Source organism: Eumetopias jubatus, unplaced genomic scaffold, assembly GCF_037043125.1.
Source record: "Eumetopias jubatus isolate StellerSeaLion01/CBP00866 unplaced genomic scaffold, mEumJub1_p1.0 scaffold_2, whole genome shotgun sequence".
Classification (NCBI taxonomy): domain Eukaryota; kingdom Metazoa; phylum Chordata; class Mammalia; order Carnivora; family Otariidae; genus Eumetopias; species Eumetopias jubatus.
The window spans coordinates 27,376,913-27,521,091 of record NW_028274808.1 but is presented as its reverse complement, the minus strand read 5'-3'; the positions used below and the strand labels follow the sequence as shown (position 1 = coordinate 27,521,091).

The 144,179-nt window shown below is 44.7% G+C and overlaps 4 long non-coding RNA genes across 9 annotated transcripts; 1 reads left to right on the top strand and 3 right to left on the bottom strand.

Annotated features, from left to right (window-relative positions):
• Window positions 1-24,242: 24,242 nt before the first annotated feature.
• On the bottom strand, window positions 24,243-40,635 carry LOC148164810 (uncharacterized). Its single transcript, XR_015767755.1, has 3 exons — window positions 40,568-40,635; window positions 32,746-33,284; window positions 24,243-25,061 (listed from the first exon to the last, which is right to left on the bottom strand). It is a non-coding gene; the product is annotated as an uncharacterized LOC148164810 (long non-coding RNA).
• A 3,181-nt stretch (window positions 40,636-43,816) lies between these two features.
• Window positions 43,817-69,201, bottom strand: LOC114196775 (uncharacterized). Its single transcript, XR_003606790.2, has 4 exons — window positions 69,006-69,201; window positions 59,784-59,933; window positions 58,699-58,951; window positions 43,817-47,184 (listed from the first exon to the last, which is right to left on the bottom strand). It is a non-coding gene; the product is annotated as an uncharacterized LOC114196775 (long non-coding RNA).
• LOC114196774 (uncharacterized) lies at window positions 67,349-85,697 on the top strand. Its single transcript, XR_003606789.2, has 4 exons — window positions 67,349-67,419; window positions 67,509-67,689; window positions 84,047-84,223; window positions 85,254-85,697. It is a non-coding gene; the product is annotated as an uncharacterized LOC114196774 (long non-coding RNA).
• LOC114196773 (uncharacterized) lies at window positions 77,944-120,049 on the bottom strand. Of its 6 annotated transcripts, none has more exons than XR_003606783.2 (6): window positions 119,880-120,031; window positions 98,412-98,517; window positions 90,111-90,160; window positions 89,903-89,981; window positions 84,706-85,276; window positions 77,944-83,364 (listed from the first exon to the last, which is right to left on the bottom strand). It is a non-coding gene; the product is annotated as an uncharacterized LOC114196773 (long non-coding RNA). The 6 variants fall into 6 exon arrangements; XR_003606782.1 differs by lacking the exon at window positions 77,944-83,364 and adding an exon at window positions 102,516-102,697 and having other exon boundaries at window positions 83,790-85,276; window positions 119,986-120,045; XR_003606784.2 differs by lacking the exon at window positions 77,944-83,364 and having other exon boundaries at window positions 83,790-85,276; window positions 119,986-120,038.
• Window positions 120,050-144,179: the final 24,130 nt, after the last annotated feature.

Below are 144,179 nucleotides of genomic sequence, written 5' to 3'. Positions count from 1 at the left end.
CAGATTCTTAACTGCTGCAGAGAATAAACAAATGGTTACCATAGAGGAGGTGGGTGAAGGGGATGGGTGAACTAGGGGAAGGAGTTTAAAAGTACACTTATCTTGATGAGCACTGAGTAATACATGGAAGTGTTGAATCACTATATTGTACACCTGAAACTAATATAACAGTGTGTGTGAACTACACTGGAATTAAAAAAAAAAAAAACATTAACATAAAAAACATATTGCAGGATTCTCAGAGGATCTCAGCCCCATCCCTCTTCCCCCCAGAAATTTCAAGAAAAAGGGACTTTTATTAGTGATAGAAGAAGAAGATGCATACTTCTAATAACCTTTTACAAAATCCTGGATGGTCTGGTATATTTAAGAAGAAGTAAGAGTTAATGATAAAAGAGATCCCAGGAAAAGCCTGTTCTTTCATTAACTAGCTATGGGACTAGAGGCAATTTACTTCTCATACCTCAGTTTAGCCATCTGTATAAGATTTGGGCTGGATAATTTTTTTTTAAGATTTATTTATTTATTTGAGCGAGTTAGAGAGAATCTTGAGCAGGCTCTGCACTGAGCGTGGAGTCTGATGCAGGCCTCGATCTCATGACCCTGAGATCATGACCTGAGCCAAAATCAAGAATCAAACGCTTAACCCACTGAGCCACCCAGGTGCCCCAGGGCTGGATAATTTTTGATAAATACTCAAACTTTAAAACGTTGTGAGTCAATAATGGAATAAAAATCAGTTTCTTCTAATAAGTATATTTCCTTCTTCTGGGCTCCTCTCTCCTGTGAAGACTGCCCAATTACCCACCCCTCAAGAGCACAGTAGTTCTGATGTTGTGAACCCCCTTCCTTCTCTTGCATGTCCACCTGGCTCTACCCACATCATCTTCCCAAGCTTTTTAAGGCACCAGTTCATTTCCTTCATAACACCTACCACAACATGTCATTGTATATCTATAGGTGTGTTTACTTTATACAGACTGTAGCTCCCACCAGACTTCAAATCCCACGAGAACAGCCACTCTACCTGCTTTGTTTACCAACATATATCCAGAGTCGTAGCACAGTGCCTGGAACATAAAAGACACATGGTTAATGCCTGTTGAATGGATGAATCTGACATTTTCCTTTTTTGAATGTTATCATAGATATCATTGATTAAAGACTTCTTAGGGGCTAGATTTTGTGCCTGGTGCTTTGCATGCATTACCCCCCCGGACTCCCATTAAAACCCCATGCAGTAGGTGCCATCTATTTTACTGATGAGGATACTGAAACTCAAAGAGGTCATGGAGTTAGTACACTCTAGGACCTGTACCTAAACCACATCTGGCTCACCCAGAGCCTGAGCCCTGAGCCTCTGCACTATACTGCCTTTGGCTCCCCAGTGACTTGGGTTGGACACAAAGTAGGTCTTCAGGAGGTGTTTACAGATTTGAGTCCCTTCATGAAGGACCCAACAGATGATAGATGGAGGTCAGTACTTAGAACCCCTGGGGCTAATATTCCAAAACCCCAGTGTGTGGGGTGGATTCTGACATGGTAGATAGAAAATCTCCTTCTAACAGTGAAATGCATTCTCATGTGTAAGGAGAGCTTAACAGAGGTCCTTTCTTCCACTGTATGAGGGTGTGACTTCAACTTTTTCTCAAAATGCACATTTTTAATTAGAGTTCCTTACGTGGGTTGCCAAGCTCCTGAGAATTAAAAGGACACTTGTGCCTGGGGGACAGCTACAGAAACTGATCCCTGGGTAAGTGCATAATAAAAATTACACAGAGAGCAACTGAAATTAAGCCCACAGGGAAACCTTTTCACTCAGTTTCAAATACCTAGAAAATGACTTGGCAGCTACAGAATAAAGAGAAAGAACAGAAACAGAAGCCAATGCCAATTTACCTAATTTTAGATTCTTTTTTTCCAGAGGGAATCCTTCTGAAAATCTAGACTTTGCAAGGATTTTTGAGATTCTCATGTCTAAGACCCCCTCTGCAGATGGGATAATGAGGGCCAAAGTAGTCATGTCAAGGTCAAAGCAAGGACAAACCAAGTGAGCCATGAGTGGGAATGGAGAGAAGAGAAGATGTAAGTGTGTCTTATAGCAGCCGCCCTCGTGGGCCCTTAAGCCACTGGGAGAAATGTGCTGCTGGTGATGAAGATGGAGGGATAGCTCTCTGGCAATGTGGCTCTTGCTTTGTTTGAAGGAAAATTAACATACCAAGAAGAAGATCAGATGTTGAGGAACACAGAGTCATTTCTTATTGTTGTTTGTCTCCAATACTCCATCTGGACTATTGGGACCCCTTCCACCATACTTGGGACCCCCAGCCCTCGGACACAGTGATGTGACTTAAGACTGAGAGTGGCACCAATAAGAACACCAAACATCCGGGACACGAATCAGAATAATGCTCATGTGCTTAAAGAAAGAATGGGCGATGGGATGCAGGAAGGTAGTAGGGTCTGCGTTAAAATATGTCATTCGGGGGCACCTGGGTGGCTCAGTTGGTGAAGCGGCTGCCTTCCTCTCTAGTCATGATCCCAGGGTCCTGGGATCGAGTCCTGCATCGGGCTCCCTGCTCAGCGGGGAGCTTGCTTCTCCCTCTGCCCCTCCCCCCGCTTGTGCTCTTTCTCTCTCTCTCTCAAATAAATAAAATCTTTAAAAAAAATAAAATATGTAGTTCAAAGGGCAGAATTGTCTGGTACATTCAACACTATGGGGGGAGGGGTACGGCATCTGAGGGATCACCAGAGATATAGGGCTGGGATGTAGGTACATTTCATAGGGTTTTCTGTGAAATATTTCCCCAAGCTTGGTCCCATTCTGGGGTCACCAAACACCCTTGTTATAAATACTTCAGTGACCAGACACCTTGATTCTAGGAATGGAATATGGGCACGAACACAGGAGTGCTGAGAACTGGTTTGAGCCTCAGGGAAAAAAACAGTTTTGAGGGCCTCAGCTAGGGCAGACAGCTGACAACCTTCCTAGGAGTTTTATACTGACTTGCAACATGGTCAGGCCCAGGTCCCCTTCCCAGCCTGATGGCCCCAGTAATGTGTCCCCAGCGTCTACCTGGGGGATCGTTTCACGCACGATCATCTGCCCTGTGTGGACAGGAGCATTCTAGTCACTGGGGTGAGGGATCACTCTTATTATAAGTAAGTGAACTGCTGGAGTGACCTTTTGTCCCCCTAAGCCTTCCGGGGTCTGTGGGCCTGCTGTCAGGTGAGGACCAGTCCCAAAGACTGTTGATTCTCTGAGGTAACAATGGATCTCCATTCTTCACCAGACGATGCCCCTCCTCCACCTCTCCTGGTGCCTCCCTGAAGTTCCACATTCTTCCCAGAGCTCCCTGCCCTTCTAGACTCCCTCAACCCCCTGCTGGCTGCTCTCTCACAATCTACAATCTTGGGCTACAAGGATATCCCTGAACAGGGAACGGGGCTGGTCCTGACTTGTCACTCCCTTCTGTGAGGCTCTGGTTAGGGCTCTTCACCTCTCTCTTGCAGGTACTTCTGAAAGCCCCATATTTCAGTTTATCTCCCTGTACAGTGGAGACACTGCCTCTGAACCTGTCCCACAGCCCAGATGAAATCATGTAGAGGAACAGGATTTTTAAAAGCCTCAAACCTTTTATAGATGTGATATCCTAATAATAGTTTCTCCAGCTCACATTTCTGTACATGCTCCATATACAGATATAAAGATCATAAAGATCCCCTTTTTTTTTCAACCATTTGCCTTTCAATAGGCAAATGTCCAAAACAGATGGACAGATGGCAAGAGATCTGAGGGTGACATTATTTTGGCCACCTTAGTGTTTTATTCCCCCAAAAATCTCAGTTCACTTCTGTTAACAAATCAGGATCTTTTCTCTTACATCTAAGTCCCTTTCTTCCTCATTCTTTTAGTAATATAGGAAGTGATCAGGAAGGATTTAATTCACAAAACATCTCCATTCACTTGAAGACAGTTCTAATGGTACCTGCCAATTTGCTTATCTGTAAACAAGCAAAATTCCAATTACCTTGGTTCCCATATATCATTCTTTAAATTTTACTTTGTGTCCCGCGTATCACTGTTTTTACTTCGTTAGCTAAAAGTCTGAGCACCTGCAACAATTTTTCTTTAGTATCAAGCAACACAATTTGAGAGTCTCTGTTTTCTTATGGTTCTTCTATTAACAGACCATTTAACAGATGTTCTGGACTGAAGGTGGGTATACTCACTTGCCTGGAAGTTCTCTTTAAATGTTAATTTGTAGTGTAACTGTTTTTGTAATCATAGTGATAGGGTATTTATAACATGGCTAAATAAATTCCTCATATAGCTGAGATTCTAGAGGAGGAAACAAAGAACATGGGACTCTCTCATCTTTCCCACCAACCCTTTTTGAGAAGGTTCCAGGCTGGACACGGTGTGGCCCCCGCCTATATGGATCTTCCAGTTTATGTCCTCAGGGCAGATGTACATACAGTGAGATAGTGTTCACGCTGGGGTTGGTGCTGCTAAGGATGAAATGTGCTTATGTAATAAATTTTGGCAGAAAAGCAAAATAATTCCCTACTCATAAAGCATTTTTCTCAGTCTACTCTCTTCTGTGCCATTCTGAAAAAAATCTGGAAATCCAACCAGCATTCTTTATTTTTAGTCCAACCAAAATTTTACTCACTTGAGGCAAGTGGGCACAGAGCTATCTTTAGAACCATCAACCAAATGCCTTGCAAAGACAAATTATTGGTGCCTGGGCAATTCTCTAGATGATTTTTTTTTAGCTTAGGAACCCCAATATATAAAACTGAGGTGGAATGGGGGAACTGAAGTCTTGCTCATTGGGTCTCCCCCCTTATCTGCTCCTCGGGTACTACCATGCACTCTCAGGGTTCCAAGAAGCAACTGGTAAACCACTGATGTAGGCCAAGCCTTGCATTTTGCAGCTGAGACAACAGAGGTCCACAGGGATGAAGTGACTTGCTCAAAATGCCCCCATATTTGCTGATGGAGCCAAGAGAAAGACTTGGGTCTCCTGACTTGCACTTCTGTATCCTTTCCATCACACAGCACATAAGATACCATTGTGACAGAAACGACTTCTTTCCTTACTATTAGGCAGAAAAGCTCAGCTAAGAAACAGATGACTAGTTGGGGAAGTTTGCCTATTGAAGGCACAAGGAAATCAAATGACTTAATAAAAAACAAACAGCAGCTCTTTTGACTGCAAGGAGAATGAAAAGTGCAAGGGGAAAATCAGTGTAAGAATTGTTTCCTACAAGTGACTCCATTATAGTTTGCCGTGGTGGTGTGTTATCCTGAAGGATGCCCTGCTCCTCACTGCCTACGGACTTAGAGCAAGGCACTTAACTTCTCTGGGCCCTGGTAGCTCTTGTCCCCTCTGAGAACTCAGCAGGGGCACTGTGTAGGCCATTGGACACCATGATGAGCTGTTGCCTTTTCCAGATAGATGCACCCAAGGTCAGTCCCTCCCTCCTTTCCCTCCTCCCTATCTTCCTCCCTCCTTTCTTCCCTTGTCTCAGTACTTCTTACAGAGCCAGAACATCCTAATCCTGTATTATGTGGGGGTTTGGGTAGGTATTTTGTGCATTGAGTAATTGTCTTCCCAACTGGACATTAATGGGTTGGGGGGGGGATGACTGTGTCTTTTTATATCTTTAGCATGTTTTCCTTTTCCTCATCTTGTAAGTGTCGTCTTCCATAAAATGCAAGATGCAGGAACCCAGACCCCTACAAAGACTCTCCCTCTGGTATTTCCAGAAGCCTTGGGTGGTCTCATATGTGCTTCTGTATAATCTGTTCAGTCCTCCTTCCCTCCTGTCTTTGCCCCAGGCCTCCCTAGGTGGTACCATGTCCATTCGGCACCATCCTACCTGCCCAGCATCACTGGTGCTTCTACTGGGCACTGCCACGCCCTCTGTCACTGCTCCTTACTAGCTGCAGATATTGACTAGAGTAGCTGCCTATATGTTCTTCCTTTCTTGGTTGTGTGTGTGTGTGTGTGTGTGTGTGTGCATGACTGTGTATGAGTGTGCATTTACAATCCCCCCCAACTACTTATTTAGTCCCCAGGCTACTGGATATCTAGATGGGATTGTGCCTGCACTAGACAAGAAATAAACAACATGCAGAGGTGGAGGCACTAACCAGTGATACTTCAAATCTTCCTTTTTGGGGAGAGAGCAAGTGCATTTTCATGGGTATGAGAATGTTAGGTAGGCACATGCTGTGGTTGCTCCTGTTATCTAAATGTTCAATTATTGCAAAGAAGAGTGGCTTCTCGTGGCAGTCTCAGCTTTCCAGAAACAAGAGAGGGCAAGTTACGTTGTGCAATCCCATGTCTGTTTTGGTTTGCATCTTGTTGCCTATTGTACACTCACCAAAGCATGTCACGGACCAAACTCAGAGTCAAGAGGTGGAGAAATAGTCTCTGCCTCTTGAGAAAGAGTTGCAAAGTCAATTCCAAGGCGCAGCAATGGAAAGAATTGTGAATGTTCTTGCAAACAACCATGGAGAGGTATGAAATCAGGAGACTCGACCTTTCCCCAAATCCCTAGCTGACTTCTATCGACTTCTTATTGGTCAGAATTTTGATTTGTCATATGGTCATATGGTCATCCCTAACAACAAGGGAAGCTGTGAATGTAGTTTATCTGGGCTGTCCTTTCCCCTGGAACAAAACCGTAGTTCTCTGAACAGCAAAGGGTAAGAGAATGGGAATTGGGTTTGTGTGAAATAATATGCCTCTAGCTCCTGCTAATAGTTGGTCTTTGACCCTGATTCCTGACACAAAGTTCCTAAAACCATGTAATTTCCCAAGTGATGGGAGTGTCTGACACAGAGCTCTTAAATCCCTTGAAAATCGACAGAGAGGAATGTCTTTTGTTCAAATGAGGCAACTCTGGGTGAACTCCTACATGGGATCTGGTCCCTAGAAAGACCAAAGCATGATTAGAAGGTTGGCACTTTCAGCCCTGTCTCCCATCTTCCAGAGAGGGGAGAGGGGTTGGAAAATGAATTTATAATCAATCATGCCTACATGATGGAGCCCCCATAAAAATTCATGAGTACGGAGTTTGGAGAGCTTCCAAGATGTGTTTGATGTGGAGATGGGTTTGATGAACGCATCTGGGTGTTGGGAGGGTGCTGCACCCAACTCCACGAGGACAGAAGCTCCTACGCTCGGGACCCTTCCAGGCGCCACCTTATATACCACCTCACCTGGCTGTTCATTTGTATCCTTTATCATATTCTTTATTATATAACAAAGCAGTAAACATTCAGGGTTTCCTTGAGTACTGTGACCCATTCTAGCAAGTGATCAAACCCAGGAGGGGGTCATGGGAACCTTCCATTTGTGGAAGTCAGGCAGAAGTTGTAGGTACCCTGGGGACATACTATGCAATGGGTGTCTGAGGTTGAGGACAGTCTTAACCTGTGGGGTCTGCGCTAACGCCAGGCAGTTGCAGAATTGCTTGGCGTGGAAAACCCATATATCTGGTCGCAGAAGAGTTCTGTGTGAGTGAGGAAAGGAGCACAGTGTGTTTTTTTCTAGACAGTTGGATATTGGCAGTGCCTGACACACACCACACGAGGAGCTGTAATGGTGACACTCCATTCTCTTTTCCATGGAAGACCGGGTGGTAGACAGACCCCATCGTTTCTCCCACCACTCAGTGGCAGAGCCTTTGTAACTGGGCCACTCTCCCTGGGTCCTCTAAGATTTGGTTCAGCAGACAGGCTCAGGTATTGCAGTTGATTGAGTTTGGTCCCTCTGTCCCCCAGTGCTAGCAACACACATCCCAGGTCTACCTCCTCCCTCCCCAGCTAGTCCCCGCCACAGACAAGTGCAGGGCATGTCCTTGGCCAAAGACTACAGCTGCACTGCACTGCTGTCCCATTCATGGCCCAGGCCCTGAGGCTGAGCATGGTGAGGCCAGCGTGTTATTGTTCATCCCGCTGTGTCATAGTCATGAGATACAAAGCCCAGACAACTAGCAACATACTGTCTCACACGGTCCTTATGATCTAGAGAATCTGTGTTCTTTTGTACCAGCCTTCGGCCTCTTTATTGGTGTGCCCTTTTGAAAAATTGAAATGTTCTCAAAGTCTGGAGACAAGCTTCCGAGTGAACTGCATCTGAACTTTTTAAATTCTTTTTTTTTTTTTTCCCCTCTTGGTGAAATCTCAGTGGAGCCGGAGATGATCATAATTTTCATGAACACAAACTAAAGGTTTTGTTGCCTGTTGAGCAAAGTAGCTGCTTCCTATTGCAAAAGGACTGATTCCTATTCTCATTGCATCGGCGTCTTCATTAAAATTTCCATTATCGTCTTCCTTCCAGTGCAGTTATAGACGAAATTGTCCTGACCATGTTTCTCAAGCAAAATTGCTCCTGACTCAAAATATATGAAATGGATATAGGAAGAGAAGAGCCACACTTCCCTAAATATAGATCATCTTGGGTAGGAAAAAAAAATTTTTTTGCCAGGCTTTTATAGTTATTTTAGGTCAGTATTATTAGCTTCATCAGCTGTACCAGGCCCAGAAAAACAAAGCTAGACTGAGTCATGGGGGCAGGGGTGGGAGACAGGTAGATGTTACATAAAGATGCTTTGATAATAATGGTGACCTGTTTGCTGGGGGCCTACTCTGAGCCAGCCCATGACCCCAGAACCCTTATCTTACCTGTGCAGCCCACGGCACCCCACACACTACAAGCTGGCCTCCAGCTGGCCTTCTTGGGGAACTGGATGGGTAGGCCTGTCTCAGCACAAAGTGCCCGTTCTGGCTCTGCGTTGTGCTAGCTGACCTTGGCCAAGTACTTTGTGCTCTCTGGGTCTCAGTTTTGTTATGTGGAAACCAATGCTCGTCTAAGGCTGTGATAACTTCCCTTTCCTCCTGCTTCATAGGGTAGTGAATGCAATTGAAAATGCTCTGTCGGAGCGCCTGGGTGACTCAGTTGGTTAAGCATCTGCCTTCAGTTCAGGTCATGATCTCAGGGTCCTGGGATCGAGCGCAGGTCAGGCTCCCTGCTCAGTGGGGAGTCTGCTTCTCTCTCTCCCTCTGCCCTACCCCCTCTCCCTGCTCATGTGCTCTCTCTCTCTCTCTCTCTCTCTCACAGAAATTAAAATAAAAAAATCTTTTTTTTAAGTGCTTTGTCACCTGGAAAACTCTATCCCAATATAAGAAAGGTAGCTTGCCAAAGATCATAGACGAAATTGGGGTATGAACCAGCCATCGCCAGCAAGGCCAAAGTCAAGTCTCTGTCCCTCTCCTCTCCTCGGAATGGTGTCAGTCCAGGACTCCACACCTCTGCTGGAGACATAAGAAAAAGAAGCATCAAGCCCTATGCTTCATGCTACCATAGCTCACTTCTGAGTGCTGACTCTGAGCCAGGGAAAATCATTCACATGTATTACTCACATAATCCCTGAAACAAAACTATTGTTCCTCTTCTGTAGGCAAGGACACTGAGGCTCAGAGAAGTTAGCGAATGTGCCATTATCCTAACACTAGTAAGTAGAGAATGTGCTATTATCCTAACACCAGTCAGGCCTGGTTTCCAATCCTTGCTTGCCTCACCTCATGGCCTGTGTTCTTATGGTAGTTATATTTACTGGGGAAGTGGAAGAAACTATTGCTTTTGGAGAAAGAAACTCGGGAGCTGAGTCCAACTCATGCCGGCCCAACAAGCTAACTTACTCCTCTACTCTATGACCCTCTGGAAACAAAGCCCCTAAGGAATTTTTTCTCTCAGTCACATCCCCATTTTTGCAAACACTCACTGCTTCTTAAGTGTCAGGCATACATTTTGTGTATGTATAAATCTACTTAATCCTCATGCCAGTCTATGGGGTAGATACCATTATTATCCCTACTTTAAGGATGACAAAACTGAGGTGCAGAAAGGTTGTGGAATTTGTCTAAGACAACGTGGCTACAGGGTGACAGAGACAGATCTGAATCCACACAGTCTGATTTCAGAGCCTTTGCCACTACGTGTTGTGCAGAGTGAAAGGTTCGAAAGGATATACAACGAATGATTTGTGGCTATCTCTTGGGAATTGGATTTAGGTGGGAAATAGGGAGAGAACGACTTTGACTTTATTTTGTCTACACTTGAATCCTTTTGAAGATGTTGCAGTGCACACGCATATGGATAGTTTTTATAATTAAAACTATATCTTCAGAGATTTAAATATTTTTGCTCTCCATAGAGTTGGGAGGCATTAAGTATACATTAATTATTTGTCATGAGGGGACAGACATTTTCTGGGAGATTCCAGAAATCTAGAAAAGATGCCAAGAGTGGCGGGGTCATTATGAAGCTGGAGCCTGCATCTGTGGGGGTCATACATTCTCCTCCGCCACCCTTTGTCCCAGCGCGAGGCCAGCAGACAGGGGGCTCCGCGGTTGTAACATGTAGATTTATATCCACCCTGAATCAGAGGGCAAACAGAAAAATGTAAATTTTGGCAGCTGCCTTTGTGGGCACTGATCTCACAGGACTCATTCAGTCCCAGACCTCACTCTGGGAATGATTTCCCCACATCCGCTATAATTTATTGACAAGGCTTGTTTCTCTTCCTGACGCTGAAGGAATTGCCCAGCACAATTTTAAACAAAGCAAGCACCACGCGGGTCAACGCAATGAACTGAATCACCATTTCCTAATGGTACCAGCTCTGCCCCGGGTAATATTTTTCCCCCATCGTCTCTTATTTTTGAAGATGCTGGCAGCACAAATCATCTCCAGACATTTCCCATTGTCTCTCTGTCAGCCCCAAACAAAGGCAAGCCCCCCCCCCCGGTCTCCCCAGCCTGACCCAGGCGGCTGGTTGAGACCTCACAGCATTTTGCTGCGACACCTTGTTGCAAGCGATCTTTTCGAGATATTCATTTCCAGTGTGACATGATGTTAATTCAGAAATATGTGGGTTTCAAATTTCTCTGCTGTCCCAAATGTCATAAAATTACACATATTGTATCTTTCTATGTTTTGAACAGAGTAATGATATCATCACAGGGCATTACCATCATTATTATTCCCAAGGAACTTCGAGGTATGGCTGAGGAGTGGCTACTGTCCAGGTTACAATTCTAAGTTCATTTTGTTCTAATGGGGACAAATGCTACTATTTGAATGTTTCTCTGAAAGTCACTAGGCGTTCTGTAAATCATGGTGTCTGGTAAATTGAAACCCCATTATATCTCACTCAACCCTTTGGGAAGTCGGGATCATTGCCATGATGATTATGTTAATGATCAATACCATTCACTGGAGGCTTTCTAGGTGCCAGACAGTGGACCAAGCCCTTCTGCCAGTAATCTCCCAATCCCCACATCAAACTTTCCAGCATGGAGTTATTCTTTCCATGTCACAGATAAAGAAGAAGTTCTGAGAGCTTAAGACCTCCCAAAAAATAAATCGTAGCACTTATAGACCAAATGGGAGTTACCCTCACACTGCGAAGAGTTTGGGATCAAGCAGTTAAAGGAAGAGACTATTCTCCATGTTCTGTTAGAATTCAAGATATCCCACCATCTGGCCCCCTCTGTCTGCCACTGTGCCTGGCCTGGGACACTTCAGCATGTCCTGCAGAGGCTCCACAGCTGTACTCACCCTGATCCATCTGTTTGCAAGGCTCTTCTCTCCCCTTCTGCCCAGACAGAGTATTTGTCTCAAGACTTAGCTCCAGCGCCACACCTGCTAGGAAGCCGTGTCACTGTCGCCCACCCACACACGCTGTCAACTTGACCATGGGGTGCTTTTGTTCCACTATGCTCTGCACAAAGGTTTCTTACAAAACCCATGACACTTCATGTCAGTATTTGTTTTTATGTGTCTTTTTAGTACTAAACGGTCATCACTTTCAGGCCAGACCATGTCATCTTCGTCTTCATCTTCCCACCTCCTAGACCTGTGCCTGGCAATTACTAGGTGCTCAACAAGTATCTGTTGTATCATTGCGTGGATGGAAGAAAGGATGAATGAATAAATACTTCTAAAACTTAAAGAAATAAACATATCAGCACTGTAATGTGTATTTGCTCTGTTATTTGAGAATATTCACTTCTATTATAAAAGACAAGAAAATTGTAAGATGAATGAAACTCCTAAGATGCACGAGATATGGATTATAAATAGCAGGTAGCTCATGAGATATAGAGAGAATTCATGAAATGTGTTAGATACAGATAAGTTAGTAACCCATGAGACAGGTGAGACACAGGTCGAGGTAGTAAAGCATGTATTGCTGAACATAGACAGAAAAGGCCAGAAGGACCAAGAGACAACGGATATCCATGAACCTCTAAGTATACATGAGAAATATGAGACACCCAATATTTATGTGGTCTTAACCTGTCCACCCAGTCGTGAAACCCCTCCTGGCATCATGTACCCTTTGCTTAAGAAATATAGATAAAATCTATTGCTCCTCATCAAGCTTATTGGCCAACTACAGCTCTTGGTCAGGGGACTTGCCCCTGTGTCTCCCTGAGAGAGCAAACTTGTGTTGGCTTTAGGCACCTTCGGGCTGAGCCCTGCTGCTTCAACCTCATCTCTGTCTGCATAACTCATTCTCAGTGTGGCAGGCTGATGAGGCAGAGGGAGAGAGAGAGAGGGTGTATGAATATGGTGTAACTGAGGATCAGGTAGTGTGTTTCCTCCACCCCCCATGCACCCTCTCTCAGTTGTGTTTCCCCGCCTCATCTGCCCTCTCTTGCTTCCAGCTGTGCATTTAAAAGAATTCAAAAACCGTTTTGAGAATATTAGTTTGGTGGGAGCCCTTCTGCTCTGTGGCCTCTGGGATGGCTTGTGCGGTAGTACACTTGTAGGCTACCATCACCTCAAGGAAATTTTCCAGTGAGAATGTACCATTCCTATAAACACCACTAGGGTGTCCCTCCTTTGGAAACCAAACATGGTTACTCCCTGTCAGACTGACCAGTCTTTTCTCCAGTTGCTACAAGGAAAGAGAAAGTTTAAGGTACTAGAGTTCTCTACATCCAGGGTGCACAGGAGAAATACTGAGATTATAGAAACACCGAACATCCTTCTGAACTCAGGCTGGAGTTGTGGTCCTCTTTTTTGTGCAAAATATTTATGACAAGTCTTTAGGGAACATTGGCTAAGACACTTTATGATTAACTGATGTAAATTTGAGTATCTGGGTCTTTTCTCCAAGAATGAGTAAGTAATTTTATTTTTATTTTTTTCCCAATGTCAGGATAGTACAAGCTCACACAAACATGCACTTGAAGAATTTCTCAATTGCACCCTGTATAACCAGTTTGAATTCCTATGCGTGTGGACCAATAAAGAATTATTATCTGACTGAATGGGATATTGGTTGTCTGAGTTGGTCCCTGGCATGTACATATTTCAGACTTTCATTCTTGTTTATTGGCCATCGGTAGTATTACAAGTCCTGTTTATTGCTGCTGGTTTCACACAGCTCAAATTCATGTATTAAAAAAAAAATGCCTTCTCTCCTGAGTCATATTTAAATATATTCATATTGAGTTCCAAGACTTTTCCTTTCCCTGGACAAGATCTATGCTAAATGAATCTTTAGAACCACTGATCCTCTCCTCCTAATTCTATCAAATGGTCCTTTTAAAAAGGATTTGTTGAGCATCACATTGTAACTATGCTTGTGAACATTTAGAATCTCCTCACAATCAAGATCTGGTTCAGTTACTGCAAAGAAGAAAGGGAAGGGAAGGGAAGGGAAGGGAAGGGAAGGGAAGGGCAGGGCAGGGCAGGGCAGGGAAAGGAAAGGAAGGGAAGGGAAGGGAAGGGAAGGCAAGGGAAGGAAGGGGAAGGGAAGGCAAGGGAAGGAAGGGGAAGGGAAGGGGAGAGAAGGGAATGGTAAGAGAAAAAGAAACGCCTACATCTGATATTGTGTATTGAATTTACTTTCTGTCTTCTTATAATGGGATGATATTCCATCATTCAGTCTCCACCAGAGCAGCACTGTGACATCTGTGACTTGGAGAATGTGTAATGCTAGGAAAATAGCCTTCTGGGGCCTGAGGGGCCGCTGATGTGTCTGTGATCCCGTAGAGCTGCTTATTGGCAGTGCATAACAGAATTGGAGCCCAGTTTTTTATATATTGGTGAAAATAAATAGCACTTGGTGTTCCTTGGGACTTTTCATCCCGAGATCTCCATGGATCTGTAATGCTATGAGCATGCAGAATTTCCAATGGGAAGATTTCTCCTTCGGTCTTGTGGTGGTGGTCTATTTACAACCCTATTAAAATTCCTGCAGCTGAGATGGAGTCCGGTATGCTTGCTTCCCTGAGGCTGGCTGCTGATGTAAGCTGTCTCCTCTATAGGCCCCAGAACGGAAGACTGAGATAGAGGGACATTCGGCCTCAGCCTGGACAAGGGTCTGGGCTCCCACTCTTCAGGTGCTCCCAGGAGGGCAACGTCCAGACCAAAACCTGAACTTTCTGGGATCCCACGAAAGAACCAATGGCGGACCCCGAGGGTCTCCCTGGTACCCGGAAGCGGAAGTGGTGGCTCCCTGCTCAGCTTCCTGTGGCCACAGCCCCTTCTCCAGCATCTGCCCCATCTCTCTTCCGCAGCTTGAATTCCCTTGGAAGACAGGCTTTCACTAGCCCCTTGGAAATTAGCCTTAAAATTGAAATATGCTGAGGGAGGCAACCCATTGTCTTTGCATCACATTAAGATGCAAATGGCTGGCGTCAAATGCTTTCCTGACAGCTGGTTCTGCCGGGCGCACTCTGGGCTGTGCTGTGGGAGGGAAGGAAAATGCAGAAGTGCAAGTCAGAGTCCTCAACAGAGGTAGAAACATGAAATGCCCTCTTGGTTCAGAAATCCTTTGAAGTGCATGGGCAGTGCCGGGTGAGGGAAGGTGTAGGAGTCCATTGGTACTTATTCTTCCCTGTATCAAATGCTCTGTTTCTGCCATAAATTTTATAGCCTCCCTGTGAATGTCTGCTATCCCTTGCCATCGGAAAGAGGTCAGTTTTAAATGATCACATCGAATATGCCCAACCTGAGGCGCTTCCCCCTTGGATTCTGTGTGCCTCTGATGCCGTTTCTGTCTGCCTCTGGGGATTCTCTTGCTCTGGAGATTCAGGGTTGGGATTTTTACTTTGTTTATAGAGGCTGACATGAGTTCTCAGGACGTGGGCTAGGCCTCAGATCGTGCCTGTTTTAGCAGAGTGTGGGGACAGGAATAAAGGAGGAGGGGTGAGCGACCTCCACTGCTCCAAGTAGTTAAGAGGGGTCTGTGGTAAACTCATTTTTGCATTTCTCCAGTGCAGGAAACACAGTGACTAGGGCACCTACTGTTTATCAGTTTCTCATCCATTTAAATGAAGCTAAAGACATCAGCCTCCAGCAGGGCTGCCCCCAAAGCTTTCAGCTCACCCAGATCTTTATGCATCTCCCTGCTCCACCCCCCAACCTTTCTCTCCTTTTGGTGCATTTCCCCTCCATCCTTCTCAGATACTCATTGCCCTGTCTTTTCTTGTCACACTATGCCCAGAGAATAGGACTTGAAACACGTTCCTGTTGAATTAAAAATTACCCAAAAGAGCTTTGGCTCTCACCTCTCCTGTGGTATTGCATTTTAATAAGGAACAAAGTCTTACATTTAAAAAATTAATTTCTCATTGGGAGATTTCAGCTGTGATATAGGAGAGGACCACAGGAGAGGAGGTACCATCAGGCCTTCCCAATATCCCCAAAGTCCTGGACTCATGAGGGGACTTGGAGAAAAAGAAAGTCTTGCACTATTATTCATCACTCCCCATATCTGTTGCGATGTGCCTGACCCTCAGTCACTTATAACCCTTACTTTCCTAAAGAAATAATCTAATCCACCTTCTCAGACAATGCCTGGAGTTCTTCTATAACATTCCAGAATTATGCTGAATCAATAGTGCAAAAATCAGAGAATTCACTGTCTTACTAGCCAGGCCAGCCATTGACAGTCATCCATAAATATGGATAAGCTCGGCACCTGGGTGGCTCAGTTGGTTAAGCGACTGCCTTCAGTTCAGGCCATGATCCTGGAGTCCCAGGATCGAGTCCCACATCCGGCTCCCTGCTCAGCAGGGAGTCTGCTTCTCCCTCTGAGCTTCCCCCCTCTCGTGCTCTCTATCTCATTCTCTCTCTCAAATAAATAAATAAAATGTTAAAAAAATATGGATAAGCTCTCCTCTGACATTTACTCACTGGTTCTTAGTTCTGTGCTTGAAGTCTGGTGGATTAAATCTGTTCTATCTTGCATGTGACAGTCTTTCAAAAGCTGAATTCAACCTTTACATGCTTGTTCCCCAGTTGCTTCTTCTACAAATTGGAAGTTATTGTGGAAGAGTGAATTGATCTAAAAACCCACAGGGAGGATATGCTTTGGTGGGGATGTGATGGTTTTCAAATAGGATCACAAATTCATTGACCTATCTCTTATCATAAGATAGGGCCTATGTTTCCTCCTCTTGAATCCAGGCAGGATTGTGGCTGCTTTGACCAATAAAATATGGTGAAGTGATACCATGTACCTTTCCCCTTGATTGCTAGAACTTGATCTTGGAGCTTCAAGCTGCCATATAAGAAACCCAGCTATCCTCAGCTGCCATTCTGTGAGGAAGCCCAAACCCCTCAGAAAAGCTCCAAGAGACAGCTCCAGCCTTCAAGTCATCCCAGTCTGGACACTAGACATGTGAGTGAAGAAGGCTCCGGGTTCTTCTGGCCCCCAGAAATCTGAGTCATCCCCAGCCATTCCTGTCCTACCAAATGAGGCCCCACACATTATGGAGTAGAGATAAATTGTCCCTGACAGGCCTTCCTCAAATTTCTGACTCTCAGAATCTGTAAGTATAATAAAACTATTGTTTTTTCACATTATTAGGTTTGGGGTTGGTTTACTACATAGCAAGAGATAGCTCAAACAGATTTCAACCCCTAAATCACTTCGGCCATGGCAGCTTCTGCCCAAGAGGAACATATCACTAAATTCCCTTATTCCTTAAACTTGGCTATTAAATTATTAATCTTGTCTTTAAATGACAACTTCCTCCAGAGTACCAGGGAAAAGAAGAAATCTCATAAACTGCAGGAAGTAATCACAGAAATAGATAATGCATCAAAAATAGTGCCGAGAGAATTCAAATCTCTAAATGTTGTGTCTTACTGCTTTATAGTACATCCCCAATGCAAACTGTTAGTTTTAAGCTCATTTATTCAGATAATAAAGACTTCTGGAATCCTTATTCTATCCTCCAGTATTAATTATGCCATCCTCAGCCTGGCGTCTTCAGAGGGAGAGAAGCCAATTTGGATGGGCCATCTGAGTGAGTCCTGCAGGCTTCTGTGCTCTAAGGTGAAGGTGATGGTCATACCTGCCTCGGAAGTTTGTCGTGAGGATGAGAAATCAGGTCAGAAAACTGGTTGGCACCGAGTACATGCTTGCTATTGATCTCTGAAGAATTGATCACATGCCTTTTATGTCTTCAACAACTTGAAAGAAACATTGAACAGGACAGGGCTGATGGCAGGCCCACTACTGGTGGCCATCTCTGAGCCAGGGATCAACTCTTTGGATTCTATAACTGAACCAGCTTCAAATAGAAGCTCCACAGAAGCAGGGATCTGCCTCTCTTTTGCTTGCTGACATCCCATGTGATTAGAACAGTGCCCAGCAGGTAGGAGGGACTCAGGAAAGATGTGTTCAATAAATGGATGTCACTCTGTGAGTAGCTCTGTCCTTAGCCTCCCTCCTATGCCCAGGAAGTCTGAGCTATGCAGTCCTCTGGCCCAAGGCTGGTCCTGCCTCCTTCAGAAGAGAGTTTCAGAGATACAGAGCGCAAAATGTCCCGTATAGAGCTCAGGAAAGTGACAGCTCCCTCTGCGACACCTATTTTCCACTTCCTAATTACCACGACACAAATAGCCGCATTAAAGTCATTTGTTATATGTAAAGCAGGGGCATAACACATTGGTAATTAAGGTCTCCCTCTGTGCCAACCTACATGCTGGAGGTATAATTAAGTGTAAGAAGCTCTTAGTTTGCTAGCCATTATTACTGGGCTTAAACATATATTCAGCCGGTTATTAGGGAAATTCTATAGTGTCCTGAGGAACTATTGTTTTAATAAATGGAGTAAGAGTTTTCCAGCCAGTTCTAGGCTTGCTCCGGTGATCTTTGGCAGAGAACTGGCGGTATAATTTTCTGATGTCTGCCTGCTCCCCGCTTTCAATATGGAAAACTCAGATCTTGGGCACTATAAGGACTGTGAGAACAATCTCCCGACACTCTTTGGGTTCACAATGGCCACAGAAGAGAATGTTCCTTCTTCTGAGATTTGCTGCTCAGAGCCTCTCTGTTTCACATAAAACAAGAAACACATGAGGATGATCCTCACATTTGCTCCAGGGATCAAGGGCTTACAACCAAGCAAACAACATGTATTTATTTATTAAGGCCTTGCTTTGTCCATATCCCTAAGCTAGGGCTCTATTAAAATAGTATGTTTTTGACTTGAGCTAGCATTATTAATTGCCATATTGAAATATTTACATCTCCATTGTATTAAAAGGAGGCAGGAAAGCAAAGATGATGAAGGAGGTGGGGTGGCTAATCCCTCATACTGGCTTCTTTTTTTAAAGATTTTATTTATCTTATTTGAGAGAGAGAGAGAGAGAGCGGGAGCAGGGGGGAGCGGGAGAAGCAGGCTCCCCCCTGAACCGGGAACCTGATGTAGGGCTCGATCCCAAGACCCTGAGATCATGACCTGAGCCGAAGGCAGACGCCTAACTGACAGAGCCATCCAGGTGCCCCTCTCGTACTGGCTTCTATTGGCCCACGGGGAGAGTGAGACTTTGACATAGAGGAAGATCCCAGAAAGGAATGGAGACCTCTCCCATCCTCTCCTGAGACTGGCATTGTATGCTTTCTTTTCCCAGGTCCTCAAACTGCAGCTCCGAAAGTTTCCTGTAGGAGGGGCTCTACAGCGGTTATCAATAGAAAGATGCATTTTGAAGCTTCAGTGGTATAGTGAGCCACTGAATCATTTGTTCCAGGTGACCTGATGGGGCTGAGGAGAAGTAACAGAATATGAAGGCATTATAGGGGCTGAGGCCACCTCTTAGAACAGCATCTACAAGGGTGCCTGGGTGGCTCAGTCGGTTAAGGGTCCGACTCTTGATTTCTGCTCCGGTCATGATCTCAGGGTCTTGAGATCAAGCCCTGGCGCTGGCCATGCACTGAGCATGGAGCCTGATTGGGATTCTCTCTCTCCTCCCTCTGCCCCTCCCCACTCTCTCTTTCTCTCAAAAAAAAAAAAAAGTTCCTATAGATCCCCTGCTGGGTAGGAGCTAACGGACCACACTACCCATCCTTGGATACCTCTATCTTCAGGCGGTACTCCGTAAGGGCTCAATGCACATTTGTGGAGGGAACCATGCCTCCCATGAGTAAAGAAGTAGCATTTCTCCCATCCACCGTGCAGTGTTTTCAGAGATGTGTGTGCAGATGGTCTCTGGGCTCCCTGGATGCTCTGTTGCTTTGATAGCCATAGGGAGGGGAAAGGTGTTTGGGGACAAAATAGATACTATATATGGTGTTACTGGCTGACAGAAAGGCCAAGGGAGAAGTGGTTTAGTGTTCAATAGGCATTGGAGCAGGGGAATATGTTAGATTCTGGAACCACAATGATGAAAAATATGCACAGAAGCGTTGACACCTCCCAGGAAATGCTCACCAGAGGTCCCTTCATGCAGAGCCCCAAGCCTGCTGCATTTGTCAAGGCTGCATCTTGAAAATTGGAGTAGTGACTGGAAAGATGGAGCTGGGCCTGCCTGCTTGCCGTTGGCTCCTACCACCAGCAAACCGTCTCCCACCCCTCTCTGAGACAGGCTATTGTCTGAAGTCTTAACTCCTTCAAATGCTTCCACAATGCTCTACCTCGACAGGAAACCCTCCCTAGTCATTTTCTCTGTATCTGTATCTTTTCTTCCCAGAGCAAACTTCACTGCTGCCAGGAAGGACATGGTTCATCATGAATTCTGCGCTAAGAAATTAATCACTTACAGAGTATGGGATTGCAGGTGAGAGGAGACCTCCATATTGGTAGGTTCTGTACTGAGAATATTACCTAAATCATTCTCTGTAATGCTCACAACAATCCTGTGGGACAACTAGTGTCTTCCTGACACATGAGAAAACTGAGAGTCCTAAAAGTAACTACTCCCATCCACACAATGAACGTTTGCTGTATGTCTAACATGTACCAGACAAAATACCAGGTCTGGGGGAGACAACTTTGAAGAAGACAGATACACTCTCGACCCCCACAAAGTGTGCGGTCTTGCTGGGGACACAGACAAAGAGTGGCCATTCCACAGAGAGTAAGAGTGCAGCACCAGGTGGAAACATGCGAGAAGGGTCCTCTCACCCACAGAAGAAGTGGTATGAAAACAGACATAAATGAGAGCAGAGTTTCAGGGGTGTCAAGGGGAAAGCATGGAAAAGTGAAAAGAGAAAAGGGGAAAGGAAAGAAAGAGCTTTCTAGGCAAAGGAAACCTTATGTGTGGAAGATCTTAGGCTTGAAGGAAGGCAGGGACAGTGTGGCTCAACCACACCTCCTTCCAGAAAAGATTGATCGTACTCACAGGATATAAAAGCTGGAACGAGAAGGCATAAATCAAAAAGAGGAACTAAGAAGGAATCAAAACAAGGGTGGGGATTTTGAAGGGAGCCAAGAATAAGACTTTAAAGACTGCATTCCTTAATAATACGTGTTCTTGCCACAAGGGAGCCGCTAATTTGACTCTAAGCTATCTAGGAATCAACCCTGAAAGGAAAAGCTGGTGGCCTTTCCAGATGAGACTTCCTCAGGGGAAGGGCAACTCTGGACCACAGAGGCCCCCAGGCCCTAACTAAGCAGATCACAATACTCCACTGATGGGCAGCCTGGAGACATCCCCTGACGATGTCTGCCCATCGCCCCCAATGTACCCCTCAGGAAAACAATTCAGCCAATGGCCATGCCAACATCATCCAGGAGGCCCACTCTATTCATGTGACTTAATCCCAAGAAAAATCTTAAAAGAGTCAAGAGAACTGAAGAACTGTTTGTCCTTCAAACAATTGTCCCTAGACTCATCCTGCCAAGTTTTTGGAGTGTATTAGTGATTAGCTGCAAACTGTACTTCCTTATAGATAGTTGCAGTTCAGCTTATCTATACCGTCAATTAAATATAGACCATGTGCTTTAACAAACAACCAAGCTGAGGGGGGATGTACTTAGATAAAAAGCTATCTCCCTCCTCTCTCCCTTCAAGTCCTACCTGAATGTCATCTTCTCTCCAGGAGCTTTGTGTGTTTCCAAACCAAAGCTTTCTTCTCCCTCCCCTAAATTCTCTGTGTGTTTTACCTGTTTAAAGGCACTTATCACATTGGGTCTGGTGCTGTGCGTCTTCAGAGTTTACCTCCCGTGATGTGCTCAGCATGATGCCGCCCTCACACTCATGATCAAGAAAAAGTCACTGAATGAAAGCAATACCTTCCAAATCACAACTTCAAAAATAACCTGTTTTTCACATGACAACCTTTCTATTGTGCATGTGGGTTCGGCCATTTGTTCAGAATGGTGGCCTTTAATTTCTTTGTGCAATGGTTTGTGCTGAATGTTGAGCCTCCTCAGTTTGCGTGAGACCTTTTGTGACCTCCCCGTCTACAATGTGAGGTCATGGGTAAAGGTCATATCCTTTGAGGGAACGTAAGAGCAGATGGGACAAGGAACTGGAAAAAAATGTAATGCAGGAAACAGCCCTGACCTCTGGCCCTGACACACAGACTGGCTGGATTAGAGATGCTTACAGGGCAACGAGGCCTAATGTGGTCTTAAAATACAAATGCCAACATTCACTGAGCCCTTGATATGTAAGAGGGACTGTGCTAGGCTTCTTAAAATATTTTGGTAGGTGTGAGTTGTATCTTTTCACCATCACAATGACCTGTGCATTATTATGACCATTTTTTTTAGCTGTGGACACTAAAACTCAGAGTAGTTAAGTCAACCACTCAAGACAGCATCGTTAGTAATTTGCAGAACAAGAATTTGACCTCAGATCCACCTGACTTCAAAGCCTAGGCCTTTCCCAGCTGAGAGGGGTGACATCCAGTCCTGCCAGTTGGGAGACTCAGGGCATGTCACTTAACCCCCTAGTCACATAAGGATCTGTTTCCTCATTTAAAACCGCAGGCATCATTGGGGTAAATACCTAGTAGTACAATTGCTGGGTTGTAGGAGAGCTCTATTTTAACTTTCCATACTGTTTTTCTGGAGTGTCTGCACCAGCTTGCATTCCCACAAACAGTGTAAGAGGGTTCCCCTTTTGCCACATCCTTGCCAACATTTGTCTTTCCCTCACTTATTAATTTTAGCCATTCTGACTGGTGTGCGGTGGTATCTCATTGTGGTTTTGATTTGTATTTCCCTGACGCCAAGTGATGTTGATTTTTTATGTGTCTGTTGGCTATTTGTATGTCTTCTTTGGAGAAATGTCTGTTCATGTCTTCTGCCCATTTCTTGGATTATTTGTTTTTTGGGTGATGAGTTTGATAAGTCCTTTATAGATTTTAGATACGAGCCCTTTATCTGATATGTCATTTGCAAATATCTTCTCCTATTCTGTCAGTTGTCTTTTGGTTTTGTCGACCGTTTCCTTCACCGTACAAAAACTTTTTATCTTGATGAAGTCCCCAGAATTCATTTTTGCTTTTATTTCCCTTGCCTTTGGAGATGTGTCTAGCAAAAAGTTGCTGCGGCCAAGGTCACAGAGGTTGCTGCCTGTGTTCTCTAGGATTTTGATGGACTCCTGTCTCACATTTAGGTCTTTCATCCATTTTGAGTCTATTTTTGTGTACGGTGTAAGAAAATGGTCCAGTTTCATTCTTCTATGTGTGGCTGCCCAATTTTCCCAACACCATTTGTTGAATTCCTTAATTTCTCTTTCTTCTGTTTCATTGTTAGTGTATAGAAATGCAAATGGTTTCTGTGCATTGATTTTATAACCTGCCACATTGCTGAATTGCTGTATGAGTTCTAGCAATTTTGGAATTTGAGTCTTTTGGTTTTTCGTCATCTGTGAAGAGTGAGAGTTTGACTTCTTTGCCAGTTTGAATGCCTTTTATTTCTTTTTGTTGTCTGACTACTGAGGCTAGGACTCCTAGTACTATGTTGAACAATAGTGGTGAGAGTGGTCATCCCTGTCATGTTCCTCACCCTAGGAAAAAGCTCTCAGTTTTCCCCATTGAGAATTATATTCCCTCTGGGCTTTTCATATATGGCCTTTATGATATTGAGGTTTGTTCCCTCTATCCCTACACTGTGGAGAGTTTTAATCAAGAAAGGATGCTGTAATGATCCAAAGGGGCACATGCACCCCAATATTTATAGCAACAATGTCCATAATAGCCAAACTGTGGAAAGTGCCGAGATGTCCATCGACAGATGAATGGATAAAGAAGATGTGGTTCATATATACAATGGAATATTGCTCAGCCGTCAGAAAAGATGAATACTTACCATTTACATCAATGTGGATGGAACTGGAGGGTATTATGCTGAGGGAAATAAGTCAATCAGAGAAAGACAATTAGTATATGTATTTACTCATATGTGGAATAAAGGAAACAGTACAGAGGATCATAGGGGAAGGATGGAAAACTGAATGGGATGTTATCAAAATGGGAGGCAAACCATGAGAGACTCTTAACTATAGGAAACAAACTGAGGGTTGCTGGAGGGGAGGTGGGTGGGTGGATGGGGTAATTGGGTTATGGGCATTTAAGGAGGGCACATGGTGTGATGAGCACTAGGAGTTATATGCAACTGATGAATTATTGAACTCTACTCTGAAACTAATGATGTATTATATGTTGGCTACTTGAATTTAAATAAAAATAAATAAAATAAAACCATGGGCATAGTATAGTACTTATAGCTTTGCCTTGAGGACAAAAGGAGAAAATACACATAAACACAGTACTTGGCAAATAGTAAGTACTCAACAAAATTTTATTATTAATATTAGCAAGCTCTGCTGTCTACTTGGACGAGAAAACTTGTGTATACTCAAAGTGAGCTAATGTAGCCAAAAAAGAACCCAAATTCATCAACATCTTAGAGATTCTAGTAGTTTACCGGGGCTGCCATAACAAAGTGACACAGACTGGGGGGCTTAAACAAAAGAAATTTATTTCCTCACAATTGGGGAGGCTGGAAGTCTGAGACCAAGGTGTTGACAAAATCGGTTTCTTCTGTCTTCTCTCTCCTGGGCTTGTAGAGGCCATTTTCTCTCTATATCTTCAAATGGTCTTCCCTCTGTGTGTGTGTGGGTCCTAATCTTCTCTACTTATAAAGACACCAGTCATATTAGATTAAAGATGACTGTAATGTCCTCATCTTAACTTAATTACCTCCTTAAAGACCCTTTCTCCAAGGAAAGTCGCATCCTCAGCTACTGGGGGTTAAGATTTCAGTGCATGAATCTGGGGACTGTGGGGGGTGGGGTGGGGAGGACACAATTCTGCCCAGAGCAGAGGGCATCAGTAACAGTTTTCTAAAAATATTTAGTGTTTTAAATTTTCTCCATTGATGGCATATTAGAGCACCCTCACTTGGCTTTGAGTGGAAAGCCCATTTGAGAGTCTTTTTAAAGACTCTCAAATTATTGCTTTTTAAAGATGGTATCATCAACAGGGACCAGAATGGTTTTGTTTTGTTTTGTTTTGTTTTTGTATTTTTATTTTGGAATCTCTGACATGCTATACTTCCCTAGGGCTGCAGGCTAATCACTTTATGTACATCATAATGAAAATCATGTTTGGGGGCACCTGGGTGGCTCAGTTGTTCAGTGTCTGCCTTCGGCTCCGGTCATGATCCCAGAGTCCTGGGATTGAGCCCCGCATCCAGCTCCCTGCTCTGCCGAAGTCTTCTTCTCCCTCTTCCACTCCCCCTGCTTGTGTTCCCTCTCTTCCTGTGTCTCTCCCTGTCAAACAAATACATAAAATCTTTAAAAAAAAATCATGTTTGCCAGGATCCTTTTCTGCACCAAAAGCCAGGACCAGATTGGAGAAAAGCACAAGCTTGACAGAGGTGGGTATATATTTGCCAGTGGGCAATGCTTCTTCCTGTTAGGTTTGGAAATAGGAGCAAGGTCACAAGCATGCTGCTGGGCATATAGTACGTTTATGAGATACAAACTATGTTGTTGTAATGAAACACAGAGATTTAAATATAATAGATTCTCTTCCTGGAGTTGACTATGTTAGTGGCCCCAATTAGTGGTCCCCTGTATCTGTGCCCTTTGCTTTATAACTTCATAGTTTCACTCTGAACAGTTCAGACTTGTGACTTATTCTGTCCAGTAGAATGCAGCAGAAGTGACAGAATGCATTTCAAGCCTACACCTTGAGAGGCCTTGAATATTGGGCTGATTGCCCTTGAACTTTGGCATTACCATAAAAATAATCCCAGTAAGCATGCTGGAGGGATGTGGGAAAAAACCTAGAGAATGAGACATGTGAGGAAGGGTCACAGTACCCAGCCAACAGTCAGATTAATCTCTAGGAGCAGAGCCACCTAGGTAAATCCACAACTGACCACAGACAAATGATAGAGATCAGCCAAGTAGAGAAGAACCACTTAGCTGAGCCCAGTTCAAACTGCTGATCTGCAGAATCATGAGCTTCAGAAATGGTTGCTGTTTTAAGCAAGTAAGTTTGGGGGTGATTTGTTACACAGCAATAGCTAAATGAAATTACAATTGCTATGTATAACTGAGGAGCTGCGGCAACAAAATCCTAAAACATGTGGCATTGGCTTAGGGGCCAGACAATAAGCAGAAAACTGTAGGAATCTGGAAAAATGGTAGCCCATGTTCAATAGTGTAAAACAGTTGGTGAAACCATTGCCTATGGTAGGTTGAAAGAAATAAATGTATCCTGTGAATTTTCGATTCAAGCAATGAGAATGCCAGACAGAACTTGAAATTGTCTACTGCTAAAGAAAGAACTGGCCAGCTTTCAAGCTGAATTTAGAGGGAATACAGAGGGTACAGAACAAGCTAGGATGGAAAATAGACCTTGCTCATCTTTAGTGACTCAAACCAGTAAAGAAACCAAACCCAAGGCAATGCCAGAAAGATGGAAGCTTAGAGTAAACCACAAATCAAGACCATAGTTGTAAGACCCTTTGTTAAGACCTTGGAAAGAATGAAGGCAGTGCCTAGTATATTCTCTCAGTTGGACAGTAGGGCTCTTGGAGTCTTAAAGATGCCACCCTATTGCAGTCTGAATGCCAGAAGTAGCTGAGAATAAGTCTAGAGAGCCAGGCATGTCTCAGAAAGAATTTGTCAACTAGAGGGGATTCAAATCAGATCCAATGTAATGCCATGAAATTTCCAAAGGAATTTTAAAGGCAAAAGTGCCACCTGTTTGGACTAAAAGGTTCTGAATTAAAATTGTTCAAAAATTTCAAAGGCTTCTGGGTCCCCAGTGCTTTACAGGCCGGTCCCCAATGTTTCACGTGGCACATTTTCCTATGTCCTCTTCAGAGGTGGCTAAGGAGGGTGGTGGGAAAGGAAGGGTGTCCCAGAGGACAGAGCCATGGAGAACAATGGAGTGACGAGCTACCGCCATGACCATTGCCCAGCTCCATAGTGGGGGAAATGGGAATATGTGCACCAGGGGATTTCAGAAGCGTCAAAGCCTGGTGCCTTCCAATCTTCCTATCTTTAAAGGGCAGTGTTTATCTTTTGCCTGTTTCATCATTGCATGTTGGGTGTGTGGGAGGCAGATAAGTTGTGTTTTTAGTTCATAGGTCTTTGGATCAAGAGGAACCACATTTGGACCCGATGTTAGTCACAAGATCCTGGACTTAGAACAATATCCAATGCCATAATGAGATGTAGATTTTGGAGATCTTTGGCGGGGTATGAGTATATCTTGCATGTGAACACTTATAGCCAGATGCTGGCCTGGGGTATACTGATTGCAAAACTGGCCCCAATTCTCCTCCCATCCTTGTACCCAATGTAGATTTTACAGCTCCATCCATTGACAGGTGGAGTTTATTTCTCTGACCTCTGAGCCCAGGTTGGCCTTACGATTTGTTTTACCCAGTGTACCATGGTGGAAGCAGTGGTTTATCGGGTCCAAATATAGGCCTCAAGAGACCTTTCAGGCTTCCAGCCTCTCTCTCTTGATTTGCTGCCTTAGCTATGAGAACAAGCCTGAACTAGCCTGTTGGAGGATAAGAGACTCTTTTGAGTAGAGCCATGTCATCCCTACTCCCAGCTGATTTTCTAGCTGGTCAGAGATGTGTCAACATGCTCAGCCAAGATCATATTAACCCACTTCAGATGAGCAGACCTCCCCATGAGAAATAGAAGATGGTTGTTATTTTACACCACTAAGTTTTGCAATGGTCTGTTATGTAGCAATAACCAACTGATATGCTCTCACATAGTAGTCCAGAGGTTGGTGGTCCATGGGCGGCAATATGGCTACGCTGTCATCAACACATGGTTTCCATCACAAAGTTCAAGGAAGTTCCTCCATTTGCCCATATTTTCCGTCCAGAGGGAAGGAAGAAGCCCTGAGGGAGGGGCATGTGTGTGTGCATGCCTAATAAGTTTTTTAAAAGGGCAAGATCCAAAAATTACACAAATCACTTTCACTCACAATTCACTGCAAGGCGGGTTAGGAAATATAACCGTTAGCCAGGCAGCCATGTGTCCTGACATAACTGATGGTCGTAGGTAGGAACGGTATTCTATTACCCAAAAGAGAAAAAAAAAAGAATGAGATCTTATGTAAGGAATCAAATACCCATCAAGAGCTTGTGGCATTTCATGAATAAGACTACTTTATTGAAGGCCATGAATGACATGATCAGTTGAGTGACTCAATTTCTATGAGAACCCATGAAAGAAATACCTATTAGACTTAAAATCTAGAAACGTGAGTTCAAGTCCTGCCTCTGCTATCTGTGTAAACTTGAGTGAATTATTTAACCTTTCTAAGTCTTTTTTCCCTGACTTATTGGAAGGAAAAGCTTTTCCCCAGGCCCCGGATATAGTAACTGGAACAGAGTGGGAGCTTGATAAGTTAGTTGAAAGTGAACAGCAATGAGGAATCTGTACTTTACAGACAGAGTAAGATCTATCCCCCCTGAAAGATGATTTGTAAGATCTACAGACCTTGACTGGAATGATCATTATACATACTTACGCACAGTCTTTATATTTCACTTGGTAAGGAACCAAGTGTGGTTTTGGTGTTGGTATATCCATCCTAAAGCCTTCTTCTCAAAAAGCTAAGAAATATTCAGAGTTCCCTTACACATAAAGTCAGACTACCTGGGGGAGTAGTGATGCCACCCACCACAGCTGTGAGCCAAAACAAGTCTTCACAATTTGTGGCCCCACTCTCTGACCTCTTTGTAGGAAATCTGAGGCTGAGCTTCTAAAAAAGTGTTCCCACTGGAGCCAACTGATTAATTCCCACCAGAGGGCTGTCACAACACCTAAGACTTCTAGGTCTCTCTCCTCTGGGTCTCTCTCGTCCCTCCTCCTGGGGTGAACTAGTTTGACAGACATTTTCTAAGCACTCCAAGTCACCCTCAAAAGTCCTTAATGTTCCTGTGACAACCTTGTTGACTCTACCTAGCCAAGGTGGAGGTGTGGTGCCCCAACAAGGAAAGAATGTGCTGAGGAAGTGGAGACTGTGGGGATATGTGCGGGACATTTGAATAACCCCACGCTGTTACCACAGCTACTCCCATTGTGCTCCTGGACCAGTTGTTTCTCTTCCCCACCTGTGTTTGGCTGAGAGGGTAGAGCTCTTCCTTCCACAGCTCCATTACCCTCCTGTGTTCCCATTCTCAGGACTCTGCCCTGGCTCCCCGAGGGCACCCACATCCGTGCAAAGCCTCAACCAGTGCCACTCTCTTCCCACTTCCCTTTCCTCTTGGTGCCTCTGTACCTGTTTCCAAAGCTGCTCTCACTGCCTGAACTCCTTCTTCTCCTACACCTGCTGGCAAACTCCCACTCGGACTCAAGGTCAAAGTCAACTGTCATTACTGGTTCCTTCCTCTATACCACATCACCTCTGTTCTAATATATACCAGAAGATAAGTCATTTTTTCTGCTTCCATTTTGATCTCTATCCTGAGACTGGCAGCTCCACAAAGGCAGAAACTATTTCTTCATTTTTTTTTTTAACCTCCAGAGCTTAGCAGCATGTCTGAGATTGAGGAGGAGCTTGTCCAAGTTCATAAAACAACTGAAACAGAGTCCAGTTCAGGATTTCCTGCTAAATTGTAGCCATGCTAATCTCATCCTACCACCCGGCTCTCAGCACCGATAGTGTATTGCCTCCCAAAAATATATGAAATGGAAGTAGACTTTTAAACAGGAAGAGAATTTTGTAAGATGCCCCATTTTCTTCCTTGCCACCCCTCCAGCGAGCTACCTGTGTCGCAGGGAAATCTGCAGGTGGTATAGTAAAGGGGAAGGAGAATACTCATTTAGTCCACTGAAAACCTGGCTGAAACATGAGAAGCACTTGCCCATGCCACGGCTTCATATCCAACCCTACTATGGCATCCTGCTTCTACCAGCCAGATGGCATTTTGCAGCTTACTATGTGCTTTAACCCCAGCTTTTTTCAGTTGACAAGAAGGCAGATGAGAGCAGAATTCTGAAGCCAAACAGGGTCTAAAGTCAAGTGACTGGCAGAGTGTTAAGGGGACACTAGACTGAAGGGTGCAGTTGGTGTTAAAAAATCTGAGTCTTTGGAAAAATATGTGTCAAAACTCATGGCCAGTCACATTCCAAACCAGCCTGCATAGATGAGTTCCTGCTTTCCTTGCAATCAGCATCTTGAGTGGGAGCTAACTTGCCACCCTCTACTAAATGATGTAATAAGGGTGCTTATGGGAGCTTGGAGACTCCTGACCCAGGCTTCAAGGATCAAAGAGGCCAGAGGCAGCTGAGTCTGAAGGCCTAGCAGGATTGGCCTAGCAGTGTAGAAAGATGCGTGTGTGTGTGTGTGTGTGTGTGTGTGTGTGTGTGTGTGTGTGTGTTTGGGCTCAATCTGCTGGAGACAAGAATGGGCCAATCCTGAAGGGCCTTGGGAACCATGTTCATTCATTCATTCACTCAATCAATATTTATTGTTCTCCTATAATGCCAAGCACTGTGACCAATACATGTTATGATAACTGGGTCTTTATTCTGTGGTAGGCAGAATCTAAGACAGCCCCCAAGACTTTCAGCCCCTGGTCCCTTCAGTGGGGGCAGAGCCTGGGAATATGAGGGGGTAGCACCCTTGTGTGATTGATTATATTATGTTACATGGCAAAAGAGACTCTACAGATGTAATTAAGGCTATTAATCAGTTGGCTTTGAGTTTATCCAAAGGGAAATTATATGAGAGGGCCTGCATAATCACAGAAGCCCATGAAATCTGAGTCTAGAGACCCAGAGATTTGGTACATGAAAAGTGTTCAGTGCAACCTTTTCCATTTGAAGATGGCGGGGAACCAAAAAGGAGTCTGTAGTTGCTGAGAGTGGCTATCTGCTGACAGCCAACGAGGAAACAGGGACCTCAGACCTGTCATCCCAAGGAAATAAATCTGTCAACAACTTGTATGATCTTGGAATAGGACCCCAAGCTTCAGATGAGAATGCCCTTGGTCTTGATTTTTGTCTTGTGATACTCTGACCAGAGAAACCGAGCATAGCAGGCCCAGACTCCTGACCTGTAGAACTGTGAGCTAATACATGGGTATTGTTTCAAGCTCCTGAGTTTGTGATAAATTGTTATATAGTGACAGAAAACTAATATAGGATATTTCACCACAAATTCAGATTTGATTAATGTGATAGCATCTCCTATGTGCTGGGCTGCTGTTGGGAATGTTCATATATGCTAAATTATTTAATTCTCCCTTTAATCCTTCATGGAGGAATGCCTGGGTGGCTCAGTTGGTTAAGCGTCTGACTCTTAATTTTGGCTCAGGTCATGATCTCAGGGTCGTGAGATGGAGCCCCACATTGGGCTTTGCACTCAGCATGGAGTCTGCTTGAGATTCTCCCTCTCCCTCTGCCTCCCCTCAACCCCCAGGCTGCCTGCTCACATGTGCTCTCTCTCTAATAAATAAATAAATAAATACATACATACATACATAAAATCTTTTTAAAAAAAAGTCCTTTGGGAATGATGCCACTTTTAGTTGACATCAGCTGCCTACGCCTTCTCTACCATGAAGCAGTTGTGCTCTTTGGATGGTATCTTTAGAACAACCAGTCTAAATCAAACAGCAATTCCAATCCTCTTGCTGTAGTGGTTGGTGTAGAGAAGGATGTATGGCCTAAGCCTAGGACAATTAGTGCATGGCATTCACAAGGCCAAATGATTGGTTCAGGGGTGAGCATGTGATGTAAGTCAGTCCAGTCGAAGTGAGGCCCAATAATTTTGCACAGTGATTGGAGAAGAGAAATTTTCTACCTTAATCTTGGCATGGGGATGTGCACACTGGAAGACTTAGAACTATTGCTGCTATTTTTCTCTCAAGAGGAAAGCAAGCAAAGAAGGGCAGAAACAAGAGACTCAGAGAGAAACGCATCTGGAACCCTGATCAAACCATGCCTGAAGGTTCTGCCATTCGTGGACATTTTAGTAGCTATGAGCTAACTCATTTCTTCTAGTATTTAACTCGTTTTGAGTTGGGTTGTCTGTTATTTGCAAGTACAACCATCCTGATACATTACTATTCCTACCAGATGGATGCCAAACAGACTCAAGGAAGTTATTCCCAGAGGTCACAAAGCTAGTTCGTAGCAGATTTGGGATTTAAAATCCAATCATTTTGCCCCAAATTCAGCACTCATTCCATTATACAAACTGTCTCACCCAAATTATCTTTGTCCCATCCTAACTGGCGAATAGCTTTACTTTCCTAGGAAAAGAATCACTCTCATTCCCCCTTCTCCTCATTGCTAGAAAGGACCCCCCAGCTTCACACTCTGTTTCCACTTCTCAATTTCCAGTACCAAGCTAAGTCTCAGTTTTTCCAACCACAATTTAAATCCAATAAGGCCAGAATAGATCCAAAGAGAACTCCCCTTTTTTTTTTTTTTACCCACTGTTTTTTCCTTCAACTGTTCACATCACAACACTGAGGCATTTGGAAACAACAGAGACCCTTCTGGTTCAGTGGAGAATGGGGGCTGAGACCAGCACAGCCAACGAAGAAAAGCACCTTGCTCAGTTGTCTTAAAACACCGAGGTAGCCCTCCTCTGTCTCTGAGGAAAGTCTCAGGAGGTGAGCAGTGAGTAAACAAAAGAGAAAGCCCAGAGAGAAATGAGCAAACGTTACATTAATCACTGTCCAGACACCCCCACCTCCTCCCATGGGCCCTCCATCTGAAACAAAATCAAGTCACCAAATACCAGTTCCTTCCTGTCCGTTGAAGGCAATATTCTTAGCTAATTAGCAAATATATCCATAAGTGGTAAACAAACAAACAAACCTGAAGGGTTTAGATTTTGCAAAAACAGGAAAAAGAATAGAACTAGCAGCAGAAAGGTGAGCTTGAGATTTCTCCCATAGAGGTTATAGAACCCCAGCTTCACAACCCCCAACCCCCACCGCTACTTCCTCACCTTAGGGAGGGGGCTTTGCCCCATTTCCAGACCCCACAATGGCTTCTCCCTATTCTCTGCTCCCAGAAGTGAGCTGAGAGTTCTGTCTTGGCCTGAATAATGGCAGGCCAAAGCGCATAAGCCCGCTTGTAGGGCTGGGGAAAAGGAGGAGGGGGTTGTGCGCATCTGTTGGGACAGCCCTTTGCGATTGTTCTGGGATGTGCTTGGTGAAGACGGGCATGTTTTTCTCTGAAGGCCCCTGCTGCTTTATTCTTCCAGAATTCTCCAGCCTGGCAATGGATGGCTGCGCACTCCAAGAGAGAGCCTTCAAATGACTTGGTGAGGGGGCAGGAGTGGTGGTCCAGTTTCCCGCTTGGGGAGAAGTAGGTGGAACATTTGGGCTGTAGGGAGAACGGTGACAGAGCAGAGACAGGACAGGAACGGTGCCACCTGGATCCTGTGCTGTGAGTCACTTGTGGACCTGGGGGGAGCAGGTTTGGCATTGTGCTTCTCTTCTCCTTCTTTCTTTCTTTTTAAGAATATGATAAAAGTTACAGGCCCTGTAGGAAAAAAAAAAAAAAAAAACAGCACATTTTCCAGGGATTCACACATACTTTGGGGGTCCAATTACTCCAGAAAATGCTTTGTCTTAAGAAAAATCACAATGCTCTGGAGACAGGCCCACCTGGCATCCTTCTGAATGGAGTGCAGCTAAGGGCATGAACCTGGCACTTCACATTAGGGCAGCGGAAGTCGCTTTGAACTAACAAAGGGGGCCTTAAATCATGGAATGGAGCGTAGCCTCCTTCCGACATCTGGAATTTTAATGAGGTAGGGTCAGGCAGGCAGAGTCAGAAAGAATGCTTTAGCACTCATAGTAAAGCTTTTTTTAAGAAGCATCTCAGTTGATTTACCAAGTAGGCACTCAATAAGGATTTTTTTAAATTTTTTATTGTTATGTTAATCACCATATATTACGTCATTAGTTTTTGATGTAGTGTTCCATGACTCATTGTTTGTGCATAACACCCAGTGCTCCATGCAGAATGTGCCCTCTTTAATACCCATCACCAGGCTAACCCTCCCCTCCCCTCCTCCCCTCCAGAACCCTCAGTTTGTTCCTCAGAGTCCATCGTCTCTCATGGTTCGTCTCCCCCTCTGACTTACTCCCCTTCATTCTTCCCCTCCTGCTAGCTTCTTCTTTTTCTTTTTTCTTAACATATGTTGCATTATTTGTTTCAGAGGTACAGATCTGTGATTCAACAGTCTTGCACAATTCACAGCACTCACCATAGCACATACCCTCCCCAGTGTCTATCACCCAGCCACCCCATCCCTCCCACCCCCCACCACTCCAGCAACCCTCAGTTTGTTTCCTGAGATTAAGAATTCCTCATATCAGTGAGGTCATATGATACATGTCCTTCTCTGATTGACTTATTTCACTCAGCATAACACCCTCCAGTTCCATCCACGTCATTGCAAATGGCAATATCTCATTCCTTTTGATGGCTACATAATATTCCATTGTGTATATATACCACTTCTTCTTTATCCATTCATCTGTCGATGGACATCTTGGCTCTTTCCACAGTTTGGCTATTGTGGACATTGCTGCTATAAACATCGGGGTGCACGTACCCCTTCGGATCCCTACATTTGTATCTTTGGGGTAAATACCCAGTAGTGCAATTGCTGGATCGTATGGTAGCTCTATTTTCAACTGTTTGAGGAACCTCCATACTGTTTTCCAGAGGGGCTGCACCAGCTTGCATTCCCACCAACAGTGTAGGAGGGTTCCCCTTTCTCCACATCCCCGCCAACATCTGTCGTTTCCCGACTTGTTCATTTTAGCCATTCTGACGGGTGTGAGGTGGTATCTCATTGAGGTTTTGATTTGGATTTCCCTGATGCCGAGCGATGTGGAGCACTTTTTCATGTGCCTGTTGGCCATTTGGATGTCTTCTTTGGAAGAATGTCTGTTCATGTCTACTGCCCATTTCTTGATTGGATTATTTGTTCTTTGGGTGTTGAGTTTGATAAGTTCTTTATAGATTTTGGATACTAGCCCTTTATCTGATATGTCATTTGCAACTATTTTCTCCCATTCTGTCGGTTGTCTTTTGGTTTTGAGGACTGTTTCTTTTGCTGTGCAAAAGCTTTTTATCTTGATGAAATCCCAATAGTTCATTTTTGCCCTTGCTTCCCTTGCCTTTGGCGATGTTTCTAGGAAGAAGTTGCTACGGCTGAGGTCGAAGAGGTTGCTACCTGTGTTCTCCTTTAGGATTTTGATGGACTCCTGTCTCACGTTTAGGTCTTTCAACCATTTGGAGTCTATTTTTGTGTGTGGTGTAAGGAAATGGTCCAGTTTCATTCTTCTGCATGTGGCTGTCCAATTTTCCCAACACCATTTGTTGAAGAGACTGTCTTTTTGCCATTGGACATTCTTTCCTGCTTTGTCAAAGATAAGTTGACCATAGAGTTGAGGGTCCATTTCTGGGCTCTCAATTCTGTTCCATTGATCTATGTGTCTGTTTTTGTGCCAGTACCATACTGTCTTGATGATGACAGCTTTGTAATAGAGCTGGAAGTCCAGAATTGTGATACCGCCAGCTTTGCTTTTCTTTTTCAACATTCCGCTGGCTATTCGGGGTCTCTTCTGGTTCCATACAAGTTTTAGGATTATTTGTTCCATTTCTTTGAAAAAAGTGGATGGTATTTTGATGGGGATTGCATTGAATGTGTAGATTGCTCTAGGTAGCATTGACATCTTCACAATGTTGGTTCTCCCAATCCATGAGCATGGAATGTATTTCCATTTCTTTGTGTCTTCTTCAATTTCTTTCATGAGTATTTTATAGTTTTCTGAGTACAGATCCTTTGCCTCTTTGGTTAAATTTATTCCTAGGTATGTTATGGTTTTGGGTGCAATTGTAAATGGGATCGACTCCTTGATTTGTCTCTCTTCTGTCTTGTTGTTGGTGTATAGGAACGCCACTGATTTCTGTGCATTGATTTTATATCCTGCCACTTTACTGAATTCCTGTATGAGTTCTAGCAGTTTTGGGGTGGAGTCTTCTGGGTTTTCCACATACAGTATCATATCATCTGCAAAGAGTGAGAGTTTGACTTCCTCCTTGCCGATTTGGATGCCTTTGATTTCTTTTTGTTGTCTGATTGCTGTGGCTAGGACTTCTAATACTATGTTGAATAGCAGTGGTGATAGTCGACATCCCTGCCGCATTCCTGACCTTAGCGGAAAAGCTCTCAGCTTTTCCCCATTGAGAATGATATTCGCTGTAGGTTTTTCATACATGGCTTTTATGATATTGAGGTTTGTACCCTCTATCCCTATACTCTGAAGAGTTTTGATCAAGAAAGGATGCTGTACTTTGTCAAATGCTTTTTCTGCATCTATTGAGAGGATCATATGATTCTTGTTCTTTCTTTTGTTAATGTATTGTATCATGTTGATTGATTTGCGGATGTTAAACCATCCTTGCAGCCCAGGGATAAATCCCACTTGGTCGTGGTGAATAATCCTTTTAATGTACTGTTGGATCCTATTGGCTAGCATTTTGGTGAGAATTTTTGCATCCATGTTCATCAAGGATATTGGTCTGTAATTCTCCTTTTTGATGGGGTCTTTGTCTGGTTTGGGGATCAAGGTAATGCTGGCCTCATAAATGAGTTTGGAAGTTTTCCTTCCATTTCTATTTTTTGGAACAGTTTCAGGAGAATAGGTAGTAATTCTTCTTTAAATGTCTGATAGGATTCCCCTGGGAAGCCATCTGGCCCTGGGCTTTGGTTTGTTGGGAGATTTTTGATGACTGCTTCAATTTCCTTAGTGGTTCTAGGTCTGTTCAGGTTTTCTATTTCTTCCTGGTTCGATTTTGGTAGTTGATACATCTCTAGGAATGCACCCATTTCTTCCAGGTTATCTAATTTGCTGGCATAGAGTTGCTCATAATATGTTCTTATAATTGTTTGTATTTCTTTGGTGTTGGTTGTGATCTCTCCTCTTTCATTCATGATTTTGTTGATTTGGGTCATTTCTCTTTTCTTTTTGATCAGTCTGGCCAGGGGTTTATCAATCTTGTTAATTCTTTCAAAGAACCAGCTCCTAGTTTCGTTGATCTGTTCTACTGTTCTTTTGGTTTCTAGTTCATTGATTTCTGCTCTGATCTTTATTATTTCTCTTCTCCTGCTGGGTTTAGGCTTTATTTGCTGTTCTTTCTCCAGCTCCTTTAGGTGTAAGGTTAGTTTGTGTATTTGAGACCTTTCTTGTTTCTTGAGAAAGGCTTGTATTGCTATGTACTTTCCTCTCAGGACTGCCTTTGCTGTACCCCAAAGATTTTGAACAGTTGTGTTTTCATTTTCATTGGTTTCCATGAATCTTTTTAATTCTTCTTTAATTTCCTGGTTGACCCATTTCTTCTTTAGTAGAATGCTCTTTAGCCTCCATGTATTTGAGTTCTTTCCGACTTTCCTCTTGTGATCGAGTTCTAGTTTCAAAGCACTGTGGTCTGGAAATATGCAGGGAATAATCCCAATCTTTTGGTACCGGTTGAGACCTGATTTGTGACCTAGGATGTGATCAATTCTGGAGAATGTTCCATGGGCACTAGAGAAGAATGTGTATTCCGTTGCTTTGGGATGGAATGTTCTGAATATGTCTGTGAAGTCTATTTGGTCCAGTGTGTCATTTAAAGTCTTTATTTCCTTGTTGATCTTTTGCTTAGATGATCTGTCCATTTCAGTCAGGGGGGTGTTAAAGTCCCCCACTATTATTGTATTGTTGTCAACGTGTTTCTTCGCTTTTGTTATGAATTGCCTTATATAATTGGCTGCTCCCATGTTAGGGGCATAGATATTTACAATTCTTAGATCTTCTTGTTGGATAGACCCTTTAAGTAGGATATATTGTCCTTCCTCACCTCTTATTACAGTGTTTGTTTTAAAATCTAATTTGTCTGATAGAATGATTGCTACCCCAGCTTTCCTTTGGTGTCCATTAGCATGGTAAGTGGTTTTCCACCCCCTCACTTTCAATCTGGGGGTGTCTTTGGGTCTAAAATGAGTCTCTTGCAGACAGCATATTGATTTGATTGATTGTTTTTTAATCCAATCTGATAGCCTGTGTCTTTTGATTTGGGGCATTTAGCCCATTTACATTCAGGGTAACTATTGAAAGATATGAATTTAGTGCCATTGTATTGCCTGTAAGGTGACTCTTACTGTATATTGTCTCTGTTCCTTTCTGATCTATGCTGCTTTTAGGCTCTCTCTTTGCTTAGAGGACCCCTTTCAAGATTTCTTGGAGGGCTGGTTTCGTGTTTGCAAATTCCTTTAGTTTTTGTTTGTTCTGGAACCTTTTTATCTCTCCTTCTATTTTCAATGACAGCCTAGCTGGATATAGTATTCTTGGCTGCATATTTTTCTTGTTTAGTGCTCTGAAGATATCTTGCCAGTCCTTTCTGGCCTGCCAGGTCTCTATGGATAGGTCTGTTGCCAATCTAATGTTTCTACCATTGTAGGTTACATATCTCTTCTCCTGAGCTGCTTTCAGGATTTTCTCTTTGTCTCTGAGACTCATAAGTTTTACTATTAGATGTCGGGGTGTTGACCTATTTTTATTGATTTTGAGAGGGGTTCTCTGTGCCTCCTGGATTTTGATGCCTGTTTCCTTCCCCACATTAGGGAAGTTCTCTGCTATAATTTGCTCCAATATACCTTTTGCCCCCCTCTCTCTTTCTTCTTCTTCTGGGATCCCAATTATTCTAATGTTGTTTCATCTTATGGTATCGCTTATCTCTCGAATTCTGCCCTCGTGATCCTGTAGTTGTTTCTCTCTCTTTTTCTCAGCCTCTTTATTTTCCATCATTTGGTCTTCTATATCGCTGATTCTCTCTTCTGCCTCATTTATCCTAGCAGTTAGTGCCCCCATTTTTGATTGCACCTCATTAACAGCCTTTTTGTTTTCGACTTGGTTAGATTTTAGTTCTTTTATTTCTCCAGAAAGGGTTTCTCTAATAACTTCCACGCTTTTTTCAAGCCCAGCTAGTATCTTTAAAGTCATGATTCTGAACTCTAGGTCCGACATCGTACTAATGTCCTTATTGAGTAGGTCCCTGGCTGACGGTACTACCTCTTGTTCTTTGTGCTGAGGTGATTTTTTTCATCTTGTCATTTTGTCCAGAGGAGAATAGATGAAAGAGAGAACAAAATGCTACCAGGTTAACAACGTCCCCAGCAAATATACTGTATACAAATCAGAAAAGGCCTGAGACCAGGGGAAAAGAAAGGGAAAGAAAGAAAAAAGAGAGAGGGAAAAAAAAAGATAAAAAAAGATAAAAACAAAAACAGAACAATACAAAAAAAGCAGAATATGATCAAATATGATCAGGCTCGTGCATAGATCAGTGCCACACACTAGGTTTTGGGCGTATTTTGGTCTGTTAGAAAAAAGTGCCTCCTAAAATTTTAAAGGAAGAAAGACTTATATATGTTCAAAATTCGGGTTGATACAATGAAGGGATGGAAGTTGACTGTAAAGATGAAAATTATAAAAGATTTTATAAAAGGAATTGATAAGATAAGTTTTTTGAAAAAAGAAAGAAGAAGATTTAAAAAAAAAAGAAAAAAGGGAGAGAACGTGATCAGGCAGGAGACTAGAACAAAGCCATACACTAGTGATTTAGGGTATATTTTGATCTGTTAGAAGAAACTGTATGTCAAAATTTTAAAGAAAGAACAACTTATATATATATGCCAAAAATAAGGGTAACTACTATGAAGGGATAAAATATGACTCTAAAAATGAAAAATAAAAAAAAATTTTTTTAAAAAAGGGATTGATAAGATGTTGGTTGAAATAGGGAAAAAGAAAAATTAAAAAAAAAACAGTTAAAAAAATTAACTTTGATGAACTAATGAATCATGGTAAAAAAAAAAAGCCATGAATTCTATGTGCCATATTCCCCTAGCGCTGGAGTTCTTCCGTTCTCCTTGATCGGTAAACTTGGCCTTGGCTTGCTGGCTGTTCTTGCTGATCTTCTGGGGGAGGGGCCTGTTGCCGTGGTTTCCAAATGTCTTTGCCGGAGGCTGAATTGCCCCGCCCTTGTCCTTCCGGGCAAAGCAAGCTGCTCGGGTTTGCTCTCAGGAGCTTTTGTTCCCTGCAAGCTCTCGGTACAGCTTTGGAGGACCAGGGTGAAAATGGTGGCCTCCCACTCTCTGCCCCGAGGAGCTGAGAACTCGGGGCCCCGCTCCTCAGTGCGCCCCCAGAGAAAAGCAGTCACTCCCGTCTCCCTGGTCTCCGGCCGCACTCCATGCTCACCCGGCCTGTGACCGAGCGTTTCTATCTCTGGCTCCCGACCCCGTGTGGAGTCTCCAAACCCAGCAGATCCCTGCGGTGCGTTCCTGCGCCGCTCCTCCCGGGGGAGGAAGGGGAGTCTCCCTGGACCTGCCGCTTGTTGGGTCCCTGCTGGAGGAGCAGTGGCCCTACTGTCACCAATCACAGTTTATGGCAACCCCAAGCTGAGAGCTCGCGCCTCGGCTCCGTCTCTGCAGCCGGCTTCCCCACTCCGATACCTGGGAGCTCTGCCGCACTCAGGCAGCCCCGGTCTTTCTGTGACCCCCAAGGGTCCTGAGACCACACTGTCCCAGGAGGATTCCACCCCCCGCTTAGCCACTGGAGTGACGTCCCTCCGCGGAGCCGACTTCTAAAAGTTCCGATTTTGTGCTCCGCGGCTCTAGCACTTGCCAGAAGCGGCCGGCGGAGGCCCCTCCCCCGCCGTCTATCCTCCCGAATATCGCCTCGGATTCACTTCTCCGCACGTCCTACCTTCCAGTAAGGGGTCGCTTCTCTGTTCAGAGAGTTGTTGCTACTCTCCTCTTTGATCTCCTGTTGAGTTCGTAGGTGTTCAGAATGGTTTGATCCCTATTCAGCTGAATTCCTGAGACCAGACGAAATCCAGGTCCCCTACTCCTCTGCCATCTTGCTCTGCCCCGAGTTCTCTATAAGGATTTTTGAGAATTAATTTTTTGGTTGAGTAACAGAGACCTTTAGCGATAGCCATTGATAAAATGCCTCCTTCTTGGTGGATTTGGGGAATACACTAAAAATGCCCCCCTTTTTCTGCTTCATCATCTCATTTTTGCCTCTTTTAAAGCCCCGTGTAAGCTTCAGGGAAGCACATGACTCTCAGAGGCTGACTGGTCCCCTTAGCTTCCTGGGGTGCCGACACAGGGAGAGGAGTGGGCACAGCCCAGAACTGTTAGCCACTCACACCCCCCTCCTCTGAGCCCACTTGCTCTTCTTGAGTCTCATTCTGTCACGGGAGACAAACTGGGAGCCAGCCACTTGCCCTGACCCAGCCTCGAGGTACCGTAAAGGAAGGGAAGAAGGAAAGACTCAGAAGAACCAATATTTTCCCCCTTTTGAGTTCAAGCTCTCACTGAGAGATGCACACCCCCAAAGTCAGCCCTCTCTTCCACGTCTCATCTGCATCCCAGACACCAAATGCGGTAAACGGCTTCCACAACAGGGGGTACCCAGAAGGGGGTTGTGCTTGGTGTCCCCTTATTGAACCTCCTCTCTGCTCAGAGCACACTCTTCTCTGCCCTGCAGCCCAACTGGCCCACTCCCCCAGTCGATTGCTCAGCCTTAAAGAGATCCAGGGAGAGAGAAGGGGGCCGGAGGGGTAGGGGGCAGCCCACCCCCTAGTGATGGTCCCTCGGGCCTCCAGGAGTGGGGAGGGTCTCGGAGGGGCAGGTGCAGGAAGAGCTGGAACATCTTTCCGGCTTCCTTCTGCTCGGCCCCATCCCTGGTTTGACAGGGCGAGTCATGTAAGCGGCAGTGTACACAGCCCTGTTCCCTAGGTCTGAGTCAGGACGTGCCTGGTCCTGGATGGGTTTTGGGCTCTGGGGACCTTTCAGTCGCTTCCCTGGTATGGGGTTCCCCACAGCAAGAACCTCATCCATTCCAACAGTGTTGATACAAAGCTTAGGTAGATTCAAAACCATAAAAGCCTGGAGATAACTCTGGAAATTGCCTCCTTCGAGACTTTCATTTGCTACATGAGGACTCTGAGGCCCAGAGTGGTTAGGAAAGAAAATGCACTTGCAACATTTCATGCAACCATTCACCTGACATTCACATGCTTTCCAGCCCTGGGCTCAGGTGCCACATCTAGGTCTTTCCATTAAAAAAAAAAAAAAATTCATAATGAACAGATTTGTTGAGACGACTGGGGGTCTAGGTGGAGCAGTATAAAAAATTCTCTAGCACAGAGGGGAGCCTGGCGAGAAGGAGGGGAGACGTCTGTCTCTCTCCCACAGATAAAATGTGGTGGACAAAAGCAGTTTATAATTGAGAGCATGTTAACAAGGGCAGCTAATTAAGCTAATTCTTGCTTTAGACACTCTCCGTCTGCCAGTGAAGTTTATCATATCATTTGTATGATTAAACGAAATCGATGTCCTGGGCAGTTGCTGTGAATGTAGATATTTTTCAAATGGAAATGATAACTCTTTAGACGTGAGTAGGAAATGAATGAGCAGGGAAAAGGGTCCCTTCCAACAAGGACAATGCAGGTGACTATGGCCCTTTGGGTGCTGGTAAAATTTCTAGCTGAATAAAACTAGTTTTAACATACCAGTGCAATGTTAAAAACCAGCTTTAAAAAAAAATGCTTGTAACTTAGTTAATAGAACAATCTGATCAAGAACACAGCGGCTCCCAGGAGCCTTCCCTCGTTCCAAAGATGGTACCGCCACCACACCACCGCCCAGCCAACATCAGCACAGTACGTTCTCCTTGCTCCCACACAGACGGTTGGTTCATCTTGTTCTTCTCACTCTATCGCCAAATATTTGTCTGGCTCCAGACTTTCCTAACTTCTCATTTTTCCCGGGTAAGAATTCAGCCCAAGATAAGTCACCAGAAGCGCAGGGGAAGTTGGTTCTCACTGTCCATCCCCTCGGCACACATCTTGGGGTGGTTGGGCTTTTCCACAGCGGGGATGTGAGCTTCAGGATCCTGCAGCTTGCGTCCTTCACCAGCTTGGGGGGGGAGAGGGGCGCAGCTGGACCTGGGCCCCGGGCCTCTGCTTCCAGCCACATGCCCTCAAGGGTGGTGACTGTGTATTCTCCTGGCGACATTAACCTTCTCACTCTCTCCAGAGGCTACCCTAAGGTCTTCACTAATACTGATTTTAGAAATGCAAAGCAAATATAATCCGAAGAAGCAAACGTGGCTGGAATGCTTTTGAGACAGCACTTTCCGAGATCTGTAGGCTAAACCCTGAGGCCAGTCCCTTCCTTAAGTATCAGTATTAATTGGATACCTGCCCTGTACCGGGCGGGCACTGTGCATAGGAACACGTGAGGAGGACAAGACCCTGCTTTCTAAGAGCTTGAAATCTAGTGGGGAAGACAGACAAGCATGCATTTTCAGCGTATGATAATGGCAATTATAAAGGATAAAAACCATCCTAGGGACACCGAGGAAAGACCTCTTGCCTCTGCTGGGTGAGGGAGAGCTTCTAAAGGGGATGGAGCTGCCCCCAGAATGAAAGGATGACTGAGTTCAGCAGGCAGAGGGGGTGAGGGCTCGGGCGGAGCGGGCGCGTAGAGGGCATTCCCAGAGGGCAAGAGCACGGCACCTGCTAACTCACTGCGGCGAGACGCACCACGGAAGCACGTGAGTCCTTCTGCTGCTCCTCCTCCTCATCTGGCTTCTCCCTGCTCACCCTCAGACTTTGGTGTAGAAAACAATTGCTCCGGGGCACCTTCTCCGACCATCGCCTCCCCACCTGTTGAGGATCCCTCCCTTTCTTCTTTTCTTTTTTGGGGGGGACAGGGGGAGGTTTTAAAAAATTGAAATGTAAGTGACATTCTAAAACTGTATTAGTTTTAGGCGTACCACGTAATGATTTGATAGATGTACATATTGTAAAATGGTTGTCCCAATAAGTCTAGTTAACATCCGTCATCACCCAGTTACAAATCTTTTTCTTGTAATGAGAAATTTTAAGATTACTTTCTTAGCAATGTTTTTTTTTTTTTAAAGATTTTATTTATGTATCTGAGAGAGAGAGAGCACAGTGTGTGCACGCATGAGCGGCGGGGAGGGGCAGAGGATGAGGAAGAAGCAGACTCCCCCCTGGGCAGGGCTTCATCCCAGGACCCCGGGATCATGACCTGAGCCGAAGGCAGGTACTTAACCAATTGAGCCACCCAGGCGCCCCACACACCCAGAATTTGTAATGCAACTGAAGTCATGTTCAACCACGAAGACTTTAGGAATCTTCTTTTTTGAAATACTTCCCTAAAACATAAGCTTTCTTTTTGCCTTTCAAATAAAAGCTTCATATTGAGCTCAGTTCTCTAAGAGAACTCAGGACTCATTCTCAGAGAGTGACCTGGCATGGCTGAGGATGTGGGGAGAACAGAAGTGGTAGAGATTACTTGAGTAGCTGAGAACAGGGGGACATTTGTGACTATGACATTTTGTTCCTGGGACCTTGGGTGGTACTGAGGGTGGTGCGGAGAGCGTAGCTTATCAGCAAATTCTAGACTCAAGGCACGTTGCACGCACTCAATTCCACTATGAATCAAAGAGTTCAGCTATATTTCAAACAAAACAAAACCAAAACACTGCTATATAACTGCAGAGTCTCCCACTTATTGGGGAGAGTGCCATTGCAAGTGCCCAAACTATAGAAATGACCTCTTTAGCTATAGAGCCTACTGATGTTAGAACTCGGTATTTGATAAATTAGGACAAGATTTGACAAACGGAAACTACTAGTTGAATGGGAGGCCTTTGCCTCCTGGTGAAATTAAGGTGCCTGCTAGATTCAGGTTTCTGAAGCTCTTACAACCAAACAAGGAACCTCTGAAACATGGGATAGGCCACATGACCAACAGGATCTGAGACTAACAAGAATGGATATTTGCCTTCTTCCCTCCAAAAAATTACACACTGAACACTGATCCTACAGTGTCGCTAATGAAGCTAGAGCATTTTCTCAGTATTAGCCAAGGACTTAGAGTACATTTCCAAAAGGAAGGCCTTCCCTTAGAAGGGCTCACTTTGTGAAAGATAACCTGTAACCTTGGACACCGAAACATACCCACTATAGGAGAATAATGCCACAATGGAAGTTTTAATGACTGGCCAAGAATATTGGAAAGGGATAGAGGGACTGTCAGAACTTGTGAGTGTGTCACCAGGCTGTTGAGAGCGGAGCAGCCTGCCCCTTCTGGTCTGCACTCCCTCTGGTGAAAATGAGAATACTAAGCAATCGTAGCTTGAACATCTATCTTCTTTATTCAACTCTATGACCACTGGGCAACATTCCGATATCGATTTGCCTTTTCAAATAAATTTCCATATTGGAAAGAGAATGTGCTAACCTGCCAACAAGAACTTTTAAGTACCTCCCTGGGACATCTATTTCTCAATGCTGAAAACTGATGATTTGCCATTTTGCTGTGTTACACAACATCTTGGAAGTTGGGCATGAAGGAACCAGGCCCCTGTGAGCAAATAGATTATTCCTGAGTGAGCTGACAAAAGTTTCTGAATCTTGTGGCGACGCCACCAGGAAGCAGGCATCCTGGGAAGCCAGCCTTGACACACTTCCTCATTGCAACACTGAGCTTCCAGTGGCCATGGGATGAATGGACCCTTGGCAGGATGTACATTCCAATGTGTTTTCTCTGAGAGGAAGTACATTTTCTAGAACATGACCCAAGGGCATGGCTGAGAAAGAACCAAGCTCCTTTTGCACAGGAAAGACAATACCATGATGCTCTCTGAGAGTTACAGGTTTCCTCAAGCTGCGGCAATCACCGTGGGTATTTATGCAGTGCCTACTATCTGCGAGGTATTTATGCAGTGCCTACTGCACACTAGGTATTGATGCAGTGCCTACCATGTGCGAGGTAGTGTGAGGGATATAGAGCAGGAATCAGGGAAAAACTTCTTTTCCAGAACTTTCCATCTAAGAAGGGAGAGAAGATAATTTGTAGAATAGAAAGTAGAACTGGTATGCATTACAGAAGATATCACTGAAATACCAGTACTAGCTCAGAGGAGGAAATATTACTTATTGTATTTAGCAAACACGTATACAGAACTTACTTTATGCTGAGCGGAATAATTAGCCCACTTAATGCTCTTGGTAATTTATGAGATAGGTACTATTATCATCCCCATTTTACAGAGAGGGAAACTAAGGCCCAGACATATTGAGAAACTTTACAAAAGTCCTGGAGCTAGGAAGTGGCAGAGCAGGAATGTGAACTGTGGAGGTTTGGTACTGGAGTCCTTGCTCTCGGCCACCACGCTGCTGTCTTCCAGGTGGCACCTGGAGGGACCGAAGGAAGCTTTCATGAAGGCAAAGATATTTATACAGAGCCTTGAAGAGGGTGCGTGGCTTTTGGACATGCAGACATGGAAGGAAGCACATTCCAGCAAAGTAAACAGTGTGAAGGCAGGGAGTCTAGCACACTTGGAACGATTGTTAAGCCAACAATAGTCCCACAGCCTTAGCTCAAGTTCACGTTCAGGAAGAGTAAGTTGTCAGAATAAAGGGCCTAAATAAAGGAAAGGGCCAAGTATGAGGGGCAAACAGTGGTTGAGAATCTAGCTTTTTTGAACTTAATTTTCTACAATTTCCATTAATTCTCTCTATCCCAATCCTTAGCTGAGTAATTGACTTGAAAAGAAGGCCTGGGTTTGATAGAAGCAAACATACATTGGGGCCTTGTAAGTAGCAGGGTCCAAACCATAGCCTGTCATGGCATGGACCCAGGAGTAGGGTTAACCATTGCCCTAGAACCACGTTGGTATTTCCTGATCCACAGGGAGGGGCAAACAGACCACGTTTATTTGTATAGATCCTACAACAAAGGAGAAGGCAACTCTGGAAGACCGGGGATAATGCTCTCTTTCTTAAGAAAAGGCCACCCCTATTTCGAAAGTAAGACCTCTTCTGCTACAAGGGCATCTCATGAGGCTTTAAAAGCAGCTAAATCATAACGGCAGCACTCTTCATGAGCAATGAGATTGCTCACTGAGTATCGGCGCTAAGTACTAGGCTTGAAGAAACTGGGTGATATCTCCTTTAACTGATTCTTGATTGCTTCATATCCATCTCCTGAGTTGGGACCATGGTTAAAAACCAGAAAGACTGAAGAACAGGTACACAATTCCCCAAAAGCTGAGTAAAGCCAAGTCTGCCAAGGTTCTAGATCCTTCTCTTCAAGGGTGATGTGGGTAGGTGCTGTAGCTTCTCCTGACAGGTACACCGGCCTCTGGCTCTAGGCCCACGGGCTCTGGTGGAAGGCGGGGGAGGTGGTGGGATGGTGACACAAGCAGGTCACATTTGAATATAACCCAGTCCAGACGTTAGATCCTTGGGTCTGTCATCTTCATCCCAAGGGGCCTGCCTGGTGAGGAGGAAGAGGTTGGAAGCTTTAGCTCTAGACAGACCTTAGTGCAAATCCCTGCTCTATGACATGCTAGGTGTGCAACCTAGGGAAAGTTATGGAACTTCAGTGCATTGTGGCATGCTCACATGGAAAATGGGGATTGAAACATTTTATTTAGGAGGACACTTGGGAAAATCAAATGCACTGATGCAAAGCACTGAGCACAGTGCCTGATGCTTAGTAGATGTTCAGGAAGACTTTCATTTCCCTTATCTCTCTTCCTTGATGACAGAGTCACCCACATTCTTGTAACACCAAATATTCTTTTTTGGGGGGGCAGAGGAAGAGGGAGAAAAATCTTAAACTGAGCGTGGAGCCCATCTCGGGGCTTGATCTCATAACCCTGAGTTCACAACCTGAGCCAAAAGTCAAGAGTCAGAGGTTTCCTGACTGAGCCACCCAGGCGCTCCTGTAACACCAAACTTTCTGAGTACACATATTATATCTGCTCCTCAATTAGTTCAACAAGAAGGCAACCCTCAAAACCAGAGACTCAGTCCTCGGAGAAAAGAACTGGAACTAAGTGCCAAAAAGAGAACTGAAATCGGAGCCCATTGGAGGCGGCGGCAAGAGAAAGGTCTTGTTTATTTTTTTTTAACATTTTATTTATTTATTTGACAGAGAGAGAGACAGAGAGAGCAGGAACACAAGCAGGGGGAGTGGGAGGGGGAGAAGCGGGCTTCCTGCCGAGCAGGGAGCCCGATGCGGGACTTGATCCCAGGACCCTGGGATCATGACCTGAGCCAAAGGCAGATACTTAACAACTGAGCCACCCAGGCGCCCCGAAAGGTATTAAGTTTAAACGACGTCATGAAGACAGAAGAGAAAAATATTCAGGCCTCCTGCACTAAGAGTTCTAGAGTTACCTGTCTACTGAAGTAATGCCTCTGGCCAACAGGATGTTCCCACGTGGACCCTGAACTTAACAACTCCTTCAGCAAGCACCAGCCAAAGAGAGGGATGGGCTGCCTGGTGCAGCAGGAGAGGGACTGGCTATTGACAATGCACCTCCTAAAATATATCTAAGAGGTGCGGAACAGGTTGCAAGTGGGAAGAGGCAGGTCCTAGGCAGCCGCCTCGATTTCTCAAAGGATTTGCTTGCACCATTGCAAACAGAATTGCCATGCGCCCTCAGAGAATGAAGCATGAGCGCAGAGGCTGGTATGTGGCAGAACCTCCCTAACAGTCATCCTGCCCCTCGCTCCCTCCCTCCTCCAGCCACCTGGCCCTGTCCACTGTGAGAAAGTTCTGATGCTGGAGCCAGGACCACAGGTCAGCATCCCCTGCAACCAGAGCCTCTTTTTCAAAAGCGGGGAAAGCTCACGGGGAGAGGGGTGTGGTTGGCCACCTCTTTGCTTCTGTGGTGTTGCCCAGCTATTCCATACCCAGGCATCCTCCTGGCGTGTTGATTACAAATTTGCAGAAGTTGAACCTGCTGTCTTCCCATGAGCTGATGGAGCCAAGGAGGCTCTGATCGGTCGCTGTGTTGTTTATCCATAACCCAAGGTTAGGACTCCTGGGTTATAATTCTTTCAAGATTTCGTACCCTCCTTCCTACTACCTAACTAGGAAGGCAGCTTAGTTTAAGGGAAATCATGGCTTCGTTGTTTATCTGGCTTAGGAATGAAAACAGTGCTTGTGAAAGTAAAGAAAACCCCAGTTAGGTCCACCTGGGTGACAAACACATTTCAAGGGTACAAGGAATAAAGTATAACGAAGGCTAAAGTGAACTCAAAGTTAACACAAGTGCATGAGCCTGGGAACGAAAACAACAAGTTTGAGACCTCAAAGATAAAATAAAATATTAGCATAAGAAAAATGACAGTATAAAGTCAACATCTTGATTTTTCTACTGACTGTTTATCAACTGCTCTCAGAGGAAAAAATGTCTACATTCCTGATTTTGAGGACCAAGAAAAATTTAGAGTCAATTGTTACATGTGTCTTAAGTAATTTAGCTTTTCTCATAGAATAAAGAGAATATGTTTACTGTTTGAAATTTGGAAAACACAAAAAAACAAAAAAAGCACCATAAAGAAAATTAAAATCTTTCTGAATTCTATAATATAGAGTTGTTAGCATGTTACTCATTTTCCTTTTGCTGCCTCTAGGTATATATAGATGTATTTACATAACTGAGATAAATTATACATCAAATTCTAACACCTGAATTTTTAAATTACTATGTCATTAATAATTTTGCATGGTATTTAAATATTATCTGCTAGTATGTATTCACTTTGAAAATAACTGCTCTTTCCAACTTTAAAAATACTGCATGCTTTTTTGAAACTATTTAAGAATAAAAATATGTATAATAGAGTCAAGTGAAAAATCATGTCATCAATTGGCACTTGACAATAGTGGTGTTCCAACTGGGGAGAAGGACAATGTATTCAGTTAATAGTATTAGAGCAATTGGCTATTCATCTGGGAGTTTTCAAAATTAAATCTTTATCTCACTCCATAAACACAAATAAATACCAGATGTATTTTTAGAGTGCTAAATATATAAAGCAAAACCATAAAAACTATTAGAGGAACATGTAGGGACCTATTTTTCTGATCTGGAGAAAGGGAGGCTCTTAAATATGTAACAAAAAATCGGTAATCAGAATATATGTTGTTAAAAATCTTATAAATCTTTGACTAAAAGGCAAGCAACCTAACAAGAAAATGAACAAAGAATATAAACATAGATTTTCTAGAAGAAAAATGTCTAATAAACATAGGTAAAAGAGTTCAATCTTGCCAGTTATCAGAGAAATGCATATTAAAACAATACAAAGATATAGTTTCCTCCCTGTAAACCAGCCAAACATTAAAAGATTAGTACTACAGTTCAGGGTTGATAAGAGAGTAGAGAAATGGCATTCTTACCTAGTATTAGTGGTGGAGTAAGTTAGTGTCACCTTTGGGAAAGACAGTTTGGCAGAAACTATCAATATTTAAAAATACATGCAGTCTTTCATCTGGAAAATTCCCTTCAAAACATTTACCCCAAGAATACACAGAGTAGGGCACCTGGGTGGCTCAGTTGGTTAAGTGACTGCCTTCGGCTCGGGTCATGATCCTGGAGTCCCGGGATCGAGTCCCGAGTCGGGCTCCCTGCTCAGCGGGGGGTCTGCTTCTCCACCTGACCCTCCCCCCTCTCATGCTCTCTGTCTCTCATTCTCTCTCTCAAATAAATAAATAAAATCTTTAAAAAAAAAAAAGAATACACAGAGTGGTCACAAAGGCAATCAAATTAGATGCCTTGCACAACAGTAGTTTGAGATAGCAAAAGAGTGGACCCAACCTAAATGCCCATCAGTGGGGAAGTGACCGAATACACCAGAAAACATCCTTATAGGTAACAAGGTAACACATGCATATTACAGATTATTGCCGAGCAGTTAAAAAGAACAAGAAAGAATCATATGTAGTGGTATGGAAAACACTTCAATATATACTGTTACATGAAGAAAGCAAATTGCAGAACAATATTACAGACTAGTTCTTTTTTGTTTAAAGAATACACACCAAAAAAGTTGTGTCTGTCTATATATGTAGGTGGATGTATGCACAAGTCTAGAAACATACAAACAAAACCGATAATGGTGCTGATCTCTGGGAAGAAAGGCAGACCTGGTGGGGGGGAAGGAGGACAGAATGAAAGGGAATTTCTTCTTTTTATTTTTATCATTTTTGTCCATATTGTTGGAAGTTTATACACTGAGAATATATTCGTACATCATTTTGTATTTATGGATATGTAGCTGGGGAGTAAGGAGTTGGGGAGGAGGGAGAGACACCTTCTGTCATGCAGAGCCAACCACTGCCAGTCTTTGGGTGAACTATCTTTCTAGACATTTCTCTCTTTTTTCTTTTTAAAGATTTTATTTTAAATATATATTTTTAAAGCTTTTGTGTATTTATTTGAGAGAGAGAGCAAGTGCAAGAAAGAGCATGAGCAGGGGAGAGGGGCAGAGAGAGGGGGAGAAGCAGACTCCTCGTTGAGCAGGGAGTCTGATTTGGGGCTCGATCCCAGGACCCCAGGATCACGACCTGAGCCGAAGACAGCTGCTTAAAGACTGAGCCACCCAGGTACCCCGATTTTATTTATTTTAGAGAGAGAGAGCACGAACTCAAGTAGGGGGAGGGGCAAAGGGAGAGGGTGAGAATCTCAAGCAGACTCCGACTAGGCATGGAGCCCCATGTGGGGCTCAATCCCATAACTCCGAGATCATGACTTGAGCCGAAATCAAAAGCCAGATGCTCAACCAACTAAGCCACCCAGGTGGCCCCAGACATTTCCCTTTAATACATATATATATATATATAGAGAGAGAGAGAGAGAGATACATAATATACAGAAGTAGAATTCATTTATTCATTTGTTCATTCAACAAACAGTTTTGAATGTCTAAGATGTTCAAGGTTCTGGGGATCACAGTAAACTTGAATTCCCTGATGTTGTTTTAGTGAGGGCAACAGATAATAAGCAAACAAAAAGTATATAATTTTAAGTGGATATAAGGTCTATGAAGAAAATAAATGAATGCTCACACTATATACATGCAACCAGTGTGATCTATCCAATGATATGGAATCTTTCCCTTGTGTTCAATGTACATCCACAACAATATGTGTAATGGCTGAACCAATATTGCATAGATGAGCCATGGTTTATTTAAACAACTGGCCATGGATGAATACTTGAGTAGTTGTTTTTACTACTCTGAGCATCTTTGTGTACTTGTAATTATCACCTTCAGATAATTCCTAGAAGCGGAATTGTTGGATGTTTCAGTGGTAAAAGAAGAATTTCTTAGTTCCAAAAATGCTACCAAGGGCAAATGCCTTTTATCTAGTCACATGGGTCCTTACTTGTAGGTCCCTAAGGAGTCTTGTGTCTCCATCATTCAGAAGAGGGACAACAATTCTATCAGCCTCTTTCAGCAGATTTAACAGTGGTGGCACAGAATGGAGGGCATGGCTTATCACATTGGGTTGGCCCTATGGCAAGAACAGATGCTCTTTCATCTATGGTGTAAGAACACTGTCATGGCTCTTAAGGAAAGCGTCCAGGCATTTGTGGGCTGAGATACAAGTAAGCCATCGATCCTCAAAATGTCAAGTGCACTTATAAGATTCAAACACCTTTGCACCTAAGTTCAAACTGCTAAACTATTAAAATATCACATCATTTTACTTAAAATTGAGGACCTACAGGTTCAAATAATTTAGACTATCTTCTGGTAATTAACAGAAAAAAAAAAATCTTACAAGGTGATTTTTGCTTGGATGACCCAAGGATTTCAAGGAGGATTTTCACGAAGACTGACATGTTAATAGTAAACACTCATATTGATGTAGATTCAACATGTGCCGTTCACCATTTTAATTGCTTTATAGATACTAATTTATTAAATCCCGTGATGACCTAATGAGGTAGGTATTTAATATCCTCGATTGAGGGCGCCTGGGTGGCTCAGTTGGTTAAGCGACCTTCGGCTCAGGTCATGATCCTGGAGTCCTGGGATCAAGTCCCATGTTGGGCTCCCTGCTCAGCAGGGAGTCTGCTTCTCCCTCTGACCCTCTTCCCTCTCGCGCTCTCTCTCATTCTCTCTCTCTCAAATAAATAAATAAAAATCTTAAAAAAAATCCTCGATTGACAGACAATAAAAGTAAAACACAGAGATTATGTAAATTGCCCAGTGTCACACAGCAAGTATGTGACAGAACCAAGATTAGAATCCAGATAATCTGATGCTAATTACCATGTGCTTTTTTTTTTAAGATTTTTTATTTATTCATTTGAGAGAGAGAGAGCACAAACAGGGGGAGGGGCAGAAGGAGAGGGAGAAGCAGACTCCCCGCTGAGTTGGGAGCCCCAGAGGGGGCTCGATCCCAGGACCTGGAGATATGACCTGAACCAAAGGTAAACACTTAACCAAATGAGCCACCCAGACACTGCTAAATCCCATGTGCTTAACCACCACTCTGTGCTGCCTCTCAACATGTTGGGTTGGAGGGAGGCATGAAGAATTTAAAATTTTTATTCATTTTGCCAACTGGCCCTTCAGAAAGATTTTATCAGTTTAAAAAACTCACAAAAGATGCTTGTGAGAGTTTGTTTTGTTTTCCTAAGCCCTCTGCAACATCGAGTACTGTGTTATTGTTTAATCTTTGCCAATCTGATAAGATTAAAAAAGGATATTTTTATTAACATTCTCTATAACAAAAACAAACAACTTTTCAAAGGTTTATTTGCTTTTTATTTCTGGGATTGCTTCCTCCTATGTTCTATCTTTTATTTCATTATTCATCTTTTCCTTATTGATATTGATGTTTTTTAATATATAAATAAATCTTTTGTTTGGCATGTAAGTGAAAAAATTTGCCATATGTTGTCCATAACTTTTCAACTTGTTTATGACCTTCTGTTTTGATATTGGCTCAGAGAAGTTTAAAGCCCAATGTGTTAAAAGTTTTCGATGTCATTATGATGTTTGAATTTTATAGGATGCTCATAAATATTTTTCCCACCCCAAATTTTAAAAAACATACATATTTTCTTCTAGTGTTTTTATAGTTCCATGTTTTTTTAGCACTGAAATCTTTTATCTATCTAGAATTTATTTTGATGTAAAGAGTAAAGCAGAGATTCAGCTTTATTTTATTACAAAATTATAAAAAAGATGACCCAATGTCAACTTATGTATGAAAGAAAAAGAAAATTATGAAGACAAGCAGAGAAAAAAGACACACTATATAAAGCAGAACAAAGATAAGAATTACAGAAGACTTTTCATAAGAAACTATGCAAGCCAAAAAAAAGATACTGGAGGGACATCTTGAAATAGCAAAAGAGACAAGTGAAAATCGTTAACCTAGAATTCTATATTTAGCAAAAATATCTTTGAGAAAATAAGATACAATAGAGACTTTTCCAGAAAAACAAAATCTGAGATTATTCTTTTTTTTTTTTTAATTTTAATTATTTATTTGAGAGAGAGAGAGAGAGCATGAGCTGGGGAAGAGGGAGAAGCAGGTTCCCAGTCAAGCAGAGAGCCTCTGGGATCATGACCCGAGGCAAAGGCAGATGTTAACTGACTGCGCCACCCAGGCGCCCCCTGAGATTATGCTTTGCCAGCAAACTACACTACAGAAAATATTACAGGAAGTTCTTCAGGCAGAAGGAATATAATATTAGGTAGAGACTTGGGTCTACACAAAGAAATAGAATGCCAGAAAGTGTAAAAGCAAAAGTAAAATACATTTTCCTTATTTTTAATTGCTCTAAAAGAGTATCGATCAGATGAGGCAAACATAGAAACATTATGTTGTAGGGTTTATAACATATATAAAAGTATAGTGCATGACAACAATAACAAAAAATGGAAAGAATGAATTTGGACATAAACTGTTGTCAGGTTCAAATTTACTCCTTCCATTTTTTGTGTTATTGTTGTCAGGTTCTTACGTGATGCAGTAAATGAAATAATATTATTTGAAGGTAGACTGTGATAAGTAATGATGCTTATTATAAGCCCTAGGGCAATCACCAAAAGCTTCAGAGAGATGTAACAAAGCTAATAATTAGGATAAAATGGAATTATAAAAAATCCAATTACTACAAAAGAAAGCAGGAAGACAGGAATAAAGGAACAAAAGACAAATAGAAAACAAAGTAGTAAGATGATAAATTTAAATTCAACCTTGTTAATAATTACATTAATTGTAAATAGTCTAAACACACCAATTAAAAGAGATTTACTGGAAAAGCAAGACGCAAATATGTGCTGTCCAAAGGAAGCTACTTTTAAATATAAAGGCAAAGATCAGTTAAAAGTAAAAGGATGAGGTGTGTCTGGGTGGCTCAGTCAGTGAAGCATCCGATTCTTGGTTTCAGCTCCGGTCATGATCTCAGGGTTGTGGGATTGATTGATCCCTGTATCAGGCTCTGCACTCAGCACAGAGTCTGCTTAAGTTTCTCCCTCTCCCTCTGCTCCTCCCCAGCCCCGCTCTCACTCTCTCTAAATAAATAAATAAATCTTTAAAAAAAGTAAAATGATGAAAAAAGATAGATACACAATGCATAAGAAAGCTGGAATCACTATATTAATTATCACAAAGTAGATTTCAGAATACAGAATATTCCTAGAGATGAACAGGGACACTACTTAATGGTAAAGAGGTCAAGTCACCAAGAAGATATGTATGTTTAAAGTTCTGTTGTTAGGCATATACATGTCTAAGATTGTTATACCTCCTTGGTGAATGCACCAAACAACAGACCTTCAAAATATTCATGGCATAAAGTGACAGTACTGAAAGGAGAAATAGACAGACCCACAATTACAGTTGGAGATTTCAACCTTCCTCTCTCAATAATTGATAGAACAGGTAGACAGAAAATCAGCAAAGCTGTAGAGAACTTGAACAATTTGATCTAATTAATATTTATAAAGTATTCTATCCAACAAGAGCAGTATGCACATGACTTTCAAGTGCACATAGAACATTCCCATAAACCCTTTTCTGTGCCATGCATTAAACCTTAACAAATTTAAAAGAATTTAAGTCATCCAAATTATCCTTGCTGCCTATAATGCAATTAAACTAGAAGTCACTATCAGAATATCTGGGAAGTCCCCCACACAATATGAAGTTGCCCATCTGAGAACAAGATAGCCTGTTATTTATTCAGGCTTTACTTTATGTCTCTCGAATGGGTTTTACTACTCTATTCATCTGTCTTGTACATATTTTATTTTATTATTTTATTTTATTTATTTATTTTATTTTATTGTTGTAGAGCTGCCTTTGTGAATGGGGCCTATTACATTTTATTTTCTAATGGGTTGTTATTTCCTCCAAGGACATTGATTTTGCCTTAAAAAAAAATCTGGCCGTCTTACTGTACTCAATTTTCCACATAATTTTATCGTATTTTTCAACTATGTGATCAGATCATCTGTAAATAATGATATTTTTCCCTTTCAAAATATTTATATTACATTCCTTCATTCTGTTGTCTAATTGTATTGACTGACCCTTTCAGAACAATGTCACATAAGGAAGTGGTCCTGGGACATTGTTTCATCCCTGGTCTGGAAGGCCATGCTGCTGGTATGTCACTGTTCATCCGTCTGGCTTTTAATGGCTACAATGAACTGATGGTTGATGAGGCAGACCTAAGGCAACTGCGCTGTGCAAAGGAGGCCGAAGAGCCTAGTTTCGTGCAGGAAACAAACTCTGGGGAAAGGGCTGCTCTAAAACCCTCAGGCTTCAGCAGAGGACCACGACTGTTCAATCACCGAGGTGCAGCGCCATATACATATGACGTCAGCCGGTTTCCCGTGGGCTTTGGAGAAGGGCTGGGGCTGAGTGTGACGAAACAATGTGTAGACGCTGCCTGTCTCGGAGCCTGAAATTCCTTGAGGAGAGAGGCTCATTTGAGATCCGAGGCTTTTTGCTCTTGGAGTGTCCTCCCCAAAAGGTACCCTACCTTTTGCCTTTTTGGCTTTCGGGGAGTAGTTGATGGTGGCCCTGGGGGTTTGAGAGGAGGCGCAGAAAGGCTGGGGAAGGCACTGGGTTGCTGGCTGTCAGGAGTGGGGTTGCTCTAAGGAGCCAAATACAAACTTCATTCATTTCACAATGTTGTTTGAGGCTCTCCAACCCCTTCTCAGGGCCCTAGAAGTTCATCAAACCTTAGTAAGGAAAGTTCCCAGTTCTGGTGATGGCTGGGGAGCTTGACAAAAGAGCCCACAGCAGTCCTGTCTCCTTTTTCACAGGGGTGAGCCTCAAGGTCTTCAGCACGATAGTGGAAATCACGAAACCTGCTTCACAAGGAAGGCATGAAAGTAATTCAATAATGTGCATAAAATTCCTAGCCCAGTGCCAGGGACCTAAATGCTGATTGCCTTGCCCTCCCCTTCTAATAATGAAGGGGGAGGGAAGGATTTGCTTAATTCTTATTCTGTGGATGTGGATGTTCCCGGGTAAATCGGGGCCCCTATGTCTCTGTGCATGTGTCTATTTGGCTCTTCTGGAGTTCCTCGAATTGTGTACCTCAGCGGTTAGTGGGGGACCAGCCTGGGGTAATTTCTACAGAATAAAGAAATATTCAAAAATGCCACTACCATCGCTACCTAACATGATATAGGCTGTGATAAAAACGCTGTGAGGGAGGGCGCCTGGGTGGCTCAGTCGGTTAAACGTCTGCCTTTGGCTCAGGTCATGATCCCAGGGTCCTAGGATCAAGCCCCACATCGGGCTCCCTGCTCAGTGGGGAGCCTGTTTCTCCCTCTCCCTCTGCTGCTCCCCCTACTTATGCTCTCTCTCTCTGTCTCTGACAAATAAAATCTTTAAAACAAAAACAAACAAAAATGCTGTGGGCAAATCAAGTCATCTGAGGTGGTGGGACAGTCCTAAATGCCACCTTCATATTTCCCTATTAACTCACCATACTGTCCAGAAGTTTTCTGGGGCAAATTCTCTCTCGAGTATAGTGACACCAAAAATAAATGACCGAAGAGAACAAGCACATGCTTTGGGTCAGGCAGTTGCTGCGTCTGACCTTGGCCTGGTCTTGTTTATGATGAGGCACCAAAATGTACTCAGTAAGAGCAATTGCTGTAGCTTCCTCCATGTGATGACATAAATCTTGAGCAAAAGATCATAAACATCATCCCTCTTTTCTTTCTAAGTAACTTTTCTTGGGAGGGAAAAGCATAATGAATGCAAAGACTGGGTTTATTCAAAGAGGAGAATCACTTAGGGGTGCTGAGTGAAATGGTAGATTTTTTGGACCTTGTCCCATTTGGGATCTGAATAATAAAAGTTAGCCATGTGAGGGAGAATGTTCTCCTTCGTGACCCCCCTGTGCTGTGATAACAGCAGGGAATGGGGCAGAAGGACGGCCTCAGTGCAGAGGAGGACCCCACTAGTGATGGCCAGCAGGGTAGACGGAAGCCAACTTAATGACCCGGGGTGCAAAGGATCAGAGAGAGCGTGACCACAAACCAGAACGTGCTCAGAGAAGCAGCTCTGAGACAGCCCTGAACTGTAGCTCAAGACAGAGGCTCCACTGAGCATCCCTTACGCCCACATCAGGCTGGCTGAGAAACACCTGCCTTACACTCCTTTCCAGGAAAGTACTTCTCAATGCCATGCATAAATTCTCAGTCTTATAACTTTCTGTGAAATGCGCTCCCACTAGAATTACTGTTCTGTTACTCCCTCAGTTAAACGTTGGGGGGGGGGGACAGCTTGAAATTGGAAGAGACAAACCCTCAAATTTTTCTGGCGTGCCACAAGAGAGTAAAACTCCCAACCAGCCAAGATGTCACATAAAGCGGGGCCACACCTTTCTGAGGCGGTTCCTTCAGCAGGTGAGCCCCAGAGTTGAGAGTCTGTGGGGTCAGCAGGCCTCCCTCTACCAAATGAGAAATATGGAGGGAAGAGGAGGCAATGAATACAAACCACAAAATTCGAACTGCATCTGGAGGCTGAGGGGCCCTGTCACTTGCTGGTCTCATCTTGAATCCCATGGCCAAGTCTCCCCGTAACAGGTGCAAAGGAGTGGCTGTTTGACTCATGGAGGAAATTGTATGCGTCAGAGCACTAGGCAGGCGGTTGCATCAAAAAAAAAAAAATGACTTTTGCCTTTTCCAGAAAGCAGCCACCTCTATGACTGGCATGAGAGCCATCCTCAGGGTAGATTGCAAGGAGAAGGCTGAAATGGAAAGAAAAACTTAGTCTTTCAGCAATTAAAAAAAAAAATAGAAGGCCATATAAACTTCCTCTCTTCCACATGCGAACATTTTTTTTCTGCATGGTGGCCCAAAGGCCTGTCCTGCATCTGACCACCGTTTAGTGGCTTAGTCTGGAGGCCAGGCCCAGTGAAGGCCCATGGGTGCCCTTCAGAACAGCCAGGGCCAATCCAACCACAGTGAGTGTGGAGACCCCCAGGCCAGGAGGATCAAGTCCCCTGCACTGGGCATCTGGCATTGCACATGGGAAGAGTTAGGCTCACAGGCAATCAGGAAGCTGGAGATGCCAGCCCAGCCACGAAGAGATAGGGAGAGGCAGACCTGACCCGAAGACAGGTCCAGGCCCCCGAGGATCTCCCGGTCCCCGAGGATCTCCCGGCCCCTGGATCCACCTCATGGCCTGGCCTGAATTCTGTGAGACACCCCCGAGCACCACCCCCACATGTTAGGTAATATCCATTTTTTATTTTATTTTTTATTTTTTATTTTTTTTTAAAGATTTTATTCATTTGAGAGAGAGAGAATGAGAGATAGAGAGCACGAGAGGGAAGAGGGTCAGAGGGAGAAGCAGACTCCCCGCTGAGCAGGGAGCCCGATGCGGGACTCGATCCCGGGACTCCAGGATCATGACCTGAGCCAAAGGCAGTCGATTAACCAACTGAGCCACCCAGGCGCCCGGTAATATCCATTTTTTAAAAACCAAATAACCCCTATTGAATCTGAACTGGGCTTCTGTTGTTTGCCACCAACAGGGTCTTAACTCAGAAGGGAAAGTCCTTCCTCTGGGCAGCTTACCCAAGTGTGTCTGACTTCATTTCCCTTGTTCATGAGGTTGGCCACCTCCACCAGCCACTTCCACTTTCTGATGATGGGGGTTCCTTACAGCTGAGTCACCTCTGATTCTGCACGACCTGGGAAGGCTGTCTGGGATCTCCGCTTCTGAGCCTGCAAGATTGAGGATGGCTCAGTCGCCACACAACGCTGGTGGGAACACTTGGTAAGATCTCCGGATCAGTGAGACACATGCCGCATAAGCAGGACGGTTGTACAAATGAGCCCAGTGCTTGTGAAGTTAGCCATAGAATCTGTTCTTTCACCACTGCATGTTTGGGACCCTCTGTAATCCTGTTCCTTTCTCAGCACCCCACTCCCATTCAACAAAAGCCTCCTTGTAGGAGGGAAGTCTCATGACCCGAGAAGTAGGTGGAGGGTCCTGCCCTCTGCGGTGGCATGGGGCCCATTTACAGGAGTGATGGTGTTGAAAGAAAAGGGGATTTGGAGTCAGGAGTCCTGGATTTCAGAGCTGGCTCCAGCATTTGCTAGAAGCATGACCTTGGGTGAGCCTGTCAAACTCACTGAGCTTTCTAGATCTGCAAAATTAAAATAGAAATGATCTTCCCCGCTGTGGCATTGTTGAGAGGATTCAAGGGGCAGTGGTCAAAAGTGCTTTGTAAACCACAAATCCCTACTCATATTGTGTTGTTTTTAAGTGTTATGGTAGCAAAAAAAAAAAAAAAAAAAGAAAGAAAGAAAGAAAGAAAAAATTTCACACTACACTCTGATGTGCAAAATAAATGTAACATTCTTCACCACTGACCTCGTCCCCAGGAGCGCCACATCTCTGGAGAACAAGTCACAGCAAGGACATTGATTACAACCTGCCAGACTGCAAATGCTCTTGACATAGTGCTTATTTAATTCTCATAGCAACCCTGTGAAGTAGGGGCCAATGCCAGCTCCAATTGAAGGAGTGGAAAGGAAGCTCACATATGCTTATTAGCAATATCTGAGTCTCTTTGACTCAGCCCCATTGGGTCTCACTGGCGATGAGTGTCCCCCGGACACTGGCTGAGGGGACAGTTGCCCCTCTAGTCGAAAGGGCTTCTTCACAACCTCCCTTGTGGCAACACTCGACACAAGCCCACCACCCAGCCCCCTCCGCTCATCCATATGCCCCCCATGGGGCTCAAAGAGACCCTTGGATACCTCCCAGGCCACCGGGGGGGGGGGGCGGAGCTCTGCCCAGAGGCAGCCTCCAATCACTTTTATGCTAACGCAGTCACTCCTATGTTATTGAGAACCTACTATGTTGCAGGCACTGTCGTAGGTTCATAAGATCGGTGAACAAAGATTCATGCCCTAGTGGAAAGGACATTCCAGCAGCAACAGGACAATGGAGACAGGACCCTTGGAGGAGCTGCCCCCCAGACAAGAGATGGAACAAAAGTCCCTCTCACCGGGGCCTCCCTCTCAACACCTTCTCTCTCCTAGGCAGGGAAGTCTGGGCATCCTGTTCCGAGGCCCACATTCCATCCCACCTTCCAGAAAGCTGGAAGATGGTGGCATTTCACTTCATCGTCCTCCTTGGCAAGGACTTACTCTTGCCCCAATCCCCTTGTGGGCAATGGATTGGGAAGGGCTCAGGGGGTATGTGCTCTCTCCACTGTTCTTTGATAGAGGCACAGTCCATCTTGGTTCTTACCATTCCAAGGATTATTGGGGATTTAGACAAAATTTCCCTCTCTTTACAAAGAGGCAACTTCTGACTTTCAAGAATATTGTCCTGATGAATAGGCAAAGAAAGTCAGTTGTGAGACTCGAAGTCAAGTGGGACCCTTCTGTTCTAGGGGTCCTGCTCTCTCCAAACCTGGGTGTGTTCAGCCTCAGTGTTCAGTGTTGGAGGTTCAAGGTTGACAGGGAACAAAGGATTTAGGGGGAAAGTGAAAGTACACGAGCAATCTCAGGGACCAACCAGGACAGAGACATCATCAAACAAGAGCTTCATATGCTGACATACATGCTAAAGGGCAGCTACTTCATTCTATTCTATTCTATTCTATTCTATTCTATTCTATTCTATTCTATTCTATTCTATTCTATTCTATTCTCTTTTATTTGGTAGGGAGAGGTAGAGGGAGAGGGAGAGAGAGATCTCAGTGTGGAGCCCAATGCGGGACTCAATCTCATGACGCTGAGATCATGACCCAAGAGTCCGATGCTTAACCGACTGAGTCACCCTGGCACCCCAAGGTCAGTAACTTCTTAATGTGTTCTCTATAGCGGGGTGCCTGGGTGGCTCAGTCTTTAAGCATCTGCCTTCGGCTCAGATCATGATCCCAGGGTCCTGGGATCGAGCCCCACGTCAGGCTCCCTGCTCAGCGGGAAGCCTGCTTCTCCCCTGCTTGTGTTCCCTCTCTTGCTGTGTCTCTCTCTGTCAAATAAATAAATAAAATCTTTAGAAAAACAAAGTGTGTTCCCTGTAGCTTTCACCGTAGCCCTTTATAACAATGTTTACACTCTGTACATCTTTTGCTGAATGAACAAATGATTTATTAAAGAACATATTCCATGTTATTCATGGCAAGGAATAAAGTCTTGAGGACCCTAAATAATAATCAAGTCACACACACACACACACACACACACACACACACACACACTATTTAACTCCTACTTTATACTCCGCCTTGAGAGTAGACATAAAGAACAGTTGTTGCCTGTGAGGAGGAAGAGAAAAGTAGCACATCTGAAGCAATTAATTCAGCGAAGGGAGAGATGAGTGTGGGATAGGATTGACTGAGGTTCTTCCTAGAAGAGCGAGACTGAGATAAGCAAAGGAAAGGAGGCAGGGGCAGGAGGAACAACAGGCACTGAGCAGGAAGGCTCAGGGCCAGCAGAGGACAGGGGCGACCAGAATGGCGAAGTCAGAGGAGGGAGCAGTGGGAAATGAAGCCAGGTGGGGAAGGGGCAATGCAGGGAGGACCTTAAAAATTCAATAGAGGACTTTGGACTTAAATGGATTTCATCAGGTTAGGCTAGCTGTAATAATAAATGGACCCAAATACTTTCAAACAGTACAAGTTTACTTCTTGCTGATGTGGATAGAAGTCCAGTCTCCTTGATGGGTGGCTTTCCTCTTCACAGTAATTCAGGGACCCAGGCACCTCCCTTTCCTGTTGATGACATCTCCTAAGTCTCATTGTTGTCTACTTATAGCTAGTGCTCTTTTTTTTAAATAAATTTTTAAAGATTTATTTATTTATTTTAGAGAGAGAGAGAGAGAGAGAGAAAGAGCATGCCCAAGCAAGGAGGGGCAGAGGGAAAGAGAATCTCAAGCAGACTCCAAGCCTGGTGCGGAGCCTGACACAGGGCTTGATCTCACGATCCTGAGATCATGACCTGAGCTGAAATCAAGAGTCAGACGCTTAACTGACTGAGCCACCCAGGCGCCCCTGGTGCTCTTCTTAAAGTGCTGGCCATTTTGCTCACTTTCCACTGCCTAGGACTCAATGATATGAGACCTTTAAACACAGAGGAGAGGGCGCCTGGGTGGCTCAGTTGGTTAAGCGACTGCCTTCGGCTCAGGTCATGATCCTGGAGTCCCTGGATCGAGTCCCGCATCGGGCTCCCTGCTCAGCAGGGAGTCTGCTTCTCCCTCTGACCCTCCCCCCATCTCATGTGCTTTCTCTCTCATTCTCTCTGTCTCTCAAATAAATAAATAAAATCTTTAAAAAAAAATAAATAAACACAGAGGAGATGAGTAAATGTAGGCTAGCCATGGTCCCAGCAAGAGAAAATGGATTTTGGGGGTGCAGGTAGCTGTCACTGCCACACGTGAAAATCCCAAAGGAGCTGCATGTAGCAGTTTGGACCCCCTCCATCATTTCATCACCCAGCAGCTCTAGGGAGGTTTGGGGGAGAGAAGTGCCAGCTGCAGATCGACAGTTAGACCATAGGTGATGTGATGAGGGCCTGACGCTGTCCGGTGGAGTAGAACGAAGAAGAAAAGAAGGTTGAAGAGAGAACGGTGAGATTGTGAAGGGCAGGGGGGCAGGATGGACGTCAGGAAATGGATGAAACAGGGCTCAGTGAATTTACTAAAGCCAAGGTGACTCCAGGGTCTGTGACCTCATGGAGCAGAGAGAGATGGCACATGTGACAGAGATGTGGATGGTCAATATTAAATTGAGGGAGCCAGTCTGGAGGAAAGAAGGATAATGAGGTGCGAGACCAAATGTCTTGCAAAAGCAGCAAGAGAGAATTTCAATGAAAGACATGAATGCTCACTTAACTCATGTTCTTCCAGGACTGAGACCTCAACCCCTTGGGACTACATCCTCCTGTCCTCAGATAACAAATCGAGAGGCCATAAGTCCACAGATCTTCAAGGGCCATACCAGACAAATTGGTGCCCCCTAACCTTCAGATTGGCCCTTGACCATTTAGACACAGCAAGTAGCCATGCTCTTTCTGGAAAAGTTTCCAGAAAAATAGATGCTCCTTCTACCATGACGTCTGATACCACTCCCCTGACCTACAAATGTCAGCCTCCTCCCATGTATCCTTTTCAAAGGCAACAGTACTGTACACCAGCTGGGGGGATGAGACACCCAGAGCTGTCCTCAGGGTAGGCCCTCACTGGTGCAGACTGATGATCTTTCAGGAATCTGAATGACCCACACTTTACTCTCAGACTACGGTCAGTCAATAGCCCCTGAGGTGGTAGGTCCCATTGTTCTCCCAGACCTTTTCTGCCCACCGATGCCCCCATGCACACACGGCCCCTCTCAGAGAGGACGCTCTTCTCTCCTGGGCTCAGTGACTCATGCCTGATTCAGCTGTGTTCATCCCTGAGTGTCAGTATTTTCCTATCAGGACATCCACTCATTCTTTTCCCCCCACATCAACCTGGGGAGGTGACTCACCTGCTGTTAGCTATGCCCCAAGTCCTCCCACTTCCTACACCCCCAAGCGATGACTGGACTGGAATGAGGAACAGAGGGGAAGCTTCTCAGGGGGGACACACTCCCTAAGGATGAGGGAGCCTACAGCCAGACGCTGGATGAAGAGAGGCCTAAGCCTGCTGCAGGAGTGCCTGGGGGGCGGGTCTGGCACAGGAAGGGAGTGGATGACAGGGTCCAGAAGAGCCAAAGCAAGGAGTGGAGGGCGCCTGACTAAACCTTGAGTATATGAGATGGTATGAGCGTCCTTCAGTCCCCACCAGGGTCTCTTCATAACACCCAGAACATTCTGGTAGGCTCCATCCCATGATTCATTGTTTGCATTCCCACTGTGGCATTGAGATCCAGAACAAAGGGAAAGCCAGAGGGAGAACCTTCTCAAGCAGCCTCGTAAGGATGACTTGGCTACAGGAAGTTACATAAAAGTGACTTAGTAGTCACAGTTACATGAGAGATATACAGGCCATCAGAACTCTGGTGTGACCTGCCCCAGGGTAAACCCACACCTCGGGGCTGAGGTACAGAAGAACAACGCTGTAAGTTCATCTGGCTGGGGTGACTGCTTAGCCTGGTCCCAAAACAGAGCCCTTACTTTGCCACTGAGCAGCTGGACATTCAGACCACTATGTTCAATAATTCAGCATGTTTGAGCATTTGCCAGGCACAGTGCTGGAGGAAAGTCCCACATCTCAGAGCTAGAAGGATCTAGAGACCATCTACTCACTGGGGGTCCCAGGAAGTGAAGTGACTTTCCTAGAACACCAACTAGGCCTGACCAAAAGCCAGAGCAGAGTTCCTGTTTCCTGTTTCTCTTCACCATCCACTGTCTCTGGCTTTCTCCCAGGAAATTATTTGATAATAAATAAAACGTTTTCTTGGGGAACCTGAAATTGAGAGCAGGAGAGAGAAAATGTCAAGCACTACGCCCCGATGCCCAGGCCCATGCAGGCTGACCATGCCCATGAGCAGAGGCGAGCCATCCTTGGCCCTGACCCTTCCCTTTCTCATCCAACACAGCCATTCCCCCATTTTCTCTGCAAGACCACCTCCTGCTCAAACTCACTGATGTTCCTAGAACTGGGGCAGCCTCCCCCATCTGTTAAAGGTGAACAGCCACTAAGAATTGCATGAAGGAAGTCTGATTTCTCTTTCCCCCACTTCCTTCTTCTTGCTGCTTCCTCATAGCAACCTCACTTCCACATTCCCTACCACCCCTTCCAGTGAGAGGGACTCTGACAGAGGGCAATGAACATATGGTGGAATGACCCACTGGAGTCCAACAGACATTGTTTGAATCCAACCAACATCACTCACTCACCGTATGATCACTGCACATTATTTGATCTCTCTCAATGTCTTCATTTATACTTTGAAACAGATAATTTCCTACCCTCAGACATTTTTCATATATGTGGCATATTGATCCTATACTAACATACTAATCCAATAATACACTTCAGTCCTTTATGGCCTATTGCAGCCTATGCTGGCTCTGGGCTGTTGTGAAGCCACAGGGCCAGGGCTTGGGCAAGGAGGAAGGATAAAGATGACAGGAAGGAAGAAGGCCTTCCAGGAGCCCAACAACTGTGCCTTACCCATGTTTCATGCCTGGTCTCACGCCTGTCACCATCACCAGCTGGGCTTTCTCTTCCCCTACCAGCGTGCCGCACATACTCCCACATGGTAAGCTGGCCTCGTCACCAAAGACCCAGGAGTCTCACAACATCTCGACTTCCCTCTGAAATGGCAATGTTCTGACTAGGGTCCTTTGTGTGTCCCCTAGGTCATCTTTTTCATGTCTGGACTACTCCCTTACTTATGAGGCCTCATCAAGGAAGGAATGGGGACCCTGAGGAGGAATGGTCTTTGCTTGAATCTTGTTCCCATGGCTACCAGCAACAACATCCCTTGGAAGGGCCAGAAGGCTCTGAGCCTGCCTGGGGACCAAAGGGCTGGTGCTCTGGTCCTCTGAGAATGTGGTGGTGAGGTTTTTCAGAGATGGCTTGCAATGGTCAATTTTATGTATCAACTTGACTAGGCCACAGGGTGCCCATGTATTTGGGAATATCTGGGTGGGTCTGTGATGGTGTTTCTGGATGAGATTAACATTTAGAATCAGACTGTGTAAAGTAAGTTGCCCTCCCAGTGTGGGCGGCCCTCATCCACTGAAAGCCCAAATAGAACAAAAAGGCTGAAAAAGAAGGAATTTTGCCTGCCTGCTTGAGCTGGGACATCAGTCTTTTCCTGCCCTTGAACTAGAACTTATACCATTGGCTCTCCTGGGTCTCTAGCTTGCTGACTGCAGATGTTGGGACTTCTCAGCTTCTGTCATCATATGAGCCAATTCTTGAATCACATACATACATATACATATATGTGTATACCTGTGTGTATATATGCATGTGTATATGTAATCACCCGTTGGTTCTGTTTCTCTGGAGGATCCTAATACCAGCCTGCAGCAACATATCCCATCCTGCTTTCTCTTCTTGCTAGGCAAATTTTACCCTCCCCCATCAAGAGGTGGGGACTCTGTTCTCTCCTTTTGAACCTGGGAGGGATTGTGACAGCAGAAGAAATGACGCTAGGTGACTGCCGAGCCTAGGTCATAAAAGGTGTTACAACTTCAGCTCAGAAGGGTTTCTCAGAAATGGAGATGCCCATGCCTTTCCATGGAGGGTCAGATTCAGGTGGGCAGTTGTGAGGCCCAGTGAGCTGGGTTTCTACTGATTTTTCTGGTCAGATCTAATTCCACCCAGTTAACCACTAAATTTTACAGGTGAGGAAAGCAACTCAGAAGAGTTAAGGGAAGGGTCCAGGATCCCACAGTCAGTTGGTGCTGAGCCAGCCCCAGGAGCAGACACCCGGTTCTCTCAGCCCGCCCTACACCTGCTGTCCTGCCTGCTCTCTGAGGGAAGCCTTCTTCAGGAGAAGCTTGAGCGAATATTTCTTTCCCTGAGGTAAAGCTGAAAACCTCTGTGCTCCTACATAAGTAGGTTCACTTTCTCTGTTGGTCTTGGGGCAGTTGGGTCTGCTGGCACAGCCAGCGGTCGTATATGTCCTGTGAGTCCAGGGGCCTCTAAGGGACACTTCCCCATTGCCCCGTCCACCATGGCTAGGGAATCCTCACCATCAGATTCAAGAAAGTCACTAACATGCAAATGTCTTATCTGGAAGTGGTAGGATGCTAATAGCTGTTAGGATTTTTGTTCATTAACAGATCCAGACTTCAAGGGGTTGAGGCAAAGGACAGCTGTGCTTTCATAGAAGAGAGGGGTGAGGGGGAGGACTAGAGTGGAAAGAGAGAGCCCCTCCAGGATCTGCGGGTGAATCCCACCAATGTAAGAACATAATTCCCTTTTTCTAATTTCTGAGAGTACTTTGCATCCATATTTGTTCTTTTACTCTTGTTAGCTGAGTCTCTCCTTAAAACTTCTGCATGACGTCAGTGGTAGGCATGTGCCAACTAAGAATCCAGACAACCTTGAACTGCTATGATCTTGACTCACATTCTTTGACTCTGGCAGCTCTCGTCACTTTTCCTTTTTCTGGAGTCACTCCTCTCCTCCTCTCCCCCAATCCAGGAGAGTCTCTCCCTCACTCCATAAGTGCTCCTATCAGATTTGAGGGTGCGTCGGGATCATCAGGAGGTCTCCTGGGAGCACAGATGGCCAGGCTCCACCCCCACAGCTCCTGGTGCAGTAGGTCTGGGGTGGGGCTGAGCATTGGCCTTTTAACCCAGGAGGTGCTGAGCTGCTGGTCCCGGGGTCACCACGAGAAGCTCTGCTCTCGTTCGGTACCATTCTCCTCCCTCTTCTAGTGGTGTTCACTTATTACGATCACACCATTACCGCATCTGCCTGCGCTGGCCCTTCTGGTCGCCAACTCAGTCCCATCTGTTGGAGTTACCTCCAAACGGCTGGAGCCACAGTGGATTTCGTTTCCAATGTATACCCGCAGACCTCCCACCTAACCATTTCATACCTTGGATGCTGATCAAAAACCTTTCCGTCACTCCTCTCCCCTCTTACTTCTCTAAGTCAAAGCTGAGGAAACCCAAGTAACTGGGGCTTATAAGAAAAAACAAACAAACAGGAATTTCTGGTCCCAAGCAGGGGAGGTGGCCGCCTTGGTGACAAGGCTGACTGTAGATAGTTTCAATAGACCAGGAAAGTGGGCAGTCTGGAGCTGGCTCCAGCCAGGTCTAGGATGATTACAGAGAAAACATCCAACCCAATCTCCACCCACCCATCCAGCCATGCCCCTCTGTCCTCACCAGACCCACACGCCCTAGAGTCCTGCAACCCCTCTCCAGGCAAGGCGTCCAGATGCCAGCAGACTATCTTCCCAGGACGTTGAGCAACGCTTGGGGAAGTATTTCCAGCATTCATGCACTCCCCAGCAGCCTGCAAGACATTTTCTCTAAGGAATTTCAACACACATAACTAGTGCTTTGTTCTGCTGTGAATGAGGGTTTGTCTCGTTGCCAGGGTTTCACCATACAGGAGATGAGCAAACATGAGCTGAAGCCTCCTAGCAGCCACGTCTCAGTCTTGACGATCTTTCTTCATATTATGCACAAATGTCAAACCACTCGAGAAGAAAGAAATGGGGAGGGGTGTCAGTCCTATTTGAAGATCTAACCAATCTAGACAATCTGTTGTCATAAACTTTTTTAATGTCAGGTACCCACTGTCGGTTTCGATGAAGATGGTCTGAGCTAAGCATGGCCATGCACTCTAGTCAGAATCCTGACAGTAGTGTGTTGATACGCAAAAGCTCCTCACACTTTTCCCTTCTACCTCCATAAATGGAATTTAAAAAAAAAAAGAGGTCAATTGTTAATGGTGCTAGTTCACAGATGGCTCTTCTGTCCCAAGCGAACAGTTGACTTCTTGATGAATTGAGACCCAAGTAGAAGGGAAGGTCTAAGTTGGCACTGAGTTTATTGACTATGAAGGACGAGCTGAGCTTGCGCTGACAGGTCTCCTGCTGGAACAGGGCTGTTCCAGATCTCAGTTCCTTGTCCTATTGTCTTAGACAGCTTTATTGAGGGGTTATGCATTTGTTTACTCAGGCTGCCATAACAGAGCGCCACAGACTGGGTGGCTTAACCAAAGAAACGTATTTCCTCAAAGTTCTGGAGCCTAAAAGTCCAATATCAAGGTGTCAGCAGAATTGGTTCTCTGGGGGCCTCTCTCCTTGGCTTGCAGATGGTTTTCATGTCCCTGTATCTTCACGAGGTCTTCCTTCTGTGTGTGTCTGGATCCTAATCTCTTCTAATAAAGACACCAGTTATGTTGAATTTGGGCCCATCTATATGAATAATTCTACTCAATCACCTTTGTAAAGACCTTATCTCCAAATGCAGTCATATTCTGAGGTACTAGGGGTTAGGACCCCAACATATGAATTTTGGGGGGTGACACAATTCAGCCCATAACAGTATCATCATTCATTTAAATTATTTACCACATTTCACTGATTTTACGACACATGTTTTTCCATATTTTAACATCTAACACAGGCTGCATCTAACAATCTATAGTATTCAGGATTTAATTGGCAGATGGTTTTGTTCTATTAGTGGTACATAAAGTAATGGTGCATCTTATAATGGATGACATCTTGGATTCAATGAAGTATAATATTCCTTGCAACACCCCACTGAATTAGCTACTATTTTAACCCACATTTTACAAATTGAGAAACTGAGGTACACAGGTTAAGCAACTTTCCCAAGGACACAACCCTGTCAACAGTGGAGCTGAGTTTCAAACCCTGGGGTTGCTATGAGGCTGAGTTAGTGCATATGAAGCATTCAATACCTGGAATGCAGTACATGCTCAATCAATGTTGGCAACTATTATTCCTAATTTTGGAGAAATGTAAATGTCATTTGTATACCTTGTAAGTCACAGTGAACTTGACATGTATTCCTGGGAGCAGGGCCATCCCCACAGTGATTTGTGACCCTGATGTCTTCCTCCTCCATGAGCAAACATTTCCCATCTAATATAGTGAAAGTTTACCTATTTGTTCTTCTACCTGAGTGAAGGTATGCTTTCTAATCATCTACCATATACAAAGTTCAGTGAGCTTCGAAGGATAAGAAACAAATGTGGAAGGTCCCTGTTCAAGAGATGGAGTGTCAAGTAGGGGGAAAACATAGGTTACAAGGAGGTATATATCAAGGCCGTGTGTGACAAATGCCACTGGGGTGGTATTAGGGAGTCATGATGAGAGTTGAGAGGCTAGACATTGCTTCTGGCTGGCTGAGCAGATGTGCGGTGTCCCAGAAGTCCCAGCCCAAATGGGAATTTGGGCTGGGAATTAAATGATTGGTAAGATTTCAAAAAGGTGAGAATGGGCTAAAAAAAAAGAAAAGTGGGTGGTTGGAGCCAGAAAACAACATAAACAAAGGCCCAGAAGTGAGATCGTTCCACACGGGAAGTGCCGGCTCTGTTGAACAAAGGTTATTATGTGTAGGGGAAGATGAAACTAGTAAGGCAGGTAGGTTCAGGATTTCTGGGGGCCTTGGATGGCACAGTAATTAATTTAAACAAATTAGGAAGCAAGCTATGTATTTGAGAATGGAAGATTTGGGGGAGGGTCAAGAACAATTATGCACGGTGAAATTCAATCCTCAGGAGCGCGTGCAGGGGTGAGGTGTGGCGAAGAGAGACTGTGTGTGTTGGGAAGGGGGTGGTGACCTCATCCTTGCTGCAATGGTCCAGGCACAGGGTGACCAGCTCATCCCGGTGTTTCCAGGACCTTCCCAGCTGTAGTCCTGCATCCCTCAGCCCAAGGCAAGTCAGGAAGGGTGGTCACCCCATCTGCGTGAAGAAAGGAGACGCTAAACTTGGCCACGGGGAAAGGGAGAGGAAGGGATTCCATGAAGGCAAGAGAACAGTGAAGAAAAAATCTACCCCACGTGGGAACTGGTGAGATAGAAGGGTAAAGGACAAGAAGGATTTAAGAATATTGCAGAGTTTTTGAGCCAGGTTGAGGAGGAAAAGAAATGTGCATGTCAGGAAGGGAAGCAGGGTTAGGAGAAAGGGACGAGGAATTTTGCTTCAGACGCCTTGAGTTTCGGTGGTTTAGGGCTAGCCAGCTGGGCTGTGAGTATTGGGACCTGGGGACAGGCAGAGCTGCCGAGGACAAGGCTTGGGCAGAAGCCATCCCCTGGAATGTGGCCACTGCCCCACATTCTGAAGAGCCCACCAAGGGCAGCCTGCCCGGGAGGGATAGACCACTACCCAAACAAGGATTTTTTAGGGATTTTGCAAGTTCTCCAACTTCACACCAGGGAAGCTCGCATAAATGTAGACCCCATCCAGAATCAGAACCAAAGGCTCAAGAATCTATGTCTTTAACGCCCATCCTCCAAGTGATACTTTTGCAGATAGTCCGAGGGCTATAACTGGAGAAACTCTGGGGTCAGAGAGCAGTAATGTGCCAAGTCTCCAGCCCCTCTCTGCCACCCCCCCACCTCCCCACTTTCTTTGCTTGGTCCCATTGTATGTGCCTCTGCTGGTACCCTCTCCCCTCGGCGGCTCGACCCTCCCAGTACTGGCTGTCTGATTCTCCAGCGAAGCAGGGCCCCAGGTCTGGGGGTACCCAACACCCAACTTCCTATCCACAGTGGGTAGTGCTGGTAATATCAGTTGGTTCTCTTGCCCCCAAAGACTGACTGTGTGTGTTCTGGATTTTATCAAGAGGGTAATTGTAACCTAACATAAAGAATTCTGTGGGTTCATCTCACCAGGTCACCTATTTGAGGGAATCATGTCCATTAGTCACCACCACCAATCGCAGAGGAGTGGCTGAGAGAGTCACAATAAGATAAAGGTCAATCATTTATCAGAGGTCCTCCAGGGGCCACACGTTCAGACCACCCGAACAGGTTCAGTGACTGGTTCTGAGCTGCAGCCCGAGACAGACCATAAACAGCATGTGTGGGATGTGACAAGCCGGCGCCACTTCGTCGTTCCCTTCCCAGCCCAAGAGGCTGAGGCGGACCTCTACCCACTTCTCAGAGATGACCATAATAGCCAGGGGTTCTCTACCTCGAAAAGGACAGGGAGGGAGGTAGCAACTGGCATCAGTTGCCCCTGGGCTACTGGTAGAGCAATGAACCTATAGCCCCATGCTCAGCACCCTACTCAGTATACAGTAATAGTCTCATAAATTCCCGAGACTGTTACAAGGCTCAGGAATACGTATCATGTGTTATTTTCAATGAATGTAAAGTAAGAGAGCTAAGCCCTCCCCTTATCCCTGAATTTGAAGTTGAATTGATTCAATGTTATCTAAAGGAATCAGAGAAGCTTCCTTACTTACAAACTTCAACATTCAACCTCTCGTGGACCCAGGGTCATACCTGACAATGTCACGTCACTCTGTGGGCTACCGACAGACAACATCAGTGATCATGTAAGGTTATTTCATTCTCTGCCTTTAGCTTAGGCCGCTGTGACTTAATTTGCTTATTTTCATTCATTCAACCAACACTCATGGGGCACACAGTACACGCCAGGCGCGGGATGCACCAATCAACAGCCCAGAAAAAACAAACAAACAAACAAACCCTGCCCTCGTGGGGGTTAGCATTTAGGCAGGGGTGAGGGTGGGAGCAGGGAGACAGATGATAAGCAATTGACATGATAAGTAAATAAATTATATAGTATGTTAAAGGAGGTAAGGACTGTGGACATCAACTAGAACAGGTAAGGAGGATGGGATGAGCAAGGGGACAATAAATTTGTCAGGGTAGGCCCCACGGGAAGGCATAGTTTGAGTAAAGACTTGAATATTTGGGGGCTGAGCGAGTGAAAAGATTGGGTTGCCACCAACTAAAATTAGGGAGCCTGGAGCAAAGCTGGCTTGAGAGAAGGATCAAGAGCTCAAGTATGGAACATGCCCCACAAAGTTCCAAGTGGAAGGGTCAAGAAGGCAGTTGGTTTTTGGCGTTTGAAGTCACAAAGCAAGGTCTAGGATAGATTTACGAAATTGGGAGTCCTGGACATGTAGATGATATTTAAAACTTTGACCCTTGGTAAGATCACCAAGGGAGGGAATGTAGATAGGAAAGAGGGACAGGAGGTGAGCCTATGTCAGGAAGAGAAGGAGGAGCCTGCAAAGGACAGGGGAGCGAGAAGCAGCATCTTGTGACTTACAAAGACAGGCAAGAGTGTGTGGGTTCTGGAATCCAAATGAGGAGGTTGCTCCCTGGAGAAGGGCGTGATCAGCTGCATCACGGGCTGTGGATAAGTCACTGAGGTGAGGAGCAGCGCTGACCATAATCAGCCTCAGGGATGTGGCCTCAGTGAGAGCCCCTTCTGAAGAATAGTGGGCACATCTAGGGAGTTAGAGAACGGGGTGGGGAGAGATTGAATACAGGAAGTACAGACACTTCTTTCAAGGAATTCTGCTACGGAGAGGGGCAAATGTGGGGCAATGGCTGCTGAGAGATGTGCAGTGAAAAGAAGACTTTAGTTTTTTAAGAGAGAAAAATGGTGACGTGAGAGAGGGGGAAAGTTCTAGAATAATGATCTTGACACCTCAAGGGGGTGTAAGAGCTAGTCCACACACTAAGGGGTCGTCTTCAGTTGGGAGCACAGAGTCCATCTGTGGCAGGTGGGCAGGTGGGGGCCACAGAGGGCAGATGTGGGAGGAGCTGGATGGGGTGGTGGCGTCAGCAGTCATTTCTTCTGACAGCTTCCGTTTTCTCAGCAAATAGAAGCAAGGTCATCAGCTGAGAGGGAGACGGGACAGGAGGGTTTGAGGAGGGAAGATAAATCATCAACTAATTGTCTAGGATTCTGAAAGAGTGCACGGATCTGTGTGTGCTGCAATCTGTCCCCCCAACAGCATGGAAGGCTGCCCCAAGGACTATAGTGGTGATTTTAACGTGAGGCCAGTGGGGCTGAGAGCTTTTGCAGGCATACTGGGTTGCACAGGTGCAGATGTAGGGTGGATGGAGAGCAGGTATACTCAAGGGTGTGGTATGGAGTGGTATAATCCGCTATGGTGATGTCTGGCTGAGGGAGCGTGGGGAACGGACCTTAAGAGTCAATAGGATTCATGGAGAGCACGTAGCCCTCTTCCAGGCCCAGTGGTACAGAGGCTACTGGAGAATCATTGTCACCCCTTGCAGGGGCTGCACTATCCTCAGGGAAGATTCAGGCAAAGATAAGGGATTAAGATATGTGGGGTTTTGCTGATGATGGACCAGGAACAGCAGAAACGTGGGAGGAGAGGTTCAGGAGTTAGGATGGGGAAAGAGATGAGGGTAAAACAGTGGGTATGCAGAACCTATTATGATTAGAGGATGGGAGATGGGAGTGACCTGGGAGGCTGGGGCTTCTCAGGATAGACTAGGAGAGACCAGAATGAGATTAGTCCTACTAAACTCCAGACAAGTATTGCTGGTGAAGCTGCAAGTATTGAAAGGGAGGAGGGGTGGGCACCTCAGGCCCCCAAAATTGCTAGAATTGAAGACCTAAGGAGTCAAGGTCTTAAATTCCTGAGCTCAGAAAGCATTCTTAATACCTACAAGTGAGTTCTAGGGCTGAGTCTCCCCGCCTCCCCTTTGAGCCTCGTATATAAAGTTACAGACATTTGGAAAAGCCAGTTGTTGTTCCTGACCAAGACCAAGCCTCCTCTTCACCTCCGTCAGTGGAGAGTGGAAGGCTTATTGCTTTTTAGGGATTTTGCAAGTGGTATTAACCCCATCATATCTGACATAACCAGAAATATTACCAGTGTTGAAGGTCCCAGTAAGATGAGAGAGAATCTCCAGTGAAACAAATTGTAGAAGTTCGAGAATGGTGAGAAAAATGTCCCATGCTGTGTGTTTGGAGACACTCTGAACTTGCAAACAACCAATTTAAGACTGCTCTCTCTCTCTCTCTCTGTAGCTCTGTGTCTCAAATGAATAAATAAAATCTTAAAAAAAAAAAGAATGACGTTGAGAACTTAACCTGTTCGTAAGTAAATAAGTTTCAATATACTCTGTAAATTCACTAGTCAATATTCTCAACATGTGTCCTGAATTATAAGATGCAAATATAATATAACATAGCTAGTATTGCAGATAACTACTCTTTAAATCTACATAACTGCTGCTTTTTTTCGGATTTTTTTCTGGCGTTAATGCAATCAGAGGGAGAGAAGAAAACCAGTTTGGATGATAAAACTCTGACCTCAGTGGCGCCTGGGTGGCTCAGTTGGTTAAGTGACTGCCTTCGCTCAGGTCATGATCCTGGAGTCCTGGGATCAAGTCCTGCATTGGACTTCCTGCTCAGCAGGGAGTCTGCTTCTCCCTCTGACTCTCCCCCCTTCCTGCTCAGCAGGGAGTCTGCTTCTCCCTCTGACTCTCTCCCCTTCACGCTCTCTCCCCCCTTCATCATTCTCTCTCTCTCTCAATAAATAAATAAAAATCTTTAAAAAAAAAAGTCTGACCTCAAAGCACTTATTGTCAAAAAAAAAAAAAGCACTTATTGTTAGATTCATACAATGATGACTCTAGAAACAGGGTCTAAGGAAATCATGTAATCCAACGGCTTCTCTTCCTCCATTGCAGAGGAGAATCTACCACGCCTAGGACACTTAATCACACATCACCTTGTAAGATCTCTACTGTCCTCATTCATTTGGGCTGCTATAAAAAAAAATACCATCAACTGGGTAGCTTATAAACAACGGATATTTATTTTTCACAGCTCTGGAGGTTAAGGCCAAGATTAGGAAACCAGCAGATTCTGTGCCTGGTTGAAGGCCTGCTTCCTGGTGCATAGATGGTGGTCTTCTTGATGGGTCCTCACATGGAGAAGGGCATGGGAACTCTCTGGGCTCTCTTTTATAAGGACACTCATTCCATTCTGTAGGACTCCACCCTCATGACCTAATCACCTCCCAAAGCCCCCATTGCAAATACCATCACACTGGGGGATTAGGTCCCAACATATGAATTTGAGGCGGATACAAGCATTCATTCTATAGCATCAGCTTATAATTAACTTACTACTTACATGTTTATGGACTTAACATCTTCACCTTGAACCTACTCATAAGCTCCTGGAGAGAAGTTGTCCTTTGTATACCCATGATTTTCAATAAACATTTGGTGCTTGATAATCCTGGTCTGATCCCAAACCATAAGCTCCAGGGACTGCCTCCGTTTTCTTACACTGTTACTTTATGCTTCCAATAAAGAGTCCTACTCTTAGGAAAGCGCATTGGTTCTAGATAGAAGGCATTGCTCGTCAGTTTTACTCCAGAGTCCCTGCTTATGGTTGGAGTTTTGTGTTTTCCTGCCATTTCAGAGGAGATTTAGCATGAATGTGAGCAACTCAGACAACACACAAAAGGTAGGTGGGTAGGAGAGCAGGTGGGTAGGAGAGCAGGGCAGGCTTCTGAAAGTTGGGGAGAAGGGAGGTGTTGTGGCAGGAGGGGACATGCTTCCTGGTGTGACTCTCCTTTGATCTCTCTTCTGTATGGTAAGGGGATGTTCAGATCTGTACTCCTTTGAGTACAAGGGACAGAGTCCAAGGGGATGAAGGGTCCCTGGCAAGCATGGAAGGAAGAGTGGCCTTCTTTCCCCCTTCTCTGATGTCTGAAGTCTTACTTATCCTTTAGCATCCTACCCGAAGAGAGTTTCTTCTCTAAATGAAAACATTAAGCCACACCCCACCCCTCTGTCCTCACAGCCTCAACGCCCTCCTCTTGATGGGCAGGTCGTATGCAGCCTTCCTTGCACCAATGCACCACTTGGAATTGTCATCCCCCTGCTTTGGATGACAGGCATTACATCTCCTGGGCCAGGGCACAGCCCTCTGTAAAAGTTTGCCCTGAGCTGAGGGCCATTTTCTGCTTTTTAGAATAATAAACGTGTCTGTGTGAATGTGCGCGCGCGCGTGTGTGTGTGTGTGTGTGTGTGTGTGTGTGTGTGTGTCCTACTACAGACTGCAAACTCCTTGAGCACAGATATTTTGTTCTGTTATTGCCTTTGTTTAAATGACACCTCTTCCCACAACTTGGGGTGCCTGGGTGGCTCAATCAGTTTAGCGTCTGACTCTTGATTTTGGCTCAGGTCATGATCTCAGGGTCATGAGATCGAGCCCCGAGTCAGGCTCCACACTGAGTGTGGAGTCTGCTTAAGATTCTCTCCCACCCCTTCTCCCTCTGCCCCTCCCCCATCTCACTCTCTCTTGCCCTAAATAAATGGGTTATTAATTAATTAATTAAATGGCACCCCCCCCCCCACACACACACGTTGTTTGCTCAAGAAAATTCTATTCCTCCTTTAAATGCCACTACCTCTGTGGTAGCTGCTTAGGCACCCCAGGCCAAAATAGCCCTCTCGTTTACCTGTCTTATAATGGTACTGATTATCCATTAATAGCGTCATGATTTCTTAGCTACCATTCTGTTTTCTTTCCCTGAAAAGCTGAGACTCTGTATCCCTAGCTCTTCGCCTAGTGTCTGGCACTTATTAGGGCTTTCAAGAAAATGCTGGCTGACCTGAACTGAAGAGATTTCACAGGTAGCAACCCAAGTAAATAAAGTGAGAATTACATAGTGTGACTGCAGAAGACTGGGAGATGTTTTTCTTCCCCCCAAGCTTTTGTTACCCTCTGACAAGGGCAGGGTTAAGACTTGGATTGTGTCACAGTGCGGCTCCTCTGGGACGGGGTTCCATTTGGGTTCCATTTAAGGCTGCCCCACCCCAGGAGAGTTGGAGGGCCATGAGGACCACGAGCAGCCAAGCATTCTGGGGCAAGACAATGCTGTGCCCATGACATGATTTGTACAAGGTACTAGTGCCATTACCATGGTTCTCCAGAAGAAGCCCAGCCACTGTCAGGCAGGGCGACAGAAGCACTGATTGCTCACCAGGAGCCATGTCTAGAGGAAGGAAATGGGTTACAGAGGAGATAAGAGAGAAGTTAACTCTTAGCTAAACAATTAACTTGCAACTCATTTTACACCCTTCTCCCACAAGTCCGATCATTTAAGTCCATTGCTCCATAATTTATAAGATGAAATCACTACTCACCGTGCCGTGCATTTAACACACATTTAGAGGAAGGACTTAAGGCTCCTTAATGCCAACTCTCCTTTCACAATTTGGAGATAAAAATCAGAAACCGATCTCACCTTTAACAGAGTTATGCAGATTGCTTTGGGCAGGACAAGAGTGGGCTGCGATAAAGGGTGATAAAGTGAAGCCAATGTAGTAATAGGAAATGAGCAAAATGAAATTCTGTGCCGTTCATGTAGAGGCAAATGCCATCTGTGCTCCGTAGAGGCAGATGCACCATTAAAATGGTGACAACAAGGTGATTTGGGAGGCAGCAACTTCTCTGAATACGGCTGACTCCATTCTCAGGGTCATGGGCTGAGAACTTGACACTAGGTGGAGGTGCTAGAATTTTCGATGATGGTTTTGTCTGTTGTACAAATCTAGCACTGTAACTAAAACCCCGGAATACGTGTGTTTTTCCTTTTTTTTTATGTTTTCCAGTAAAAATCCAGATCTTCCCATTAAGTTTACAAAAGAGAAATTCTCAAGCCTGCAGTAGTATATTTTCTCTTCTTTCCTCCTCCTTCTTACCAACTCCCCACTCCCAGCCATTCCCCAATGCTGATGGCAAATGTTATCAGCTCAGAGAAAGGAACAGAGATGATAGAGAGCAGGTGTTAGGAATAAAACACACACAGCCTTTTCCAAATATTATTTATCAAAGACCCCATAGTGGGCCTAGCATGTTATTTGGTGCTAAAGGAATTGCACGAAATGTAAGCATTATGCTGCCTGCCCTCCAAGAGCCCCATACTTACGCAGTGGAGATTCAAGTCTCCCGTACAGAAAGCAACTGGAGCATCTGCTGAGTTTCAAAGCCCTTTCCATTGGCCTGGTCCCTCTTAGAGAGTTCCAGTAAAGAGGGCCCAACATCCAGAGTCTTTGGTGCTTCCACTGTTGAATCTTATCATAAGCTCGGGGCTGGTTACTCTTGGACACTCATGTGGTGGCCTTTCAGCACTGCACAGTGCCAACCCCACCCCAAGACATTCCCCACACCATTTCACCAGATGACCTCCTGGCTACTGCCCCTTCAGTCCATTAAATCAGTCAGCACTGCTGGAGGCATGAGGCCTCTGCCCTTTTTTCACATCTTCACACTCAGCTGTGGCCTCACCTCCCGCTCCTCTAGAAGTGCTCCCTGTCCTAAATTCTTCTTCCTTCTGTGTCCTCACACCTGTGTCTTTGAGTCAGTGTCCTCTAGACCGTGTCATCCAGCCTGTGCGTTGCTTTCTCTGACAACATGGTCGGTCCTTGGTGGGGTAGGAAGCAGAGCTAAGGGAGATGATTTCAGTTTGAGCCTTGTTAACGGTGGGGTATCTATGGAGTTGATTAGATACATGGGTCTGAGCTTCATGAATGAAGTCAGTGCCAAAAGCATAGACTTGAGAGTCATCGACATGTGGGGACAGTTCAAAAAACAACAGGAACAACAACTCTGGAGTGAATGCAGATTACTCAGGGACTGCAAGAGGAACAAGAGAAAAGGGCTGGGAGCGGCAATTCCAAAGAAGACAGGTAAGAGGTGGGTAGGGAGAAGAGAAGCTACTCGGATGGAAAGAAACAAGAGGAAAACCAGATGGCTAAGGAGTTACTGATGTCATGGGAGGAGAGAGAAGGGAGAAGTCCACACTGTCAGCCACCAGAGAGATAGCAAATGAGATAAGGGTGTCAGTGGCCATTGAGTTTGGCCACTACATTGTGGGGCCGAAATTTGTGATCTGAGCAGTTTCAGAGAAGAGAGAGGAATCAAGAACTTACTTCTATAGGCTGAGGAGTGAAAAAGAAGTGAGGAGGCAGACATGGCTATAATAGACCCTTCTTTTGAAAAGCTTTCACCAGGAGGAAGGAGTCGGTTGTTATTAGAAGGCCATGTAGGATCAAGGGAGGTTCCCCAGCTGAGTGTTGGCATTGCTTAAGGTGGCTGAAACCTGCAGATTAACAATATGGGAGTCAGAAGCCTAGGGACGTGGTGAGCATGACAATCCCAAAGGGGACAGTTGATGGAGCAGGACCGTGAAAGAGAGGGGAATTAAGAATTTGGGTGGAATTTTTAGGTTCCTACTTCTCTGAATCTTGCAGACAAGCAGCCCAAGGTAACTTGATATGTGGGAGTTCTGGCCGAAGAGCTTCGGCATCTTTCCTGAAGAAGGAAAGAAAGGTCATCGTCGGAGAATGAGAAGGAAAGGGCTGAGCTGGGAGTTGGGGAAAAGTGGTGATGGTTTGAAAAAGCAAAAGCAAAGAGGGGAAAGGGTTGGCTTGAGGACAGGAACAGAATTATCAGTCCATCATTCAAGGCCCCACTGAGACAGTGTGTCGCCCAAGCCTAAACCATATGCACGGCTATCTTGAACTTCCATAGCTGTAATCAGAAACATTTTACATTCCATATTTAGGAGTAGAGAAACAATCTGGGGCGTTTAATTGTTGGGTTGTTGAACAGAATTTGTGCTCGCTGTAATAGATGCTGGTTTGAGACATGGATTTGTCTTCCCTGCCTTCTATGTTTCTAGGGACTTCTTTAGTATTCTCTGTGGACTTAATGCTTTATTCGTCATCATCATATCCCACACAACGTTGCTTCTATCAAAGAAGGTTATTTCATGGGAAAAGCAGTAAGGCTACATGCTCACAGGATTCAGTGGTCTTCCCAGATGCCCTTCATTCAGGAACACATGGCCTCATAGAATGGGGGGGATGGCCCAGTGACAATGGCCGTGGGACGTGACAATGTTCCAAAAGCAACAAATAAGTGGTGATGTTTCTTACAATAATATCTAAATTTTTCTTAAAATTTTTCAAGACTTCTAAGCCACACAGTTCATCTGAGAGTCTTTTCAAATCATCTCAAACCTCCCCCAATTTTTCCAATATATTTATTTTTTTAAACCTGCATAGAAGGGGACGCACGCAGTTCAAACCTGCCTTGTTCAAGGGTCAACTGTACTTTATAAAAATGCTTTGTTTTCTCTGAAACCCAGTGAAAAGAGCTCTAGATTCATGATCAGCTGCCCTGAGGGATACGTCAAACCTTGGTCTCTTCATACCTCAGTTTCTTATTGGTGACATGGAGCTCATAGGAGACTAATTACTGTAAGGGGCAAATGAAAGAGTGGGGGTAAAATCATTCTCAAAATGCTCAAATGCCCTGCAAATCTAAGGATTTCTGAATCTTTCTTTGAAGAGTCCAGAGTGAGGCATCCCAGAAGGGTCTTGTTCACCTAGATGTCCCCCTGAGTGCAGGAGCCCCCAGCTGTGGGATGATGGGAACAGCAGAAGCTTGGCCATAACTCCTAACTTTGGCTCTGCCCTTCCCTGCCTGCGTGACCTCAAGCAGGTGACTTCCTCTCTCTGAGCCTTGGCTCCCTCACCAGGAAAGCAAGGCAATATTTCCTCCTAAGGAGGCAGCTGGGCAGATGAGATGAAATAATGCAGCTAATGTGCCTCGTTCAGGGGCTAACACCAGGCAACTTTTGGAAAGAAATGGCACCTGCCAACTTCCCCGACATCCCCTGACCCTGTGGTGCTAGGCCCTACGGCTCCATCCCAGCCAACTCTCCAGTCATCCACCACACGGGAGTGACAAGTAAAGAAAGGTTTCTAGGTGCTGCAGGTCACTTTTCAGTATCGCTTCTATTGGTCAGACTCCCCACCACCTGAAGAACTTTTATAAGTGGGTAAGTGATCCAAAAGCCATTCCATCTATCCAATTCACTTAGCAAATATTTATTGATTGCCCCCCTGTGGGCTTCTCATAGGTACTCCTGGAGAGAGGGAGACCAGGAAAGGACAGGTCACTATTCTTTCTCTGGCAAGAGCTACAGAACAATGAGAACAGGCTGTGCATGATAAGCCTGTCAGAAGACAACTGTTCCCAGGGCCAAGTGGTAAGGAACAAAAGGACATCTCAAGCCTCAGCCCGGGGGTATTGGCTGCCTCCCGGGTGGCGGAAATATCTTGCTAACACAGCACTGACACAAGCAGGAAGCCGGCTTGCCCCAGCAGACCACACTAAGGTCCTTCGTGTGCCAGGAACATGGAGCACTGAATGAAAGCCAGGCCATGCACCTGGGTAACAGAAGGTGACAACACCACAGACAACGAGTACTGTCCCCACGGCCCTAGCCTCCTCCCTGTCATTTGTATTTATGAGATTTGGAGAAGAGTTGGTTTAGCTGCGGGTTATGGGAAAGCACTAGTAATTACCTTGGGAGAGAGAAGGAAGGGACCGCCTATCCTGTGCTTAGTAGAAAGAAAGGGCACTGCCAGCCATTTGCTAGGGAACTGGAGGTGGACACTTGTCATGCAGCCATCCATCCTGGGAGCACATTCTGCCACTATGGAGTAAGCACTGCCCATTCTCTGTGGCCAAAATGCGAGCTCTCCAAACCATCAGCAAAGGTTGTTCTATGACAGACATTAGCCCAAAGGCTCAGGCAGACTTCCCAGCTGACTCTTTGGCCAGCATGGACCTCAAGGAGGAGGCTGGACAACCTTCAAGATCAGTGACTTAACTCAGAAAATGATGACTTGGCACTTGAGCATCCTACCAAAAAAAAAAAAAAAAAAAAGACATTCAAAGCACCGTTCAGAATTTCTGTGAATTTTGGGCCCCTTAGCTTGTATGCTAGCAGTAATGGCTTAATAACTCAAGAAAGTGTCGGGGCATCTGGGTGGCTCAGTTGTTAAGCATCTGCCTTCAGCTCAGGTCATGGTCCCAGGGTCCTGGGATCGAGCCCCACATCGGGCTCCCTGCTCCGCGGGGAGCCTGCTTCTCCCTCTCCCACTCCCCCTGCTTGTGTTCCCTCTTTCGCTGTGTCTCTCTCTGTCAAATAAATAAATAAAATCTTTAAAAAAAAATAACTCAAGAAAGTGTCAATTCTCAAAAAGAACCAAGAGCAAAGATGACTAAGATGAATAATCTTTGATCCCAACTATCACCTTAGTTCCAGTTGTTTTGTTAGATCGAGACAAGTTCAAACCCTCTCTTTAATGCAATAGAACCCATTCAGTTACTTCAGGGTGTTTCTTAGCACAATTCTAAATCAACCCATTTTGGCAGAAATCCCTTGAGATCATTAAATATCTCAGGAAGGAGAGAAAGAACATGGCCTAGACCATGGGGGTTGGGTTTGAGGGATAGACTTGCTGAACGGGATCTGTTGGTAATGATAAAGTCCCAATAAATAGTAAATTGTTCTCTTTTCTCTTTTTACTTTGAATCTTAGGCAACAGTAAGCAGCTCAAAGTCTGGAAGGCAAAAGAGCTCCAGACATCAAATGCTGTATTAGGCAATCCGTATTGAACAGGAAGCACCCACATCCCTGCACAGGATCTATCCGCTACTTGGTAAATTGATGTTATGCAGCGGGGCGGTCTGCATTATTTAGAAGCATAATCAGCTGGTGAGTATGAATGAGGTCATAAATTCTGCTGTCTCATCATCCCTTTCGTCTATATGTAAAATCCTCTCAAAATCCTCCCCAGGTATTTCTCAGAACCCTCTGGGGATGTCTTTCATTCCACGAACAGTTCTGGGCTTGCCGCCCTCCCACTGGGCTCTGCTGGGCATCCACCTGGTCTCCACCAGGGCAAGGCTGCCTGTCCAGAGCCTGTGTTCCTGTGTCCCCAAATCTGCCTTCCCAATGCTGCCCCTAAGAGCTGCATTCCTCCATCTCTCACTATACTAGAGCCAGCCTGGTTCCCTGCAGAAATACAGATGTGGGGAGGATTCTCCCCCTTTCCAAAGGGGCTGGATTTCCCCCCACCCCCCACACACTATTGGCACCATCTCTTTCTTCTGCCACCCCCGACGGGTGTCTTAGCACCTAAAACTTTCTGCTGAAGGATCCCCTTCTGGGTGCTCCTCCCATGCAAAGCAACTCACCTAAGGACACGGAGGAGCCCCACATGCTCATTCTGAATGTTGGCTCAGCCAGGACCACTCTGCTCTAAGAAATCCCAGGAGTTCACGAGGCTAGGCAGACATTGCAGAGAAGTCTCAGAGAGGAGGTGGGGCTTGAATGGGATTTTAAAACAAAGGAGATAAATAGGTAGAAAAGAGGGTGGAGAAAAGGATGTTACAGGAACCCAAGGATCTGTTGTATCCTCTGACCATTAAAGAGGGGCTAGCAACGGGAGCCAATAGTTCCTGGCAGCTCAGCCCAAGTATTATCTCATTGAATCCTCAAATCACTATATTAGTTCCCATTGTCCATGTTTTATGGGTGAGAAAACCAAAGCTGTGACAGATCAAGAGCAGCCTTTGTCACACCGCTGATTATACTTCGGGAAGCGCTGCTCCGGAGAGGTTCTCGGTGGAAGAGTCAGGATTCCAGAAAACTCACAGGGTCTCGGGGTGAACGTTGGCTGGAAGGATGCAGGCAGCTGGCCTCCTGGCTTCTTGAGCACTAGTGTCTTCCGTCCATCCCACAGGGCTCCTTCGAGCTGCACCACACCTGTAAGACCACCACTGTCATTTCAGAGGCCAAGCCTGCTACAAGGTGCCAAAACCCTAAAGAGGCGACAAGGTGCTGAGAACATCTGACACCCTCTTCTTCTATGAAAAAAGGAGGCTTGGGAGAAAATGAAGCTATTAATAGCTCTGTTTCTAAATAGAACTATTTTTACAACCTCCCCTGGAGCTGGTTCAGAGGAGACCCCATTCCATGGCTTTATTTGGGTTGGCGTCTCTAATTTCAAACTAGAGGGATTATTCAAAGCTATTTAACGTCCTAAACCGTGAATAGGAATGGAAACAAGTAATACAGGGGATGAGCAGGTGGGTCACCCGGGTCCTCGGTCATTCATGCAGATAATACTGACTTTCGTCTAGGGGCAGTACATTTCTAGATGCCGGGCAAAGGACAGGGGTGAGACGCAAAGATAAGTTACCTCAAGTTCCCTCCCTTCTAGTGAAAATCAAGCTCTCTCCCTCCCTCTCCCTTTGAAACAGTTACCTTCCTCAAACAATAAAGGAGCTGATACAGTGACATTATCAGGGTATTGGAAATGCCAGCCTGGACCCTTCTATACCCTCAACATTTTTCATGCTCACTCAGTTCCACTCTCATCCTCAAGTTGTAAAGAACAGATACACCAACGGGTTAAAAAAATTTGCCTGTGATGAAATAGGGAAATGCTCTGCTAGACTTTGCAAATCCCAAACACAGTTTTCTCTGTACATAAATGAACACGGAAGCGTGGAGTGGAACAAAGACGACCCTGTAATACGATCCTCTCTGGGCAAATAAGAATGTGTGAGTGGGGCGGTGTGCTCCTTGACCGAAACCTTTGTCCAGGGGAGCCGGGTCGAGGCTCGGCCCTTGACCGCAGTTCTGTTGGAGGTCAGCAGCATCTCAAAGCCTGCGGAGCAGAATGAGCTACTAGAAACGAAATTTACTGATGCAGAATCAAATTCAAGACTGCTTTTTTATGTGGCCGGGAGTGAAGAACACTGGACTGGGGGTCAGAAGGTTGAAATTTGATTCACAGCTCTGCAGCTCACTGGCCGTGAGTTCCCAGGCGATTCTCACAAGCTCTTTGAACCTCAGTTTGCCTGTCTTTAAATCGGAGCATGTGGCAAGAGCTCCAGCTCTGAAAATCCCAAAGCAGTAATGTGAGACTTTAAAGATATATTTGAAACTATGCTGTCGGCTGCCTAATGCATCAGAAATATTAGAGAGTCCCTTTATTGTTGGTATAATCATCTCCAGAATGTTATATTTAGAAAATTCAAGTAGTCTGGTTGTGATCCTCTTTGTCTCCGACCATTTCCCTTCTGTGTGGATAAAGAGTGACTACCTAAATAGAAGCGTGCCGCACAAAGAGAGCGGCAATCAGTCGTGAATTCTATTAAGAGTCTATCCATCCTGCTTCCATCTTGTGTCATAGAAATGCTGGTTATCCTTAGGCATACTGCTTGTTACAACCTGAACTTAATTTTTATTCTTTCCAAAAATCTGCCTTTTTTTTCTTTTACTAGACGTAGAGGGACCTTCAGGAGGGAAGCCCTGAGAGGTCAGGGAAGGAAGCCCAGAGCTTCATTCTGGTCCAGCATTGACACACTGATGTCACGGATAGCCCTTAGAGGACACAGCAACTAAGCTGCTACTGTCCCTTGAGCCTTGTCCTGGGCTCAGGACCCCACTTCCTGGAACCAAGCTGATGGCTGGTATGGGAACAGGTCCATTTGGCCTTAAAGAGGGCTTTCCTAGTTTACAGTTTATAACTCACCCTAAGCTTCCAAAAAGCAGACAGAAGCTTAGTCCATAAAGTCCTCATCTGAACTCCATACCAGTGATTTTCTATTGTCTAAAGAGAAACCCCCAGTTCCTTAGCCAGGCATGCACTGTCCTCACAATTCATTCCCAACCTGGCTTTTCAACCCACATTCAATTCTATCTATCTATATATCTAATCCATCTATCTACCTATAAACATATGTAAATAATTATATGGGACGGGATTATTCCAAGTTCCAGGGGGACATGCTGATGTACATTGTATCTGAAACATCATATTGATTTATGGATTTATTGACTCTGATAGGCACTTGAACTTATTCAGATGCAAAACGTAATTGTTCAGGTATTATGCATACATTTTCACTGTGGGCAGAAAAAACTCTGGGCAGCATTGTCTTCTCATAGAGTCACCCTGTTTCTTGCTAAGAAAAGTTGGGTTTTAAGCTGACTTTTTAAATCCTCCTGACTTGCAACGGTCTCCACTCCCCTCATATTTCCCAATAGTCAGCTGTTATTCATAAAAAATTTTTGTGCTGTCTCTCAATGTTAGATGAACTCTTTGTCTTTGTGTTAACTCCTGGAGAGTTTGTGTCTGTATACCAATGGTCAGGCAGCTACAGAATTCCCCTCGGGAGTGCCCAGCCGGAGCAGATTCTCCCAGCACAGCCTCACTCGGCTTTGGGGTTCACTCCAACCACCTTTGTTGATACACATGCTCATACTTTTAATCTCAGATACACACTCCCAGTGCCTACTCACCCAGACATGCTGTAAAGAATGCCTTTAGTTGGTCAGCTTCCTAGTTTACGCTCGTATGGAAGCTGAGATCTGAACACTATGGTCTTCTGCTCTGAACAGTTCCTGGCAGATGTCCCAGCGTGCCTTGGGCCCCCTTAACTGTGTCTTTGGTCTGTTTGGGACATCCCCCTCTATTGTGGTATTTTGATGCCTTTGCTATCAGAGGCCTACCTCCCTTCAAAACCCAGCATAGGGGCGCCTGGGTGGCTCAATCCTTAAGCGTCTGCCTTCTGCTCGGGTCGTGGTCCCAGGGTCCTGGAATCTAGCCCCACATCGGGCTCCCTGCTCAGCAGGGAGCCTGCTTCTCCCTCTCCCACTCCCCCTACTTGTTCCCTCTCTCTCTGAGCCTCTCTCTGTCAAATAAATAAATAAAATCTTTAAAAACAAAACAAAACAGAAAACCCAGCATAAATCCCTCTTCCTCTGAGAAGCTTTCCCTGGCTGCTCACAGCCAGACTGGATGTAGGATTAGCAACCATGGCACTTGTACTCCTTGTCCTGGTTTAGCTCTTAGTGTGCTTCTACCTATCTGTTCTTCTTCCTCTAATAAGACGATAGTGCCTGGAAGGCAAGGACTGTCTCTCTCTACTGGCACTGTGTCTTTTGTAAGCGCCTCACTGCTTATTTATGGGTGAAATGACAGAAGACTCCTGCCCAGCCGAGCAGCTGAAATGCAGAGGAGCTCTGGAGAGAGTATCTTGTGAGCACGAGCTCTCCCATGCCTGCCTTGGTGAGGAAGGTTCTGGGCTCCCAAAAGAGCTTTGACCATAGGAGCCTTGACTAGATGACTCTTTGGAGAATATAAAACCACAGTCCTCTGGACAAATAAAGATACTAAAGCCAAGATAATTGTGACAGGTGCACATCCATACAGTTAGTTAACAGCAGAGCTGAAACTAGAATAGAATGAAAAGCCACAACAATCCAGAACAGGAAGCACAAAACTCAGTTTCTTACTGAAACATATGAAGAGTCAGAGAATGTAAAGAGTCTTCCTGAATATCAGTGATCATTATCATCAGCATTTACCGAGCACCTTCCAAAGTCAAGGCTTTTCTGAATCAAGGTAATGAGGGGGAGGAATGTTGGTCAAGCAAATCCATCCCAAGTTCAGCAGGAGAAGCAGAGAGTTATCACCGGGCAGACACAGGCCAGAGACCAGTGGAGGCAAGTGGGCCTGGAGAAGAAGCATGGGGATCTGTCCCATACTAGCTGTGACATCTCGGACTAGTTCTTCAACCATTCTGAACCTTCAGCTTTTTTACCTGTGAAATCACTCTGACTGTCCTTGTAGCTGGTGCATTCTGAGACTGTTTCCCCTTTAATATATAAATGATAGGACCTCAAACCTTTGATTCTCTGTCAAAAATCTGATGCCTGGTGGAGGCAACCTCATGCCTATGTGCAGCTGATGTTTACATTAAAGTCCTTCCATTCTAAGACTAAATAAACAATTTCTGAGAAACATCACGAGGAAGGAGGCACTCACTCATGCCTTCCTTGCATTCCAAATCTTTTCTCAACCTGATCTACTTTTCCCTTGGTCCTGCCTCTTAACTCTGTTTTGCGGGGAGGGGAGATGCTCAAGTGCAAAGGGTTGCATTCGTGATGTTTCTCAGTCCACATTGTCACGGTTGGGCCCTGAAAGGATCCCCTCCCTTGTCTTATATATTTATTTGTTGCCTTTTAACCTTATTTCCCACTCTTATTCCCCATTCCCAAGAACAACCATTGTCATGGGTTTACTATATGGCATTTTGCTTGAATGTGCTCTTGTGAAGTGTGGACTTCTGCTTTGTGTGTACATATTTCTAAATCTCTGTCAGTGGTATTGAATCGTTATGTCTGTTTTGCTGGCAAGAGAACCCCCACCCCAAGATCCTTCCTCCCCATCACAGAGAATGTCTTCAAGCAGAGGAGATCTGCTAATATTACACTCTCCCCAGGGTGAAGGAGCACATATTATTCGTCTTTCAACAAAAAGAAGGGAAACAATATAGAACAGTGATTAAGAACCACGAGCTCTCAGGTTAAACTCACTTTAGTCTGAATCCTGTTTTTTCATTTTATACGACTTTAGGCAAATTACTCAGTCTCTCAAAAATCTCCATTTCTTCATCTGTAAAATAAAGATGAGAGCAAATCATTAGGTTATTGTGAGGCTTAAATAATCTAGGCTCTGAGCAATGGGGGCCACAGTAGACTAAAATCTAGATAAATGACAGCTTCATTAATAAGACATACTTACCCGAGTGCTCCCAGATGTCAAGCCCCACAGGTCTCAAGCAGGGGAGGGAGCTGAGAATGAAAGACAAACAGAAAGTTAAGAACTTTAAAGACACCTCTGAAATCATAGAGAATTACACAATTAAAAATCTTATAATCATTAACCCTTCAAGCCTGGGATAAAATGTTCTAATGGGGACGCTTACAAGCTTCAGAGCTGGTTGTTTTCCCTACCAGCATGAAGAAACCAAAGGAAAAGAGTCACCCTCCATGGGAGGAACTTCCTTTTTTTTTTTTTTTTTTTAAGATTAAAATACGTACTTTGAGGCATGTGCTTTGCCTCAACCTAGCTTCACCTACCCACAAATGAGAGTCTCACACACATGTAAACTACCACCTGTCTGGCTCAATTTGGCCACTAGTGTTTTACTGGGGCCATCTTTATTCTGAGATTTACTATTAAGGAAGCTGAGAGGCCATCTTTATTCTGAGATTTACTATTAAGGAAGCTGAGAGGTATAGAAAGTTTGTGAGTGCCTGGGAGGTCCCCAGTGACCATCTGCGCCACCCCCTCCTTTACACATGAGGAGACCAAAAAGAATAAGCTTCTGTTACATCACACATGCTCCAACAGACATACAATGCTCACACAAATCATCCTTGTGACTGATAGTCAGCCACTTCTGGTATTATGTTGAAATTCACAGACACCTGTGTGGAGACAGCAGTGTTGTCTGATCTTTCCCTAAGACCAGGGAACACTCCAGAAAGATCTCTGGAACCAGAATATACCAGGGAGTGAGGCAGCCTAAACTGAGCAAGTGACATGTTCCTAAGCCCCAGAGCCTGTGCCATCTCCCCACTGATTTAACCTTTAAAGGCCATGCCCTGGGGAAACAATGATCTTAGTCATTGCCCTTCAGCAACATGAACTCCGGACTGTGGGTCTAAAGCAGCCCAAGCCAAGTGAGTCACAAAAGTGACGCCCAAAGCCACAATGATTGTAACACGATTATGAAAACCTCAACCTGTAGAATTAACTCAGGGAAGCAAGTTGAGTATTTCCTAAAAAAAAAAAAAAAAAAAAAAAGTCTTTCGACTAGTCTAATGATTCATAAGAGATCAGAAAATATCTTATGTCTCTATTTATACTTTGCACACAAGCATAACTGCCCAGAATACTGCCGTGTGTTGTTAGCACATGGGAAAGAGATCTGTTGAGTTTAAGCAGAATGGCCAATTACACTTTCCTCTCTTTCTCAATATAATCATTGTATTGTTGCTTTCAAATACTTTCTTTAAAATGTACTATCAGCATTCATAGATATCAACCCAATAATCTGAAATTACATACAGTAACACACATGTAGTTAAGACTAGACAGTTGCCAGTTATGGACGTTAGCTGGTCATGGACTGTAGGCATCCTAGTGTCAAAAGTATAAGAAAGGGCAATTCGACTTTGTACTGTTCATGTTAAGGCAACCAGAAAGAACAAATGTATGGAGTTTTGTGATTCCAGGAAAATTTCAAAATAGATGTTTTGGAGTTTTATGTTCTTTGGCACTCTGCCTGTTCTAGATATATGTAGAGAGTTCCCAAAATGTGTCATATTTTTTTCTGATTAGTTTTGAGCTTTATAAGATTCTGCCTATCAAATAAACTGCATTTATTAAGACATAATTAACCTATTTTTCACATTTTAATCATCTAAGACGCATATAACTGTAATCACAGCTTCAGATCAGCATGATAATGAATGTTATCAAACTGAATTAATTTAACTCTAATCAAAAGCAAAAATACCATGGCATTCTAGTTTACTCATGGAGTTTTATTATTATGCGATTTCTGTTGGACTTTTTGAAATATTAAAACAACCCAAAAATCTCTCTTGCTTCCTTCAAAGACCCTCTAAGGGCTCATATAGCCCAAGGGGCAAACCACTGGCTTAGGTCCTCATAAAGGGCCCAGAGAGAGAGGTTATATAGCCCTGGAGAGGGAGACCTGTCTTTTATTCCTTTTCCTATCTCCCTCCAAAAAGGTGTGTGTAACCAAGACATGAGCACAATGCTTACCTTTCTAATGTTTCAATTTCCCAATCTGAAAAGTAGGAGTAACTAACAGACAACTAAAAAGAAGGAAGGAAGGAAGGAAGGAAGAAGGAAGGAAGGAAGGAAAGAAGGAAGGAAAGGAAAGGAAAGGAAAGGAAAGGAAAGGAAAGGAGGAAGGGAGGGAGGGAAGGAGGGAAGGAGGAAACAAGCAACTGAAAATTTGCATCTCAGGGCTAACTAACAGCTCTGCAGGAGAAGAACCATTTGGGTGGTCTGAGTTCAGAGAAAAGCTTGCAATGTTGAGGTTCACCACTTCCAAGCTCCAGATAAACTCAACCTGTTTGAGGGTTTAAAGAATTCCAAACATTCAACTAGAGCAGATTAGCTCTATTTCAGGGGATTTGAATTCAATAATATTCAGAAAAAGAATACAAGATCAGAGGGAGAAATTATTTTGAATTCTGAACCAGTGAATGAAGCCAAAAGTTTTGACTCAAACCCTAAAGAGATTCAAATTTTATTACAATTAGAAGCAAGGACTTGTTGGACTATGTCCACATCTTCTTCTTCTGTGGGTTAAAGGATAGCTGTTTAGGGGGACTTTTCTTAGTAAACAGTTTGTACCTCAATAGATAAAAGGATCCTTTAAAAAGTACAGTAATGTCTCTAGAACAAGTTTACTGAGACCTAAATTGATTGCCTAGAGTTGCCAATGAATTAACAATTAAGCTAATTCCTAATTAAATGCATCTAGCAGACCAATGACACTTTCTCAGTGGTCTTGAGTTTATGGCAAGGTAAAAATAAAAATTAGTTTCCAGAAATTAGTGAGATCACCTTCATAAAGGTTTCCAGTATGTATGTAGTGCCCTGAAGTCCCCGGTTCTGTGGGATACCGTCATACAGGGTAAACCTTCGGTAGGAAGGTGAGAGGAAGCCAGAGAGAACAGTGACAAGGTCACACCCTCATAGCCCAGGGGTCATTGTCGCTGTCCATTATAGTGACTTCTCGACTGGAAGTTACTGAGTATGCATGTTAAGAGCACCTCTAAATCAGCCTTATAGTCTTATTCCAAAACCTCATTTCAAACAGATGCTGGGAAAACAAAACAAAACAAAACTGTTTCCTATCATACAATATGCTTCCAAACTATTTGTGTTTGCCTTTGGGAACACATTTGCTTCCTTGAAGTCGGGCACTGCATGTGGCTGGTAACACCAGCCCCATTTGTGATAAGCAACAACCCTCCCAGCCACCTGGCACCTGGGGGGCCAAGCACATATCAGGAAGCTATTTGTTGTTTATGCATTCTAAGACAATAATCACAATAGGCAACACTTAGGGAGCACTTACTGTCTGCGAATTATGAGGCTCCACCCCTATACTCTGTTTTGGGAAGATTAAGGTGGGCCTAGAAATATGCATTTTTAACAAGCCCCTAGTCCTTAGCCACATTTTTAAAAATGCTGACTTAAAGGAACGCTCTTATTCTGGCCCACATGAGGCTGAAAAACTTAACTTCTGCCATGTTGAGGCTACATGGATTATGTTGGATTTTGAATGTTCCATGTCTCAATCTTCCATTATCTGCTACTTTATTTGTATGCTATTTAATGCTCACTAAGAGATTTTTTTTTTTATGGGTGAATAGAGTAGCAGTGGTATTGTTGTTTGCATGCAGAAACTCCAGCATCTCAGAAACTGGTGGCATCACGTTACTTTGGAAGTAGAGTTAATGACTGAAAATAGAATTGCTTAAACAGTTGTTTAACAAGCAGTTAAAAAGAGTCTACTTCTGATATAGCAGAGTGAGCTCCTACCGGACCTGCCCTCCCACAGGCTACAACTATAAACTCTGAACATTAGAAAAATAAACTCTCTGAAGGCCCTGTGGAGTGAACAAAAGCAAAGAGATTCTAGAGAGGGGAGCTAACATTTGGAAGAAGGGAATGGCACAGGATGGCAGGGTGAGCACCACCACCCCCCTTTTTATTTCTTAGATGGAGGGAAGGTGACTAGGCTGCAAAGCTAAAACTCCCAACAGAAAATCTGTAGTCTTTCTTCCCTAAAGAACCAGAGAGCAGGGTTCAGGGCAACCAGAGCCGCTGGAAAGTGAAGTTTGTAATACTAGAAAGATGAAGGCCAGTGACAGGGAAGCGTAAATGATGTATATAAACTCTGACCAAATATCTAGGTGACTCTAAGTTACACATGCACAGGGAAAACTGCAAACAGCCCAGCGAAAGGTATGATAACTAAAAGATTTGAACTACCATGCCAAATCAGAGTTTTCAGTTTGAGCTCAAACAAGGTATTTGCTTGGAAAAAGACAACACTTCTCCAGATTATCTACAACATAATATTCACCATGTCCAGGATATAATCCAAAATTATTCAGTGTATGAAGAAATAAAAAAAAGTGCCTCAAGAGAAAAAGTAATCAGCAGAAACTGACTTTGACAGGACCCAGGTGGCAGATGAGGATTTGAAAGCATCTATTATAACTATGTTCAATCAGGTAAAGGAAAATATATTCATAATATATGAAAATGTAGGAAATCTCAGCAGAGATGTGGAAACTATAAAAAAATAAAATGGAAATTCTAAAATGGAATAGTATTATCTGAAATAAAATATTCACTAGGTAGACCAGTAAGACTAAGGTGGTGATAGCAAAGGAAAGCATCAGTAAGCAAGACACTAGATGGATAGGAATCATCCAATCTGAAGACCAGAAGAAGCAGTTTGAACTCCAGAATCCCTCCCTGATTCAACTCAGCCAGATGACGTCCCCCCCGCCCATCCCATCCCCAGCAGAAGACTAAAGGTTTATTCTCCAGAGAGGACAAAACAAAAGGTCTCTGGGTTGGAGGCATAGTTGAAGGTGGTGGCACTATACGGAAGACAGAACGATAAAGTAAAAATTTACATACTGGGTATGGAGATGGCTCCCCAAACACCTCCCAGCCCCCAACACCCCATCCCACGCCAGCTCTCTTTTTCAAAATCTTAGCAGCTGGGCTTCAGGCTTATACTCTCTAAACAGGATATTAGAATGTTCTATGTTAGGGAATCTTACCAACCAGGGAGAAAAGACCCAAAGATGCTGACAGATAGCCAAGGTTCTATTCTCCAGCAAAGCTTCTTAGACGATTCCTATCTAGAAGAATATATGCCTGGAGGGTTGTGCTCTAGGAGCAGGGCGAAGAAAGAAAGCTGGGACTTCCTTCATTCAGTATGCAAACTTGTATAAAATACCCCCGTTTTCCAGCCCCACCCTCTCCTATACCAAATATCCCTACCGACATGGTGAGCTGGATGTCTGAAGAATGAGGTCCAGAGGAGGCTTACTTCTACCTACATTCTCTTTTATAATTTTGAACCTTTAACATAAGCATATATTATTTGCTCAAAAAAACAAAACAAAACATTAATTTTCCATGCTCAGTAAAGGGACTGAAAGATAATTGTGAGGAAATATCCCCAAAAGTGCAACAACAACAAAAGACAGAAGAAAAATAGAACAGAGGTAAGAAACTTAGAGAATCAAGTCAAGAAGTCTGACATCAACTAATAGCTGTTCTAAAAAAAAGAATGAAGACAATGGAAGAGAGGAAATTGCCAAAGAAATAATAGAAAACTTTCCAGAACTCAATGAGTCTCCAGATTGAAAGTAACCACAAAGCGCTCAGCACAATGAATGAATAAATAATGAAAAAGGTATGCCAGGCATAAAAGGGAAGCTACTAAAAGCATTTAGAGAGAACAGAAACAGTCCCATACAGAATAGATGAAATCAGAAAGGCATCAGAATGCTCGACGGTGACACTGGAAGCTAGAAGACATCGAGCCAACACTAGCTTCAAAACTCTGAGGGAAATTCTTTTCAGCCTTGAACTCTATCACCAGCCAAATGGTGGATCAAGTGTGAGGGTAGAGGAAAGACATTTTCAAATATGCAGGGAGTCAAGAATTTTACCTCCAATGCGCCTTTTCTTAAGAAGCTTCTGGAGAATGTGCTTCTGAGAAATAAGGGAGTGAAGTGAGAGGAAGATGTAGAGCACGGGAAAGGTGTGAGGAAAACCCTAGCCGCACCTGGGCAGCAGGTCTGGCGTAGAACCAAGTCCAGGCTGGAGGTGGAGGATCAAGGGTTCAGGGAGGGCTGCCTTTGGAGCTGATTGATTATCAGATGTCTGACCATTTGAAAGTGAAACAGGAGGTGTTTGACAGACCTGAATGTCGAGTGTGTGTGTGTGTGTGTGTGTGTGTGTGTGCGCGCGTGCGCGCGCGCAACTGTGTGAGTGTGTGTGTGTTCAGGTGAGGTGAGGTGGGGGTTAAAGAAATTTAAGGAAATGAAGAAACAAGGCAGTTAATTATCTCCAACATTAACAAAAATTCCTAAAACAAAAGGTAACTATAGCACCCCACTTGGTTCAAAGTTGAACAATATACACACAACAATAACAACGTAAACACCAAATATGATTTAACCATTAAGTCTTCAGTGGAGTTAGAGATATAGAAGAGTGGCATATACGGAAGTAAACCTGATGGCTACAACAGAAATTAATAATATCTAAAATTGAGAAATCAAGAAATAGCAGTGTATGCGTATTATATGGCACCAAGGAGGTAAATGCTAAAATAACCAGCTAAAATAGACTGGAAGTGACTGCCTCCAGACAGCAAGATCACGGACTAGTTGTAGAGATGGGGAAAGCTGTTTTTCATTATTACCCTTTAAATAAAATACAGTTGGATTTTTAACCAGGTTATGTATAACTTTGATAAGGTTGAATAATAATTAAAAATAAATAAGTACAATAAAATAAAGACAGAATTGTCACCCATCCGGAATATTCTAGAGAATGCTTCTGGGAGGGGTGACAATGGTAGCTAAGACTTGTCATGTTCACCGTGTATCTATGCAGTTGACTACGAGTTGCCCCTTGAAGGGAGATATTATGTCAGACTCCTGAAACTTCTTCTAATTGTTCTCCCCCTTTCTTTTATTTTGTGCTCTATTTAGGCTCCATGATTAGAGTGCACATAACATTTATTAAAATAAATTTCAAATTTTAAAGATATTCCAAAAACATTATTTAATTTTATAATAATTGTAAAAAGTAAACATTTTGAAGGCTACAAGTTGTATAAATTATGCGGATAACCCATTGTGTATGATTTATAAAAATATAAAGAAGAGATCACTCTCCTCCCCAGAGTTTCAAGTTTGGCAGATCTCTAGAGCAGGGCAGAGCTCTTTGAAATCTACTGATCCAAAGACCCTGGGTTTGTAGACCTTCTGTCCTATTGGGGCTGTTTAAGTTGGAAGCCATTTAAATCTCGAAACATCACCATCAGAGAAAAATCACAATTTCATATCAACATCCTCCCCGGGTCTAGAAACATCATTCCCCCCCTTGTCCCTCGTGCAGGCAGCAGCCCAATCATACTAATCATTCTGCGGTAAAAGTAGGTACTCTCATCACTGTCCCAGTTAGCACGGTCCCTGAGCTACCTGGGGAGGAAACAGGGGCAAAGCCAGCTGGTCATGGTACCCCAATAGATGAGTTTGAAATTAGAAGGACAGCACCCTCAAGCTGGCATATGCTGGATGGGTTTGTCAGAAGCAATGATATTTTTTCAGTTCTCTTCATCTCCTAGGTCCACTGCATTCTCAGGAAGAGCCCCAAACTCTAGAAGTCTCATTATGGTGGTTGGTTTCTTTTCACTGTCCTTCATGTCACAGGTACCCATAAGAAAAATGCCTTAATGCTCGTGTAGTGAACACTGTGCTCACACACAGACCCATTCACCATTTACAGTAAACACGCAGGCTAGTCTTATCAGCCTTCTTTTAAAGATAAGACAGATTCAGAGAGGTTAAGTAACTTGCTATTCGAATCCCAAATTGCACGGTGGGATCCCAGTAAGTGCCATTCGAATCCAGTTACATTAACAGATTTCTCCATTATCCACCTGTTCTTGGTTTCTCTTGTCTGTGAGAATAAAGCTACCATATACTTAGATGATTCAGACCCATGGAATATTTTGCAAAGGTCAGATGTCCCCTTCTCACGAGTCGGTGTAAGGGCCTTGACAAGAAATCACTACTTAAAGAATGGTTTGAGATGTACTCAGAACCTGAAAAATGTCTTGTCTTTCATTAAAATCACATGTGCTAAAGGTCAGTCTAACATTATAAGCGTTGTCTTGGCAGTTTTGGAGAAGAGGGAAAACGGTGGCGTTTAAATCATTTAAATTACCTCTTAAGTTTCTCTTAGTTGCAACATAATTCCTTAGTAAGTTGAAGGCGCCTATAGCTTTTCAGCGTTTGGGCATCTCTTCAATGTTCTGCAACCTTCCCTTCCTCTGAAAGAAACAGTACATAGTTAACTTCCAGAGCGCTCCGGGAACATTCTAGAGATCTATGCATCTTCCGGGGGGAAATGGTTTCTTCTATAAAATATTGTTTTAAACATTTAAAGCCAGCTTTGTTAATCTTCCATTTCTTAAGAATTGGGACATCACAGTGACATTATGAGAGCAGTTGTCTATAATTTGCACAGCTAAATTTGGTTTCCGGATTGTCAAATATGCAAACGCATTGTTTGGAATAATAGTTAATAATAGTTTCCAAGCAAGTCGGAAATAGAGCCATTCTCACTGAAAAGCAGGAGCCCAAACGCAACTGTCTCTCCAGCAAGATAATGAGTTAATGAGGAGGACCTCTTTCGAACCAATAAACAACACTCATTCAGGGTTATCTGGGCACCCACTACCTTGACCATGAAGTCGCTAACCGATCCCTATGTGATCACCAAGAATAGACCCATGACCGCCTCTTTAGCAAGGGCATGCGCTAAACAGCTGGCCCCTGTATCTGGGGCTGCAGGGAAGGATGACTACACTAAGAATAAGGCCCTGGTTTATCAAGCTTCTGCTGTGAACCAGGGCAAGCTGTTGGAGTATGAAAGGGAATGAATTTAAAACTCTGAGCTTCTAGGGCACCTGGAATAGCTCCTTTGATGCGCTGCCCAGAAAAGCCTTCCCAGATTCCCCCAGCACAGGCTTTGCCCTGGATAGCATCCATCTGTCTCTCCAGACCCATCCTCTGTCCTTCTGTACCCCCGGAGCTTGATCTTTGAGCCCAGTACCCACATAGCTCCTGCGACCCCTGGTTTGGGCCATTAGGAAGAACAAGGAGTGAGCAGACGACACAGGGTGAGTGAGGATGGGGGATTTGTTCCCCAACCTGGAGCTCGGGACACTTCCTTCAACCACCGCTCCTGCCCATCCCCAGCACCGTCTCTGCACTCCCGCCCCTCCCACTTGGGGATGATCATGGCTTCCTGCCTTTGCTGTTCCTGGTGCTTCACTGTTCCCTGATGCTGCTTCTCTTGGAACCTGCTCCACCTCTGCTGACGGGCCCTCCGTGGAACTCGTCAATCCCCTGCTTTGAGCGTCACGGCTTCCCTATGGGACTCTGGTGCTGTGGGCCTTGTTCCCTTCATTCGCAGCTAATTGAGGTTGGCTCTGTAACACGAAGATTTCAGATTTTGAAGAATACAGAAGTTGACAGATGTCGGTACGAGGCAGGATGCCTGACACTTCATCCTCGCTCAGCTACCAGCTCTTTATCAACTCTCTCTGTAAGCTCGAGCAACTCGCCGAAACGTCACTGTCCAGCTCTGAAAGCTCTGGGTATTCAGATCCCCAACTACACACTGATGCTCCAATTCCCCTCCCTCCTCCAGTCAGGCCTTTCTAGAACTCCACTGTCCTGCCAGGCTCCACACACGATCTCCCACTCACTGCCTCGCTTCTGCGAACACATGATTCTGTCTTGGCCCGGAGATGTTACTTTTCAACTGCCAGAGTGCAGAGCACAGTTCTCAGGCTATGGTAACTTCTCAGTTCTTGTTAACGGAAAAACTCGGGAATAACTCAATGCATGTCAATTGACATCAATGGCAAATTATAATCACCCATATATTTGGACCCGTTTGCCTCCGTGTTCTGTTATAGACTGTTGTATTTTTTAAGGCATTTGGAAGTTTTAAAAATGTAACATATAGCACATCCTACTATGTATGTGTGCGTGCGCGCGCGCGCGCGTGTGTGTGTGTGTGTGTGTGTTTGTGTGTGTCTACGGCTATCTAAATATAATTTGTCTGGGGGTGGAGAGCAGAGGGTAGACCCATGATATGAAAAGGATGGGCTCTAAAATAGTAGAGACCTGAGTTTCAATTCCAGCTCGTGACACTTGCTGTGTCACCTTGGACAAGTTGCTTAGACTCTTAGATCCTATTTCCCCTTCTGGCAATGGGGTGGTGACCCCATCTCTGCTGTAGGTTATTTGTGAGGGCTACATGATTTATTTTATGTAAAGGGCTTGGCACACAGAAGGTGCTTGCTAAGTGTTCATTTCCTTCCTTCCAGAATTATGGCTCGTAAACAAAGAAAACCCTGGAGTTCCTTGGAAGTTCTGTTGGTTTTTGTTTTCCCAAGAGTCCTTGATTCTTTGAGTCAGATTGCTCAGGATCAGAAGCTGGGACACCAGAAGCTTTACAGCAAGACAAAATAAGCTTTGTACAGCAAATACCTTCCAATTAATCTTAATCAAAGTCCCTTGAGGTCAAATGTTTAAGCATTGGAAATTGAGGTGATTAATAAGACTTCATAATAGAAAAGCCTTAAATTTTGTTACCTGCCTCCTGGCTCTTTAGAAACTAGAGATGGCTTGAGAAGTATAGTAAAAGTGTAAATCAGCTTATTAGATGTCTTTAGCCCAACTCTTCAATCTGTTCTATCTCAGTAGCTAATAAGAAAATACAGAGGCAAAAGGGAACTTCCAAGTAGGATGTGTATGCTCACTGTCTTGGTCTTGGTCACGGGGATTGTTCCAAGTATTTACATATAAATGCAATTTATTACCATCTGCAAATTATACCTCAATAAAGGTGCTTTTAAAAGTCACCCAGGAGGGGCCCCTGGGTGGCTCAGTCGGTTGAGTGGCTGACTCTTGATTTCAGCTCAGGTCATGATCTCAGGGTCCTGGGGACTGGGCCTTGCATCCAGCCCTGCGCTCAGCAGGGAGTCTGCATGGGATTCTCTCTCTGCCCCTCCCCCCTACACCCCCTCCCTGCTCACATGCATGCTTGCGCTTTCTCTCTCTCTCAAATAAATAAATAAATCTTTAAAAAATAAAAAATAAAAGTCACCCAAGAAAAGTAAGTTTTAAGAAAAGAAAAATTTTCATTGGCCTATGCACTTGAATGTTTTGTACATTTTACTGTATGTAAGTTCAACCTCAATAAAGTACTACGTGTGTGAAAAATATAAGATGTCAAATAGTGAGTATAGTACTTTATCTTCAGTGTGAGAAATAGAAGGGGTATAAGATCTGCATAAGAGTCCTGGAAAAATAACTAAGAATCTGATGACAATTATCCAGACTTAGGGCCCAAGGAGAGCAAGGACACAGGAAGGAGTGAGGTTTTTTAACCCATACATTTTTAAATCCTCTTGCTCTCGGAACTCTGTAAAATCAAAAAATAGAGTCTTTAAATGAAAATGAGTAACCAGGTGATTGAGGTGGGGAGGGTTGAAGCTGGGAGGAGAAAAGGCTAGACGGGTGTTTTCTAAAATCAGAAACAACTTAAAAGTACAAACAAGAAAAAACCAAATTGGAAGATCTGTGAGGTTCAGTGACAAAACCGTCCACCATCTTAGGTCACTGAGCAGACATGAGCTATTTGCCACGTGACTAATCTCCTGCCCAGGAGTATAAAGATTGCTATCCTCAAAACAGATTTGCCAGAATATTTAAAATTAAACAAACCTTAGCACCCCCAGCTCCCCACATTCTACTGAGAGGGGTCTCCACTGTACCAACACGTCTCTTTTGTCATCTGGGTGGTATCCCCTAAGCAGAACTTCAATGGGCCATTATGCTAAATGCCACCCTCTGCAGGGAGGGTGAGGATGGAGATGATCACAGGAATGAAGAGGGTAGAAAATCCACTTCTTTCCACCTTGGGGAGGGGGAGCAGAGACAGAGCAGGGAGATGGCAGAGAACCCACCCCCTCACCCCACTCTGCTCCTGTGGAAGTCTGCTTTAATGCCCTCTGGGGGGAGGCTGCCACAGAGGGCGTGGGCTGAGGAAATCAGGGTGAGGAGACGTGCCTCCTTGCCCTGCTCACCATCACCTCTGAGGAGCTGTTTAACATTCTGGATCCTTAGTTCTCCTGCCTGTAAAAGAAAAGGACTTGCCCAAGTCCTTTGTGGCTTGCAAATGTTCTGATTTCAGGGTGACGTGGGGGGTTTCCTGCCTGGGCTGACGCTGGGTTAGCCAGAGGTAACTCACTGAGCATGTGGCCGGCAGGCCTGTGCTGTCAGTGCCCGGCTGGATTGGCAAAAAGGAATGGGCAGCCCCAGAAGGGTATGGAATGCAGCTCTGCAGGACGCGGGCCCAGCCCCTTCCATTCTCCAGGCAGGGAGTCATCTGGGTCCCTTCGATCCCTCCTCTTCTGCCGGTCACTCACTCTCCTGCTCATTGAAAAAGACCAATTAGACTTCTTGTTTATCAGCACTTGAGTTACAAGGTCTTAAGGAAGGCCTTAGACTTCCTGAAACTTGACCCCTCGGCATCCTTACCGACGATATCCCAGCCACGCACGCCCATGGCCCTCCCCTTCTGCAGGTGCATTCCTGCACCACTGGGCGCCGGGTTCACCCCCACAGGCTTGCCCTCATCTGTGCCATCAACAAGCTGTTTTCCAACATCCACAGTGTGAATCAGATAACTCCCTGCCTCCAGGGGGACACAATAAGAGGAATTACCCTCTATTCTGCTTTGGCCTTCAAAGCAGGACACCAGAAGGACAGGGGACCAGAGAGTGAGGGGACATGTCTGATGCTGAGTTTTACACAATAGAGTTTGAACTCAGGCCATTTAACCTCCCCTGTCGATGCTAACATCCAGTGCTTATGACCACTATTGTTTCATTTAGATTCCAAAATATTTTCATATTGCAATGCAAGCCTCTACCCAAGATTGATCTCTTCTCTCCACTGTTACCCCTCCCCAAGTCTTGTTTTTACATTGATTTCATCCCAGCAGCTTTATTTCAAGTGAATCCAAGCAAATTTCCTTTTTTTTCCTTAATTCATTCCTAGGGAAAACTGGTCTTCAAGGACATTAAAAGACCCATTGCCCCTTGTAAGCATAGAGAATACACTTTCTCCTTTTTGCCTCAGCGGCCTCCAACCCAAGTCCATTCCTCCTGCGTGCTCTGGCACATGCTCTGGTACTCCTCCGCCCATAGTGTATAGGTAGAGGAATGACAGGGTCACAGGATGCCTGGGATCCTGCCTGGCTTGCCGATGAATCACTACTTCCATGGCATTTCATAGAACTATCAATGGATCAGCCCTTATCGATCTATTTATGTATTTCTGCAAGCAAGCCACTTCAAAACCTAGTGGATTTAAAACAGCAATCACTTCTTTATCTCACAAGGGTCTAATCTGGACAGCGCTTAAAAGGGAAGACTCACGTCTACCTCACACAGTAGCAACTGGGGTGGCCCAATGAGGGACTGAAGGATCACTTCCTAGATGTCATTTCCTCATGCCTGGAAAGTTATTGCTAAGAGTAGAATGGGAGGCCAGGGCTGGGGGCTTCAGCTCCTCTCTACACGGACTTCTACCTAAGCCACTCAGCATACTGTCAGCGTGGTGGGTGGGTTCCAGGGGCATCCCAAGACAACATGGTGCTTCTATGACCTAGCCTCAGAAGTCACACTGTGTCATTTCTACCCTACTCTATTGATACAGTCATAAAGGCCAACTTAGGTTGAAGGAAAAGAGACATAGACCCAACCACTGAATGGGAAGAGTGTCAATGTCAACTCTAAGAGCACGGGGGGATGAAAGATTGCCCTTTATGCTGCAATATTTGCATACTTATTCTAATATAAAAAATTCTGTTTTCCTCCAAAATGTTCAAGTAGTATTCACACTGCTGGGAGAGGTACCGTGTCATCCTGTGATTCGACATACACCCCAGCACAATACCATATCCCTACAGATGTTTAACAAGAATGGCCCGCCCCACCGTAACTGGGGAGCACCTCATCTGACACATAGCTGGCATGCTGTAAAGGGTAGTTACAACTTTCATCATTATTTAATAATAATAATGCTAACTGGCTGGGCAATACCAAATGAGGGGAGATGGCAAAATAATTCTCCCTGATAGGTCCTCATAACTTACAATCCAACTAACCCAGACAGTGTTTTTTGAAAAGAGAGAGCTATTTAAAGCCATCTGGCTTTTCTACCCTCAGAGAGGCATTGCCCGACTGGGAAAACCCTGGAAACCCTTAGAAGCTTTACACTTGCAAGGTGTGATGGACTTCAGGCTCTGAGATGTCTACTATTAACAGCTGACCATGCTAACCAATACAGAGCCTAACGCTGCTTTCCCAAGCTTCGCTTTCTCTAGAGACTTGCTCTTTCCACAGAAAATCAACCCAGCTTTTAAGTGTTTGCTAGTACTGTGCTACTCAAAATGGGGTTCACAGACCAGCAACATTTGCCCTCAACAGAAATGCCAAATATATGGGCCTCACCCCAGATGTACAGAATGAGAATCTGTGTTTTTAAAACTCTCCTGGGGGTGCTTGGGTGGCTCAGTTAAGCATATGCCTCCGGCTCAGGTCATGATCTTGGGGTCCTGAAATCGAGCCCCCCATGGCGGGCTCCCTGCTCAGCGAGGAGTCTGCTTCTCCCTCTGCCTCTGCCCCTCCCCCCATTTGTGAGTATCCTCTGTCTCTCTCTCTCTCTCTCAAAGTAAATAAATAAAAAATAAAAATAAAAAATGAAAGCTCTCTTGGTGATTCTCTTGTGCACACTCGAGTCTTCCAGCTGCCCTGCAGTGTGACCCCTCAGGCAAGCCTGCCTGCCATGTGGACCCCGGCCAACTAAATAACCTCCCCCACTGCCAGTCGGTTCCCACATCAGCCATTCCCTTCAAAGAGCGCCACCAGACCTCACTAACGTCCTCACCTTAGCACAACCACTGTTTCCATCACAACTTCTTTTGCCTCAGCCCAACAGGGTGCAGGTGTCTCTGGTTCATTGCCATAGAAGGAGCCAGATTTATTGCCTGTCATAAAAGTTATTCCTATGTGCTGCGTTTCCTCACTAGTTGATTGGCTTGAATTTAGAGGAGAAAACTCTTCTGTCCTCTAGAATGAATGTGCCAAAGTTTGATCTCATGACCTCAGAGATTTGAAACAGTGCCACGATCAGTGTTCTTTTGACTGATGTATTGGGTTATTTCATTATCTCAACAATCTTACCAGTTTTTCTTAAAACACTTCTGTTTTCTTACTAAGTTTGGATCCAAGACAAGATCTGAAGCATTCTTGGTTTTAATCAATTCTTTTTGTCTGTGGTCGGGAGTTTTGTTTGCTTTACCAAGGGAATCAGACTCTCGTTGGATTTCTTACTCCTTATCCAGCACGAAAGCCCATATATTAGAAATCCAAAACAAAACTAATAATGGGCCTCACATTGGACCCACATGACAAGTGTAGTATTGGGTTGCTGGCCTAGGGAATACCCAGATGTCTTGTGCTCTTTAGGTTGCTCATTACCTTGGGAAATTAGCACAAAGATCATTTCTCAGCCTCCAAAGTTCAGAAACTTGGTTTTGTTGGCACAGAGATGGTGGCTCCTTCTCTCTAGCAGAGACAGATCACGAGATGAATCAAAGTAGAAAGGCAATTTATTAGCTTACACTGAGAAATTACCCTCTCTGGAAATGGAAAACCCTGGTCCACATGTAATCAGTGCCTTATTTTCCTATAGCCCAGCTACATGGAAAGTGAAACCATTCTCTAAGTCAGGTTTATAAATTTTACAATAAGAAATCACGACACAGGAATTAGAATACTTAAAGTATGTACGCCCAAGAGACATACTTTCCCAGAAGGGAGTCTCCATGGAAGCTACGTCATAATCTAAGGGTTGCTGTTATGGGTCCCCCAAAGAGATGTGTTGAAGTCTTAACCTCCATTAATTGTAAATGTGGTGTGTCTGAGACATAGGGTCTTTGCAGGTCTAAGTTAATATGAGGTCATTAGGGTGACCCCTAGTCCACTCTGACTAGCGTCCTTATAAGAAGAGACAAAGAGACATACAGACATCACAGTCCTGTGAGGACAGAGGTAGAGATTGAAGAGATGCATCTAGAAGCCAAGGAACACCAAAGATTCCTGGAAAACACCAAAAACTAGAAGAGGCAAGGGAAGTTTCTCCCTTACAGACTTGAGAGGGAGCGGGGCCCTGCAGACATCTTGATTTCAGACTTCTGGCCACAAGACCTGTGAGAGAATAAATTTCTGTTGTTTGAAACTACCCAGTTTGTGATACTTTGTTACAATAGCCCTAGGAAGCTAAAACTGTTGCTCTTCCAGCAGGCACTCTGAGTGAAGGGAACAAAAACAACCCCACATGTGATGGTATCATGCCAGGAGAGCCAGCTCACCTTTCTTAGAAGTTCAGAGAAGGCCTTTCAAATGGGACTGGAATATCTGAAGTCCATCAGCCAAGGCCCACTCTTACGTGGACAGTACTTATGGGATTAAATAGTACTTGTGGGGTCACATTTCATGTTTAATAGAAATCCCACACACGGAGGCACACGTCCTCATTTCCAAACAACAAAAGGGCCGAGTCAGGTGTCGGGTGTAGGGCGATCTTCCAGAAGACTCAAAGACGCTCAGGAATAACCATTTCATGGTATTCCTGCCCACCACCTTTTTTTCCTGGAAATACGGTCCATATTCTGACAGGGCTTTGTCGCTGACAGATGTCCTAGAAAAATCTTGCTGGGCCTCACTGCCACAGCTTTTATTCGCTGCCTTCTGAGGCTTCCTTGGGGGGTGGGGGTGGGGGGGGTCAACAGACTGTTGGCCGAAGGAGTGGACGCCTTAAACTAAACATGTTGACAATTTTGTTCTAATGATTTAAGTGTTGGTTTGAATTTGGGGTTTGAATAGAAGGTGAAATAACAGGCACCTTTGGATATCCAGCTTCCCCTAGGTGGCCATAAACCCTGGAGGCCCCTCCACCCCGCCCCCTCCCCCCACCCCACCCCCAGTGATGCAAGATCACTGCCACCATCTTCCACCAGGTAGCTCTCTTCTCCTGTCTGGGCCAGAGGATGATGGAGGCGGCAAATAAAGGCCCTGCAGGCCTTCCTCTGTAAAGTGCGGGCACGGGGGGAGAGTGATTCCTCATGAAGCTCAATCAAAAGTGAAAGACTCCCAGACTGATCGGCCACCAGGTCTATGACCCCGGGACTGCCCGCAGTCATCACAACACATGCCGTTAAATCTGCGTGACTGCAAGTCCAGCTTTAGAACAGAGAGCTTCTCCCCTCTCTGTTGTCCCTGGACTCCCATCCAGCACCCCCCCCCAGAAAAAACCCTTCCAAACCTCCCAGGGAAAATGACAAATCTCCTCACATTGAGAAAAATGTATTTTGTAGATACTCAAGCCCTCTTCCACTTTGGGGAGATTTTCCTACCGTTACTCAGAACACCGAAGAGCCCCATCTATATATTTATATTTGGATGTCTCACCTATATCCAGCAGTACCACCTACCCCCATAAATACCCACTTTTCTCACAATGCGTGATGGCGAGAGCACCCCAGAAAGAGAGCTTGCCCTGAAAACGATGTTTTACTTCTGCCTTGAGAGCCACAAGGAGAACATTTCTGGTACTTTGGAATATCCATTCCGTGACTCTCCTACCATCCAGGGATCAGAAAGCCTAAGCTCTCACTCCCAGCCTCCTGACACTGATAGACATTTTCAGGTTTCCTTTGAAAAACATGTATTTTGTTTTGGGGTTCCTGGGTGGCTCAGTCATTAAGCGTCTGCTTAAATGCCGAAGCTCACGTCATGATCCCAGCGTCCTGGGATCGAGCCCCGCAGCGGGCTCCCTGCTCCGCGGGAAGCCTGCTTCTCCCTCTCCCTCTCCCCCTGCTTGTGTTCCCTCTCTTGCTGTGTTTCTCTCTCTGTCAAATAAATAAATAAAATAAAAAAACAAAAAACATGTATTTTGTTTTATCAGACAGACAGAAAGCTGAAACGCCCAGCTTCCTGGATCAATTTGGGAGAGAAGACAATCTTAATGACACATGATGAACACAGCAACCTCTGCCTCTGGGTTTCATCTGTGCTCTGGACCCTGGCCTTTCTTGACCCAGAAAGGTTTTTTTTCCTTCAGATAATTTACTACCTTTAATCTGGACACACAGTCAGACGTTGAAGATCTGGCAGCCCTTCTATCTTTTAAGGTCACTCTTACCATCTCTGCTCTGATCATAAGTCAGTCTTACACTTAAGATCCCAGTAACCTTATTTCCCCACGTGGTTGCGGAAATTCCCCATGTGGATGGGAAAGTTGAAATTTCCCAAGAACTGACTCCACATGCTGCTCGGTGCTCTCAAGTGTGAGGACCACATAGCAGAAACGAGGAAAGGGCTATTTTAAAAGCTGTGTGTCTTACGTTGCTTTCCCTGGGTGTTCATGCTGTGGTGGTTTGTAAAATTGTCCTCACTCTTAGGGGGTGCAAGCTGAAGTGTTTAGGGATAAAGTATCATGATGTGTACAACTTACTTTTAAATGAACCAGCCAAACACACACACACACACACACACACACACACACACACACACACACACACAGCTTTATGTATGCAGATAAAGCAAACACGGCAAATGCTAGCAATGGTTCAGTCTAGGTAAAGGGTATGTGAGTATTCTTTGTACTATTCTATCAATTTTGTAAATGTCTAAAAAAGTTTTTTAACATTAAGGGAAAAAGAAGCTGTCGTGCTTTCTGTATTCTAGAAGACTGATAGGGAGATACTCCCTTTTCCCCAGCAAGGCTGGTTCTTGGAAAACCCAGTGGCATCATCCAGATCAAACTGCTTCAGATGGAGATGTTACATAAAAATCCATCTTCATTTTGGACAAGGGGGTCTCTGTAGAGATTATTTATGGCATTTTACTCCCTCTGCCTGGGGCCAGGAGACAGGGAAAAGCAAGAGACAGAGGGTCTGTGAGCCAGCACGTGAGCTGATCTGGCCAGTCAAGGGGCAGGCAGGAGTGAACACGCTAGACAACGGTCAGTAGTGAATGTGGGGCAGCCGGAAGGTAGGACCCAGAGAGCCAGGGCTGCCAGAACAAAATACCACAGGACCCGGTGGTGGAAACCACAGATCTGGAGGCTGGAAGTCCAAGATCAAGATGCCAGCAGGGTTGGCTCTCCCTTTGCTAAGCAGATGGCACGCCTTCTCCCCGTGTGCTCATGGGGCCTTTCCCTGTATGTGCCTAGGCTCATGCGCAGAGACAGCGAACTCTCTGGTGTCTTCTTAAGAAAACACTAATCCCGGGGCGCCTGGGTGGCTCAGTTGGTTAAGCATCCTATTCTCGATATCAGCTCAGGTCTTGATCTCAGGGACATGAGTTCAAGCACACTGGGCATGGAGCCTACTTTTAAAAAAAAAAAAAAAAAGGAAAAGAGAAAAGAAAGAAGTGGAAAGAAAATCACGTTAAATTGGAAATAATTAAAAAAAAAAGACACTAATCCTATTGGATCAGAGTCCCGCCCTTATGACCACATTTAACCTTATTTCCTTAGAAGCTGCATCTCCGAATCGGCCACCCTGGGGGTTAAGGCTTTAAGATACGAATTTTGAGGGGTACATAAACATTCAGTCCATAAACACCTCATATTGATTTTGCTTCCGTTTTCTGCATTATTATTCCATTCGATTACCTTCAACCCTGAAATGTCATGAAACCCAAGAGCTTCGTGTTAGCCATTCTTGGAGAATGGGAGGGAGGGTCCAGGATCTCTCCTTCCCTGAGAAGTGGACTGGAGGGAGCTCCTGCAGCATAGGTAGGCAGCCGCCACACGGCCAGAGCTGGCCAGGGAGAAGCCCTGAGCAGTGGGCTTCTGGAACAAGCCAGTGGGTGAGTGGCATCTCTCAGCTGTCCCAGAGGGAGCCTCAAAGATACAGGGAAGGGGCTGGATTTGCTGCCCTACATAGGAGTGAGGCTAAGACTGTTTCAGTGGGCAGAGAAAACTTGGAAATACACAGGTCATAGAACAGCAGGGACAGATGTTTGCTTTCCATCTCCCCCAGTCACTCCGACAACGGGAGAAGGTGTTATTGGGAAGGTCTGTATTGTGCCAAGCATTCGGTTGGTGTGTGAAAGCAAGCCAGGGGCAGAGATGTTGGCCTTGGCAACATGCCCTCGGAAGGGGGCACCTAATCTGCACCACAGCGGAGAAAAATCTAGAGCAACCAGGGGCCGATCCGGGATGCAGTGAATGAGACCCCGAGGTTGCAGGGGGAGCCAGAAAAGGGGGTGGAAGAGGGCAGAAAGCTCAGCACTGCTTGATGAGACCTCATCCGCACCAACACCCTTAACTTCAACTTCAACGAGGCTTGGGACATGCTTGGCCCAGAGAGTTCCTGATGGGAACCAAGAGCAAGTTTGATCTCAGTAGCCCATGGCCTGGGCTGAAGAGAGGCAGAACACTGAGCTAGAGCAGGGGCCCGCAGAGTCCTCCTGACATCCGACATCCCACGACAAGCACAGACTTACTTTCAGGTTTGATCAGAAATGGTTGGTAGGCACTTGAGGTTTCTTAGCACAGGTAACAACATCATCAAAAGGCATTTCCTTCCACTTTTACTAGTGGTTTCTCCACGACATACACTCCTGCGTCCTGCGTTTCGTGCCAATAATTTAACTGCTTTCTTTGCAGTAGCTCAGTTCTCCGGTGGTGTAATTTGGGGTTTGACTAACTCTTCAATCTATGGATTTATGACAGGAAGAAGAGAGAGTAGAACCGGTGAAGGGATCAAAGACAAGCTCACCCACATTCTCCAGGCAAAAGCGAAAAGGCCAGCGGAGGACCTCCTCTCCCCCCTGACGACCCCCCTCGGCCCCCAGTGTCAAGGCCGGGACCTTCCCCAAACATCCTCTCTGCTGCTTGCTGGGCCAGTGCCCTGTGTTCGCAATGTTAAGAGCCACGGTCCTGTGATTCACCGCTGTCCCCAGGGAGCTGGAGCTGAACCTTTGGACAATGCCGCTGATTAGCTTAAAGCTCATGTTTAAAGAGAGAGAAAGACCGGGCTTTCCGAGCTAATGAACTCCAAGTGGGTCCACCACTGATGCCTGCCCTCCAGGGTTAATGGCTTAAAGGTAATTGGGGTTTCTAGCTACAGGGAAAGCCGCCAAGAAGAGTCCCTCTTCCAAACCTAAGCCTGCGCCCCATTCTTTTCAGACATGACTTCCTCCAGCACTTCCTCTAGCTTGGGGGAGAAGGATGCAAATGTGTCCAACCTCTGAAAAAAAAACTTGTGGTATGCACAGTGAGTGTTTCAGGCAAAAAAAAAGCAGAGACCAGGGGCCGTTTCCGCCCACGCGCCTCAGCTGGGCCTCCAGAGAACACCATGTGGTTTGTTGGGACCCTCCCAGCGTCTCTTCCAGATGCTGTTGGGGGAAAAAAAAAAACAAACCTGGGCAGCATATGTCACAGTCCAGATCCCAGCCGCGGAAGGACAGGCAGGCGACACTGACCAGAACCCGCGGGGACCAGGAGCAGGTGCCGGGCCCTGGGACCTCTCCTCTCCTGGAATCTCCGAGCCCCTCCTGGCAGCGAGGGCGCAGGGATACCTACGGAGCCGCCAGGCTACGGTGCGTGGGTGGGCAGCCGAGAAATGACTGGGCTTGTTACGGCCACAAACATACCGGTGACTTTATTATGGGCAAAACCGCCCACCTTGCCCAAGGTCTCTAGTGAAAAAGGAAGCCATTCACGGCGGCTTTTTGAGCACGGGGGTATTTATACAGATGAAACTAGAGACCCGGAGGTCAGAACACACCATATTCTGATCTTGCCAATCATTGCTTATTTCAGGATACTGAAATGGTCCTTTTTTAATTACTTAAATGTATTAAGAAAGAATTGGCTGGTCCCACTGTAGGGAATTTGACTTCAGTCCATCTTGTTAGGACAGACTTCCTTGGACTTTCCTTGCCCGGCTGGCTGACCCACCCCCCCACCCCCCCATCACCACCCCAGCGTACCCTAAATGGGGGCTTGCCCAGGTGCAGCCATCCTATGGGAGAGACCATGGACCTAGAGGCAGCTCAGGAGGGCCTTCCAGACAAGAATGTGCTTCAGTATATGGTCTAGGGACCACCCTCCTCAGCATCCCCAGAGAGGAGTAGGAATGCAGATTCCAGCCTGACTAAATTGTACTCTCTGGGAGTGGCATCTCAAAACCTGTATCATAAACAGCCCCCCCCCCCCCCGCTCCGGTACACAGTTTTGAGTTTGAAAACTACATCTCTTTCATCACACTGGGAATTCACTAAAGCTTGTTGAGTGAATAAACACCAACTAATTCCTGCTAAGGTATTAACTCATCCCTCCCTCAAGGGGTGGCATTAAAAACCAAAACCAAAACCAAAAAAACTCGAGAATTCCAAAAACGAAAGTTAAGATGGCAGAACATTGGGTGGGTGGGAGACCTGTCAGACTGGCAGCCCTGTCCCTAGCCCCTCAAATTGCCACATAGACCCTCTACATGTTGGCCCAGGGATCCCATGGAGAGAGACACCAGTGGTTTTGAGTGCTAACCATTTGCTCATCAGCCACCACATACTCACCAGGTGCTTTACAAACATTAAATCAGTTTTCATATCAGTGTGTGAAGTACAATCTCCAGTTTCCAGACAGAGAAACTGGCCTCAGAAAGGTTAAGGAATTTCCCTCATCACGTGGCTATTAAGCATCAGGGTACACATTCAGATCCAGTCATCCAAGCCCAAAGGCTGTACCCATCAAAATCTATTCCATAAATTCCAAATGGCATCAAAGAATCATGAGCTACCAGGACAGGTAAGAATTTTGGCCGTATGTAGTCCAGCCTCCTCATACACTGGTGCAAGCCAATGCACTATAAACTGGAAGTCCCCTCATGGGCTTTGTCTGGCCCACTCAGTGTCTCTAAGAGACTTGAATTAACGTTGAATTAATCAAAGTTTAAAACTCTGGAGGTTTTACATGAAAACCCAAAATTTTCCTCTCTCGAAAAAGCAAAAATGTTACAACTCTGGGCCCCATTCCTGGTTCTGGTCAGGGTTCACTGTACTGGTTTTGGAATCCACAGACCTAGATTTGAGTCTTGGCTCTAGGCCTTATTGGCCTTGTAACCTTGAAATCAGTCACTTCACCCCTCCAAGCCTCCTTCCCTCAATTGGAAAGTAGACAAGGTCACAGTATCTGCCTCACAGGCTGTTATGAACAAGGGATGGGAGAATATATGCTCAGTGCCAAGCACTAGTGCTTGATAAATATTCGTTAATATAAGCTTAAGGCCGCAGGCTTTGGCAACACAGGGAGTACATGACGTCACCAAGACTCACACCCAGATTCCGGATTCCAATCCCCAATTTGCTTCCACTGCATCATCTTACTATCCACAGCCCCACTCCCACCACTCCCTGTGAACACCCAAGTCATCATTCAGGCAACGAGAAAACCCACATTTTCCAGATGTCTTAGCTTTGGCGAGACACATCATTTTGCCTCAAGAAACCAAGTGGTCACCATGTAAAGAACACTAAGATTGTAGTCTTAACTGGCTTACTGACCCCAAGCAAGTCCCTTTTCCTCACTGGGCCTCAGGTTCTTCATCTGTAGGATGGGAAATACTTGTGTTGTGAGCTGAATCGTGTTCCCCTCAAATTCGCATGTTGAAGGTCAGACCCCCGGGACTTCAGAATGTAAGTGTATTTGAAGGGAAAGTGTTTAAAGAGGTGACTGAGTAACAGTGAGGCCTTCAGGGTAGGGCCCTATTCCAGCATGACTAATGTCTTATAAGAGGAGAAAGAGACCCCAGGGGCACAGGCACGCAGAGTACAGCCGTCTGCAAACTGAAGAGAGAATCCTCGGAGGAAAACAACCCTGTCAGGACCTTGATCTTGGACTTCCAGCCTCCAGAACCGTAAGAAAAGAAGTTTTTGGTGTTTAAGCCATCCCGTCTGTAGTATCTTGTTATGGCCGCCCAAGCACACTAATATAATCTGTTTTACAGAAGAATCACTGAGAAGCCTGGTACATAGTAGGTATCTGACGAGGGTTAGCACTTGCCCTTTTGGCAGGCAGAGCTGAGGACACAGGATCTCCCTGACGGAGACTTGCCTTGCGTGTGGAGTCTGCCTTCTCTGCCGACACAGTCTGCCTGCCAGGCAGCCTGGAATGTGCACACAGTCTGGCCAGAACACCCTCCACCTTGGACAAGACCAGAAAGATAACGATGGATGTGTCAATTCTTGTTCAAGCCACCACCTTCCTGTTTGCCCTTGTCATGACAACAAACCCTTTTCTGCATTTCAACATCTTTCTTAGCAGGCCTCTGTCTCTAAATACCAGCTCAATCTTCATGACTTCTCTGGAGATGAGTTAATGACATCTAGGGGGCTACTCGGGCTCGTTGGTAAAATATCACTCAGAGTAGAGTGGCTTACTCATAGCATGTGGTCATAGATTTTCACTACCCCTAATATGCTGATTTTGCTAATTCTAGGCATCTGCCTTACCATGTCTGACTGCCCTGACCTATTATTCTTGGCCTTGCCTCCATGGGCTCTTGTAATTCATAAGTTCCTCACCTGATCTTTTGAAGTTTATCTGAACCTCCAGCCCATGAAGGGGAAAAAAAAGTCTCTTTATATTTTTTCTTGGCATCACTGTATATCCTTACCTGCATCTGTCATAAAGCAGATATTCATTCAGCTCCAAAATCTATACAATACCCTTCAAAGAGCAATAGACATTAACTTCTCTTCGTTCTGGGAATGGTCCCCAGTCATTTATTGTAGAGTAACCCCCATGACTCAATATTACCATTGTATGATGTCGTATTGTGCGATTTTGAACAATGAAAAGACATTTTTTTTTAACTAAAAATAAAGCCATGGATGTGTTCCATTATACAGAACTGCTCTGTCCACCAGCTATGGAGCAGTTGAACACAATAGATTTCAAAGACTTAGGGTAAATAGTAAGAATGTAAGGCATCTCATTAATTTTCGTATTAACTATACCTTGAAATTATAATATTTTAGATGTACTGGGTTAAATAAAATGTATTCAACCAATGTCGCTCATGTCTTTTTACTTTTTAAATGGGACTCCTAGATCATTTTAAATTCTATAGACAACTCACATTCTACTGCTATTGGAATGTGTTGGCAAAGAAGAAAAATGGAGGCACGAGCTAAGTGGCTGGCTCTAGGTTCCGTGGAGAGTCAGAACTAAAGCCAATGCCTGACAGCCTGGGGGGGCTCTCCCACTCGAGGCGGATAATCCCATGGAATGGCAAGGGAACCATTTGGCGTGGCTCTTTGAAAACATCCCCCCAACACCAAGATCTTCAGCCACCACTTTGTGGTGGAAGTCAGCCCGGAGGATGAACAGAAAACCATAATCCTCTGTGAGTCTTAAAGGGTAAACCGAATTTTCCATCCCTGATGTCTAGAGCAGTCATAAGGGTATTCTGCACTCCCACTACCACATCAGAACATATATGACTAAGAAAGATAGTGAAAAATTCACATGACAAATATTTTCATTCTGTCATCTCTTCTTTACCAGCCACAGTTGAAGTCACCCAACAAATCCCCAAATGATGTCACCTAAGGTACTGAAAGTATCATTATTTTGCATAGGGACTCACCTAGGTATGCATTGCATCCAAGTAAAAATATGAGGCAATGAACAGTAGGTCACCTCAACTGATGTTTGTCTCTGCTTTTTTTTTTTAATTTATTTATTTGAGAGAGAGCACGGGGCGGGGGGTGTACGGGAGTGGGGGAGAGGCAGAGGGAGAAGCAGACTCCTCACTGAGCAGGGAGCCTAATGCAGGGTTTGATCCCAGGACCCCAGGATCGTGACCTGAGCCAAAGGCAGACTCCTAGCTGGCTGAGCCACCCAGGTGCCCCTCGTCTCCGCTTTGAGGAGGGGAAGGCCACACATTAAGACAACCGGCATCCAGCAGGGTCAACTTCACTGTTTGGGCACCAAGCTCTCAGCAGAGAGGTCCTTCTCTCCCCCAGATCTTGCCTGTGCCCTTAAACCCTCAACCCAGTCAGAGCTCTTCAGGAAAGACCCCTGACTCACCCACCCACAGAGTCAGAAATACCTTCCTTATCTTGGGGTCACTGTGAGACAGGAAGGAACCTTGATATAAGAAAAAAAATAAACAGGTCTGAGAACAGCCTGAAGAGCTATCAGTTCAGAGGAAACTCATTAGGTTCTTTCCAGAGCTTATTTATTCTTACTTTACATATGAATATAACAAAGCAATTTATTAGTTTCACAAGAAACGAGGGGGAAGAAGAAAAAAAATACAAGGAAGTACTTCCAAATCGACTGTGAAAAGAGGTCAAAACTCGAGAAAGGGAAAGCTGATGAAAAATACTTGAAAGCTCAAAAGCACAGCAGCTTACAGCCGGTTGGCAATACCTCTGTGAGTCTCAACATGGTATTCATTAACACCAAAGTAAAAGAACTTCATGATAATCCAATTATCCAACAGAGGCATTCAAGGGTTATTATAATTTGTTCCCTGTTTTCTGCTTTCAAACGCTCAAAGATACGTGATATTCAGAAATATTTTGGTTAATTTTCCTTAGATGTTGACTCCTTGGCAAGGGCTGAGCTTCAGCTTTGGTTCATTCCCCCAGCAATCGCTGACAAAAGAGGCTTTGTAGGAGAAAGAGTCCTAATGATGTTCACGGAACATATGCCCCTGTCACCTCCGGGCAGAAGTCAGTTGACTCAACCCCGGAAAAGAGCCCCTGACAGCCCTCCCTGCCCCCAGAGCATGTCACCCACTCAGTGGCCACGTGGGCCAGCATCCTGGTACAGTGAGCGTCACAGCACACTCTCTTCTCCCCGGCAGATGGGCCAACCCTCCGCGAAAGGAAGCTCTTCGGAGATCCTCCTGTCTTCGTTCTTCCCAAATGGGCTTTGCTATAAAAAGCCAATGGAACAACCATTGTTCCTTTTCTCCACGAAGCTGGCAGATTGACATCCTGCCTAATAACAAAGCTCCCGGATGTGTGCAGCCAGCCTGCTGATGCCTGGGACCACTTAAAGTGATAGAGAAGAACATACCCTCCACCAGGAGACAGAATGTGTCTTAAGTTCCAAGCCTTCCTTTTTCACGGGGTTATTTTATTTTTTTTATTTTATTTTTTACTGAAATACAGTTGACATATAATATTAGTTTCAGCATATCTTTTGACAAGTATATACATTATGCTGTGCTCACTACAAGTACAAGTTCCCATCTGTCACAAAGGTAGGACAGTATTTTTGACTCTCTTCCCTAGGCTGTACTTTTCATCCCTGTGACTTATTTATTTTATAACTGGAAGTTTGTACCCTTTAATCCCCATCCCCACCCCCCCCACCTCCCCTCTGGCAACCACAGTTTGTTCTCTGTATTTATTTATGAGTCTGCTTCTCTTTTTTCTTTTTTGAGGAACGGATCAAGAATATGTATATACACGATGGGATCTTCCTCAGCCATTAAAAAGAATGAGATTGTGTCGTTCCAGATGACACGGACGGACCTAGAGGGTATTATGCTAAGGCAAATAAGTCAGACAGAGAAAGACAAATAAATACCATACAATTTCACTTGTATGTGGAATCTCAAGAACAAAACGAACAAACAGCGACAACAAAAGAGAAATAGACTTGTTGGGTCCTTTTTTTTCACTGACATATCCTACACAGCAGAAAAGAGCTTTCTTCCTAACTCTGGCCTGGAGTATTCCTGTTGGCTTTCCGAGTAGGCTTAGGGTCACAATCGGAGGAGATCCTAAAACCCTGGCCCTTAAATCTTCTCCCACCTGTGGAAGTGGATGACATTTCTCAGTGAAAGACTTCCTTCTGTGTTTTCGGAGAGTCCCTCTAAAATGCCAAGTAGTCAAAAAGGAGACTCTGTGGGATGACCGATGCGTCAATTAACTTGATTGTGTTAAATATTTCACCATGTGTATGTATGTTAAATCATCATACTGTACTCTTTAAATATATATACAATTGTATTTGTTAGTGAGATCTCATTAAAGCTGGAAAGAATAGAATAGAATAGGTAGTCACCCACCCCAGTGTCAAGGAGAAAACCTAAAATACTTTCTAAAAAGACGGACAGCTGCAGGAAAGACCAGAGATATTCTGAGCACCTACAAAGCAAGGCCCTGAGGGGGGATAAAAAGGAAGTAAAACATCATCTGTCCTCAAGTAGCTTTTGGCCTCCACAGAGAAGAGAAAAAGTGAGGAGAGGTGAGAGAAAGGGGAGGAACAGGAAAGGAAACTGGCGGGGGGGAGGGGGGGAGGGAGGCGACCTATGTGTCTCATATCATAGCATTTCTCATCCTGTCATATAATTGCTTGTGTAATACTCCCTCTCCGCTTACTATGTGAGGTTGAGGAGCTACATTGGAACCTTTTATTTCATACTAGTTTTTATTTATTTTGTATTATTTTGTATTTTTTTTATTCTTTCCGTTTTCACTGAAATCTAACATTTATCAACAGCCCCCAGAAAAGCTGTGACATCCCAAAGGGACTCACAGGGCTAATCCTTCTGGAAGAGTATCTCTGAGACTTCTTGGTCCAAAGATCACTCAGTGCTGGCTGAAGCCGTGTGGCGGGCCAGTGCCACCTCTCCTGGGTAAGCCGAGATCTCTCCCTTCACACTTTCACGTGGTCCTAGGAGCACCATTAACCACGGATCTCTCTGGCTGATGTAATTAATAACGTACAGCAAACAACTCAAATATCCAATTGATGACACGACAGGAGGCCTAAGGGAGAGACCCAGCATTTCCACTAAACCTCAGTGGAGCTCCAGATACAAGGCGCTAAAGGGAGACAGTCTTGTGAAAGTGAATCCCAGGAGGAAAAATATGTCTGAACAGCAGGCCTTACGCCAAAAGGCCAAAATTATTCAAAATGATTTACTCTTCCATCTTGTAGACTGAAGGCTAGAATAGGCATGTTAATCACTAGTTTCTGAAGAGCACTTGGGTCATTTCACACTTACCAGTTCTCTAAACTATTACTAAACTCAGGGGTCTTTGAGGTTTCCAACGTCAGCTCTCACATTAAGATCTTCAGAATGAAACCTCAGTATATGTTTCCTGAACGGCTTCTCTCTACATGGTCAACTGGACTTATTCTCAGAAAAGGAGAACCGCTTCTGGTAAATAAAGGACAGAAACAGGAAGTGAGCCCGTGACTGTGGTGTGGAAGGATGAGGAAGGTTCCAGGGGGGTGCGGCTCATGCTCTTCCAGCCAGAGCTCCTCCAAGGCAGGGTCTTCTCCCCTTTTGCCCCCCAGCTGTGGCGTAGAGTCCTGGATAAAGCCGCTGGCTGGTACCCCTGGGACCACAGGAGCTCATTTTCAGACTCATGCCCTCTCTCCGATGCTGCAGTATTGACCCAGCTAACATTGTGGGAGGGACTAATTGTACTAGATTCCTATGGCTGCTGGGACAAATGACCACAAACTTAGGGGTGTCAACAATACAAGTTATTACCTTATAGTCCTAGAAGTCAGAAGTCGGGCACAGGTCTCACAGCCCAAAATCAAGGTACCAGCCAGTCTGAGCTCCTTCAGGCTCTAGGGGAAAATCAGTTCCTTACCTTTTCCAGTTTCCAGAAGCCATCTACACTCCTTGGCTCATGGTCCCTTCCTCTATCTTCTAAGCCAGCAAAGGAAGATTGAGTTCTTCTCATATGGAACCACTTCTGCTTTTCTCTTCCACTTGCAAGGACCTTGTGTTGACATAGGTTCCACCCAGATAATCCAGAATAACTCTCTATTTTAAGGTCAACTGATGAACAATCTTAATTCCATCTGCAATTTTAATTCTCCTTCACCATGTAATATAACACTCACAGATGTTGGGATATAGACCTCTTTTGGGGTGTCATTATTCTGCCTATCACACAAGCAAACCAAAATGAAAAGGATATAAAATGGGCAAAACAGGGGGGCCTGGGTGGCTCAGTCAGTTAAGCATCTTAAGAGTCTTGGCTTTGGCTTATGTCATGATCCCAGCATCCTGGGATGGAGCCTCACAACGGGCTCCCTGCTCAGCACGGAGTCTGCTTGTCCCCTTTCCCTCTGTTCCTCCTCCTGCTCACACACACTCTCTCTCTCTCTCTCAATCTCTCTCTCTCTAAAATCAATCAATCAATAAATAAATCTTTTAAAAAACGGGTAAAACATGTCCTCTAGATTAACACACATGAAAATATCTTGAAAATGCCAGGAAATAAATGTGAAGCAAAAGGTCAAAAGGAAAGAAACAAAGTACAACATCAATTCACTGCATATCAGAGGAAGTCATTAATGAAATCAGAGCAGAATAAAGCACCCCAGGAGACTTCTGATCTCTAAGAACTGGTGGGAACCTTAGGAAGCCATGTGGCTAGTATTACTTAGTGTTCATACAGTAGTTCCTGGTCCAACATTTTCACAGTCAAATGTTTTGATGCAGCAGTTGAAGATATTAGAAGATGTAAACCAACACTAAGCAAGCTGTCAATCATTGCAACATTTCCCATCGCCTTTAAAAGTGTCCATGACTTTCACATTATTTGCCTGATTCCCACCCCCACCCTCTCCAACTCTGAGTCACTGTTGAAAAGAACTGTTTACAGCTCAGGAGGCAAAGTTCTTACAGGCCCCTGTAACAACATGCTTTTTTTTTTTTTTTTTTTTTTTGGCAAGAGCTTGCATGTAGCAAATTGAATCCCCATTACCTTATGTGTTGAACTGGATGTTGAAAATCTGTGCATCTTTGAGACCCCAGGGCCGATCTCTCATTTCTCAGCAACCTATTGAGGTAGGGAGTACAGTTGTCCCCATTTAGCAGACAAGGGAAATTGAAGTTCCAGGAGAGCTAAGCTGGAGTCTGGGCCTTTTCTACCCCTGAGTCAGAGTTGTTCTACTGTATGGATGGTCACTCATCTAATCATCCCTGATGGTCCTACTATTTTTTTAAGATTTTATTTATTCATTTGAGAGAGAGACAGAGAGCACAAAGCAGGGGAGCACAAGTAAAGGGAGAAGGAGAAGCAGACTCCCCACTGAGCTGGGAGCCCGCCATGGGGGGCTTGATCCCAGGACCCCAAGATCATGACCTGAGCCGAAGGCCAACTCTGAACCATCTGAGCCACCCAGGCACCAATCTGATGGCCCTACTATTCCTCTGTGACATGGCAGAGCCGGTGAATTTTCTGGCTGTTGTATTATACACAGTGTGTATATGTTATCCAGATATGCAAGTTAGTGTCACTAAGTATCTCTTTCTGTCTCTCTAAATTTTTCCAAATACTGGATTTCATTATTTTTAGCTTTTCTATGAAATGTTGCATCTATAAGACTCTCCTTCTCTGTCTCTGTCTGTCTTTATCTCTCTCAATCTCTCTCCCTCTCTCTTCCCTTCCTTTGCAAATTCACCCCAGTGTGTCACATCTATATTTTGTAGTCAGGAAGAGGCAAGTTGTCTTCCATAGTAGATTTCTGGGTACTCGCTCATCTTAAACCATTTCGTTCATTTGGCTCTACCTCTCTCTGGCCATACTGTCTCAGGTCTCATGCACTTCCCTTTCCTAAGATGACTTGGAGTTCTGTTCTGAGTCCAAAGCATTGGTGAGCTACCCATCAATTGCAGGCCTCCCATTGCTCCTGCCCTACTAGGCTCTGCCCCTTCCTTCTCCTTCTGTCCGGTCGCTTTGTCCACATTTGTTAGGTCCTATCCCAAGTGCTCTCCTGGGAGATTTTTTACCCCAGACGCCCACCCACTCTGCTCCTCCCCTTCCCCATCTGGCAAACTCTTGCAAAATTTCCATCTGTCCTGCAACATTGTCACAACTGCTCTGTGTTAACAAATACACAGTTTCCTTTGGGGGGGTAGGGTATGTGAATAACACCAGGTAGCAGCTTTTAAAAATAAGATCTAGAGAAACATTCTGACATTATAATTCATGAATGTAAATTCATGCAAGAAGGGGAATGCGTTCTTCCCTTCCTCCTCCTCAGAAGTTTTACCCTGTCAAAGGAAAGAGAACAAGGTCTTATCGAGATACTCAATCCATTCAATTCATTCGACTGCAGAGGTTTGTAACACCCCTCCGGTGGGAGTTTTTGCAAAAACCAACCAACCAACCAACCAACCAACAAAAAACAAACAAACAAAACAACAACAACAACAAAACCAAAAAACGAACAAAAATAAAACCTTTTGCTTGGTTCAAAGGCTTCTGTGCTAAAAAAAAAAAAAGCCCCAAGTTTCAGAAGAGCAATTAAGAGAAGTCGTGGAGCTTAAACAAGGCAAGAAGAAGATCATTTTCTCTGGTGAGCCAGACAGGTGAGGGAGGAAAGCGTTTGAAGATCAGAGGAGGCGGGAGACAGTGCTTGGCTAGTGTAGAACTCCCAACTTGTCTTTCTGTACCGAGGGGAGGGCAGCAATATAGACCAGTCTGTCCCAAAGCTTGCTTTAAACTCAGGTGTTTTACCCCATTGTCTAGCTGTTAGCTTTAAATCTGAGAGGACACCAGAAAGGGTTACTATCCAGAAGTACAGAACTCTTCTGTTTCCATCTTTAAATGCTTGGGGAAAATGCCAAATGGGTAAAATGGACCTGAAAAAAAGTTGAAACAGAATCCCGTAGAGGCAAGAATGTTATTCAACGATCAGCTCCCGGAGAAGAATAGATGGATTTAAGTGTTCAGAACTACACAGAAATTCTAGAATTTTCATTATACCCAGGAGGAGAATGACCATTATTTATTTAGCAACTACTATATACCAGGCATGATTCATAGCTCTAAAAATTACTGCAATCCTTCAGGAGAAATATTGTTATGCCCATTTCACAGTTGTGGAAACTACTGTTTTACCAACTAAGGAGTTGGGAGAGCCAAGACTCAAAAGCAACTCAATCTGATTCCAGAATTGATGTTCTTTCACTCTTTGAAGGCAGGAGAAGAGTGTATACCGCTCAGTATACTGTGGCTTATCAGTCTTCCCATAGGAAACCCACTTGTTCCGACCTTTAGGAATTACTGTGAATGACAGTCCCAATTCAAATGCTTCGCCCCATATCTCCTTTGAAGACCGATATTATTAAGCCATTTTCCTTGATGTTTAGACAGTAAGTGCAGATATTTCAACATTATTAATACTCAGGATGGAAATGTCAACTGTCAACACAGAAGGAAGGATTCTTCAAGCGAGAGATGTGGAACTGACAATTTCTGATAAGACTTTTGAAAATCACTTGTATTTATGGTTAGCAATTGTGGCTGCACATCGGACTCACCTGGGGGAGCTGTTTAAAATAAATGCCCAGCTCTGTGCCTAGTGATTCTGATCGGTAGGTCTGGGGCAGGGCTCAGCAATCTGCACTTAAAAAAAAAAAAATTGCTTAAACGGTTTTGATCTGCAGCCAGGGCTGGTACCCACAGTCGCCTGGTAAAAGCAGATTTCAGATTTCCTCCGTTCTGTCACTTGCAAATGCAATCACAATGCAATCAAAGAGAGTCACAAATCCCTAATCCAGAAACCCTTCCCAAGCAACACAAAACAATCACAGAATAGGTTTTTTTTTTTTTTTAAATGAGGGCCAAAACTAAGCATAACTGGAGCAGGAAACCACCAGATGTGAATATATTAAGCTTTATTTTAAGAGACCGCAATTGGAAATTGTTGCAATACTAGAGAGTGCTGTGAGCTGACAGATGGTGAGCGGCACCGAGGAGGAAGGGAGCCCGGGCTACCAAGCGCTACCTTAATCCTGGTCACAGTGGTGGGAGATGTGGGATTGTGTCCTTGGCACCCCTGGCTGCACCGGAACCATTCTCATTTTAATCCAAACTTGATCCTTTAAAATAGACCAGGTCTCAAACGCTACTGTTTTTAGAACTGTAATTTCCACGGTAACATCCGAAGTGTATCCTGCGTTCGTCCCGTGGACAGAGGCCCCTCATTATCCTGATCATCACCAATCAGCACGAAAGCCCGGAGATTTAAACTCAAAGGCACAGAATGCTGGGAGAAGAATGGAAACAGTTCCGACAGGAAAGAGTTGGAAAGAGTAGTCGGAGGGCTGTGTGGTGATGCAGGGATCCCCTAAACTAGAATGGCATCTGCCTGCTATCAAGCGCTGCGCTCTGGGATCCACGAGGTTAATTATAAAGGTGTTTTTGAGGTTTTAGGTGGTGCTGCTTTAAGAGTTTGGGGTATCTGTTTTGGGTTCACAGAAAGGCAGCAAAAACCCCTGCAGTGAGCAGGGCTGGCCTGAGCTGGAAGCTTAAGGGGCTGTGTGAGCTCCACAGGTAAGGCTCTGGAGGCAGCTGGTTGCACACTCCTCGACAGCCCTTCCCCTAAATGCTGCCCTCTGGGGGTAAAGCAGCCCCCCACCCCCGCCCACTACCTGAGCAGAAAGGTGAGGGACACTTCTTAAGGCAAGTCAGACTTAAAGAGCTAAAATGGGAAGGGTGTAAAGAATTAGCCTGATAAAACTGGGGTGGGGAGAGAACAGCATGTGAAAAGGCACTTGGTCCATGCCAAGGGATAAAAAAGTTCAGTGAGACCAAAATGTGGAGAAAGACAGTGAGAAACCCCAGGCGTTAGAGATGAGGCTGGACCAGCAGCCTCGCTGACTGAAGGGGCCTTCTAAGGCATGGTCAAGAGTTTCGACTTTATTCTACCAACAGTATAGTTGAAGGGTTTAAAGTCAGGAAGTGCTCATTTGCATTCTAGAAAGATTCTTCTGGCCGGGGAAATGGCCAGAGTAGGTATAACCAGTAAAAGGAGACCAGTGAGCCGACCAGGCAGGAGACAATGGCAGGCAGGGCGGGAAGGAGAGGACCATGCAGAGGAAGCGATGTGAGGATTAATTTGATTGGAGGGTTGAGGAGGGAAGAGAGACAGTGAGAGAGGGAGAGAGAGGATCAAGATAGCGCCAGCGCTAGCCACTGAGAGTGAGGAAGTTCGGAGACCCTTTCGGACTGGTTGAGTTTGAGGTGCTGTGGCATATGCAAGCCGAGTTGTCAAGTAGGCAAAGGACTAACATGCGTTGAGCTCCTTCAGGTCATTTGCCTTCTCCCCACGAGGTTAAACCGCCAGCCCCCAGTTCATTCGGCTCTCCTCTCAGCATTCTGTATTTCTCCCCAAGTGACATATTGACCGTTGCTGAAAAATACTCCGGGAAAAATTAATGCAAAAGGCAAATGCCCAGTGCTGTACTGGTTAAATATTTGAATGGCTTATTCTTCCTCCTCTCAAGAAAGCCCAGATTTGCACTATTTGCTGATTTCCATGGTGCAGCTCTTCTTGCTATGGCCAAGGTCAAGATACCGATGTGACATCTCTGAATGTGGAGTTGGGAAACCATGGGCAGAAGGAGCTTTGGCAAGCCAGCGTGAGTCAATGCCAACACACTGTGGTACACACCCCATCAAAACTGAAATAAATAAATGAAGCCCTAAGGCAGAGTCCGAACCACACTGGCCCAGCAGGCCAACCCCAAGTGATTTCTACTCTCAAAGACCTGTTTCTCACAAAAGTCCTAGGAGAACATAATTCTCATTGGTGCTTGGGACCAAACTGGTCCAAACTGGTCCAAACTGGTCCTTAGGCTGAATTGTCCGGCTGCCTACTTTTTAGGGTCACAAATGAGTTTTACACTTTTAAATAATGGCATTTTAAATAGTTACATAAATACCTACAACGTAGCCCTCATTTTGTGTCTTGACACGTGATCCCCAAAGCCTAAAATATTTACCATTTGGCCCTTTAAGAAAAAGTTCACTGACTCCTGCTATTCTGAAGATTCTGAAGACAAAGCCCATTCTGCCCCCTAAAATTTTTTCAGTGGCCCCGTGGCAAGTATTTTTCCTTCCCCACCCAGGCCGTCTCCCATCTCCTGATTGGGCTGGGCCCGCAATGGAATTGGGAGACCACAATTAATGGGCCTGGCCCGTCTCGGGCCCCTCCACCACCGCTCCAACTGAGGCTGGCCTTGGGAGTCTCGGGGTGCTCCCACCATGCCTGCATTTGCCTGAAGCCCAAGCCACAAGACAGGAGTTTCGGTCTTCCTGGGAGCTGGGCTAAGCAACCTGCAAGTGCAAAGCTTAACCTCCCATGGGACAGACCTTGATCTCTTCGAGGCAAAAGATAGAAGGGAGCCAGCCAATAACCTGTTCTCCATTCCTCCTCCAATGGACTATCTCTGTGTAACCTGCCTAGAATCATCCCAGGTGGCTGAGCAACTCACCGGGTCCCTTGGGAAGTGGCAGCCAGTTCTGTGAGGCAGCTTCTCTACCTCCTTTCTCTTTTCCCTAATTCCAGTCACTCTGGGATTGCACCTCATAATAAAGTATTAGCATTTAATCTGTGCATTAGGCTCTTTTTTCTAGGGAAACTGGCTTTAAAAAAATCAGATGATAAGGTCTTATTTTTGACACTCCAACTCTATCCCTAAACGAACAAACAAACCAAAAACTAGGTCACCATGCCATCCCTCCCAAATAACCTCAAGTGGCATAAGATATTTTGAAAATAGGCACGAAAGGAGCTTTTCAGAAAACCTTGGAAGACCAACATATGATGTGATGACATGTTTAAAGTCACGAGATACATTCATTAGGAAAGAAAGACCTAAAAGGTCATCTTAAACAACAACAACAACAACTAAAAGAATGAGCAGAGTCCGTGAGCAAAGGAAAGAAAGACTGATTCAGGCAAATTCTTGAGGGGAAAACAAGAAACTCTCAGGACTCAGGTACTTGGGCTATAATCTCATCTCAAAGGTGAGGCCCAACCCCACCAGCCCGAACAGATCTTACTTCTTTATTGACCAGGGACATTGAAGAAGAAGCTTTATCTGGGACAGAAATGAAAAAATAATGGAAACCCGGAAAGGGAAAGAGAAGCCAATTGCTCAGATGCAATGAATATGTTAAAGAGTGTGACTGTACTTATGTCTCGGTAACTTCCAACACTGTCTTGTTCCCATGGTCCCTCCTGCCATGACTACTTTGCCTTCTACGTAGATCGGTGCTGTTCTTAAGAGACACTACCTGGAGCTCCTGGTGGCTCTGTCACTTAAGCGTCTAACTCTTGATTTCGGAGCAGGTCATGATCTCAGGGTCGTGAGGTCGAGCCCCGAGCTGGGCTCCACGCTGATCGTGGAGGCTGCTTAAGGTTCTCTCTTTCCCTCTCCCTCTGCTACTCCCCCGTTCATGCCCCCTCTCTCTCTCTCAAATAAATAAATAGATAAATCTTAAAAAGAGAGAGAGACATGACCTAAGAAGAACATCATACTTTGGGACATGAAATTAGTAGATCTCCAGCAACAGATTCTTGAGGGTGGGAGGAGCCTCTGAGCCCATTTGACATATACTTTTCCATATTTTTTAATCCTTTTTCATGAAACCCATTATGACCCTAAATTGAGGATCCTAGAGTCTTAAAACTCAATTCATGCCCCAAATCTAAGAGCATCTCTAAACTAAGTGTATCAGCAGCAATGGATCAGTATCTGACATTATGCCTGGCACTGTGGACACATAAATATTGTTCAGGAAGTGACTGAACGCATGGCCAGTCCCGGAATGCCTGTTTGCCCTTTTCTCCTGCGGGGAGCCCAGAATTCACTGTTTTTGTATACCTAAGCCAAATGGATTTCAGTGGCCTTTCCAAAGAAACAAAAGCTTTCCTCCTTTGAGAAAACAGTGTGGAGCAGGCTTACTTATTCACCTCGCTCTACTACGTGGTTTAAAATTCTGCCATTTGGGCTAAGAAGTTGAAAAATATCTAAGACCGGAGATTCCTTGGCTGCCTCTTTGCCTGGATAACCAACTACCTGGTGGGTCTCAAGAATTGAGCGAAAGAAGTTTTGTAAAACATTTAGCACAATGTCTGGCACATAGTAAAGGCTAAATAAATGTTAACTGTAACGGTAGGTCTGATTTACTGTTGTCGCTGTGGTTGTTACTTACTTTTTAACAACTCTAGTGCAATAGTGAAATTAGCCCCCCCCCCATGCCAGCCTTTTAATGAGTTCCAGCTAAATGAAAAGTCTTATAGTTATCCTTTATCCAGACCTTCAGAGGCTTTCCTGAGATGATTTCCAAACACAATCACACAATTTAAGTTTTTTTAAACGTGGAGGATTTAGGAGAGCTTTTCTATACAACAAAAGGAATTCAGGATTTTACAAGAAAAAACAGAAAGACAGACAGACAAAATCCTGTCCCTGAGCCCAGCCCGGGGTTGAACTTTCCTAGAAAACAGTAAACATTTGGCTGTGAATGAGTTGTACACTTAGAATCTGGGAAAGAAATACACCCTGCCGAGCCCAGGTCCCCCTCCTCCCGCAGTGAGCATGGCCCGCTAAGAGGACGGAAACTTGCCACTCTTCTCACATATGCTCATGACCCCAACCTGCCCAAACTCCCTCCGCCCAAATTGCTCCTGGCTTCAGAGAATATTCTAAAACCCTTCAGGGAGAGATAAGGTACGGTCCTGACCTTTTGGTCATATTTACACACTGTAGCCATGTACTGGCTAAGTTTATGATATTTGCAAACCAGAATAAATTGTTCCATAATGACTACCAATATCTGGACACAGAGTACCTATTTTGCAAATATGACGTCCTTGCTGCACCAGCGAAGACTCACTATATCACCTGATAATGTAACTACAGGTTGATGTATTTAATACAAGTTCAGGTTAAACCAGAGGAATTCTACCACAGATTATTTTTTTAATTTAAAATTAGTATTCAATTTATTGAAGTTACAAATGGGGAAAAAAACTCAAACAGCAGTAACCAATGAAACAATATTTTTCCTTTAACTATTAGCTTGACCATGTAAATCTCACTCTCTAAGTTTAGTACATTTTAGCTATTCCTTTTCAAGGGGCCTTTGGTTTGTATTTGGGAACATTACCACAGATTATTTAAGGCAGAACAGACCCATATTCTCCCCTGTTGCCTCTTCTGAAGGGAAGGGGGGATTTCCTTCTCCAAGTTCGTGCTTCCTCATACTCTCCTGCTAAGACAACAAAGAAGAAAGCAAACAGGTGCCTGCCCACTAGGGCTTGAAATGAGAATTTTTGCTGTTGCCATTTGCTCTCTCTAGTTCGTGTGCTCGCATGTGTACACATGTACACACACACACACATGCTACACACACACATTGGCACCAGCCTCATGCCTCCATTGATATCCAAGAAGAGTAATACTATCTTTAAATAGACTCTGTGCTGTGGTATTGCCTTTAAGAGTTCAGTCAACTAGAGAATTCTCTCCTGTCTCTGACTCTGCAATATTATTTCTTCCCTTCTTGCCTCCTTTTTCTGAGATGAAAGAACCTGATTCAGCTGTTAGTTCATCTGCTCAGAGGCACGGAGGACTTCCTTATGCCAAAGAGCATCTGCCAGTCAATGGAAAAGGTGACAGGTCTCTGTGAGGGCAGAGGTGCAGCAAGGTGTGGGGGGAGCTTCCAAGGGGAGAAAAGTTGCTCATCATCCTTCAGTACACATCCTACCCTCAGCTGCCTGCCCATGAAAGTAGAATCTGAAGCATATTTTTCATATGCTGTTAAGAACCAGACACCATTCCAGCCATTTCTTCTCAGAACTTCAGGCTCTTGGCTCCCATAGCCTATGGCACCTCTCTGCCTCTGCATCCTGACAACTTTCCTGGGTCATCGTCTGTGAGATTCAATAGAGTTAAGAAAAGAGGCCTGGCAGAAGAATCGGGAGGTCTGGTTCTAAATGCCCAGTATCTTTACCTCTTTGTGGCTTCGGGAAGCCCTCTTTAATTTAAAGGAAATAGACTGGATGTCTCTAAGGACCTTTCCAGGCCAGTGACTGTTCCATCATCGAATGAAGAACAGTGCCCCAGCCTATGGTGAAGACCCAGAATGAGAAAAAGTACCTGACCACTTGGGTGCTCGACCTAGGCTGTGACAGCGGCACCTGGAAGACAACAATATAAGGGGAGACTGTGACATTTACAGAAGTGGGGACACCATGACAATTGTCGTCATATTCATGGATTTTAAGTCAATCCTGCAGAAGCTTCCGGAAGAGTGAGTGCCTGCGTTTAGTCACCCTAAAATCATTTCAATAAAGATAAAAGAAAGGGGAGGGGAGATAATAAAATTTTACTCCATCATTTTCTGGAGATGACCTAACTGTCCAATTGAGTCCAGAGTCATGTTTGACAAGTCAGACATGCTCACAGGCTTGGGATCTTCTAGAGGAGCTAGGAGAGACCATCTGAGACCAGCTGAGTCCTCGGAAGTATAACAACTGTCCATCCTCCGTCGGTCCAAGTCCACATACAACGTCTACCCTTTCCCCCGAGGCATACCATGTACCAGTCAGCAGGGGAAAGACGAAAGCAATAGTGTTCAAATCAGCAAGGGGCTATAATGGACTGAATGTTCATGCCCCCCCCACAAAATTCCTGTGTTGAAGCTTAATCTCCAACGTGGTGGAACTTTGGGAGGTGCTTAGGTTTAGATAAGGTCATGAGAATACGGTCGCCATGATGGGATTAGTACCCTTCTAAGAAGAGATACCAGAGAAACTGCTCTCCCTCCCTCTCTCTCCACCATGGGTAGGCACTGCAAGAAAGTGGCCATCAACAAGCCAGGAAGAGAGCACCTGCCAAGAAGCTAACCACACTAGCCCCCTAATCTTGGACTTCCTAGCCTCCAGACCTCAGAGAAATAAGTGCCCGTTTATGGTGTGTCATACGCCCAATCTATGGTGTTGTGTTATAGCAGCCAGGGCTGACCAAGATGGGGCAAATTGCTGAACAAAACAGGAGTGGGTCCAACAAGCTTTGCCATGCCCTTTAAGCCTGGCAAAACAACAGCTGCCTTGTTCTTATCCAATCTAATGTTTCAGAATTTATGTTCCTTAATTCTCCTATGTGGCCTTAATACAGACAAAAGAAGTCCATGGCTTTTGCCAAATCAGGTCTTACTACCCTGCCAAGTCACAGGCCTCGCTCAAAAACCAGAAGGCCCATGCTCCTGCAGGCAGCTACCCTATTTCATACCTGGGTGTGTGGAATTCAGGCCCCGGGTAGGTGAAAAGTCAGGCTCTCTTTGAAAGTGGGGCTTTCCTAATAGTCTGAAGAGGAAGTGATTCCTTTCCTTACCAGTCACTTGGATTGGATGGGTTCTGATGTCCCTCCCCAGAAACAACACACAGACTACTGGGTGCCCCGTGCAATATTCTGTACGATGGCTTGAGGAAGCCGCATTTCCACCAGACGCAAGCCTGGGTCAGAGCAGAGTGAGCAGCAGATACTCACTTCCGGGGATTAAACTGAACTCCAGCTGAACTCTAAAGCACCTCCAAAGATGGGTTGCAGAATCCAGCACCTTAGAACCTCATAAGCTCCTGTGAGAGAGCTTGTGATCCAAAAAGAATGCACAGTAGGATGGCATCATCCAGATCTACTGCAGTGTAATTCTGACCCGGAAGCAGCTAATACACAAATGATTTGCTTGTTTCCAGAGCCAACTTCGAACAAATTCCATAGAAGTGGCCTTTCTACCCAGTGCAGAGTCTGTGCCTTGGGCGCCTCAAAGGCTTTGGTGGTCCCGCGAGACCCCTTGGCTCCCCAGGACCAGGAGCGGTAGGGCCAAGTTCAAGAGCTCTAAGTGGGTGAGCAGTGACGTCTTCTTCTGGAGGCCCAGTTTTCTTGAACAAAGGGAATTCACTTCATGTAAATGAGCACTTAACTGAGAAGAGGGAACACATTTCAAAACCTGTTGTTGTTACTGTGTAAAAACAATGCCCGCCCCACTCAGGCGCTGCGGAGAACGGGACAGGGTGTGGCCTTGCCTGCAGTTTTCTGAGGTGAGGAAAAGTGACGCTCACATCTGGAAAATGGGTGACTTCCACAGGTGAAAATCTGGCTGATCCCCTCCTATTGAGACGGAGCAGATGGCTATCTGCCCCAGCTGCCTTCCTTTGTGCTGAGTTTTGTGGTGGTGGTGGGGGGGGGGGGTTGTTTTGTTTTTCTGCTCTGCAGGGCACGGGAGACAGAATTAGGGCCTTAATATTGTCTGTTCCCCTCCAGCCACCATTCAAGATAGGTCACCGGGCCCATTGCCTTAGAGGCGGAGTCTGAGAAGGCGGGACCTCAGTGTGAGGGAAAGGCAGTCACATCACGCAGGGGAGAGGCAAGGCAGTTCTGAGCACACGGTGAAATGAGTGACTCTAGCTGCGCCCAGACAGAGGGACGGAAGGCGAAGTATTCGCATGCAACCGTGAATGCCACTGGCTAGAAATTAGAGACGGATTGGCTTTTCCTCTCTGGGGGATGAGAGGAGTGGTCTGGTTCCCTTCTGGGGTATCAGATCTCTCATGCTAATACCCTGGAACACAGAGGCGTCCGTACTAAAAGCTGCGTTTGGTAAATGGTGCAATAAGGTACAGAGCCCCCCGAATTACTCACTCAAGAGAAGCCAGTAGACACCCAATGGCAGAACCAGTACAGGTGTCTAAATGTCCACAATGGTGGGATAAGAATTCGAATCATTTTGGAACACTGGAGTTGCTGTTGGATGTCGATACATACGCACATGAGCAAACACCGATTAGAGTTCCCAGATCAAAGACAGGATACTTGCTGTATGAGGATTGCAGATAAACAACAAATAATTTTTAGCCTAAGCATGTCCCAAATAGTATATGTACCAAGTACAGGACACACTTAGGCTAAAAAATTATTCATTGTTTATTTGAAACTCAAAGTTACCTAGGCATCCTGTATTTTTATCGGCTAAGTTCCGCAACCCTAGGATCAGCGGCTTTTCCTCCCTAATCTTTGTGGTTGTGCTGCTCGAAATGCTATGTCCTCTCCTAAAACTTATTTAAATCATGCCCGTTCTGTAAGGCTTAGGTCACACCTTGCCTATTCCAGAAATCTTCTGCCAACTAGTCCCGCTCATGCTGTTGTCTCCTTTTCGTGAACAAGGATCCCATATTCTGATGGACCCACACGGGCCAGCCTGGCACACACTGATGTGCCCTTCCCCCATCGCTTCATAAGATTTCGTAGCCTCTCTCCATCGATGTTTCAACCCCCTAGGGTCAAAATCATGCCTGATTCTTACTTTGTATCGTCTCTTGCATCTACCCTGGGACCAGGCAGAATACTCAATAACTAATGGGAAATTATTTGCTTTCGAACACACAGAGAGCAGGCAAGGAGAAGATGATGTTTACCATTGTGTCCCTAGTTTCTCCCAGGTATGAAAAAGGCAAAGGCTGGAGGAGGAAGAGTCTAGAATGCTCAAAAAAGGATTTGCCCAGGGGCACCTGGCTGGCTCAGTCCGTTAGAAGTCTGACTCTTGATTTCAGCTCAGGTCTTGATCTCAGGGTCATGAGATCGGGCCCCAGGTCGGGCTCCACGCTGAGCACAGGGTCTGATGGTTCTCCTCTGCTCCCACCCCTAGTGTTCTCTCTCTCAAATAAATAAATAAATAAAATCTTAAAAAAAGATTTGCACATAAATTAAAGATAACATTTGTGTGTGAGATAAGAACACAACCAAATGGTGAGTTAGTATCATAAGAGCAGGTGCTCCACTGACCTTTAGTTTTGCCTCTGTGGAAATTCTTCTCCCCATCTAAAGTCTATAAATACTGCTCCATGCTCTGAGCATTAGAGCTGGAAAGACCTTTGACATCAGCTGGGTCAGACTATCATTGTACAGGAAAAGAAACTGAGGCCCAGAGAGGAAAGTCACTTGTCCACGGTCATGTGGTGGGTTAGAGGCGGTCTCTCCTGGTCCCCAGGCAAAACTCTTTCAGGTTATTGAGCTGTTCTTCCTGTTTCAGGGACAGACTCACATGCCACAGGGCAGATTTTCAGCTCTGCTCATTTAAATAAAAGGACATCTGTTGTCTTTTTCTATCCATAAAAGATATTTACTTTTAGCAGGAAATTTAAAAGATATAGAAATATATAAAGAAAAAAGTTTAAGTTACCCACTAACCAGAAAAAAGTACTATGAATATATGACATATTTACTCTCATGCTTCCTCCTATCCATAAAAGACTATAAACTCCATGAAAGCAGGGATGGAATTACCCTTATTTGACTCATATCCACCGCCCCCAACACAGTATCTGGCACTCCATCCACACTTTTTAAATAAATGACTACATAGGGCGCCTGGGTAGCTCAGTCTGCCTTCCGCTCAGGTCATTATTCCAGAGTCCTGAGATAGCCTCCCCATGGGGCTCCCCACTCGGCGGGGAGTCTGCTTCTCCCTCTGCCCCTCACCCTGCTCGTGCTCACTCTCTCTCACTCTCTTTCTCTCTCTCAAATAAATAAATAAAATCTTTTTTTTAAATGACTACATAAACACGCATATGTGCATATAATTATGTTTATGTAATTTAAAAATTTGAAGTCACACCATTATCGTTCACTTAATGGTTTTTTTTTTTCCAGTTACTATGATAGCATAAATATTTTCCCAGGTGGGTAAATATGCTCCTATAACAATATTTCTAGTAGCTGCAAAATTTTTCTATCATATGGCTAAACCATAATTTATTGACCCATCTCCAATCAGTGCACATTATGGCCCTTTCCAAATTATTTTGAGTTATAAATAGTACTATGATAAATATTTCTAGACACAAATCTCAGTAAGAATCAGTGCCTGGAGACACTGAGCCTTTGTTTCCACCAGTGGGTGAAATTTGGGCAGAAAAGTATAGCAAGTTGCCTGCCTGGGATCATCTTCTTGGCCATGTGTGCCGTTTCATGCAGCTTCCCTTACAAATCACTGACAGCAGGCGTGAGATGGTCAATTCCCATTTTATCTCCCCATGTGGGTGAGATCAAGATATCTGAACCAAAGGGCATTTGAGAGTTGAGGTCACCTGCCTTGTTCTTGGCCAAAGAACAGTAAAATCTAAATAAATGAAGTGTCCCCCTCTCCCCAAGCAGGTTCAAAATTCGTATTCTGCTAGGAGGCTACCTTCAAATTCAAGAAAAATAAAATAGATGGCCCAAATCCAAAACTAAGCAACACATTTATTTTTCCAATGAAATTTGTATCCATGAATTCCCTGCATTGCCCACACTCGGCTGAACATATTTTATGATGTATATTACACATCCACAGACATTCAGCCACCTCTGAGATCAAGATGCCTCTTTAATTTTCCCTTTAGCTGAAACAAAGCAAACCAAAGCAGATCCTCCAATGGCCTGAAGTTTCTGTTCTGAGATGCCAAAGGGATCTTCATGGCATCATTTTATGTGCTGCTCTCTGCACTGAGTTAAGGAGAAGTGGCCAGGGCAGAAGAAGGTGGTTCTCTCCCACCAATGTCACCTGCTTCTTCTACCCCAAGTCCAAGCCCAGCTGAGTCCCTGGTCTGAGGAAAGGACATCAGATTCCAGGATCGGGCAGAGAGCTTTGGTCACCTTTCTACTGTAGAATGTTGTGGCATAGATATTCTGGACATGACTACAGACTGCATCTGTTTCAATTTCACTCACACCATGGTTCTGGGAGCCAAGTCATGGCAGAACATATAATGTCTTCCTTCCAGTGGGAATCCAACTAATGCCAGAGGGCTGTGGTCATTTCCAGTCCCACCTTATATCCTGCTGAAGATTCAGAGCTGACTAGACTCTTTCAGCAAAAACCTCAGATGTTCCAACTGAAAAATAAAGAGATGGGACAAGAAGAGCAAATATTTTTTCATCTTACGGGCTAGCTCAAGTTCACTAGTGATAACTTCCGGCAGTCTGCAGATCTGAAGTCTATCAGACCTTGTCCAAAGCATAGAAGAAAAAAATTTCAGAGTCACAGAGTGATGTGGCCAGAAAGAAAATCTAGCACACTCAAAGCCCAGACCTGTGACCCTGAGAGTAGGCATTTGTCTGACTCATCTTGTAACTCCAGTGACTGACACAGTGCCTGACACATGATGGACGCTGAGTTCATGATTGAATGAATAAACAAATACTGAAGATCTGACCACAGGACTTACTTTAAGTTGTGACTGCTGGGTACAAACAAAAGGAAAGTCTCTGCAAATAGAGAACATATCGCCAACCCCTCACTGAGATCAAAATGAACCCTAAAATGAAAAACACCTCCCCAGGAACTGCTGGGGAGACATAAGACAGGAAGAACAGTGGAGATGCTCTCTCTCCTCCACCTCACACTCAGCTAGCAATATGCTGAGTGTGGTTAACAGGGGAAAGCTGTATCCCATACCCACTGGTGACAATAGTCCTGGAGCAGAACCATCTGGAATAAACAGGTTCCAACAAAACCGATGGTGTCGTCAGCCTAACCTTCCCCTTCCCACCCAGGTCTATTCTGGTGGAAACCAACCCCATTTTAGAGAGCTAAAACATCAGATACCTTCACAACCTACCCTGCAGTGAGAGCATGAGTATCTGACCCAATCTATAAAGGGTTTCTCTTTAGTCAAACAGTGTTTTGTCTACAGATGACCCCTTTAACTGTGGCCACCAACTTTTGACCACGAGGAGATAATTCTAAGGATGCTGCCAATAGTGGGAGGAGGGTAGAGGAGAAAAATGGTAAAATCCTTGGGAATACTGTTGAATGATGGAAGAGACCTGAAATGCCCTGATTCTGGAAATTTTTTTATGCATGATTTTAAAATTGTATCATCTAAACTACTTTGAGTTGGATGTTCTGTTGCTTTCTGTTAAAGACATTCTATCGGATGTACCCAAGTTCCATGGTCACAAAAGGGCTATGATAGGTATGACTCTAGGATCCATTTCACCTTTGGGAGCTGGTACCTGATTTTTAATACAAGCGATGGAAGTTTTTCCCTAGAAGCCCAAGATTTGCTGGAACAGTACATTTCAGACTGTGAAGGACAAAGCCAGGCTGAGGAAAAGAAATTGTTCTAGAAAAGAATCATCCTTAGAAAATGGAGAAGAAATTGAAATTTGCATGCTTCCCTACTTTCTGCCTGCCAGGAGATTTTTCTTGAGGCTATGAAAAAAAAAATCAAAGATCATCCAAGTAAAACAGATTATTTCTCTTCTATTTATAGCTTATAGGTGGCAACCCTGCCAGCAGCACCATTTAAACCCTTATTTTCTCTTCTAATTACCATTTTTCTAAGTAAGTATTATAGCACAGTGTGTCACCATAATTCCCATAGGCAAAATGAAAACATTTCAGTGGAGAAAAAAGCTAAATTATAAAAAAAGACACTACAGTCACTCTGCAAAGGCGACTGATGAAAGAAAGAAAGAGAGAGAGGAAGAGAGAATGGCAAGGAGGAAGGAAAGAAGGAAGAGAGAGAGAAAGTGGGGGAAAGGAATCTGTTATTACAACAGGTGTTCTAAACACTAGAGTAAAGAAAGTGGTGAAAAATAAGACTGGTGCTCTGTCTGGTGTTTGTGGTTCCACTGGGATGATTTCACCACTGGAAAGACTAGAACAATCCATGAGCAGGAGGCAGTGTGACACACTGGAAAGAGCACTGACTTTAAAGAAAGGACACATGCATCCCAGCTATCCCGTTGTTATTTGCAAAACTCAGGTCAGCAAACTACAGACCACAGGCCAGTCCCCTGTTTTTGTAAATAGAAGTTTTTTTGGAACACAATTGCAACCATCTGTCTACATATTGTCTATGTAGCTTTTGAGCTACAATGGGAGGGTTGAGTGGTTGCACAGAGACCATATGAATGCCAACCTAAAATGTTTACTATTTTGCCCTTTAAGTAACAGTTTGCCCACCTTTGCTTTGGTAAGCACCTAGCCTCTTTAGTACTCAGTTTCTCCACCTGTAAAATAAAGGTAGGACTCAAAGCAGATTTGAGCTTACAGAAGAAAGAACCAGTGAACTTGAAGATAGATCTGTAGAAATTTTCCAGTTCGAAGAACAGAGAGGGAAAAAAAAAGAATGAAGGTAAATAAAGAGTCTCAGAGATCTGAGGGAAAACATCTGGAAAACCAACATACATGTTATAAGAGTTCCAGAAAAAGACAGAAAGAAGCAGAAAAAATATTTAAAGAAATAATGGTTGAAAAATTCCCAAACTTGATTTTAAAAACATTAATCTATAGATCCAAAGAATCCAATGAAATCCCGAGTAGGATGATCATAAAGAGATCCACACTCACATACATCATAGTCAAACTGTTGAAAGCCAAAGAAAAAGAGAAAATCTCAAAAGAAACAAGAAGAAATTGATTCATCATGTGCAAGGGAACAATACATTTAATGATTGACTTCCCATCACATCAGTGGAGGCCAGAAAGTAGTGGGACAACATATTTAAAGTGCTTGGGGGGGGGGAACCCATCAACCAAGAATTTTATATCCAGCAAGACTATCCATCAAGAATACAGGCATAATAAAGGTGTTTTTAGGTAAACAAAAACTGAATTTTTTTCACTAATTGTCCTTCAAGCTGAAAGAAAATGACACCAAACAGTAACCTGAATCCAAGGAAGGAATGAAGAGACCCAGAAACAGTAAGTATGTGGGTAATATAAAGAATGTACCAACATATTTTTTCTCTAAAGTTTTTATAACAACATAAGACTGCATATAGCAATAATTATGACACTATTGCTAATATATAACACTATATAATATATAAATGTACAATATATGACAATAATAGCACAGGGTTGGGGGTGGGGATGTAATGAAGCAAAGTTGTTCCATTTTGCCAGAATTAAGTCGGTATTCACCTGAAGTAGATTCTGCCAGTTAAGATGTAGGTTACAACCTCTAGAACAACCACTGAGAAAATAACTAAAAAAAAAAAAAAAAAAAAAATGCCTACAAAAACAACATAGGAACTAAAATGGTTCATTGAAAACATCTCACTTAAAAGATGATTATAAAGGAGGCACAAAAGATTAACAATTAAATGAGTTAATCTATGTAAGACTTTTAGAACGGTGCTGGCAGACAGGACATGCTATGAAAGTATGGTCCTCAGTGTCCTTGTTGTGGCTGTTATCATTCAACTCTGGCAGCAAAAAGAGCTTACCTGGGAAGCTTTAAGGATAGTGAATCACCAGGCATGGAGAGCTGGAAGGTAGCTAGTAAGCATCTGGAAAAAACAGTATTGCTACACAAGCAGGAGGCTCTCTGACAACTTCAGACTTTGTTTTTTAATTTTATCTATTTATTTAGAGAGAGAGAGCATGCACAAATGGGGAGAGGGGCAGAGGGAGAGGGAGAGAGAATCTCAGACAGACTCTGTGCTGAGCGCAGAGCCCTGACGTGGGGCTCAATCCCATGACCTGGAGATCATGACCTGAGCCGAAATCAAGAGTCAGACACTTAACTGCTTGAGTCACCCAGGTGCCCCAGCAACTTCAGAATTTTTAAGAAAATGTAAGAATCGTTGGAAAATGAAAAGGGAGGGAATGGAGATGACAGGACACTTGACCTAGAATAAACCTCAAGGTCATGGACCAGAAAGACACCTTGGAATTTTAGCCCAGAGAGAGGACTCCCATAAAGGTATCAGATTCAGAAAGGGCTTTTCTAAAGTTGTGTGCATGACAACAAAAGCCAACTGAAGCTTGAGGCTGATGGTGTCAAGTTAATGAACAACAACAAAAAAGTAGAACCCCCACCACTGCTGGTTTGTTTCTGCCTTCCAAAGAAAAGACCGTTATGGGCTTGACTATATGCCAAAACTTTTCATTGAATCTCGAAACCCAGTAAGGTAGAAACTACACCTCCCACTGAACCAATGCAAGGAGTTGCACCTTCCTGGGGATTCACAGCACTTGAGTGGCAAGTCAAGAATCAAGTCCTGTCTTTCCCCCCACTCTGTCACTGTCTCAGTCAAATAGAAGATCTCCAGTCTAAAACTATAGATGTGAAGGGCGAGCTGAGCAAGCAGAACGAAGGGGCTATACGGACAGACTGGGTTGCCCTGCATGGGTACAGCCTCCTGCCCCTGGGGAAGTCACCCCAAGCCTGGAAAGAACCAGCGTGTTCATTTCCTGCAGCTGCTGTAACAAAGTACCACACACTGGGTGGCTTTCAACAACAAAACTTCATTCTCTCACCCCAATCCAGTATGACCTCATCTTAATTACACCTGCCAAGACCCTATTTCTAAATAAGGTCACATTCTAAGGTTCCGGGTGGGCATGAATGTGGGAGAACACCATTCAGTGCAGTATAGGTGTCATGGGCAGGCAAATGCAAAAGGCCACTTGGTGCACAGACAGGAAAGCTGGAGGCAGTGTGCAGGGTGAGGAAAGAAGAGGATCCAGGCTAGAGCCAGGGGTGGGGGGAGGCATTCCAGACACAGAGGAGGCAAAATGAAAGTCTTTGAGATCCATCCTGAGAACAAGAGATGAGAGCACCATGGCAGCCATGGAAGTGTAGAGTTTCAAAAGGGAAGAAGTGGCAGATGTTGCAGAAAAGTCAAGCAATAAAACCCCAGCAGGCCCCAGGAGATGTGGCGATTAAAGTTCATGACTGATCTTTGTTGCAAGGTTTCGGTGGAGCAATGGGAGTGGAGGTCTGGTTGTAGCGAGCTGAGGCAGGGTGTGGGGACTGGGGGCCCTGAGCAGAGAGACTGCTCTGCAGAACGTGTTCCCTAAAGGATGGGTAAGGTAGGTAGTAGCTTGGGGCGGCAGGTCAGGGGAGACTTTATGGACTGTTTTGAAGATGAGAAACACTTAACCGTGGTAATATGCTGAGATAGAAGAGCGCGCGTGATACATAGATTGCATACTTTTCGGAAATTGATAATGCAGGCCACTTGAGGTGGTGGCTGGGGTGGAGGGGCAGGTAAGAATTAGGACTTTTTAAAAATAAATAAATAAACCTTAGATTAAAAAAAAAAAAAAGGCAGGGGCAGTGAATTCCTTGAGACACAAAGAAGGAAGAAGGAGTCCAGTTTAAAAGAGTGACAGTTGCCCAGGAGATTAACATGGCAGCCTGGATCATAATGATAATAACAACGATGGTTTTGTTATTAGTATTTGCTGTGGGAGGGGACCAGATCAAGGGCTGAAGCAAACACAGATGAAGCCAGCCAGGCTTAAGGGCAGCAGAAGGCTGGAGACCTCAGATTTGCAGCTGTGCCCCCCTGCATTTCCCCCAGTTGGACTGTTCTGCGAGGAACTGAGCTAAGCTCCAGCATTTGTACCCAAAACCACCACACAAGTACAGACTTGTTGATGTATTATTTTATTTTATTTTTAAGATTTTATTTATTTATTTGAGAGAGAGACAGAGAGAGCATGAGTAGAGGCAGAGGGGCAAAGGGCAGAGAGCCTGATGTGGGGCCCGATCCCAGGACCTGGAGATCGTGACCTGAGCTGAAGGCTGATGCGTAACCAACTGAGCCACTGAGATGCCCCTGATGTATTATTTCAGCAGCAGCTTTTGTGAAATTGACTTCAGAGTGTTGTAACTAAGTGTCTGCCAGTCTAAGTGCGTGGTCTGGTCAAGATGGTGCTGCAAGTTCATGGTTCATCACAACCCCTGTGCTCCAAACACATAAAAATGAGTGATAAAATGTCAAAAGGGAAACCCAGTGAAACACTGCTGGCCTCAGAAACAAGCTACATTCCAAGGACCAGAAGCAGATGGGAATCAAAGCAATGGGTGGAACTGGAGCCTTGAGCTTGCTCGGTTCTAGGGTCTGAATCAGGCAACGGTGGCTAAGAGATCCGTGGCATCGAGTCACAGGGACTAAATGTGTTCCTGCTTGAGCCAGAGGTGGCACCAGACTCACCGCTCCATGCCACCCAGAAGCAGCCGCTGAGAAAATGGCCACAGATGGCCACCTGGAGCTGTGGCTGGGGCTTTGCAGAGAACAGTGGCTCTAGTGCAAGGAGAGGATTAAGACTCAGCCCCAAGGCCAGGAACGGAAGCAGCTGCCCGCTGACTGGGACGCTGAACGTGCTACACCTTAGAGTCCCAGGCAGGCAGAACTCCCCCCGGAATAACCGCAGATGGGAGTGTGGTCCTGGGGGGCGGGGGGGAGGGCCCTCAAACTTGCTGAACAGAGTGATGAAAAACACCAAATGGGGATGTTGGCATGTTTGAGCAACAGCAAGGGGGCCAGAGTGGGGGAGGCAGAGGAAATACAGGGATGGTGGCTGAAGATGAGGTTGAGAAGCCAGGAGCCATATTTATTATACAGGACCTGGTAGATAGTGGTGTTTAGGAATGTGATCCCAACACAAAAGCAAGACTTACATTGGGGTTTAGACAAGCTAATCATGAAGTTAATATGGAAAAAATTTAAAAGCAGGTGATCCAGAAAGATTTGAAAATGGAGGAAAATTAACCTGCTAAACATTAAAATATAAAGCCACAAGAAATAAAATAATATAATATTGATACATTAATAAGAAGATAAACCAAGATAACAGGTCTAAAAGTCCAGAAATAGATCCAGATATATATATTTTTTTAATTTAGTATATGACAAAGGTGCACCTCAAATGTGGGGGGAAAGTCTACTATAGACAGAGGCTAACTTCACTAAAACATAGAGTCACTAATATTCCAAAGAAAAATAAGCAAAATATCAAGAGTTCATGGGGTGTCTGGCTAGTTCAGTCAGTGGAGCGAGCAACCCTTGATCTTGGGGTCTTGAGTTTGAGAGCTCCACGTTGGGGGTAGAGTTTAGTTAAAAAATTTTTTTTTAATTTAATTTTTTAAAAAAATATCGAGAGTTCACAAAAAGGGAAATCTAAGTGACTTCTTTTTTTTTGATTTTTAAATACATGAAAAGACATTTGAAAGAGATGACAAATAAAAACACATTAAGATTTTTTACCTTCGGGCACCTGGGTGGCTCAGTCATTAAGCATCTCCCTTCGGCTCAGGTCATGATCCCAGGGTCCTGGGATCGAGTCCCACATCGGGCTCCCTGCTCGGCGGGAAGCCGGCTTCTCCCACTCCCCCTGCTTGCGTTCCCTCTCTCGTCTCTCTCTTTCTGTCGAAAAATAAAAATAAAATCTTAAAAAAAAATTAAAAATAAAGATTTTTCACCTACAAGATTGACAAAGATCAAAGCATTGGATGATGCACCACATTGGTGAGCTTGCCAGTCACTTGCCTATTTTGCTTTCAAATCCATTGCCAAGTCTTTCCTTCCTGGCTAGTCTTACCATGTGCCAAATGACCAACAAGCATATGGCAGGACAGCCTGCTGGAAGCTCAATAATGCTCCTGTGCAGTTGGGATGCTGTCCTAACAGGATGCAGCACGTGCTCTGGACCAGAAACCAATACATGTGTGGTTTCTCCCATGGTCAGATCACACAGTGCCAGGAGCAGAGGTAGAAGAGTGACTTCTCACTACACCTAATGGCCCATTACAGAAAGTTTCCAGTCCTGCAAGCCTTGGACTCTGCCCAATTAAGGATTATTGATTCCCAAGAGAGGAACGTGTCCACCAGGAACACAACAAGAGTTGCTCTGAACTGGAGGTTGAGACTGACCTTGGGCTACTTTGCCATTGAACCAATGGGCAGGGAAAGAAGTTATCCCATTGGCTGAGGGGAATAATCTCAGTTAGGCAGAGGAAACTGGGTTTCTGATACACAGTGGGCAGGGAAGGCTCTGTCTGGAACAGCAGGGATTCTCTCTGTGCCTCTTAGAATGACATGACCGGTGGTAAATGGAAGGCACTGCACCCAGGAAAGGGAGGACTATTAGGAAATGAGCCCCTTTGAGAAAGAAAAAAGATTCGTACCACTCTACCAGATAAAGATTCCCAAACAGCCAAGTGCTGGCAGAGGACAGAGGGAATA